The following is a 144,179-nucleotide window of genomic DNA, read 5'->3' on the forward strand; positions in this document are numbered from 1 at the left end:
TGCACAAGCCGATATGAAGAGATTGGGCCATGACAAGAATAAACATTTCTCTAAAAAATCTGTTCTATGAAGAACACCAAGGACACAAGGTAATTATGAGCCCAAGAGACAGAAAGGGCCACATGAACCAGAGACTACATCATCCTGAGACCAGAAGAACTAGATGGTGCTTGGCCACAACCAATGACTGCCCTGACAGGGAACATAACAGAGAACCCCTGAGGGAGCAGGAGAACAGTGGGATGCAGACCCCAAATTCTCATAAAAAGCCCAGACTTAATGGTCTGACTGAGACTGGAAGGACCCCGGTGGTCATGGCCCCCAGACCTTCTGTTGGCCCAGGACAGGAACCATTCCCGAAGCTAACTCTTCAGACACGGATTGGACTGGACAATGGGTTGGAGAGGGATGCTGGTGAGGAGTGAGCTTCTTGGTTCAGATGGACACTTGAGACTATGTTGGCATCTCCTGCCTGGAGGAGAGATGAGAGGGTGGAGGGGGTTACAAGCTGGTGAAATGGACACGAAAAGAGAGAGTGGAGGGAGACAGCAGGCTGTCTCATTAGGGGGAGAGTAGTTGGGAGTATGTAGCAAGGTGTATATGGGTTTTTGTGTGAGAGTCTGACTTGATTTGTAAACTTTCACTTAAAGCACAATAAAAAGTATAAAAAAAAAAAACTAAAAAAATCTGTTCTTCACTCTTTCAAAGATTTTCATTTTTTTTCCCACTGCTGATATATATATATACTTTCAAATTAAATAAATGTAAGTGAGCTGACAACCAACTTTTCTGCATTCTAAAGCAGTAATAGGAAATCCAATATCCATTCAGCTTTCCCTAGCATTCCTCGGAGCCATCACGTTAAGTCATGTTGCACCTCTGCAGAGGAGTGGGAGAACGTGGCCAGAGTGTGGAAATCATCACACTACGAATGCTGCTTTGAGCAATGGGTACAACTGCTGTAAGGAAACGAATTTCATTATTGAAGTATTAATTGAAGATTAATCAATTAAGTGAAGAGAAAAAGCTCTTTCATAAATTATTGCTGACTTCTTATTATTCTTTTTTTTCTTATTATTCTTGTATTTCTTGCCCTTCCTTCCTCCAATGGCTGTATTTCCTCCATATCCACCTTCCCCAAGTCCATTCCTTTACCATCTCTTCCTTCATCCTCTTTCTCTTCAGTACCTTCCCCTTTTCTCACAAAAACAAAGCTGACCAAGGTTTGTCTATCTTGCCTCCTACACTGAGCATAGAGCTTAGGCTATTTCAAGCCAAGGAAAAAACATAATTAACCAAAACCTTTAGCTGTATTTATTTATTTTTTCTTCCGGTGAAAAGAGAGTCTGCTGTGTTTTTAATAGAAGAAATATAGTAGAAGAGTACATGATGATTTCATATCCAAAAGTTTTGGGGATTTAGAAGCATGAACTTGGAATTTTTTGCAGTCTTTAAAAGTGAAAATAAATTCTAATTATATTATTTATGCTTCGCTTCTTGTTGAAAAACACATAGAATGAATATTTTAGAAAGATTTTATAAAGGATCTAAAGCAAAATGTTTTCTACTTAACCCAGCTTCCAAGATATTTTAATTTATTCTAACTCATTTCTAAAGCCTTCCACTGAACATAGTAGTTAATATATAGACCTTCTATGTATTTGATTTATGAATAGAGGAACAATTTTATGTGTAGTATTTCTCCCATATTTTTTCAAACTTGGCTAATTTTGGGGGAAAATTCATCATTATCATCATGACTATCACCATTGTCCAAGCCACAATAACTGTTGCACACATTATTTCATTTTTTAATATATATTAACATATTTATCCTCTCCATTTTACTGGTAGAAACTCAGGCTGAAATATTTAGTGGTTGAATGACTTGCCCAATAAAACACAGCTAGTAAGTACAAGAGCTGAATAGATTTCAAAGGTCATACTCATAAATAAAACACCACTGTTTTATAGAGACTCGAGTCTGAAAAATTTCAAAAACTACACCGGATTGTTAATAGTGTTACATGTAGCGGTATTGTTATGGATATGGATTTACTATAGTTATTTTGTGTGTTTATTATAGTTCCCAGTATTTTATAAGTTCCTAAATTAAGCAGATATTTCCCTTATAATAATAATTTTAAACAAAAATAGGACATGTTGACACCAGAGAAATAATTTCCACCACATCAAATGTAAAAGTAATGCCTTTTAAATTTATTATTGATTAATTATTATTTAGCTTACATATTGTAATACTTTTTTCTTCTTAGTTGTTAAGGGTCTCACAATTGATCATTTACTTTTAGATGCATATTTCATTGTTTCTGTAATATATTAGACACTGATCACAGGCACTGACCTTGCTCGTCTTAGTTTTGGTACTAGTCTAAGGTTACACAGATGTTGGTTTGTTTTCATCCCTCAGTAGAATACTTCACAATAGAAATATGTGAACAAAGGGTTGGGGAGGGGAGCTAACAGACATATGTAAATCAGCTGCTAGAGACTTTGTATTTAGAAAGCATATATTTTTTGAATTTGTTAAAAAAATTATTTTATATTTAACCACAAAGCATCGACCATTCAATGAATTCTTGGTATGGTGCAACATAGGCCTTATTAGAGGCAGTGGGAAAGTATAAGTCTACTAAGTTCTACCTCCTTTGTAGAGCTTGTGGTGGGCAAATCACTGTAATATAGAGGACTGTAGTAGAGTAATTCAGAGCAATCAAGATGTTGTTCTACTTAGAATACTGAATTGATAACTAATTCAAGTAAGACTAGGTCTCTAGTTTTCCTGCATCTCAGCTTAATGAAGGACACATATATTTTCTTAATAATTCTATCAAAAAGCATAATATGAAAATGACATACTAGAGAAAATGTTGTGAAATGCGAGTGGGGAAAGAGTGAGTTTGTTTCTGACCATTAGCCCTGAAAAACCTACGATGGAGAAGGTCAGTTTTTGGGTAGTTCTTAAAAAATAGCTAAAATTCATATGCTTCACTTTTTCTTTAAAATTAGAATAATTAAAAAAAGGTCTTTCATCAGAGAAACTAATGTCTTACACCCCATTTCAATAAAACAAACACAATAGCCAAAAGATTGATATTAGATGATGCATAGAAGAATGAACAATATGAAGAGGTAGATTATAGTAGTTCAATCCAGCGAGAAAAAATTCACATCAACCATTGTGAATGTCATTAGAATCAAATAAATCTCCAAAAAACAAAGAGCCTACAGTAGTCCACACATTATAATGAACAAACCGTTTTCATAGTTTTTGGAGCGTCATTAAATATATAAATTTGAATTTCATTGGCAAACTGATTTAAAAAATGCAGATTTATTAACCCCGGGGGATATTATTAAGACTCACCAAGTTCAGCTGCAGCTATAGAATTCTAAAGCATTAATATGTACGTCTTGCAGGCTGCTGTACAAGTAACAATCAGACACTTTAGTATAGCTAAAGGAACAGTTCCCTTCACTGCTTCATTAATGTCATTGGAACTAGGACTTCTTTAGCTCTAACCAAATGATTTCAAAGGACCTGATTATTTTTTCAGCCCCTTGGAACAGCACTTCAGTGATAAAGAGGGACGTGCATAAAAACACAACCACTGATGCAGTTGAAATTCCTTACAAATGAAAAAATTAAAGTTTTACTGTAACGGTGGTTGCTGAAGTCCCATAACATTTTCTTTAAATTGTGGCCTATTATTATTATTTTCTATTTTGTTTCTTTTACTTCAATGTTGAAAGCTATGGCAGGTGAGGATCTAGTGAATGGGGCATTAACATAATAAGTAAAATGGAAACAGGGTATTTTATTAAAAGTTTGTACTTCAAATTAATATCTGTACTATGAATAATATACATTATAAATACATCAAGCTTGATTTGAGGGTCAGCGGTTGTTCCAAAGGAATGTATATCAGATGGTACTTAACATTCCATAGATTAACAAGAAATTGCTTACAAAAGAGCGTTCCTTTATCCTTTAATCAATTCATTAATTTCTTATATTTTTTTAATACCTACTTTATACCCAAAACTTTTTTTTTTTTATACCAGGTGTTACTGTGTTACAAACTAAGACAGAAACTTCAATCCCTGTTTCTTTCTGTTTTCCGTTTTTTCCTACCATGTGCTGTTCTAATATATATTTTCCAAATAAAATACGTCAAGTAGGCAATGTCTTATTTTGTTTTTGTAAAATACACGCAAAATAGGCTCCAATGTAAAAGGAGCAAAAGAATAGAGAGGAAAAATAAGTTTTCTTCTCCTCCAGGTTCCCAATCCATTCAGCTTCACACATTGGGTGTGATCTCTGTTACCAATTATTATTTTTTGCTATTATTTCAGATATATTCTATGCCAATAAATGTATAAATATAATTATTATTTTTCATATATATAAAATGGAAACCCCGATGGCGTGGTGCTTAAGAGCTACGTCTGCTAACCAAAGGTCAGCAGTTCAAATCTACCAGGTGCTCCTCAGAAACTCAATGGGACAGTTCTACTCTGTCCTGTAGGGCCACAATGAGTCAGAAGAGATTCAATGGCAAACGGGTTTGGTTTTTTGGTTTTATATATAAAATGATCTTGACTTTGACTTTTACAATGTGTGTATCTTGTATACCTCACCTCTATTTATTTAACCAGCCTTTTATTGATAGATATTTCAAACGTTTTCCATCTTTTGCTCTTAATATTGGAATTAATATCCCTATAAATGCATCGTGTCACCCCAGTGTGGTTTCATCTACCACATATTGAAGGGGGCAATTTTATACTTTTCGTCTTGTTAAGACTCCAACATGCTCTTCTGGCTATTTTCTCTCCACTGATTACCTCATTGAAGGGAATTAAGAAGGAAGTTTTTCATTCTCCAACTTAGGCAAAGGAATGCAAATACAAATGGCTTTTAAATATACAGAAAGAAAGATGCTTAACCACATTAATAAGAAAAAAAGTCATTTTACCAACTCTGACAACCTAAGGATATCTGTCGCCAAACAATCTACCTTCCTTCTATAAAAGTGAATGAGCTTTCTGCGCTTTTAGTAAGAGACCCTGGGTCGTGTGAATGGTTACAATACTCAACTGCTAACTGAAAGGTTGGAGGCTCTTTGGAAGAAAGGCCTGGTGGGATCTACTTCCGAAATATCAGCCTTTGACAACCCTACGGACCACAGTTCTACTCCGACATGCGTGAGGTTCCCATGAGTCAGACGCAACCCTGTGGCAATTGGTTTATAAAACACTGGTGACTCAGTGGTAGAATTCTTGCCTTCCTTGCAGGAGACCCCGTTCAATTCCTGGCCAATGCACCCCATTGCAGCTACAACCTGTGTGTCAGTGGAGGCTTGCATGTTGCTGTGATACCGAATATGCTTCAGTAGATGTGCTAGCTATCTACTGCTGCTATAACAAAATACCACAAGTGGATGGCTTTAACAACAAGAATTTTATGTCCTCACAGTAAAGTAGGCTAAAAGTCCAAATCTAGGGTGTCAGCTCCAGGGGAAGGTTTTCTCTCTCTTTTGGGTCTGGAGGAAAGTTCTTCTCATCAGTCTTCCCCTGGACTAGGAGGCTCTTCGTGTAGGAACCCTGGGTCCAAAGGACAGGCTCTGCTCCCAGAACTGCTTTCTTGGTGGTATAAGGTTTCTCTACTCACTTCTGTCTTTTATATCACAAGAGAAACCAGCTCAAGACACAGTCCAGTCTTGTAGATTGAGTCCTGCCTAATCAACACAGCTGCCACTCATCCCCCCTCATTAACATCATAGAGGCAGGATTTGCAACACATAGGAAAATCACATCAGATGACAAAACGGTGGACAATCACACAATACCAGGAAATCACGGCCCAGCCAGATTGCTACTCATATTTTTGGGGGGACACAATTCAACACATCACAGTGGAGTTTCCAAAATAAGATGGACTAGGAAGAAATGCCAGATCATCTACTTCTGAAAAATCAGCCAATGAAAATCGATGATTAAACAGCTGAGAGTTTCAAAGGACAAGTGAATTTTATATTTCAATAAGTATTGCCAAATTTCCTTGTTTAGAGGTTGTAACAATTTTATTTGCATTATAAACGTAAAATTGGGGCTCATACTGCAACCGAACGAGGGTTCTTGTCCTGTCTTATTATCGGATTGAAATAAGACAGACACCATACTGCCAGTTGCAAGGGAAACAGAAAGTGGAAATTTATTGTCAGCGCAGACAAGGAGCAGTGCAGGGTCCAGTAACCACAAAGCCACATGCTTGTTGTCTGAGGGGGCGGGGGAGCTTATTTCCAGTGGTGTCTAGGGGTCGGGTTTGGTGCCCAGAACTCTCTGCCCTTAGCTCTCCCATGTCCACATTTGGAGGTCCGGATGTTGAATCAGGTCGGTGATGTTCAGGTCCAAGGACAGATTGAGGACACAGCTCTTAGGTCCTGTGCGTGCTCCAAAATCTTGGGCTGGATTCTGGCACCAAATTCAAACGGTGGTTAGGGCCGCAGTGTGGCCGGCCGAACCTCAGTTAGAAGCTGTGGCTTGGCAGGCTGGGCGAGGGGAGGGGAACCACAGTGGAGTGGGGGGAAGTCTCCGTGGAGGCTTCAATACTTTCCCCTAGATGATACTTTGAAACTATTGTTCTTTGATAAACTTAAGAATAAAAAATGTTTCTCATGTCAGTGAGGTTAAGTATATTTCATATCTTTAACCATTTTTCTATTCCCTTTGTTTTGTCCAATTTTCTATTTAATTATTGGTCTATTTCTTATTAATTTGAAGAAGGGCTTTAAATTAGCTCTTTGTTATACATTGTAAATATTTTGTCCTTGGCTCTGAACATTTTTGAATAAACTCTTTTGAGATATAATTTAAATAAAATAATATGTTTAAAATATATAGTTTTACTACTTTTGATAAAAGTATACATCTGGGTGACTACCACTGAAATAAATATGTAGGCCATTTTAATGCCCTCAGAAAGTCCCCTCGTGCAACTATCCCAGAGTTCATATGTTCACAGATGCTTTTTTCATAATATATAAAAACTAGGAAAATATAAGTTTTAGTAGTTTATCAACTAAAATGTCTATGAATATATTGATTGGTTTGTCTTAAATATGTATCTCATTTTCCTGCTTATTTTAAAGTTTCTTAATTTTTTTAATTTTATGAATTTTAATGATGGACATTGTGCCTAAAAATAAACAGTAGCGGTTGAAGTATAAATTTATAGAGATACATAAAAGATATATTTATGAATATGTTATGCCTATTTTTAAAGCACCAAATATGTGTGTTTATGAAATATGATTACTTAGAAAAACTTGCGTGCCCTCTTGGCACGATGTTGGGTAATCTAGACTACAGAAACAAAAGGATGTGCAAGAATGTTGTTTACAGTATTGCTTGCTTAAACAAATCATAGTTTAAAGTTCCAAGAATTAGAATTGATGTATGATGTATATACTATGATTAAATTTCAAGATACATCTATATCTATTGATCTGGGGGTGTGTCTAAGTCAGAGTAAATTGCCTTTTCTGTGTGGGTGCGAAAAATATTAGCAGTTAGGGTTGTGTATACCTGAACGTGCAGAGAAAATTACTGGGGTGGATAAACAGAAGGTTTTTAATCTTTTTTACCTCAGGGAAATGAAAAGGAGTTGGTAGCTGTGGGAAATGTTTATTTTTCTTAAATGCATTGTTTGAGTTTTAAAGCTGTTAGCTTTTAAATGAGTTACATGTTTAATGGATTAGCTATTAAATGTTAAAGGTTGAAAATGTAATCCATGAAACCTGCCGAAAGAACTGCATATGATATATAAATTATCTGGTGGACTTGACACAGTGAAAACCTGTTGTGTAAGAGTAGTCATCACTGGAGATGAGAACAAAACTTTACCAACAGCCCTGAAAGAAGATATCATATCAAGGGATGAGGTAAACAGAAATCCCAGATTTCAGAATGAGAAACACCAAGTAGTGAGGGTAGAAAACATTACAGGCAGAATTGTGAAAGAGATCTATATTTGTAAATCCACAAAAGTGTGTAGCAATTTACAATGGCTTACAACTCTGTAATAAAATGATGATTTCACACGGTAATGGCAGTGGAAAGATTCTTGTTAATATGGATTTGCAGTTGTAAAGAGCTTAGGCTGCTAATGAAAAGGTTGGCAGTTCCAACCCATCAGCTGCTCCTTGGAAATCCTATGGGGCAGCTCTACTCTATCGTATAGGGTTGCTGTGAGTCAGAAGCAACTCAGTGGCAATGGGTTTGGTTTTGGTTTTCTAAATGATTGAAATCATGTCTTCTAAACTGTATTGCTGTCCATCTTAATTAGAGGCTCTCTGGAAACCCTGGTGGCTAATGGTTAAGAGCTATGGCGGCTAACCAAATGTTGGCAGATCAAATCCACCAGGTGCTCCTTGGGAACTTTATGGGGCAGTTGTACTCTGTCCTATAGGGTCACTATGAGTCGGAATCTACTCAAAAGCAATGGTTTTTTTTTTTTTTTTTCCTTCAGCATTTGGAGCCCTGGTGCCATAATGGTTAAGAGTTTGGCTGCTATCCAAAAAGTCAGCAGTTTGAATCCACCAGCAGTTCCCTGGAAACCCTATGGAGGCAGTTTTACTTTATAGGGTTGCTATGAGTTGGAATAGACCAGATGGCAATGGGTTTGGGCTGGTTTTTATCCAGCATTTAATGTCCTATATAAGAAAAAATTTTATATCTTTTTTTCTAAAAATAATGGCAAAAAACTATATTGACTCAAATAGTTTTATCTTTTTGTTAAAAGTTACGCAAGCTTATTATAAATAGTAATATAGATGACATTGTTTGTTGGCTTGAGATTATCTATTCTTTATCATGTTTATTCCTAATTCAGAGACATGTAAAATAAATAAGAAAGGAGTTTGACTCTGGAAGGCTTATTTAAATTGTGTTAATATTTTTATTTGAACTATTGCTAAGATGCATTAGTCTTCTTGGATTATATTCCACTGGTGTCATTAATTTTTAATGACCTTCTTATTCCTGTTTGCTAATATTTAAATAATAATGATAGTATTTCAGAAATAAGAAAAGTCACCTAATATCTCATTTCTCTAGAAACATACACTATTAAGCTTTTGGAGAACTTTCTGGCAGATATCTTTCAATGCCCATGTGCTTATAGCATCAGTTTTTCATAAACAGCTTTATGCTAAACATATTGCTCTTTAATCTGATTCTTTCAATAAACAATGTTACCAACATATATCATCATTATTCTTCAATAACGCATCGGATTTTTTTGTATATTTTTCAATTATCTATTGCTGTGTGACAAACCATTCCAAAAAATTAGTGGCCGAAATCAAGAACTACGCATTATTTCTCACAAATATATATTATTCCATAGCTGAAGAGTTTTTCTGCTTTGTTTCGCCTTACTGTGGCTACTCATGGCAGCTGCATTCACCTGTTCCTGGAAAATCCACAAAAACGCCCGCGGGGGAATGGCTGGGATGGCCAGATTCAGACCAGAGAAAGTAGTTTCCATCCTTCAATAGGAGGAGTGATGTGTGTGGACTAGGACGGGAGGAGTTTTTCAGGGACACATTAACAGATGATTCACTATAGTATGTATATACCACTATGCAACTTATCTTGATAGATTTACCTGGATGCAATTATTTGTTCTACATAGGATGCATTTCCAGCTGCGAACAGATTGTCCAAAAGAGCTCTAAAAAAATTGTTCTAATTTATGCTGTCATCACCTAAGAGCACCTAATTTTCTAAAAGCTTGCTGTCTCCCAAAATTCATTGTCCTCTTCTAGAATATACAGTTGTAGTTCAGAGATGATTCTCAAGCCAAGGTGATTTTCCCACCCCCTGTTGCAGCTTGTAGTGGGGTGTGTAAAAACCTCTTAATCGAATAGGAATGGAAATGATGTGGGCAATTTATGGGAATTTTAGCAACTGTAATGAGCTATAATCTCTATACCATGCAATTCATCCATTGTAAATATGCAATTTAATGACTTTTAGTAAATGTGTAGAATTGTATAACCGTCACCATAATCCAAGTTTAGAATATTTTCATTATCCAAAGGTATTCCCTCCTACCCCTTTGTGGTCAGTTCCACCAATATACTTAGCCTCTGGCAACCGTGTGTGTATAGACTGGCCTTTTCTGGAGAATTCATATAAATTGAATCATACAGTATATATTCATTTTGTCTGTCTTCTTTCATCAATTAAAATGTTTTTGAGGCTCATCTATGTTGTTTCACGTGTCAGGAGTTCATTTCTTTTACTTCCTGAATACTATTGCATTGTAATGAATATACCATGAACATTTAGAGTTTTTTTTTTCTTTTTTGCTACTATGGTTAGTGATACTATGAACAATCACATGTAAATCTTTGGAGATATGTTTTCATATCTCTTTGGTAGATATGAAGGAGTGATATTGCTGGACTGTATGGTAATTTTATGTTTAACTTTTTAAGATACTGCCAAATTATTTTTCAAAGTGTATGTGCCATATTTTTTCTTACAGCCATTCCGTGTATTTGAAGACTGCATATAGTTGCGTCCTGCTCTTATATCCAATTTGACAACTATGCCTTTTGATTACAATGTATAATCTATAACTCAATGTAATTATTGATACATTTGGATTTACATCTAACATTTCTCTATTTGTTTTCTATGTCTTTTTATTTGTTCATTTTTCTTTTATCTCCTTTCGTATAAAAAATTTGTGTATTATTTTAATTTTTCTGGTGATTTTCTACTAATTTTTCAGTTATTTTCTTATTGCTTATCCAAAGGTGTCAATATTCATCTTAACTTACACCAATCCAATTAATTTAATGCTATTTTAATTCCAGTAAGTTACAGAAACTTTGCTTTATTTTAGCTTTGTTTTTTCTTCCTACATTTTGCTATCATTGCAATGTGTATTGAAACTGTATATAACAAAAGCCCAAAATTATACCTTTAAATAATTTTGTGTGCTTTAAATAAAAGCAGAAATGAGAAAAATATGTTTACAGTCTTTTATATTTGCACACTCAGTTATAAGTTACCATATGGCATCATTTCCTTTCTACTCCAATGACTTTCTTCAATATTTCCTACAAAATGGATCTGTAAATTAAAAATTATCCTAATTTTTGTTTATCTTGAGATGTCTTTATTTTGTCTTCATTTTGGAAGGCATGTAGACCTCTTTAAAGTGTTAAAAAGCAACGATGGCACTTTAAGTACTAAGATGCCCCTGACCCAAGCCATGGTGTTTTCAACTGCCTCATATGCATTCGAAAGCTGGAGAAGGAATAAGGAAGACTGAAGAAAAATTGATGCCTTTGAATTATGGTGTTGGCGAAGAATATTGAGTATACCATGGACTGTCAGAAGAACAAACAAATCTGTCTTGGAAGAAGTACAGCCAGAATGCTCCTTCGAAGCAAGGATAGTGAGACTTTGTCTCACATACTTTGGACATGTTAACAGGAGGGACCAGTCCCTGGAGAAGGACATCATGCTTGGTAAAGTAGAGGGTCAGTGAAAAACAGGAAGACCCTCAATAAGATGGATTGACTCAGTGGCTGCAACAATGGGCTTGAGCATAACAATGATTATGAGGATTGCACAGGACTGGGCAGTGTTGTGTTCTGCTGAACACAGAGTCGCTATGAAGTAGAACCGACTCTAGGGCACCTACCAACAACAACAACATAGATTTTGTTAAATATATAATTCTTGGCTTACATATTTTATTTTAGTTTCACATTTTGTGACCCTAATGCTTCCCAATTTGTTTTTTCCTTTTCAAAATGGGCGATAGATAGCTTGACATAACTAATGTCATAATGATACTGTAAGTAACCTGTAAGTTTTTTTTTTTTTTTTTGGAATGTTGTGCACTCTCACTTTCAATGTCCTTTTGTATTACACCAGCTGCAGTGGTCTCTTTCCAAAGGAGTACGGGGTCTTCTTGGCTCTTGTGACCTTGGTTTCCCTCCTCTTCTTTGTTCTCTTGGGAGATGGCCTTCAGCCTGCAAGGCGGCAGCTAGGAAGGCTGCAGCTAGGAAGGCTGCCTGGCAATTTTGGTCTGTAACTTTCTTCTTGCTGCTTATCTCAGTTAGAGTAAACATGGCAGGCCAGTTCCACTGGCATGCATACTTTTGGTCTGATAAAAGAGTTTCTTGTAGTTGTTTTATGATGTGTACTCATCCAACCATCTGTGGGCCACATGCTTGAAGACTATGTAATCTTCGCAAAAATGATATATAAGCTCTGATGTAGAGATTGCTTTTCGGGACTCCATAAAGACAGCCTGTGTTGCTGCCAGACTTCCTGTTGGTGTCACTTCCTAATAAACTTTCTCTTTCTGACTTGGTATACATTTCACTGCCTCAACAGCTCCGGGACATGGACCCCAATCAGTAACATATTTCAAATATATTATTTCTATTTCTTCTGTCCTCTATTACTTCTGGTGAGAAGTCAGGCATTATGTGTATTGGCATACTCCAGTTATATGACACATCTTTTTTGTTTTGTGTTGTTCTTTGGCTTTCAACAGTTTGCCTATGCTGTGTGTCAAGATACACATAACTTTGAACTATCCTAATTTGGGTTTGATGCGTTTCTTAGCAGATTAATTTTTTTTCCCTCTAATTTGGGAAGTTTGTAGGGTGTATTTCTTTTTTTCCCCCTGAGGTGTTCTTTTCTCCTTCACCTTTTGAGATTCTCATTACACATTTGTTGATACACTTGCTGCCCCACAGGCATAGGGAGTTTCCTTATTTCTCTTTAAACTTGATTATCTCTGTTCTTTAGATTGGAAAATTTCTCTTCATTAATTTGAAAGTTTACTTACTATGTCATTTGTCACATCAAATCTGCTGTTTTGCCTCTTAGCCATATATTTTTGTAAAGTATTATACTTTTCAACTTCAAAATTTTCATTTGGTCCTTTCTTTTTTGCCTTTCTCCACTTTATGAAGATTTTCAGTGGTGATTCATTGTCATCATACTTTCTTTAAACTCTTTAAACTTTATTTTATTCTTAGTCCTAGAATCACGTTAACAGTTGCTACTTTGAATGCTTTATCTCCTAAATAGAACATCTGGACACCTTCATATCCCCTTCAGAAGCAGGATTTTTTGTTGTTGTTGTTGTTTGTTTGTTTGTTTTTTAATTGCTTTTAAATACAGGTCACAAGCTTCTGATTCTTTGCATTTTTCATATATTTAGTTGGAAATTGGATATTTTAGGTAATATATTTAAGCAACTCTGCATTATTATTTCCTCACCTCATGGGTTGGTTCCATTTATGTTTATTCGTTTGTTTAGTACCTTCCCTCGTTTATGTTTGTTTGTTTGTTTAGTGGCTTTCCAGGAGTCTGTCTCCTTTTCGTATGTGACTCAGTTTGTCGATGCTGTTGTGGTGGTGTTAATCTTTTTTCTTTTTTTTCAAACTTGAATTCCTAGGTGTTGCCTCTTTGTCTATATAGCTTAGTGTCCAGCCAACAGTTGATTATACATTGTGGTCAAATATTTCAAGCCAGTAAGGATGGATATATATGTTGGTTGGGGAGTATATCAAATTTAAAGCAGTTTTCATGTCCTCCTTGGCTTTTCCTTTCCACTGGGCACTAGCATGTCTTTCTGCATTTTTCACATCCTTAATATGTACCTAGGGATGTGTGTATAATTTGTGCTCTTTCTGGTCTCTTTTCTGTATGCATGAGTTGGGCAACCAGGGATATTCATTAATCAGGGCCAGGATGTTTAATAAGCAAAGTTTCCTTTCCTAGTCTCTGTTTTTCCTTCATGTTGGCTTGATATAGTGAATGAGTATGAGCTCCTTGTATAAAATAGCCACTAGATGCACATTTCCATGAATCACCACATGGAGAAGAGCCAGCCAGTGACCAGGAAATATTACTTAACTGAGAGAGAATTCCTCATTCCTTGATTCATATATATATATATATATATATATATATATATATTCGTTTCATTTGTACCATGCTCTAGCCATTTATAATACAATTGCAAACACAGAATTTTCTCAATCATTTTAATATTTGTAAATCTGAAAGGCAATGCAGAGAATATTTTTCACTCCTTTAAAATAAAAATGCTATGGTTTAGTATTTATGCATTGATGTTATATTTGGAGAGGTTTTGCTTGTAAAATTTTAATTTTAAGGAAAATTAAATCAAGAAAAATTGAAACTAGTCATATTCTGACATTAGGCTGTTATAATTGTAATTACACACAGTTAATGTTTAGCTTCATATTCTGTATAAGGATATAAAAGTCAGTGACTACAAAAGTATGTTTTGCATTATTCAGACAAATTATCTGTAACCATTTGATTTAATATTATTAACAAGTAATTTATATCTCATAAACAGCCATTTGAAAATATTAGTATTGCATTCAATAAAATATATTAAGAAAAAATATTTGCTGTTGTTGTGGTTAGGTGCCCTCGTGTTGGTTTCACCTCACAGCCAACCTTTTGTACAACACAACAAAACACTACCTGGTCCTGCACCACCCTCACGATCGTTGTTATGCTTGTTGAACTCATTGTTGCAGCCACTGTGTCAAGGTATCTCATTGAGGGTCTTCCTCTTTTTTTGCTGACCCTCTGCTTTACCAAACATGATTTCCTGCTCCAGGGACTGGTCTCTCTTGATAACATGTCCAAGTACATGAGACAAAGCCTGGCCTTCCTTGCTTCTAAGAAGCATTCTGTCTGCATTTCTTCCAAGACAAATTTGTTGATTTTTTTGGGAGTTCATGTTATATTCCATATTCTTTCCACAGATATAATCAATTTGATTTCTATGTATTCCATCTGGCAAGGCAAGGTCCACCAGTAATTATCAATGCATCTTGATTGCACGTTTAATCAATTTCAGATTGCAGAAAGTTTTAAAAAATCTTCAATTTCTTCATCTTTGGCATTAGCAATTGGTGAATAAATTTGAATAATAGTAATATTAACTGGTTTTCCTTGTAGGCTTATAGATATCATCCTATAGTCAACAGCATTGTACTTTAGGATAGATGTTGATAAGTCCTTTTTGATGTTGAATGTGATGCCATTCTTCAATTTTTCATTCCCAGTGTAGTAGACCATATGATCATCTGATTCAAAACAGCCAATGCCAGTCCATTTCAGCTCACTAGTGCCTAGGATATCGATGTTTAGGTGTTCCGTTTCATTTTTTTTTCCTTTTACTCATCATATTTTTTTTTTAATAATTTTTATTGAGCTTTAAGTGAACGTTTACAAATCAAGTGGGTCTGTCACATATAAGCTTATATACACCTTACTCCATACTCCCTAATGAGTCAGCCCTTCCAGTCTCTCCTTTCGTGACGATTTTGCCAGTTTCTAACCCTCTCTACCCTCCCATCTCCCCGCCATACAGGAGATGCCAACACAGTCTCAAGTGGCCACCTGATGATACAAGTAGCTCACTCTTCATCAGCATCTCTCTCCAACCCATTGTCCAGTCCCTTCCATATCTGATGAGTTGTCTTCGAGAATGGTTCCTGTCCTGGGCCAACAGAAGGTTTGGGGACCATGACCGCCGGGATTCCTCTAGTCTCAGTCAGACCATTAAGTCTGGTCTTTTTATGAGAATTTGGGGTCTGCATCCCACTGATCTCCTGCTCCCTCAGGGGTTCTCTGTTGTGCTCCCTGTCAGGGCAGTCATCGGTTGTGACCGGGCACCATCCAGTTCTTCTGGTCTCAGGAAGATGTAAGTCTCTGGTTCATGTGGCCCTTTCAGTCTCTTGGGCTCATAGTTATTGTGTGACCTTGGTGTTCTTCATTCTCCTTTGATCCAGGTGGGTTGAGACCAAATGATGCATCTTAGATAGCCGCTTGTTAGCATTTCAGACCCCAGACGCCACATTTCAAAGTGGGATGCAGAATGTTTTCATAATAGAATTATTTTGCCAATTGACTTAGAAGTCCTCTTAAGCCATAGTCCCCAAACCCCCGCCTTTGCTCCGCTGACCTTTGAAGCATTCAGTTTATCCCAGAAACTTCTTTGCTTTTGGTCCAGTCCATTTGAGGTGACCTTCCATGTATTGAGTATTGTCCTTCCCTTAGCCTAAAGTAGATCTTATCTACTAACTAATCAGTAAATAACTCTCTCCCACCCTCCCTCCCTACCCCCCTCGTAACCACAAAAGTATATGTTCTTCTCAGTTTATACTATTTCTCAAGATCTTATAATAGTGGTCTTATACAATACAATATTTGTCCTTTTGCCTCTGAATAATTTCACTCAGCATAATGCCTTCCAGATTCCTCCATGTTATGAAATGTTTCACAGATTCGTCACTGTTCTTTATTGATGCGTAGTATTCCATTGTGTGAATATACCACAATTTATTTACCCATTCATCCGTTGATGGACACCTTGGTTGCTTCCACCTTTTTGCTATTGTAAACAGAGCTGCAATAAACATGGGTGTGCATATATCTGTTTGTGTGAAGGCTCTTATTTCTCTAGGGTATATTCCGAGGAGTGGGATTTCTGGGTTGTATGGTAGTTCTATTTCTAACTTTTTAAGATAACGCCAGATAGATTTCCAAAGTGGTTGTACCATTTTACATTCCCACCAGCAGTGTATAAGAGTTCCAATCTCTCCGCAGCCTCTCCAACATTTATTATTTTGTGTTTTTTGGATTAATGCCAGCCTTGTTGGAGTGAGATGGAATCTCATCGTAGTTTAATTTGCATTTCTCTAATGGCTAATGATCGAGAGCATTTTCTCATGTATCTGTTAGCTGCCTGAATATCTTCTTTAGTGAAGTGCGTGTTCATATCCTTTGCCCATTTCTTGATTGTGTTGTCTTTTTGTGGTTGAGTTTTAACAGAATCATATAGATTTTAGAGATCAGGCACTGGTCGGAGATGTAATAGCTGAAAATTCTTTCCCAACCTGTAAGTGGTATTTTTACTCTTTTGGTGAAGTCTTTAGATGAGCATAGGTGTTTGATTTTTAGGAGCTCCCAGTTATCTGGTTTCTCTTCGTCATTTTTGGTAATATTTGGTATTCTGTTTATGCCTTGTATTAGGGCTCCTAACATTGTCCCTATTTTTTCTTCCATGATCTTTATCATTTTAGTCTTTGTGTTTAGGTCTTTGATCCACTTGGAGTTAATTTTTGTGAGTGGTGTGAGGTATGAGTCCTGTTTCATTTTTTTGCAAATGGATATCCAGTTATGGCAGCACCATTTATTAAAAAGACTATCTTTTCCCCAATTAACTGACACTGGGCCTTTGTCAAATATCAGCTGCTCATATGTGGATGGATTTATATCTGGGTTCTCAGTTCTGCTCCACTGGTCTATGCATCTCCTGTTGTACCAGTACCAGGCTGTTTTGACTACTGTGGCCGTATAATAGGTTCTGAAATCAGGTAGAGTGAGGCCTCCCACTTTCTTCTTCTTTTTCAGTAATGCTTTACTTATCCGAGGCTTCTTTCCCTTCCATATGAAGTTGGTGATTTGTTTCTCCATCACATTAAAAAGTGTCATTGGAATTTGGATCAGAATTGAATTGTATGTATAAGTGGCTTTTGGTAGAATAGACATTTTCACTATGTTAAGTCTTCCTATCCATGAGCAAGGTATGTTTTTCCACTTAAGTAGGTCCTTTTTAGTTTCTTGCAGTAGTACTTTGTAGTTTTCTTTGTATAGGTCTTTTACATCTTTGGTAAGATTTATTCCTAAGTATTTTATCTTCTTGGGGGCTACTGTGAATGGTATTGATTTGGTGATTTCCTCTTCGATATTCTTTTTGTTGATGTAGAGGAATCCAAGTGATTTTTGTATGTTTATCTTATAACCTGAGACTCTGCCAAATGCTTCTATTAGTTTCAGTAGTTTTCTGGAGGATTCCTTAGGGTTCTCTGTGTATAAGATCAAGTCATCTGCAAATAGAGATAGTTTTACTTCCTCCTTGCCAATCCAGATGCCCTTTATTTCTTTGTCTAGCCTAATTGCTCTGGCTAGGACCTCTAGCACAATGTTGAATACGAGCCGTGATAAAGGGCACCCCTGCCTGGTTCCCGTTCTCAAGGGAAGTGCTTTCAGGCTCTCTCCATTTGGAGAGATGTTGGCTGTTGGCTTTGTATAGATGCCCTTTATTATGTTGAGGAATGTTCCTTCAATTCCTGTTTTGCTGAGAGTTTTTATCATGAATCGGTGTTGGACTTTGTCAAATGCCTTTTCTGCATCAATTGATAAGATCGTGTGGTTTTTGTCTTTTGTTTTATTTGTATGGTGGATTACATTAATGGTTTTTCTAACATTAAACCAGCCTTGCATAAAATTTTTTTTTTTTTTTTTATGTACCTGGTATAAATCCCACTTGGTCGTGGTGGATTATTTTTTTGATATGTTCTTGAATTCTATTGGCTAGAATTTTGTTGAGGATTTTTGCCTCTATGTTCATTAGGGATATAGGTCTGTAATTTTCTTTTTTTGTGATGTCTTTCCCTGGTTTTGGTATCAGGGATATGGTGGCTTCATACAAGAAGTTAGGTAGTATTCCCTCATTTTCTATGCTTTGAAATACCTTCAATAGAAGTGGTGTTACCTCTTCTCTGAAAGTTTGGTAGAAGTCTGCAGTAAAGCCGTCCGGGCCAGGGTTTTTTTTGTTGGGAGTTTTTTGATTACCTTTTCAATCTCTTTTTTTGTTATGGGTCTATTTAGTTGTTCTACTTCTGATTGTGTTAGTTTAGGTAGGTAGTGTTTTTCTAGGAATTCATCCATTTCTTCAAGGTTTGCAAATTTGTTAGAATACAATTTTCGTAATAATCTGATATGATTCTTTCAATTTCAGTTGGGTCTGTTGTGATGTGGCCCATCTCCTTTCTTATTTGGGTTATTTGTTTCCTTTCCTATATTTCTTTAGTCAGTCTGGCCAATGGTTTATCAATTTTGTTAATTTTTTCAAAGAACCAGCTTTTGGCTTTGTTAATTCTTTCAATGGTTTTTCTGTTCTCTTATTCATTTAGTTCAGCTCTAATTTTTATTATTTGTTTTCTTCTGGTACCTGATGGATTCTTTTGTTGCTCACTTTCTATTTGTTCAAGTTGTAGGGACAGTTCTCTGATTTGGGCTTTTTCTTCTTTTTGTATGTGTGCATTTATCGATATAAATTGACCTCTGAGCACTGCTTTTGCTGTGTACCAGAGGTTTTGTTAGGAAGTGTTTTCATTCTCATTGCATTCTATGAATTTCTTTATTCCCTCCTTAATTTCCTCTATAACCCAGTCGTTTTTCAGCAGGGTATTGTACAGTTTCCAAGTATTTGATGTCTTTTCCCTAATTTTTCTGTTATTGATTTCCACTTTTATAGCCTTATGGTCTGAGAAGATGCTTTGTAATATTTCGATGTTTTGGATTCTTCAAAGGTTTGTTTTATGACCTAATATGTGGTCTATTCTAGAGAATATTCCATGTGCACTAGAAAAAAAAAGTATATTTTGCAGCTGTTGGGTGGAGTGTTCTGTATAAGTCAATGAGGTCAAGTTGGTTGACTGTAGCAATTAGGTCTTCCGTATCTCTGTTGAGCTTCTTACTGGAAGTCCTGTCCTTCTCCGAAAGTGGTGTGTTGAAGTCTGCTACTATAATTGTGGAGGTGTCTATCTCATTTTTAGTTCTGTTAAAATTTGTTTTATGTATCTTGCAGCCCTGTCATTGAGTGCATAAATATTTAGTATGGTTATATCTTCCTGGTCAATTGTCCCTTTAATCATTATGTAGTGTCCTCCTTTATCCTTTGTGGTGGCTTTAACTTTAAAGTCTATTTTGTCAGAAATTCATATTGCTACTCCTCTTCTTTTTTGCTTATTGTTTGCTTGATATATTTTTTTCCATCCTTTGGGTTTTAGTTTGTTTGTGTCTCTAAGTCTAAGGTGTGTCTTGTAGGCAGCATATAGACAGATCGTGTTTCTTTATCCAGTCTCAGACTCTCTGTCTCTTTATTGGTGTGTTTAGTCCATTTACATTCAGTGTAATTATAGATAAGTATGTGTTTATGTGTTTAGTGCTGTCATTTTGATGCCTTTTTATGTGTGTTGTTGACAATTTTGTTTTTCCACTTTTTTGTGCTAAGACGTTTTTCTTTGTAAGTTGTGTGTTCCTCATTTTCATAGTATTTCACTTTATGTTTGCTGAGTCTTTATGTTTTTCTTGGTTTTTGAGTTATGGAGTTGTTATACCTCTTTGTGGTTACCTTAATATTTACCCCTATTTTTCTAAGTAAAAACCTAACTTGTATTGTCCTATATCGCCTTGTATCCCTCTCCATATGGCAGTTCTATGCCACCTGTATTTAGTCCCTCTTTTTGATTATTGTCATCTTTTACATATTGACTTCAATGATTCCCTGTTTTGAGTGTGTTTTTCTTTTTAAAATTAATCTTAATTTGCTTTTGTGATTTCCCTGTTTGAGTTGATATCAGGATGTTCTGTTCTGTGACCTTGTGTTGTGCTGGTACCTGATATTATTGGTTTTCTGACCAAACAATTTCCTTTAGTATTTCTTGTAGCTTTGGTTTGGTTTTTGCAAATTCTCTAAGCTTGTGTTTATCTGTAAATGTTTTAATTTTGCCTTCATATTTCAGAGAGAGTTTTGCTGGATATATGATCCTTGGCTGGCAGTTTTTCTCCTTCAGTGCTCTAAATATGTCATCCCATTGCCTTCTTGACTGCATGGTTTCTGCTGAGTAGTCTGAACTTATTCTTATTGATTCTCCTTTGTAGGAGACCTTTCTTTTATCCCTGGCTGCTTTTAAAATTTTCTGTTTATCTTTGGTTTTGGCAAGTTTGATGATAATATGTCTTGGTGATTTTCTTTTTGGATCAATCTTAAATGGGGTTCGATGAGCATCTTGGATAGATATCCTTTCGTCTTTCATGATGTCAGGGAAGTTGTTTGCCAGCAGATCTTCAACTATTCTCTCTGTGTTTTCTGTCCTCCCTCCCTGTTCTGGGACTCCAATCACACTCAAGTTATCCTTCTTGATAGAGTCCCACATGATTCTTAGGGTTTCTTCATTTTTTTAAATTCTTTTATCTGATTTTTTTTCAGCTATATTGGTGTCAATTCCCTCGTCCTCCAGATCTCCCACTCTGCATTCCAATTGCTCAAGTCTGCTCCTCTGACTTCCCATTGCATTGTCTAATTCTGTAATTTTATTGTTAATCTTTTGGATTTCTGAATGCTGTCTTTCTATGGATTCTTGCAACTTATTAATTTTTCCACTATGTTCTTGAATAATCTTTTTGAGTTCTTCAACTTCTTTATCAGTGTGTTCCTTGGCTTTTTCTGTAGATTGCCTTATTTCATTTCTGAGGTCATCCCTGAGTCTTGAAGCATTCTGTAAATTAGTTTTTATATTCTGCATCTGGCAATTCCAGGATTGTATCTTCATTTGGGAAAGATTTTGATTCCTTAGTTTGGGGAGTTGTAGAAGCAATCATGTTCTGCTTCTTTATGTGGTTTGATATTGACTGCTGTCTCTAAGCCATCACTAAGATATTGCAGTGATTTATTCTATATTTGCTCACTGAGTCTTATCTTGTTTTGTTTTCTTTCAGTATAGTAGATGGGCTACTAGATTGCGCTGTCTTGATTGTTGTAGCCCTTGACTCACTTATGTCCTATTACCAGCTGGTTTGGGCTGTTACCAGGTATATAAGCCTAAGAGTCCATTCACTATTCTTGAGTAGATTCTAATTTTGGGTCAAGTGTGTGGTGTGGACTGTCACCTATCCACCTAGAGAAGTAGTGGTGATAGTTGTGTTCACCATATTCTAGTAGCAGCAGGGGTTCACACTCTAGGGGGGACAGGATGCTGACAGGCTTCCCTCAAGTGCCAGTGAGGTAGGTGTGTCTCTATTCCTAAAGCACTTTGGTGGGTGGGCTCTGCCGCTGTACCTTAGGACCCCAATGCAAGTACCTCTACAGATTGGTAGGTGTCAACCTCCTTAGACCCCTGAGGCAGGAGGCTAGGTGGTCTGGGGGGAGCTTCGGCCCTCAGTTCCCTGTTGTGGGTCAGTGAGGGCTCTGTTGAATATGCAGAGATATCAGACCTGGTAAACTTGTCTTTCCAGTAATCTGCTAAAGCAATTACAGTCAGATCCCTATCAGAAAGGCCTTTGCATTATAATAGCCACCTTGTTCCCTGTATGGATGAAAGCCCAAGACTGTGGATCACATATGCTTGGCTGGAGGTGGTTCTGTGTTTTTAGTCCAATTAGGGAAGGATTTTTGGTCCCTGGGTTTATTGTAGCTGCTTCTCTCAGGCCAGGAGAATGGGTTAGGAAAAGACAAAAAAAAAAAAAAGAAAGAAAGAAAGAAAAACCACACTGCAGTTCACTCTCTGGCTCAGGAAATTCCAATGTTAATGAAGCCGCCTGGGAATGGGAGGGGAGGGTTCAGATAAATAGGAGAGAGTAGCACCCCAGTATGTAGACAAAGTTACTTATCTTGCTTGGGATGATTGTTTTATCTGAGATTCCGGAGCAGCGCGTAGACTGTGTGCGCTGGCTGGGTAGAGATTGCCTCCGAGGGTCAGGCCTGTGTCCTGTGCTTGCGCTGTCTCAGAAGCTGCAGTTAGTTCCTCCGGTCCCAGTCCAAAGCCCAGCGCCAAAGTTCCCCGGCAGGGACGCTGCACTCCTGGCTCCAAAACCAGTCGCTGCCTCCCAGTGACTTCTCCTCCTGTCGCCTGCGTGCACTGTCTGGGCTTCCCCTGAGGTCAGTTCAGGGGGCTAGGGCTGTGCCCCATGTTTGCGCGGTCTCAGGATGCCGTGCTCAGCTCCCCTGCGCCCAGTCCAAAGCCCTGCGCCCAGTCCAAAGCCCGGCGCCAAGGTTTCCTGACTGGGATGCTGGCTCCAGGCTCTGAAAACAATTGCTGCTTCCCCGTGGTTGTTCGTTCTCAGTCTCTGTCACTCAGGTCAATTCTCTAGATTTGTGTTTGATGGTCAGGGTTCGTAGATTGTCATGTATGTGATTGATTCACTTGTTTTTCTGAGTCTTTGTAGCAAGAGGGATCCGAGGTAGCATCTACCTAGTCAGCCATCTTGGCCCCGCCTCCTTCCATTTCATTTTTGATGACTTCCAGTTTTCCTAGATTCATTTTTTGTACATTCCATATTCCTATTACTAATGGAAATTTGCAGCTGTTTCTTCTCATTTTGAGTCATGCTGCATCAACAAATGAAGGTCCCAAAAGCTTTACCTCATGTCATTAAAGGTCCACTCTACTTTCAGGAAGCAACTATTCCCCAGTCATATTTTGAGTGCCTTCCAACCTGAAAGAAACCCTTGTAGTGTAGTGGTTAAGTGCTACAGCTGCTAACCAAAGGGTCAGCAGTTTAAATCCAACAGGCGCTCCTTGAAAACTCTATGAGGCATTCTACTCTGTCCTATAGGGTTGCTATGAGTTGGAATCGACTCGACAGCACTGGGTTTCGTTTTGGTTTGGGTCCACCCTGAGAGACTTATCTTCAGGCACTACATCAGATAATATTCCACTACTATTCATAAGATTTTCACTGGCTAGTTTTTTTTTTTTTTTTAAGAAGTAGACTGCTAGGTTCTTCATCCTAGTCTGTCTTAGTCTGGAAGCTCTACTGACACTTGTCCTCCATGGGTTGACCCTGCTGGTATTTGAAATACTGGTGGCATAACTTCCAGCATCACAGCAACATGAAAGCCACCAATTCTAAATCAATACCCCTTTTTATTTCTTCATTAAAATCTTAAACACTTTACAGTTCGCTGTATGATTTATTTTCAATATTTATGTAATTATTAGTGGGAAATGTTTTGAAGGTATTTACAGTTGATGTAATGAACCTAAATCTAAAAAAAAAAAAATCTAAACACATAAAATATTCTAAATGCATTGCTCATAACTCTTTAAACTTATTCTGAATACTGTAGTATATAATCTTGTAACAAAAAAATTTTACTTATTAGCCTTTTTTAAAATTAATGTCATCGTTCATTTTCCATTTGTGAAGAAAAAACATATTAAGAAATATAGTTATTTAGCTTTTCATAAATAATATCCATTAAAAATATATCCAATGGTAAGGAAAAAAAAGTCACGTTGAGACATTTCAGCTTTTTCTTTGTGGCATTCAGTTTCAATAGAAAGAAACTTGTCCAGGATTTATTTAAATAGAACATAAATCTTATTACTCATATCGGATCAATCAAACACCAGGCTTATTTCTGTGGATTTTGTATTCATAACTTGTGCCTGTATATTTCCTAAACTGTAAACTAGACATGGAGCACTACATTTTCGCTTGATTTTACAATTTCTTTAAAACTGGAAGTTTTCTGACAGTGAGTCTATAGCTGTATTAAGATCAAAGGTAACATTGCCTAAGTTATGCATCCTATGCCCAGTTAAATTAAGTAAAAGGCAGTTTTAGAAAGTATATATTAAAGACTTGCTTTTTAATTGTTTACTTACATTTTCTCTCTTAATCTCAAAGCATTAATTGGGAATAGGAACCTTTTAAGTTTTTTGTGTAAGGCACCCTGGAAGTGTCTCCCCTGAGTAGTTATATATGCTCCTTATCTCTCAGGGTTCTCTCCTTTTTTTTTTTTTTTTCTTTTTCTCAATTGGTTGCCACTGACGCTGTAGTAAAAACAGAGATCAACCTTTGTTAATTCAAAATTGACACTGCTATCCAGGCATTCTGAATATGGAAGGTCCCTTTCTTTTCAGGGCGGTGATAGGTGCCCCGGACTTTAGCTTTTTACCTTCATAGCCTTTGAATGTCTCTGTGAGACAAGGAGATTTCTGTCAAACTCAAATATAGGGAAATGGACAGGCTCAACTGCCTTTTTTTTCATGGAATGGCCACTTAGTTTCTCGATATTTATAAAGAAAAAAAGATAAGAAACTATAAACGCTTTCACCATTTCCTAGGACTCTGATACTCATATCCTCTCCATCTTTCAGCCAACAATCAAAACTGTATCTCAATGGAGAGTTTTATTTCAAGAAAGAGTTTTCTTGGCAAAATTTTGACAACACATTATTCCAGTAGGAAAAAAAAATGTAAATTTTTGGCTTCTGAAAAAGATTGCATCCTTGACAGTGAAGACCTTTGCAATGGAGTGTTCCTTGAGGGTCTTTAAATTTTTGCATGGGAGTATCCCAATATCTCCTGTGATGATATATTTTCACGCACACACAAACACAAATAAAAATAAAATCAGGTGAAGTAGATGATAGCTCTCCATGAGATATTCATGGTCTTTAAAGGTGAATTCCATCTTGACACAGGCCTTGACCATAATTCTTCTTTAAGTGATATAATTTGCTATCTCACAAATCCCTGCCATTTTTTTCATTTCTGATTTGAAACCATCTAATTTTTTTTAATTAATTATTCCTTGATTTTAAAATTTTCCATAAATATATCTTTTAATATGTTATTGAAACCTGAATGGCTGCACCATGGTAACATACATAAATCATTATTAGGTGAGCACCCTCAGTGAATACAGTTCAGTTTGGAATTACTTCAGTCTCAGAGATTTAGTATACGGAAGAAACAAATATAAATCAATAACAGAAAGATACTTGAAAATTTCCCAACATTTGGAAATGTAAAACGCATTTATAGATAGGCCATGGATTAAGTAAATAAATCACAAATACAAGGAAGTCAGAAAATGTTTGGATTTGAGTAAATATGAGAATACCACATTAAAAAAAAAATGTGAGGGGTGCAGTTAAATTAATGCCTTGAGAGAAAATTATGATTTTAAATACATATGTAAAAGAAAACACATCTATTTTAACTTCCATCTTAGAAGGGAGAATAATAACACAAATTAAAACCAAAGTGAAAGGAAACAAGCAAAAATATGTAAGATCAGAAATCAAATAGAAAAAAAATAAAATAGAGAAAATCAGCAGTCATCAATTGTTTTTGAAAAGAGTAATGAAATTCATAAATCTTCAGCAAAATTGATTTTTAAAATGTGAAAATATAGACCTCCACTACCAAGAATGAAAAGGGGGACAAAATCTCAAATTTTTTTCTACATTAAAGAAGTAATAGGATATGATGAACAATTCATGTAAATTAATTTGAAAATGCAGATAAAATAGAAAACTAGAGGATAATATCTTAAGTCTAACAAATAGTTTTAAGAAAAAGATGGAATCAAACATTTTTTAATGGCAAGTGAAGTAATGCATATGCATTGGCTATAATAATATAGGAAACATAGTCAAATTTAAACAGACCTATTTTAGTGGAAGGAAATCCACTTCCACTTCAATGTAAGGATCTATTTCCATCCTATTGGGGTGCATTGGTAAGTGAGTGGAGGAGAAGTAATAGAGACAGCAAGTGATATACATATAGTTATATATTTCTGGGCCAGAAGTTGAGAGAGTTTTGATATGACAACTTCTGATATCTATGTAAAATAAAAGGTTTTGTCATCTAATTTAAGTAAGAGAGAGAGAGACTATGGGGTGGCAGCGGGGATGAAAAATGGAGGTTCCAAGAGTTTGGAGAAGAGTGAAAGAGCCATTGCAGAGTAGGTAATTAGGGGAACAGAATAACAGTAGGATTTGCAGGCAGAGTTGAGAACTCAACTTGGGTAATTACTGTAAATATTTAGTTCACGATTATTTATCCTGTGATGGGATTTTCCCCATCAGTACAAAACCGCCCCAGTAGAGCACAAAACAAGAAGAAATTTAGGTTTTTCTGAGATTGTTTTGTTGTTGTTGTTATAGAAGATGAGATGAAAGAAGTGCTAAAGTATTCTTATTACAAAACTAGAGCTCAAGGATGTTGATAAACTTGTGGAAGGACAAAGAGCTACTAAGTGATAGAGCTGATATATGAATTTTGAGACTGACTGCAAAAAGCAAAAACACACAAGAACTGTGCCACTATTTCTCCCACAGGGAAGCTGATGTGGATTAACACGGCTGCTACTACTCATATTTCATCATCATGTTTCTGACTCTATTTCAAAACACGTGTAGGTAATTGTTTTCATAGGATCCCCCACCCTGAGTGTAGAAAACACTTGTCTTTCTGATAGTATCAATACAGTGATTCATACATGCTTGTCCAAGGCCAATTGCGAGACATGATGCAGAATTGCAAAACACAAAAGTAATTTTTTGAGCAACAAAGCAAAAGCATATGAATAAAGACACTACATAGAATGCCAAAGATCAGGGACAGCAGATGTTCATGATAGACTATTAAAACTTTCTTTGCAGTTCTAAAGCGTAATGTAGGAGATACAGTGCATGTGATTATTGAATAACAGTGAAGGAGTATAAACACTCCACCAAAAAATGTCTATCTTCCAGTATAAAAACTATGAATTTGCATTTTCATTTTACATTATTTTATGTAATAACATTGCAACAATAAAATAGTGAGCAAGATTTAAGATTTCAGGTTGCCAAGTAAATAAGTCCTTGAATAAGCATTGTTCATTATGAACACATGAAATCCATTTCTCAGCCTATTCAGTTTTGCATTAAAATAATCAGTTAATAACAAAATTTTCCCACTAAACTGTCTCGACATAGTAATAGGTATAATGTACACATAAATCAATTCTGCAAAGCCCTGCCAAGAAAGACTGAAGAGTAAAGGTTTACAGCTTGCCTGTTCAGTTATTTATGGATGGATTGTTTATGTTTCAGGAGAAGAAAATAATAAATCTTTCAGCAGGCAGCTGGACCTATTTCTGTTTTTATCCCCCTGCTTGAACCAGAGCCTAGAACATCTTGCGATTTTGACATTTTAATACTTTTTTTTCCCTAAAATTTGACATAAATATGCATTTGAGGAATTAATTAAATATATACATGGTCAGTTTTGGAGCAAAATACTCTGAGCTTTCATATATGTGCTCTTTCAGCCCGTTCAGATTTCTGCATTATATTTCGTTCTTCCTAGGATTAGAAGTGAATATCGGACAGTGGCACAATGGAATGGAAGAATAAGATCAAGACACACTCAGAGTGAAGGCAAGAAAGCATTGGGTAGAGATGTGCACACCAAGTACTCGGGTGCCCTAAGTATGCTAATGTGTAAAGATTATATTTTAAATGCCAGAGGATTTTAATGTACTTGGAGAGATGATACTGTAATGAAATTGTCTGTAGTCATCAGCTCATCAGCTGTTATTTCTCTCATTAATACATCAATTTACCATGACATTTTCTGGAATAATACTTGTTCCTGTAAATAAACTCTGAAGTATAGCATTAGTCCTCTCTTGTAAGTTATTTGGAATGAAGATGATCTAGTTGCTTTTTTTTTTTTTTTCCCGAGAATGTAAAACTTCCCTTGAGTGCTGATTGTAGCTAATGCCTTGGACATTTTGGCAATGGATCACGTGATATGTAGGGTTCAGAATTTTATATGGGTAGAGCTTACCAACGTTTTTCAGCATCAGATACCTATGATCATATTCCCTGAGGAGGGAAAAAGAAGTTCTCTCATATAACAGATGAGATATATGAGATTCATAAAGCTTAAGTAAGGTGCCCAAGTTCATAAAGCTCTCATATAGTGCTAGCAGATCTAAGGCAAGTCTGTGTGGCGCCCAGGTGACACACTTGGTATTTCATTGCCCAATTTTTAGTGTGAAAGAAAAAGTGCGGCTAACTTGGCCTGAGAACTGCATGATGGCCAGGGCCACAAACTCCTCAGGAAAGGTGGAGGGTCTAAATCATGCCGCCAGGTAAGCTGCCAATACCTGTAGAATCGATACCTGAGGGTGAGAGGAATCTAGAATGGACAGTAGAATATGAAAATGATTGCTCTAAGTTGATGCCTCAAGGCTAGTTTCAGCAGTGGGGGCTGTCGCTTATCTAACTTCCCTCTTCCATGTTTCCCCCAGGATGTAAGGCCTATTAGAATAATCATAATCATTATTCTGTATTAGTTTTTTGAGGGGTAAAATGACTAAAAGGATACCATAACTGAGAGTATAACCAAAGGGAAAAATAGATATTTTTTTTCTTTCTATGCTTTACCATTATCTTTGAAAATATATACAAGGACACAGTTCATTTCAATTGTGAAAGGTGACATTTGAGAAAGTCTTCAAAGAATGCTTTTAATTTCCATAGGAAAAAAAAACTTCCATAGAGAACATGAATATACGTGATACTTTTGGGAAAAAAAAAGGAAAACATCAACAAAAATAATGATATACGAAAGAGAAGTGTGAGAAAGGAACACAAGTGGTAAAGATATAAAAAATAAGAAAACACTATATGCCCATCACTGTGGGAAATGCTTTATTTAGTTTGAAACACTACTGTGATTTTAGTATTTTATTTCCGTTTTAGAGATGGTGAACTGTCACACAGAAAATGGTGGAGCTACAACTCTTTAACTCCAAAGCCATTGATTGTGCAACTGTGTTATTTGTAGTTTGTGTTAAGGAACAAAATCTTTAGGTATATGTTGGGTTACATACCAGTTTAATAAGCTTTGTAGATCACTTGTTTTCTCCTTTTGAAACATAACTTAGTAGGGCAATGATGATCGTTATACTAAGAACTTAATAAAATTACAGTTGTGGCTATGTGGTGATTACAAGGGAATCATAATCTCTGTGAGGAATAAACTCTTACCTTTAAGATAGAAATAAATCTTTGTAATGGAGCATGCTGAAAGTTTAAGTATATGAATGCCAATGCTATTTAAAAATGACTTGTATTGATTTAACCTCTCAGATATAAAAATAATCCCCTCCTAACAGAGCTTTAACATTAATATACCTAACTCCCACCAAGAATTACAAGGTCTTAAAAATTTAAAACCAGTTTAAATACAATTGATTCTATTTCATTCTGAAAGTGAATAGCCCAGTAGTTACAAGGGATTCAAGGTTTGCATGTTCAACTCTTATCAGAAGCATACATAGTGCAGAGATTACCTGTGAATGGAGGAGGAAGGAAAGGAAAAATGCAATTGCTGTTCTCTGGTATTCGAACAGACAGTTGCAATTACATTCCTAATGAGTTTGGACAGAGCCTGAGAAGAGACAGAAGAGCTGTGTAGTATATATGTGGGAACAAGATTCTCACAGACAGTCATTCTTAGCTCAGGTTCATTGCTTCTTTCATTATTACAGGAAGTCTTTCTCTTTCCATTTGCATCAAAACGCTCACTCCACTCCAGTGACCTGTCCTTGTTCAGTTTGGATCTTATTTTAACGCTTATTTTCCATGACGTTAAGGAGCTGTACAAGTGGACCTATATCATTTGCATGCTTCCCAATAATTTAACATCAGAAGTAATTTTAAATCTGAAGAAAAATGCATTTTTAGTGTAATTACATTTTCATTCAATGTACTTAGTTACTCAGTGTTCTATTATTCACATTTTCTGTATGTGTAAAGAATAGATGTACTGAACTTGTGGTATAGAAAGACATGCCTTTGAGACAAATTTTGTTTAATGATCTGCTATGAAGAATACTTGTTCAGACAGTAATAGGTGATCTAAGTTAAGAGATCTTTTTGTATTGATATAGATATAAACAAATAAAGTAACTATTAATTTGTTTATTTATTCAGGCAGTCTAAGTCACCAACAGGAGTGACTCAAAAATATTTTGCTCACTGATTTTATCGTCTGCCAGGTTTGGGTTTGGGAAAATTCAATTGAAACTTAATCTCTCTAACAAGAAATTACTAAACGAGGGTACTTTTCTCGTTATTATAAGCTACAAAGATTTCAACTAAAGATTGTATTACAATTGCCTGCTACTGCAAATAATTTCTAAAACCTAAGAGGTACTAAAGATGAAATAGAAGAAAATCAAATGGAAACAAGCTAAAGAAGAAAGCAATTTGTATCATGCAATGATATAATATGACCTATTTCCATATATTTAATGTGGTTCTTTGTTATTATCAAACCTTTGCTGTTAGAGTGATTCATACTATTTACATTAATCTTTTAATAAATAAAAAATGAAGAGAATTTCTTATCCTGAATTAGGCATACATGAGTGATAAACATACTGATTTCCACACTCACTACTTCTAATGAATATCAAAACGTGATGACAAAATGTGTAACATATATTTCACTATTCTTGAAATAACATTATAGGGACTATCAATGTTGTTGTTGTCAGGTGCCATCTAATTGGCCCTGACTCATAGTGACCCCATATACAACAGAACAAGGCACTGCGTGATCCTGGGCTGGCTTCACAATCATTGTTATGCTTGAGCCCACTGGTGCAGCCACTGTGTCAATCCATCTCATTGAAGGTCTTCCTCTTTTTTCAGAACAATCTACTTACCAAGCATGTTGTCCTTCTCTAGGGACTGATCCCTCCTGACAAGATGTCCAAAGTACGTCAGAGGTAGTCTCGCCATTCTTGTTTTAAGGAGCATTCTGGTTGTACTTCTTCCAAGACAGATTTGTCTGTTCTTTTGGCAGTCCATGTATATTCAATATTCTTCACCAACACCACAATTCAAAGGCATCAATTGTTCTTTGGTCTTCCTTATTCATTGTCCAGCTTTCACCTGTATATGAGGCAACTGAAAACACCATGGCCTGAGTCAGGCACACCTTAGTCTTCAAGGTGATGTCTTTGTTTTTCAACATTTTAAAGAGGTCTTCTGTAGCAGATTTTCCCAATGCAACGTGTCATTTGATTTCTTGACTGCTGTTTCCATGGGTGTTGATTGTGGATCCAAGTAAAATGAAATCCTTGGCAACTTCATTTTTGTCTCCATTTACCATTATGTTGTTTACTGGTTTAGTCGTGAAGATCTTTTTTTTTTCTTTATGTTGAGGTGTAATCCATACTGAAGGCTGTAGCCTTTGATTATCATCAGTAAGTGCTTCAAGTCCTCTTCACTTTCAGCAAGCAAGGTTGTGTCATCTGCATATTGCAGATTGTTAATGAGTCTTCCTCCATCCTGATGACCCATTCTTCTTCATAGAGTTCCACTTGTTGAATTATTTTCTCAGCATACAGATTGAATCAGTATGGTGAAAGGATATAATGCTGACGCACAAGTTTCTTGACTTTAAACCATACAATACCCCCTTGTTCTGTTCCCACGGCTGCCTCTTCATCTATGCACAGGTTCCTCATGAGAACAATTAAGTAAGTGTTCTGGAATTCCCATTCTCCACAATGTTACCCATAATTTGTTATGATCCACCCAGTCAAATGCCTTTACATAGACAATAAAACACAGGTGAACATCTTTCTGGTGTTCTCTGCTTTTAGCCAGGATCCATCTGACATCAGCAATGATATCCGTTGTTTCACATCCTCTTTTGAATCTGGCTTGGTTTTCTGGCAGTTTCCTGTGGATGTACTGCTGAAACCACTTTCGAATGATCTTCAGCAAAATTTTACTTGCATGTGATATTGATGACACTGTTTAATAATTTCCACATTCGGTTGGATCACCTTTCTTTGGAATAGGCATGAATATGGATCTCTTCCAGTCGGTTGGCCGGGTAGCTGTCTTCCAAACTTCTTAGCACAGAAAAGTGAGCACTTCTAGTGCTGCATTTGTTTGTTGAAACACCTCAACTGGTATTCCATCAATTCCTAGAACTTTGTTTTTTGCCAGTGTTGTCAGTGCAGCTTAAAGATCTCTTCCTTCAGTACCATCGGTTTCTGATCATATGCTACCTCCAGAAATGGTTGAATGTAGACCAGTTCTTTTTGGTATAGTGACTCTGTGTATTCCTTCTATCTTCTTTTGATGATTCCTTCATCGTTTAATATTTTCCCTATAGAATTCTTCAATACTGCAACTAAGAGCTTGAATTTTTTCTTCATTTCTTTCAGCTTGAGGAAGGCCGACCATGTTCTTCTCTTTTGGTTTTCTAACTCCAGGTCTATGTACATGTCATTATATACTTCACTTTGTCTTCTTGAGCCTCCCTTGGAAATCTTCAGTTCTTTTACTTCTTCATTTCTTCCATTTGTTTAGCTATTTAATGTTCAGGAGCAAGTTTCAGAGTCCCTTCTGATACCCATTTTGGTCTATTCTTTCTTTCCTGTCTTTTTAATGACCTCTTGCTTTCTCTATGTATGATGTCCTTGATATCATTCCAGAATTCATCTGGTCTTCAGTCATTTTTTTTTTTTTTTAGTGTTCAACACTTCAAATTTAGTCTTGAGATGGTCTCTAAATTCAGGTGGGATATACTCAAGGTCATTCTTTGGCTCTCGTGGACTTGTTTTAATTTTCTCCAGCTTTGACATGAAATTGTGTATGAGCAATTGATGGTCTGTTCTGTAGTTGGCCCCTGTCCTTGTTCTGACTGATGATATTGAGCTTTTTAGCATCTCTTTCCACAGAAACCCTATGTGGCAGTTCTACTCTGTCCTATAGGTTGCTATGAGCCAGAATTGACTCAACAGCAGTGGGTTTTTTGGTTTTTTTCCACAGATGTAGTCGATTTGATTCCTGTGTATTCCATCTGGTGAGGTCCAGGTGTATAAAGTTACTGTTTATGTTGTTGAAAAAAGGTATTTACAGTGAAGAAGTCGTTGTTCTTGCAAAAGTCTATCATGAGATCTGTGGCATGGTTTCTATCACCAGGGCCATATTTTCCAACTACCTATCCTTCTTGTTTCCAACTTTTGCATTCCAATTGCTAGTAATTATCAATGCATCCTGATTGCATGTTCAATCTATTTCAGACTGCAGAAGCTGGTAAAAATCTTCAATTTCTTCATCTTCGGCCTTAGTGGTTGGTGCATGAATTGGAATAATAGTTATATTAACTGATCTTCCTTGTAGGCTTATGGATACTATCCTATCATTGACAGCACAGCACTGTAGTTCAGGAAAAATCTCGAAATGTTTTTCTTGACAATGAAGACAATCCCCTTAATCTTCAAGTTGTCATTCCTGGTGTAGTAGAAAGATAGGATTGTCTGATTCAAAATGGCCAGTATCAGTCCAATTCAGCTCACCAGTGCCTTGGATATGGATGTTTATGCATTCCATTTCATTTTTAATGATTTTCCAAGTTTCCTAGATTCATACTTCATACATTCCAAGTCCGATTATTAATGGATGTTTGCAGCTGTTTCTTCTCATTTTTTGTCATGCCACATCAGCGAATGAAGGTCCTGAAAGATTTACTCCATCCATGTCATTAAGGTCTACTCTACCTTGAGGAAGCACCTGTTCCTCAGTCATACCTTGACTGCCTTCCAACCTGAGGGGCTCATCTTCCAGCACTATGTCAGACAATGCTCTGCTGCTATTCAAAAGGTTTTCACTGGCTAATTCTTTTCAGAAGTAGACTGCCAGGTCCTTCTTCCTAGTCTGCCTTAGTGTGGAAGCTCAGCTGAAACCTGTCTGCCATGGGTGACCCTGCTGGTTTTTGAATACTGAGGCAATAGCTTCCAGCATCACACCAACACACGAACCACCACAGTACAACAAACTAACAGGTGTGTGTGGGATGGAGTATGAATAGAGCATTTAAATTAATATATGGGTTCAGATTTTATTATACTAGTTTTGATGCAGTATAACAATATAGGCTTGCCACGTAAATTACCTAATCTGTACAACGAAAGGAAACCCTGGTGGCATAGTGGTTAAGTGCTACGACTGCTAACCAAAGGGTCGGCAGTTCGTAACCACCAGGTGCTCCTTGGAAACTCTATGGGGCAGTGCTACTCTGTCCTATAGGGTTGCTATGAGACAGAATTGACTCGACGGCACTGGGTTTGGTTTGGTTTTTTTGGTTTATACAATGAAAACCTTGAATCTGATCATCTCTAAGGCATAATTCAGCCTTCAATCTGTTAGCCATGTAAAGGATTATCTCAGAAATGTTTGCGTTGATCATTGTACAGAATATTGATAAGAATATAAATTATAAACACAAAAAATTTTTTAAAAGGCCTGTGACTGATTAAATGTAACAATTTACTTATGCTACATGTATATATTAGAATATAATGCAGAGATTAATGAAACAAAAATGTTGTTATGACATAATTTTTGATTACATAGGCACTTAATCATGAGAAGTAATGTTGAGCAGCCTATAAAACCCTTATATTTCATACTATTCATATTATATCAACAATTTGCTATGAATGTACACATATACATATATGCATACATATGCATAAAGAAAGGGGGCAGTGGTAGAATTCTCATCTTTCACACTGGAGACCTGGGTTTGATTCTGGGCCAATGCAACCCATTTTCATTTCTGATTTTAGATATTTGCAACTTCTCTCTTTTTTCTTTATCAATCTAGAGGTTTGTCTAGCTAGAAGTTTCTCAATCTTATTGATCTTTTCAAAAAATCAGCTTCCAGTTTCATTGAGTCTCTCTATTGTTTTTCTATGCTCTATTTCACTTTGCTCTGCTCTGCTCTGATCTTTGTTTCCCTCCTTCTGGTAGCTTTGGGCTTGGTTTGCTCTTCTTTTTCCAGTTCCTCAACTTGTAGAATTAGGTTGTTGGTATTACATCTTTGTTTTTAATGGACGCATTTACCATTATGGTTTACTCCCTGAGCACTTTATTTGCTGTGCCCCACAAGTTTTGATATGCTGTGCTTTCATTTTTATTTGACTCTAAATATTTTCTGATTTCGCTCTTGATTTCTTCCATGACCCATTGGTTGTTTAGATGTGCCTTGTTTAATTTCCACATATTTTATTTTTTTCTTCCAGCTTTCCTTCTGTTATTGAATCATAATTTCAGTTCCTGGTGGTTGATAAACTCAAAATGGATCAAAGCACTAAATGTAAAACTGAAACTATAAAAACATAGGAGTGATGCTTCAGGATGTGTATTTAACCATTAATTCTTAAATATGGTACCAAACGCATGAGCAACAAAAAGTGAAACAGATAAGTGGGACTTCATCAAAATTAAAAAAAAAAAAATCGTTCATCAAAGTACTTTATAAACAAAATAAAGAGACAATCTATAGATTGGGAAAACATTTTTGAGAACTACATATTTAATAAGCATTTAACATCTAGAATGCACAAAACTTCCTACACTTTAACAACAAAAATACAAATAAATTAAAAAAGTGTGCTCTTTTAAGAAGCATTTATATGAGACCAAATTGACAGCAGTAATTCGAAAGATCAGGTAGGAAAATTAGGTGGCAGTGAGTTTATGTTAATGGGGAAGGAATGATTCAAAAAAGGAGGGTGAGAATGTTTGTACAACTTGAAGAATGTCATCAGAGTCACTTAACTGTACATGTAGAAATTGTTTAATTGGTGTATGTTCTGTTGTGTATATTCGCAGCAACAACAAGGAAACGTAAAATAAATTATTTAAAAAATGAGCAAAGATGACATTTCACCAAAGAAGAAACACAAATGGCCAGCAATCACATGTAAAGATGCTCAACATCATTTGTTATAAGAGAAATGCAAATTAAAACCATAATGAGATATCATTTCATCCACACTAAGAATGAGCCCTGGTGGCAAAGTTGTTAAAGTACTTGGCTGCTAATCAAAAAGTCAAATTGACGTGTCATTACTGTATTTACTGTATTTATGCACACTTAAATATGCAGTCACTAAGCAGAAAAGCAGGTGACTAATTCTGAGCAAGTGAGAGGTAGGAGTTGAGCCTATAAGGAAAGTTAGTAGTTGGTCACCAAAGGTCTTTTAGTCATTTAGGGAAAATCAACATACAGAGCAATGATTTATTTAAAAGAAATGTGAACCAATAAATGTAAATTATTGATATATTCTCTATCCGTGAGTAATTTACTCTATGCCTATGTGTATTTGTATGTGTGTGCATACACATGAGTGTACATGTATGTCTAAAATTGTGTTTGTGAATAATTTTTGAGCTCAGAATAGGAAAAAGAAATATTTTATTCACATCTAACAGAATGTTTCATGTGGAATTTTATCCACAAAATTTTGACTAAATTGATATAAGTAGGTACAACATTAACTTCCAAAGTGAACTCATTTCTACATTTTTATAGTTTCCTTTTCATTTAAAAGAAATGATGTAATTATCCTGTAGATGTGTAGGACTATGACAAGTTGTAGAAGGCAATTTACATAGGTAAAATTATACTCTCAATTATATGTTAGTGGTTATGCAAAGAATCCATTGTTAATAGCATTCATTTTACAAGTGAGAGTTCTTCGGTTTGCATGATTAGCCTTGCTTAGTGCTGCAGTGAACATGTTAAAATTAGTAATACTGATGCATTTATCACTGAAATGACATGAGCGTTGGACTGGAACTAGGAATTTGTTTATCTATTTTTTTTAATGATAACATGATGAAACAAACTATGAAAACTGATATTAGGTTGTTTCTAAAATCACATTAAGTAAGTGAAAATTGATTTATTCTAGTCCTATCGACACATGGAATAAAAACAATAAAATATATTTAGATTTTAAAAAAAAGCTTTGTGGTTTAAAAGAACAAGAATCATCTGAAAATATTCATTGCAAGTTGAAAAGCAAGGAGGATAAATCATATTCATATGCAAAATGAAACTACATTATCTTTGAAAAGCTATCAGTCATAAACTCAGTAGCCATCAGTTTAAAGAAACAAATTATTGTGGTAGACAACAGAATTGTAATAATCACCCTTAATAAGTTAATTTAATAGTAGCCATTCTCTGTTTAAGAGCATTACTCCAAGTTCTGTATCTAAGCAATTAGTTAATTTAGCAATAGTTGTTCCCTGCCTAAGAGCATTCGTTCAAGTACTGTAACTAAGCAGCCTTATAAGTACAATTATAAAAGAAAAAAAGATCAACACCTAATATTTTGTTTTTTTTTAAGGACTTAAAGGGAATCTTTCTTGTTTTATGTTTTACCAAAATGTATTTACAGAAAATTCCATAAATCATAAATGTATCCAGCACAGTGAATTTTTACCAGTGACCATTTCTATATAACCAAGAAGACCCAGCATCCCCAAATATTAGCAGCATCCCATAATATGCCCTTATGGCCCATCCCATCACTGCTACCTTTCCCTTCCTCCCCCACACAACCTGCATCTTGACTGCTAGCATCCTGGATTAGTTTTGTCTATTTAAAAAAGAAATAGAATATTAAAAATAAAAGACTATGAGTAAGAATACTCTTGATAGAATTAAAAAGCAGTTGCCTTTGAGTTGATTCGGACTCACGGCAGCCCTATGTGCCTGAGAGTAGGACTCTGATCCATAAGGTTTTCCATGACTGATTTTTTGGGGAGTAGGTCACCACGATTTTCTTCCTCGGCATCTCAGAGTGAGTTTGAACGTCCATCATTCCAGTTAGCAGCCGAGTGTTTTAACTGTTTGTACTACCCTGGGACTCCCTCGGTAGAATTAGAGGATATAAAATCAACTTAACATTCCAGGAATACTGTATATTTAATAAATATGAAATGACATCTAGTACACTTTCTTGTAGACTCTACTTCAAAAAGATAATTCATTAATCCCCCTATCAAACTTTTAGTTCAATTAGAAATGCATAAAAAAATGTTAAACAAACCCTGTAGGTAAAGAACAGAAATATATTCCCATTCATTCACTCATCTAAACTTAGCAGAAGACCTGTATGTTATGAAAACATGACTAAAATTCATTTTTCACTACTAACAGACTTAGAGCAGAGAGGTCCAAAATGACAGGTAAATATTATAATTTAAAGAATTGAATCCCATAATAGTCTAGGGATATATAGTAGATACCAGATTGAAAGTGAGAGGGTAGGAGCATAAAGAAACCATGTAAACTTTAATTCTTTTTAAGGATATAATCACTAGACTAACTTTTTAGATTAAGTGAAAGTATGGAGAATAAGAAACATTAAAGTATATAGTAGATATTTAAGATATCTGATTTTAAGCCTTATATTTATGCAATGCCAGATTCATATATGACTTGTTAAGATAATGTCTTGTAGATGAATATACATAATGAAATACAAAATTAGATTTTAATTGTTTTTGCAATTTAAGAGGACATTTTTTAATCCCCTTAGTTCCCCCTTCCTCCCTCCATGTATACTTTATATTTTAAGGAGCCCTAGTGGCACTTGGCTGCTAAATGAAAGGCTGGTGATTCAAACTGACCAATTGCCTCTGTGGGAGAAAGACGTGGTGATCTATCCCCGTAAAGACCAGAGCTAAGAAAACCCTATGGGGCAATTCTACCATATCACATGGGGTTGCTATGAGTCGGAATCAATTCAATGACACCTAACAACAACTCCATATTTTACCCTGCCAAATCTCTCGGAAGTAAAGAAGGGATAATAAATTTTAGAACAGAATTGTAAAGGCTAAAAAAATTAGAAAGGTTAATTGGACCATACATATTGCATTGGGAATGCAATGTTAAACATAGGATCACAATGAGTCAAAGCTGACCAGGCACCAACTAACTACAACAACAATTGGGTCAAAGAGGGAGAGGAAATTAAAGAAATACTTTCCATAGACATTATTTTGTAATTAACTGTTAAGGATAAATGAAAAACATTTTGTGGCTTGTGGTTTTCCACTTGAATAACTGTACTAAATTAGTAAGTTAAGTATAGCATGTAAGACGTTTTTTAACAACCTTAAAACGTATCATACTTTTTATCCATTACTTTTAAAACTTTAATTATTAGTTATTGTTCTGTAAATGTAAAATCCTCTGAAAAGAAAACAGAATTAAAGGATGTTGTTGTGTGCTCTGAGTCAACATCAACTCCTAGCAATCCTATAGGACAGAGTAGGAATTACCTCATAGGGTTTGCTGGGCTGTAATCTTTCAGGGAGCAGATCACCAGATCCTCTCTCCCTTGGAGCCACTGGGTGGGTTCAAACACCTGACCTTTTGGCTGTCAGCCAAGCACTTAACCATTGTGTCACCAGGACTAATTGATTGTAGGTATAGCTAAAGCCAAACTCTAAGAATATGTTCTATATGTTAACCTGCTGCTTATGTATATTAAAAAACAAACAAACAAACAAACTTCATTTTGAGATAGAGATTTACATGCAGTGGTAAGAAATAATATAGAGACCTCCTGTGTACACTTTATCCAGTTTCCCTCAACTGTAGCATCTTACAAAATTACAGCACAATATCACAATCAGAATATTGGCATTTGTGTTTCCTTGTATTTGTGTTTTTGTTTGGTTTGGTTTTCAAAACTTTCAGAGTGTACCAAATCGAGAAAAAAATTTAGTCATTATTTCTTTAAATATTTTTTATTCTTTGTTCTCCTTCCCTTTTCTATGGGGACTCTGTTTATATTCATAGTTGACCTTTTGATAATGTTTTATAGTTTTCTGAGGTTCTATTAATATTTGTTTTTCATTTTTGTTTTTCTCCCCAGTCTTCTAATTGGATAATCTCTACTTTTTTTTTCTACTAAGCTATATTCAAGATAGATTCCTTCTTTGTGATTTTCATTCCGATATTGTTATCTGGTTCCTCAGCCTAAACTATCTATGAGTTTTCCTTCAGAGTTTTAACTACTCTGTGTAGCTCTGCAACTCTGGCCTTCTCAAAGGCTAAAAGACCAAAAAAAAAAAAAAAAAAAAAAAAAACAACTATGTCAAATCCTTGTTCCAAGTTCATTCCCCTCTTCAGAAACTGCCTGCTTTTTTTCCCTCCCTAGTACTTTTAAGTAGCTATTTTGTTGTTGTTTTTTGTTTGTTGGCTTCTTTTGTATTTTTCCACAGGTTAGATTTTTTTTTTCTGTGATAGTTGAACTCTTAGGAACTGTCTTGGCATACCAGCAACAGAAGAGATTCAAATGCCTCAAAAAATTTAAGCAAGATATAGATACAGAATGCATGCTTAAGCTAATAATAGAAAATGGTAGAAAACCAATGGAGCAGACAAAATTTTAAAAGCAGCCATTTTTCTTAAAGGCAGAGAAATCTAGAACTACTTACAAGGGAACACTGGAAGCCAGGATATGGCAGACTAAATTCTTCCAAATGATGAGAAAAAAAATAAAATAAACCTGTCACTCCAGAATTCTATATCCAGTGGACATATGCTTCAAGAATGAAGGACAAGTAAAGACATATTGAGATTAAAATAATAATAGCAGAATATAGTCAGCAGAACTATACAAGAAATGTTAAAGAAATTTCTTCACATTGAAGGGAAACAATACCAGTGGGAAAATCCTATCTTCATAAAAGAATAGAATACTGGAAATAATAAATATATGGGGAGCCCTGGTGGCACGGTGGTTAAGAGCTCGATTGTTCACCAAAAGGTCAGCAGTTGGACTCTACCAGCTGCTCCTTGGATACCCTATGGAGCAGTTCTACTTCGTTCTATGAGTAACTATGGGTCAGAATCAACTTGACAGCAATGGTGGGTGGGCTAAATATAAAATAATATTTCTTTTATAATTTATTTAAAATTAATTTGTTTAAAGCAAAACAATTTTAATATTGTAGACTTTAACAATGTACGTATACATAATATGACAAGTATAATATAAATAATGGCAGATTGTAGCGGGTAAATGAACCTATACCTTCGTAAGTTTCTGCATTCATAGACCACTTAAAAAAAATATTGTACTATTTCATTTATATATTAATTTTTAGTAGCCTATGACAACATAAGAACATATATGGTAATCCCTAGAACAAATAAATAATGTTAATCTAAAAAGGTACTGCTAAAAAAATCAATAAATAAATTAGAAAGAAATTCTAAAGATCTGCATTTAATCCGAAAGGAGGAAGGTAAAGAAGGCAGAGAAACTAAAAATAACAGGAATAAAGAATAAAATAGTAATCAAATGATAAATCTGAATCCAGCAATATAAACAACTACATTAAATGTTAATGGGCTAGGAGGCAGAGCCAAGATTGCAGAGTAGTCAGACGCTTCTGGTGGTCTCTCTTACAGCGAAGACCAAAAAAATCAAGTGAATTGATTATATAAGACAATCTAGTAGCCCTGAACATCAAAGGCAAAGTCGAGGAATTGGACTGAGCAGCAGGGAGAGGGAGAGACAGTTCAGAAGCAGCGAGGAGTTGTCAGACCTGACTCTGAAGGAACTGGCACCAGGCTGGAGCCACTGGCAAAAGTGCAGTGAAGTAAGCAGTGGTGTTTAAGGTGCATTTTCCACATCAGGAGAGACTGAGTAGCAGAGAATTCACCCATGCCTCCAGAATCAGCAAAAAGCAGTACTCTCATCATAAGATAATTACTTGCATCTAATTACTGCACAGACCAAAAAACTCCCCTTTGGAAAAAACTCTTTCCCATTTAACTGACCCCTCCCCACTCTGCACTGGGTCCTGAGCCAGCTTCAGTGATAGCCCCTTTCCCTGTTTTGGAAGTAGGACTCGTCGTGCAACCTGAACCATCCTCCCAGCCTTGGAGAAGGAACAAATTAACAAATGGGGGAAAAATAATCTGCCAGCTCCCCTAAGCTGTGAATTCAGGGCAGAAACACCTCCCTTGCCTAGGCACGGGCATAAGTGGTCCAAGGACTATGAATGCCTTTTACCCCTGCATAGACATGTGTGGGCTCATTTCAACAGCATGTGCCCTCATTAGCACAGTACAACAAGGTATATGCCCAAAGTCTAACTTCAATTGTTTCAGCTATATGGTCGGGAGGCAAGTTGGTGACATTTGACACTGCTTTGCCTGTTAAGCAGGGTTCTCACCTACTCACATCAGGGGCCTGAGGAATGGTGGCTTCACTCGCACCACCTAGCCACCCTCAACAGGGACCCAAGGATAAGTGGTGCCTCCCAGTCCTTATAGCCAACAGCATTGGGTGCCCATAGTTCAGGGGCAGTACTCACCCACCTAGGAAACCCTGGTGGCATAGTGGTTAAGAGCTACAGCTGCTAACCAAAACGTCTGCAGTTTGAATCCACCAGGTGCTCCTTGGAAACCCTATGAGGCAGTTCTACTCTGTCCTATAGGGTTGCTATGAGTCGGAATCAACTCAACAGCAACAAATTTGGGTTTTTGCTTTTTGTTTTTAGATGCTCTAGGGAACAAGGAAACCCTGGTGGTGTAGTGGTTAAGTGCTACGGTTGCTAACCAAAAGGTTGGCAGTTTGAATCCGCCAGGTGCTCCTTGGAAACTCTATGGGGTAGTTCTACTCCATCCTATAGGGTCACTAGGGAACAGGGACATGCTCTCCTCACAGACACTCAAGGGCAGTTGTCAGTCCCTTGCCTTGCTCAGCGTATGACCCCCTATGGCAGCCAGATACCTGTGCCTACACCAATCACCTCTACTCTTCTAAGACTGTAGGTGAGAGCCTGTAACACACACTTGGGGACCTACTACCTGATCACCTAAGCTGAATCAGTACGAGAGAAGTAAAAGGACTCCTGTGCTCATAACATCTAGTAACAGCTCTAACCACCTGGTGACAGGATGTTAGAGCTTCAAAGGCAGCAATAATCAAACTAGTTACCTCAAGCAGCCTATTTGGGCATATCAAAACAAAACAAAACAAGCTAGGAGACAGTAATCAAACATAAAATAAATAAATACAATAACCTATTGATGGCTGGAAGAAAACAGTATCAAATCACATAAAGAGGCAGACCATGATGGCTTCAGCAAGCTCCCAAAACAAAGAATCAAGAAATCTTCCCAGATGAAAACAATTTCCTGGAACTACCAGAGGTAGAATACAAAAGATTAATACACAGAACTCTTCAAGAGATCAGGAAACGGATCAGGCAAAACACAGAACAAGCCAAGGAACCCACAGATGAGCATTAGAGGACCTTAAGAAGATTAGAAGAGAGCATAATGACAATTTAATAGGCTGTAAGGATCCGCAGAGAGACAGCAAACAGAAAAACAGAACATTAACAATAAATTTTTAGAATTAGACAACTCAATAGAAAGTCATAGGAACAGAATTGAAGAAGCAGAAGTCAGAATTAGTGAGACTGAAGATAAAGCACTTGGGACCAACACATTTGAGGAAAAATCAGATAAAAGAATTCTAAAGAAAATGAAGAAACCCTAAGAATTATGTGTGACTCTATCAAGAAGAATAACCTACAAGTGACTGGAGTACCAGAACAGAGGGGGATAACAGAAAATACAGAGAGAATTGTTGAAGATTTGTTGGCAGAAAGCTTCCCTGATATGGTGGAAGATGAGAAGATATCTATCCAAGATGATCATTGAACCCCACACAGGTAGATCCCAAAAGACAGTCAGCAAGATATATTATAATCAAACTTCCCAAAACCAAAGATAAAGAGACAACAAAACTGTCTCTCAAATATGAAGGTGAAATTAGAACATTTGCAGATAAACAGAAGTTTAGGAAATTTGCAAAAACCAAACCAAAATTGCAAGAAATACTAAAGAGAGTCCTCTGGTTAGAAAATCCATATCATCAGATGATAACCAAAGACTAGAACACAGGACAGAGCAACCAGATATCAACCCACATGGGGAAATTTCAAAAATAACTCAAAGCTAAAACACTCAAAACAGGAAACATCATTATATAAAAGATGGCAACATTAAAACAAAAAAGAGGGACCAAAAAAATGTAGTCACGGATCTTTCATAAGGAGAGGAAGTCAAGGCAATATAAAGAAATAAAAGATTAGATTAAGCTTAGAAAAACAGGGGTAAATATTAAGGTAACCACAAAGGAAACTAACAACCCTACACAACAAAGTAAAAAATAAGCAATACATGAAGACTCAGCAATTACAAAACAACAACAATGAAAAAGAGGAAAAGACAATATATAAAGAAAAACAACTCAGCACAGAAAATTAAGGATAAAAAAGAAACTGTCAACAACGCACAGAAAAAAAGACACCAAAATAAGAGCATTGAACTCATACCTATCAATAATTTCACTGAATGTAAATTAATTAAATGCACCAATAAAGAGACAGAGAGTGGCAGAATGAATTTAAAAAAGCACGATCCGTCTATGTGATGCCTACAAGAGACACACCTTAGACTTAAAGACAGAAACTAAAACTCAAAGGATGGAAAAAATATATCGAGCAAACAACAATCAAAAAAGAGCAGGAGTGGCAATATTAATTTCTGACAAAATAGACTTTAAAGTAAAATCTCCCACAAAGGATAAGGAAGGACACTAAATAATGATTAAAGGGACAATATGCTGGGAGGATATAACCATAATAGTTACGCACCCAATGACAGGGTACCAAAATACATAAAACAAAGTGTAACAGCATTGAAAAGAGAGAGAGAGAACTCCACAATAATAGTAGGAGACTTCAACACACCACTTTCAGTGAAGGACAGAACAGCCAGAAAGAAGCTCAATAAAGACACAAGAGATCTAAATGCCATGATCAGCCAACTTGACCTCATAGACATATACAGAATACTGCACCCAACAGCAGCCAAGTATACATTCTTTTCCAATGCGCATGGAACATTCTCCAGAATAGACCACATATTAGGTCACAAAGAAGCCTTAACAGAATCCAAAACATTGAAATATTACAAAGCAACTTTTCTGAACATAAAGCCATAAAAGTAGAAATCAAGAGCAGAAAAAGCAAGGAAAAAAAAAATCAAGTATGTGGAAACTGAACAACACCTTGCTTAAAAAACTACTGGTTTATAGAAGAAATTAAGTATGGAATAAAGAAATTCATAGAATCAAATGAGAATAGAAACATTTCCTAGCAGAACCTTTGGAACACAGCAAAAGCAATGCTCAAGGTTAATTTACAGCAATAAATGCACATATCCAAGAAAAAAAAAAAGGGCCAAACTGAAAGAATTATCCCTGCAACTCAAACAAAAAGAAAGCAGCAGAAGAATCCTTGGTCACCAGAAGAAAACAAATAATAAAAATTAGGGCAGAATTATATGAAATAGAAAACAGAAAAACTATTGAAAGAGTTAACAAGACCAATAGTTAGTCCTTTGAATAGATAAACAAAATTAATAAACCAGTGGACAAACTCACAAAGAAAAACAGGAGAGGAAGCAAATAACCCAAATAATAAATGAAATGGGCAATATCACAACAGACAACTGAAATTAAAAGAATTAACAGAATACTATGGAAAATTGTACTGTAGCAAATTTGAAAACCTAGAGGAAATGGACAAATTTCTAAAACACAATACCTACCTAAACTAACACAAACAGAGGTAGAACAACTACATAGACCCATAACAAAGGAAGAGATTGAAAAGGTAATTAAAAAACTCCCCCCACCACCTCCCTCCCCCCAAAAAAGCACTGGCCCTGATGGTTTCACTGGAGAATTCTACCAAACTTTCAGAGAAGAGTTAACGCCACTACTACTAAAGGTATTTCAGAGCATAGAAAAGGACAGAACAGTCCCAAACTCATTCTATGAAGCCAGCGTAACTCTGATCCCAAAACCAAGTGAAGACACCACAAAAAAAAGAAAATTACAGACCAATATCCCTCATGAACTTAGACACAAAAATCTCCAAAAAAATTCTAGCCAAAAGAATTCAACAACATGTCAAAAAAATAATTCACCATGAGCAAATGGGATTAATACCAGGTATGCAAGGATGGCTTAACATTAGAAAACAATCAATGTAATCTATCACATAAATAAAACAAAAGACAAGAACCACACGATCTTATCAATCGATGCAGAAAAGGGATTTGACAAAGTCCATTGCCCATTCCTATAAAAACTCTCAGCCAAATAGGAATAGAAGGGAAATTCCTCAGCATAATGAAGGGCATTTATACAAAGCCAATAACCAACATCATTGTAAACCGAGAGAGGCTGAAGGCTTTCCCGTTGAGAATGGGATCCAGACAAGGATGCCCTTTATTACCCCTCTTATTCAACATTATGCTGGAGGTCCTAGCCAGAGCAATAAGGCAAGAAAAAGAAATAAAGGGCATCCAGATTGGAGAGGAAGAAGTAAGAGTATCCCTATTCACAGATGATCTTATACACAGAAAAGCCTGAAGAATTCACAAGAAAACTACTGGAACTAGTAGAAGATTTCAGCAGAGCATCAGGATACAACATAAACATACAAAAATCAGTTGGGTTCCTCTACACCAACAAAGAGAACATCAAAGAAGAAATCACCAAATCAATACCATTTATAGTAGCCCCAAAGGAGATGAAATACTTAGGAATAAATCTTACTCAAAAAAATCTTACTAGAGACGTCAAACACCTATACAAAGAAAACTACAAGACACTACTGCAAGAAACCAAAAGAGACCTACATACGTGGGAAAACATACCTTACTCATGGATAAAAAGAATCAAAATTGTGAAAATGTCTGTTCTACCCAAAGTGATCTACAGATACAATGCAATCCCAATCCAAATTCCAATGGCACTTTTTAACAAGATGGAGAAACAAATCGCCAACTTCATATGGAAAGGGAAGAGGCCCCAGATAAGTAAAGCATTACTGAAAAAGAAAAACAAAGTGGGAGGCTTCACTCTACCTGATTTTAGAACCTATTATACCACCACAGTAGCCCAAACAACCTGGTACTGGTACAACAACAGATATATGGACCAATGGAACAGAATTGAGAATCCAGACATTAATTCATCCACCTATGAGCAGCTGATATTCTACAAAGCCCCAAAGTCCATTAATTGGGAAAAAGAATTTATCCTTAACAAATCATGCTGACATAATAGGATATCCACCTGCAAAAAAATGAAACAAGACCCATACCTCACACCGTGTGTAATGACGAGCTCAAAATGGATCAAAGACCTAAATATAAAATCTAAAATGATAAAGATCATGGAAGAAAAAATAGGGACATCTCTAGGAGCCCTAATACATGGCATAAACAGTATTCAAAACATTACTACAATGCACAAACACCAGAAGAGAAACCAGATAACTGGGAGCTTCTAAAAATCAAGCACTTATGTTCTCCGAAAGACTACCAAAGAGTAAAAAGGCAGCCTACAGATTAGGAAAAAATTCTGCCTACAACAGATCCGACCAGTGTCTAATCTCTGAAATCCACAAGGTATGGCAAAACTTCAACAACAAAAAGACAATGAATTAAAAAATGGGCCAAAGATATCAACAGGCACTTCACCAAAGAAGACATTCAGGCTGCTAACAGATATATGAGGAAATGCTCAGGATCATTAGCCATTACAGAAATGCAAATCAAAACTACAATGAGATTCCATTTCACCCCAACAAGGCTGGCATTAATCCAAAAAACACGAAATAATAAGTGTTAGAGAGTATGTGGAGAGACTGGAACACTTATACACTGCAGGTAGGAATGTAAAATGGTGCAAACACTTTGGAAATTGATTTGGTGCTTCCTTAAAAAGCTAGGAATAGAACTGTCATACAATCCAGCAATCCCACTCCTTGGAATATATTCTAGAGAAATAAGAGCCATCACATGAGTAGATATATCTACACCCATGTTCACTGCAGCACTGCTTACAATAGCAAAAAGATGGAAACAACCAAGGCGCCCATCAACGGATGAATGGGTAAATAAATTTTGGTATATTCACCTGATGGAATACTATGTAATGATGAAGAACAAGGATGAATCCTTGAAACATCTCCTAACATATGCTGAGTGAAATTCGTCAGTCGAAAAAGTACAAATGTTGTATGAGACCACTATTATAAGAACTCAAGAAAAGGTTTAAACACAGAAGAAAACATTCATTGATGGTTATGAGGGTGGGGAGAGAGGGAGAGGGGTATTCGCTAATTAGATAGTAGACAACAATTGTCTCAGATGAAGGTAAGGAAGGACAACACACAATACAGGGAAAGTCAGCAAAATTGGACTAAACCAAAAACTAAGAAGTTTCCAGAGTACAACCAAACACTTTGAGGGACAGAGTAACAGGGGCGGGGATCTGGGGACCATGGTTTCAGGGGACATCTATTGTCCCCTGTTATGTCAATTGACATAACAAAGTGCATTAAGAAAATGTTCTGCATCCCATTTTGGTGAGTGGCATCTGGCATCTTAAAAGCTAGCAAACAGCCCTCTAAGATGCATCAATTGGTCCCAACCCACCTGGAGCAAAGGAGAATGAAGAACACCAAAGACGCATGGAAAATTTGAGCCCAAGAGAAATAAAGGGACACATAAACCAGAGACTCCATTAGCCTGAGACAGGAAGAACTAGATGGTGGCCAGTTATCACCAATGACCGCTCTGACAGGGAACACAACAGAGAATCCCTGATGGAGTAGGAGAAAAGTGGGATGCAGACCTCAAATTCTCATAAAAAGACCAGACTTAATGGTCTGACTGAGACTGGAGGGGCCCCGGAGGTCATGGCCACCGGACTCTCTGTTAGCCAAAAGCTAAAACCATTCCTGAAGCCAAGTCTTCAGACAAAGATTAGACTGAACTATAAGACTTAAAATTATGCTGGTGAGGATTGTGCTCCTTAGCTCAAGTAGACACATAAGACTACATGGACAACTCCTGTTTGGAGGTGAGATGAGAAGCCAGAGAGGGACAGGAGCTTCTTCAACGGACATGGGAAATACAGGGTGGAGAAAAGGAGTGTGCTGTCACATTGTAGGGAGAGGCACTAAGGTCACATAACAATGTGTGTATAAGCTTTTGCTTAAGAAAATGACTTGAATTGTAAACTTTCACCTAAAACACAATAAAAAAAATGTTAATGGACTAAACACTGTTATTGCAAAGCAAAGATTTTTCAAAATGGATAAAACAAAAGAAGCAATTATTACTTTTTTGAAAGAAAATAATAAATATTTATGAAAGAGATATACCTTAAATATAAACAGATGAATAATTTTAAAATAAAGTGAGATATTTCATAATAATTAGTCTTAATAAGGAAACCCTCATGGAGTAGTGGTTAAGAGTTATGGCTGCTAACAAAAAGGTCAGCAGTTTGAAGCCACCAGGTGCTCCTTGGACATACTATGGGGCAGTTCTACTCTTTCCTAGAGGGTCACTATGAATCAGAATCGACTCGACAGCATTGTGTTTGGTTTTCTTATTTTTTCAGTTCTAACAAATTAAGTATTTCTATTCTTCAAAAAGCATTATTAAGGATTTAAATAGCAAGCAACAAAATATGAAAAAAAATTGCAAACATATATACAACAGAGGATTGTTTCCCAGTGACAATGGGCTAAAAGAGAGGAGAACTTCTACAACTCAACAGTAAAAAAGACAAAAAATAAAAAAGGGGAAAAATTTTTAATACGCACTTTTAAAAAGTAGATATGTGATGATCATTAAACACAAGAAAAAGTCCTCGCCCAGGAAGTACAGATTAAAACAACAATGAAGTAGCATCACATATTCACTAAATGGCTAAAAATAAAAATAGAGGCAACAAATGTTGGTGAGAATGTAGAGCAACTTCGACTCTCATTCATTGTTGATGAGACTGTAAAATAATGCAGTCACTGAAAAAAATTCTGCCAGGTTCTTATAGAGCTAAGCATACACCGATTTAATAACAACTTCAATCCTAGGTATTTATCCAAGAGAAACAAAAGTGTATGCTGGCAGAAAGACTTGTATGGCAACAATCATAGCGGGTTTATCCATTAAAGTCCCAAAAGGGAAATAATCCAGGTGTCCATCAGTAGGAAAATAGATTAACAAACTGTGGTGTATTCATACAATGGAATACTACTCATCAATATTTAGAATGAATTATTGATCCATGCAATGACATGGATGAATCTCAGAAAAAAAGCTGAATGAAAGAATTTGTATACAAAAGAGAATTTTTTTTCAATGAAGATCTAGAAAGGTGAAAACTATTCCATGAGAGAAAAACAGAAAAATGGTTGCATCTTAAGAAGTAGGGGCAGGGATCCAATGGGAAGAGACATGAGCAAATGTTTTTGAATAATAATAATATTTTAGGTCCCAGGGTGGTACAAATGGTTTGCACTCAACTACTCCCTAAAGGTTGGTGGTTCTGGTGCTTTGAACCTTCCCCCAGCAGCACCACAGATAAAAGATCTGGTGATCTGCTTCTGTAAAGATTATAGCCAAGATAACCCTGTGGAACAGTTCTATTCTGTAACAAATTGGGTAGCCATGAGTCAGAATTGACTTGATGGCAACAGGTTTTCTTTGGTTTGGTGTTTGTTTAAAAATATTTTACATCTTGTTTGAGGTGTGGGTTATATAAGTATATGCATTTGTCAGAACTCAACATACACATGCTTACGATTTATACGGTATTGGATATAAATTTTACATAAAAAAGTAAATGAATATTGAACTGTTTATGATTCAGAGCCCTGGTGGCATAGTAGTTAAGTGCAAAGGCTGCTAACCAAGAGGTTGGCAGTTTGAATTCACCAGCTGCTCCTTAGAAACCCTATGGGGCATTTCTGCTCTGTCCTCTAAGGTCAATATGAGTCAGAATCAACTGGACAGCAATGGGTTTTGTTTTATGTATTTATTTTTGGTTTTTATGATATGCATAGTTAATATTTAGGAATGTCATATAGATACCTGTAATGTACTTTGAAATACATTCCAATATGAAATGGATTAATATATAGACTTGGAAATGGATACACATATAAAAATAAAAAATATTAACGGTAGAACTAAATGGTAGGTATGCACTTGTTCACTGCAAAATTCTGTTAACTTTGGTGTATGTTCGAAAATGTTTAAAATTAAAACAACAACAAATCATATAGGATTGAAAATCTTCCTCTAAATCTTTTGTTCCCATATGTTGGGTAAAGTGCATCTTCACTTTAAAAATGTTGCCCCTGAAAGGATATGAACAGGCTCTTTACCAAAGAAGACATTCAGGCTGCTAACAGATACATGAGGAAATGCTCATGATCATTAGCCATCAGAGAAATGCAAATCAGAACTACAATGAGATACCATCTCATCTCAACAAGGCTAGAACTAATTAAAAAGTAAACAAACAAAAAAACGAAATAATGTTGGAGAGGTTGTAGACGGACTGGAACACTTATATGCTGCTCGTGGGAATGTAAAATGGTACAACCACTTTGGAAATCAATTTGGCGATTCCTTAAAAAGCTGGAAATAGAACTACCATATGATCTATCAATCCCACTCCTTGGAATATATCCTAGAGAAGTAAGAGCTGTCACGCGAATAGATATATGCACACCCATGTTCATTGCAGCACTGTTCACAATAGCAAAAAGATGGACACAACCAAAGTGGCCATCAACAGATGAATGGATAAACAGATTATGGTATATTCACACAGTGGAATACTATGCAATGATAAAGAACAAGGATGAACCTGTGAAACATCTCATAATATGGAGGAATCTGGAAGGCATTATGCTGAGTGAAATTAGTTGCAAAAGGACAAATATTGTATGAGACCATTATTATAAGAGCTCAAGAAAAGGTTTAAACACAGAAGAAAACATTCTTCGATAGTTATAAGGGTGGGGAGAGAGGGAGAAGGGTATTCATTAACCAGATAGTAGGCAAGAATTATCTTAGGTGAAAAGAAGGACAATATACAATATAGGGGAAGTCAGCACAACTGGACTAAACCAAAAGCTAAGAAGTTTCTTGAATACAAACACTTTGAGGGACAGAGTATCAGGGGCAGGGATCTGGAGAACATGGTTTCAGGGGACATCTAGGTCAATTGGCATAACAAAGTTTATTAAGAAATGTTCAGCATCCCACCTTGGTGTGTGGTGTCTTAAAAGCTAGTGAGTGGCCATCTAAAATGCATCAATTGGTCCCAACCCACCTGGAGCAAAGGAGAATGAAGAACACCAAAGACACAAGGACGATATTAACCCAGAGAAAGAAAGAGCCACATAAACCAGAGACTCCATCAGCCTGAGACCAGAAGAACTAGATGGTGCCCAGCTACCACCAATGACGGCCCTGATAGGGAACACATGGAAAAGCAGGGTGCAGAACTCAAATCCCAGTAAAAAACACCAGACTTAATGGTCTGACCGAGACTGGAGGAACCTGGGAAGACATGGCCTCTGGACTCCCTGTTAATCCAGAACCTAAAACCATTCCCAAAGCCAACTCTTCAGACAAAGATAAAGGAACTCTGGTGGTGTAGTGGTTAAGTGCTGCGGATGTTAACCAAAATTTGAATCCACCAAGTGCTCCTTGGAAGCTCTATGGGGCAGTTCTCCCCTGTCCTATAGAGTCACTATAAGTTGGAATCGACTCGACGGCAATGGGCTTTTATTTTTTGGTTAAAATAAAATGATGCTAGTGAGGAGTGTGCTTCTTAGTTTAAGCAGATTCATGAGGCTAAATGGACAGCTCCTGTCCAGAGTTGAGATGAGAAGGTAGAAAGGGAAAGAAGTTGGTTGAATGAACATGGGAAATCTGGGGTGGAAAGAAGTGTGCTGTCACATTGTAGAGAGAGCAACTAGGGTCACACAACAATGTGTGTATAAATTTTTGTATAAGAAACTAATTTGAGCTGTAAGCTTTCACTTACACACAATTAAAAAAAAAAATCTTGCCCCAAATGTTTTCTGAATATATCATTCATTGTGCTTCACCTAATGGACTTCCCTTTGGGTTTCCAGTACAGTCTTCTTTTACTTGGCACTTCTTCCCTCTAGATTCATCTACTGTGTTGCACAGAAGTTACAATATAATGATCTCAACTGGTATTAATTTAAAAAGTTTAAATGTTTTCCTTTCACTGCAATTATGCTAAAGTACACAATTAACTCACCCGACATCTGTAATTTCTACATTGGGACATCTGCTTGTACTCTCCTCCAAATTTCTAGCTTCGAGTTACAATAACCAACTATTCATTGCTCAAGCTACATTAGGATAACATTGGACCCTCAATGCATATTTTAATTCTATGGATGTATTACTGTCATAATTTAAAAAACATGTGGACGATCATGTGTACAGTGGCCATCTAAAATGCATCAATTGGTCCCAACCCACCTGGAGCAAAGAAGAATGAAGAACACCAAAGACACAAAAACAATATTAACCCAGAGAAAGAAAGAGCCATATAAACCAGAGACTCCATCAGCCTGAGACCAGAAGAACTAGATGGTGCCTGGCTACCACCAATGATGGCCCTGATAGGGAACACAACGGAAAAGCAGGGTGCAGAACTGAAATCCCAGTGAAAAAGACCAGGCTTAATGGTCTGACTGAGACTGGAGGAACCTGGGAAGAGTACAGCTGTAGCTCTTTGTAGTAAGATGGACCTGGGTTTAAATCACAGGTCACATTACTAGTAGTGTGAGCTAGGGAAATTACTTCATTTGTTGAATTCTCATTTTCCATGAGTCAATGATATGAGCATTAATTTAAATATTTATTTAAATGTCTAGTACAGTTATTTGCATATTACATGCATTCATGTCATGGAAATTATTTTCATATTTATAAAACTGAATACCACAAAGTGGTTATCTAAAATAAAGTCACACATATCACATGCCAGTGACCAAAATGAATATAGTTTATTCAATGACCTTTTAACAGCATCATTTCATATTTTTTATTACTTTAACAAATTGTGTCCCACAGAACTTTCAAAAAGTAAGTGAAAAGAAAAGATAAATAATTTTCACTGAATATAAAGTCTCATGTCTGTAGCTGAAAACAGACAAGAAAGTACATTTTCACAAATTTAAATTTGGAAAAATGTTAAGGTATTCTTCCCTGAAATAAGAAAAGCAAATACAGAATTTAAAATGGATGAAACCTGTGACTTCAGCGGAAAAAGTTCTTGTTAACATTAAATAGAAATTAATTGATGAGATGTACTTTGTATTATTTGTGAGCAACGTGGATCACCTTCTAAATTAGTTTCAGTTAAATGTGGTGCAGTTTTCTAAACACACAACAGTGGTTCCTAAATAAACATGGTTGCTTGAGGGACCTTGGAATGATATGAAAGCAATAAATTTTAGGAGCATAAGAAAAAAACAAAAGTAAGACTTTCAGTTGCTGGTTGTTTGGGTTGGCACCAAAGATAATTACCAATGGGTTAGGATAGAAAGAATCAAATTAGGCAAAGACTAAAGAAGCAGAAAATAAGAAATGTGGGTAAATAGTACCAGGAATGTATACAGATATAGAATCTCATGTAATATTTAATCCCTTTCATCCATTGGAAGAATTTTCTCATTAGAAGTTTTGTATGTTTCAATAAACATGGGAAGCACTGGATATAATATTTCAAAGCAGTTCATATATTGACAGTTTTTCAGTAAGTTAAGGAAAAGAAGTCATGCGCACATGTATATACTGGTAATGTTTAGTATTCTGAGCCACCCTGGTGACACAGTGGTTAAGCACTCGGCTGCCACCTGAAAGGCTGGCAATTGGAGCCCATCAGGCGCTCCACAGGAAAAGGATGATGCAGTCTGCTCCCGTAAAGATTACAGCCTTGGAAACCCTGTGTGCTCCCGTAAAGATTACAGCCTTGGAAACCCTGTGAGGCAGTTCTACTCTGTCCTATAGGGTCATTACGAGTGTTGGAATGATTCAACGGCAATGGGTTTGGTTTAATATTCTATAGTCAAAAATCAAGTACCACTAATTTGACAACAAATGGCTTGTGTAACAGAAACCAGATTCAAACTCTTCCATTTTTTAAAAAAACCACTGCCTTTGAGTCGACGCTGACTCATAGCAACTCTGTAGGACAGGATTTCCAAGGCTGTAAATCTTTAGAGAGGAAGACTGCCACATCTTTCTCCTGTGGAGTAGCTATTGGTTCGAGTATATATATTTTGAGTATATATATTTTAATGCATGTGAAAAATAATATAGGAATAAGGAATGAGTCTTTAAATTTATCTATAAATGATGTTATCCTTCTACCTTTCTATGTGTTTACCTATCTACTGATTTCTGCTGCTTAATATTTATTTTCATTGACCACCTTGTCAGTTCTCCTTTTTAGATGGGATCACCTTAACTCCACTTCTAGTCAAAGGGAGGTAGCTCCAAGGAAAACAGCCAGCATGCAGTAAAAAACCAAAACCAAACCTGTTGCCGTCGAGTCGATTCCAACTCATAGCGACCCTATAGGTCAGAGTAGAACTGCCCCATAGAATTTCCAAGGAGCACCTGGTGGATTTAAACTGCCAACCTTTTGGTTAGCAGCTGTAGCACTTAACCACTAAGCCACCAGGGTTTCCACGCATTAAAGAGAAACAAATTCTCTATTTCTCTGTAATAGTTGTTTATATTTCAGTATAGGAGTCCTCTGCTAGATATTTTATTGCAACTGTATTTATCACTTTGAGGCTGTTTTTACTTTCAGTATTGATGAACAGAAATTCTTAATTTCATTGTAGTCCAATTTAGCATTTTTAACTTTATGGTTAGTGCTTTTTCCCCCGTATAAGAAAAGTTTGCCCAACTATGGTCATGAATATAGTTTCCTGATGTTTTCTTTTGGAAACTTTACTCATTATCTTTTCATTTAGATCTACCATCTATCTGGAATTGTGGTGCTGGGGGCAAAATAGAGGTCAAGATTCACCATAGTGTCATTGTCATTTTTTGTCTTAAATGAAATGATTAATTTGATAAATGTAAACAAACTAATTAAATGTATTTATTTAAATAAATTTTTAAAGTCTGTTTTCTTCATTTAGCCCGTTTTGTTTATCCTTACAAAATACCACATTGTCTTAGTGAAGGCTGGTCTATGATGAATCTTGATATGTGGTAACCTTTTTTTTTTTAAGTGGATTTAGTCTTAATTTTTAACATTGCCTTAGCTATTTTTGTACCATTTTGTTTTCATAGGAATTTTAGTATCACATTGAGAGTGCCCATAAAACACTCACTACTATTTTGACTAGGATTGCATTGAATCTATTGATCAGTTAGAGGAAGAGTATTTAATTAAAATTTTAATATTCTGTTATCTGTGGCACTAGGCACTTGCATTTTTTACATAAGATAAAGGAATAGATAGGAAAGTCATAGTGATGACAATGATTAAGAAAGAGTAAAGTGTAGATCAAAAGCATCTGAGTGTTGAATAAGGAGATCAAGTTTGAAAAGAAAGGAGAAAAATTGCAGAAAATAAAAATAGATGTCTGGATTGCTTCTTTATGTACCACACTCAAGGAAGCTGGCAACGTGTCTGTGTGTAAACATGTCATAAGATCTGAAATAGGAACACACACACACAAACAAATGTCTTTGCTTTTCGTGTCTAATTCTTTTCCGTCTGGCATATTAATCCAATTTAATGCCTACTGAGGATTATTAGAATATAAATAAAAGAATAAGCAATTTAGATAATTAAAAATTACGGCATTAATTCAAATATGTATATTTGAATTTCACATACAGAAATTTTAAAAATATATATTTATACATATATTTATAGCTTTGTTTTTTGAAGAGATGCAAACCTGAATGGCCTAGGAAGCTCATTTTCTTCTTTATGATAGCTTAGCGAAAAGCTAGTTGGACTGAGTTAAACCACTCTGCTGAGAGATGGCAAGGTCTTGGACGGATGTCAGCCCTCGTGGCTTGCAAATCTTGCAAACCTTGGCTCTCAGTGTGCACACTCTCTGTTTAGTTCCTGGTATTGGAGGCCCTTGATAGTTTCTTCTTTCTTATAGAAAATTGCCATTGCTTAACTCTCTTAGGCTAACCTATAAAATGTCACGGTGTTTGAATGGTCCTTGTTTCCTCTTAGTGTTCTTCTAGTCTTCTGACAATCAAGCAAGCCACCCAGGTAGGCTCCCCCTCCTGAAAACTTGGACATACCTACGGAACATCTATGCCCCTACTATGCTACATAGTAATAAGAGATTGGGGGGTGCATGAGCTCTACTACTTCTCTGCTTCCGTTTTCCCTAGTAAACTCTATGTTACGTCTGTACTCTGTGACAATAAAGGTCTATAACGACTCTTTTGCAAGATATTTAGTCATTAATATATTTATATTGGGAATACATACATATTTATGTTTTTCTGTTGAGGATGATTTTCACACTCTAAAACTATATTGCAAAATTTTCATAAAAATGAGTTATAAGTTAAGGCATTAATGACAGATTGAGGACCCAGTTACCCTTCTCCTTATTATATCAAGCAAGTCCAACTAAAATAATCAATCTAGGTAACAAGTCAACATGCTAAAAGACAAGTATGATTATAATGGCCTGCTTTTCAGGTACAGAAATATTTAAATAACAGCAGATTCTCTAGAAAGAATTGAAACCCACAAAGTATTCCTTTCTGGAGGTGCCAAATCTGGCAGATGCAGTTTTCTAACTGCCCCTTTATCCTGGGCTGAGTCTCTTTTGGTTTAGGCATAACTGGGGGAAGTGTAACAATGTTTATGTAACATTTTATCAAAGCAAGTTTTTATTTTTATTAATCTTTTTTAAGATTTGAGGTTTCTTAGTTATACACTGTTTGTCACATAGATAGGAAAGTTATTCGTGAATAATTTCCCTTCTCCCATCAGCCATGCCACATAAATTCAGAAATTCCAAGTTTACTGCTAAAATGTACTTAAGATAGACTTGGTATTTTTTCTCCCAAAACACTCCTGATATCTTTCAGCTAGTAAATAAAATCAGCATATTCATAAGAAGAAAATTGCCAAGGAGGCCTGGTGGAGCTCAATTATTCCCTCAAGAAATTCCAAGAGGAAGGAGGGAGCCATAGGCCTGCTGTCAACTTGCTCCTTCCCACTGTGGTACAGAGAGGTTAAGTGATTAATTCACAGTCTTAAAAGTAATAAGTGCAAGATAATCTGGGTAACTTTAATGCAGAGCCTATTCTCTTAACTGCTGTTCTATGTGGCCTTTCCTGGTATTACGTAGGCAATTTCTTGAAAGAAAATCAAGAATGCCAGGGTACTAAAAAAAAAAAAAAATTACTAAAAGCAGAGAAAAAATCATATATGAAGCAGGGAGGCATAAAAAACCATAGCTAATTTGGCTTGCTATTGCTGGAACCCAGACAACATCAGTTCGTTATTGCTAGAACTCAGAAAATTTTAGGAAAGAGACAAACTACTAAATGAGTCTAAACAAAATATGGAAGGTCAAGATAATGAGAAGCCATGTGTGATGTGCTAATAAATTTGTACTTCATTCTGCAGGCAAATTAGAACCATTGGCACCAGGGAGTTAAATATTTGAATTTGCATTTTAGAACAATAACACTGATGGCATTGAGGAATATTAATGAATTAAAAAAAAAAATAGAGGCAGGGAAATAAAGTGGGAGGGAATTAAAATAAATACAAGAAAAAAGAATGTAGGCCATCAACAAATACTGGCAATTTTGTCTTGTTATTAGGAAATAACTGATTCAATAGACCCAAGTGTAAGAAAGTATAATGTTATGTAAACACATATTGAGCTTGAAGGGATTGTGAAACATACAAATAAACATGCCCAATAATTATTATGTTGCATAAATATGAAACTCAAAGGATAGATTTGAACTGTGGAATATATTTAGGAGACATCATGGTATAAGTGATAGTTGAGGCCATGAAATGGAGAGTAAGTTTGTCAGGATACTTAGAAAATAATAGAAAATCCCAAAACAGAATGATGAAAGAAATACGCATTTAAGTGTCAAGCAGTAGAACAGAGACCAAGAGAAAAAGTCAGAAAAGAAGTAGAATGAAAATAGAAGTAGAAAAGTCAATAAAGACTTGAACTTTCCTTGAAGACACACCAGCATTAGGATGGAAACAGTGGAAGAATGGTGGCACGTTCTACCTTGGAAATTCAATGAGTAAATAAAGGGAGGTGGGTTTACAAATCATAAAATAAATCAGAAATAAGGCTCAGAGCTGTCTAAACAGTTGCAGGTACAGGTAAAAAAAAAACGTAGGGACTCTTGTTCAAAAAGAAGGGAAAAAATATCATGAAAGACAGTAAAATATAAAGGTTTTCCTTTCTTCCACGGTCTCTTGCTTGCACTGCCACCGTGTTTCTTACCTGCTGTTTAGGGCCATTCTAAGTAAAGAAAAATTAAAGTTATGAATTGTTAGCCTAACTTTTACTGCTCTTCTTTATAGTGTGCAATGTCAGCTTTAAATTAAAATATAAGAGCATTTAACTTGTATGTGGAATAACTGAAATGACACAATTCATTTTTTGTAGTTCATACATGCATATGCATTTTGTATGTTTTGGAATGGTGGAAATGCTGCATAAAACTAACTCGGGTCTTTTTATTTCACTTCTTGATTAATGTACATTCTGCCAACAGTCTACCTTCAGTTTACTGCTGAGGAGGGAGGTACTGAAAGGAAAAGGAACTATGGGTTACATTATACATGGCTGACATACACAGTGCATGTATCACCTCTGTTCACACTTGTGCCTCATCCTCACCACAGATTTCACTTACAAAACACAGTTCAAAGGTTAAATTATTAAGAATTTCTAGATAGTAAAAGTAGAGCCTTAAACCAACCGTGGGGTCCCTCTGAATGCGGGGCCCTTCTTTATGTGGGGCCTTGTGTAACTTCACAGGTGGATGCTCGTGAAGCTGGTGGATGGTTCAGATAAAGTTGGATCAGCCATGTGTATCTTGATGGTATGACGTTCTGAAAGTCAGCTGAGTGATTTACTTCCCGTTTATTCACAGTTGGTTACAGTGACCATAGTAGATTCTGTGCCTGTAATTCATTTCTTTGAATATTCCCAAACTATTTCTTCTGCTTCCTCAAGGCTCCTAAAGGAAACTTTAATTTACATTTTTTTTTTCAATTTGGGCTACAGATTAGAGACAGTATTTATATATGAGTGATACCTTCCTGTTTTCAGATCATTTTGCACTTCCAAATGCTTTCAACTTCTTTCAAGCAAAAACAGCGAATGTTGATTTGAAACTGAGTATGCAATCTAGGATACTTAAGAATAATCCAGTTCTACTAGTAAAATAGTTATATAATTATTATCTTCTGTTGTCTTCTGAGCAAATGTAGGGATGAAGATTCTGAGAGATAGGTTTTACAATCAATTTCTTGATTGTAACAGCACTTTAAAAGTTAGGTGTTTATTTTACTAAGTAGGGAGAGACAGCATCTTGAAAGCTATGCACTAATTTAAGATACATGAACTTATGCTGCCCTTTGCAATTATATGCTTGCCTATTTTTTATACTTATAGTAAAACTTTACTTGTACTGAGTATAGAAAATAGGTGAAAAATGAGACTGTCCATTTAAAGTTTATGCATTTTGCTTATTTCCCCTTGCAGTTAGACTAAATTGTGATCTAGACACTTTGGTTAAGTTGACTCATGTATTTGCAACACAAAGTAACTTCAGTGGAAATTCTTCATAGTGATGTACAATAAGAAAAGTATTTTTTTTTAATTCTTTTCTTTTCCCCTTTTCTTTTCTTGAAATGTTGGTGGGAACTTGGATGTGAATGTTAAAGTGATGAATTTAATTTTCTCAAGCTATTCTGGGTATTAAAACTGGGTCCCCTTGGAACTCAAATAAGAATCATGAGAAAGAAGACACGAGGCTTTGGAGGCTAGAAGTTTCTCTCAATTCTGAGTCATTGAAAATCATGGATCTTTTTAAGCAGAAAACACTTCCACAGGCATCTGTCCTTCCTCTTTATATGTTACGTTCAATATATTAACTGATAGTGCTACAGATGCATTTGAACTATGATGTTGGTGAAGAATATTGAATACATCATGGACTACCAGAAGAACAAACAAATCTGTCTTGGCAGAAGTACAGCCAGAAAGCAATGTAGAAGCAAGGATGGCAAGACTTTGTCTCACTTACTTTTGACATGTTAATAGGAGGGACCAGTCCCTGGAGAAGGACATCATGCTTGGTAAAGTAGAGGATCAGAGAAAAAGAGGAAGACCCTCAATGAGATGGATTGACACAGTGGCTGCAACAATGAGCTCAAACATAGCAATAATTATGAGGATGGCATAGAGCAAGGCAGCATTTCATCCTGTTATACATGGGGTAACTATGAGCCTGAACCAACTCTATGACATCTAACAACAACAAAGAATGGTGTTATTCTTTAATTCACATACCTTCTACAAACAAAATAATAGAGTTAAAATTATTTTTTTTAAGTGAAACTATCTCCCAGTTTTGGTCTTCATTTACTCATTCATTAGCATTTTATTTTTTATGTATTGCATGCCTACTTTCAAAATTTCCTTGTAGACTGGTTGGAAAGTGACAACATACTATATAGTCTAAATAAACAGTAATTTGGTTATTTGGTGACAAGAAAGTATAATCACAGTTTCTTTTTTATTTACTATTGATTTTTTTGAGTATAGAAATGAAAATATTTTTAAATCTTCTGTGAATTTTGAAAACATTTACTTTTATAAAGAATCCATGACCTTACCTCTTTATTTTACATTTTAATTATTATCAGACAAATTCATGAAAAATGAGAAACAGCTGAAATGTTCCTTAACAAAAGATTAGTAGGGTACATCTTTACATTAATATAATGATAAAGTATATACAGCAAATTTTAAATACTGTGAAGCAGTGCTTTAAAAAAACTGCTCATATATCAAATTTTAAAAGTTTTTAAACAAAAAATAAGACAGCAACAATTAGAAATAAGAAATAGTCTAAACATTCCTGGAAATGGATATGAATATTTAAAGAAACATATACAATTGGAAAAATTCTTGCCACATTACCCTGAAGCTGTTGATAGTAGAAAAAAATACTGGAATATTTTCTACTATTATTTCAAATTGTTTTTTAAAACTTTTTATTTTCCTCCAGTTTCTTTCCTCCATTTTTTTTCTTTTATAATCCAAAAGCCTGAGAGCAAAAAAATAATATGGCAGTAGCTACTACAATTAAAGTCTGTTAATAGTCAAATGTGTTTAGTCAAAATGTAAGCATTAAGGATAAATCAAATTCTATTTTAGATGTTCTTGGAGATGGGATTTAACAATGCCACAACTATGCCACCTCTCTATTCTGAGGTATTCAATGGGCTGAAAAATAGGTTTCTTTAGTGTTACCCTTGAATTCCATATTGGTATTATATCTATGACTTTGAAGGAAATAGAATTTATACTTCAGCTAAAATGAGTTTCTACTATTTAAGTAAAAAAAAAAAAAATGCAGATTCCATTTGCTGTCCAATTCAATTTATCCCCAAGACAAAGAATAATACTCACTTCCAGGTCAAGATTATTGTTATGATTTGCCATTAGAATCAGTGCACTCTGTTTTAGAATATATGTCCAAATTTCTCCCCTGTCCAGGGCTTGTTGTTGTTGCTGCCTCACAGCTTTGTCGAAAAACAAAACCAAACAAAACAAACCTGTTTAAAAATTCTACACTAACAGTGAAGTGTATGTTCAGCATCCTTGGGAGCCAGTAACATCTAGTTGTGAGCTCTTGGATGCTTTAAATACATGATGAAGATAACACAAGTTATTTTTTGTTTTGTAGACAATCCCTAGGTTGGAAGGCACTCAAGAGTTGACTGGGGAAGAGCTACCTCCTCAAAGTAGAGTTGACCTTGATGATGTGGATGGAGTAAAGCTTTTGGGACCTTCATCTGCTGATGTGGCACAACTCAAAATGAGAAGAAACACCTGCAAGCATCCATCAATAATCGGAACCTGGAATGTACAAAGTATGAATCTAGGAAATAGCCAAAAATGAAATGGAACACATAAACATTGATATCCTAGGCATTAGTGAGCTGGAATGGACTGGTATTAGCCGTTTTGATTTAGACAATCATATAGTCTAATATGCTGGGAATGACAACTTGAAGAGGAATGGCATTGCATTAATCAAAAAGGACATTTCGAAATCTGTCCTGAAGTACAATACTGTCAGTGATAGGATAATATCCATACACCTACAAGGAAGACAAGTTAATATGACTATTATTCAAATTTATGCACCAACTACTAAGGACAAAGATGAAGAAATTGAAGATTTTTATCAGCTTCTGCAGTCTGAAATTGACTGAACATGCAATGAGGATGCATTGATAATTATTAGTAACTGGAATGTGAAAGTTGGAAACAGAAGAATCGATAGCTGGAAAATATGGCCTCAGTGATAGAAACAATGCTGGAGATTGAATGATAGAATTTTGCAAGACCAATGACTTCTTCACTGCAAATACGTTTTTTCACCAATATAAATGACAGGTATACAAAAAAAAAAAATTTTTTTTTTTTTTTAATACACATAGACCTCGCCAGATGGAACACACAGGAATCAAATAGACAACATCTGTGGAAAAAGATGATGGAGAAGCTCAATACCATCAGTCAGAACAAGGCCAGGGGCAGACTGTGGAACAGACCATCAATTGCTCATATGCAAGTTCAAGCTGGAACTAAAGAAAATCAGAGCAAGTCCATGAGAGCCAAAATATGACCTTGAGTATACCCCACCCAAATTTATAGACCATTTCAAGAATAGATTTGACACGTTGAACACAAATGACCAAAGACCAGACAAGTTGGTGAATGACATCAAGAACATCATATATGAAGATAGCAAGTGGTCATCGAAAAGATAGGAAAGAAAGAAAAGGCCAAGATGGATGCCAGAGGAAACTCTGAAACTTGCTCTCAAATGTCTAGCACTTAAAGCAACAGGAAGACATGATGAAGTAAAAAAACTAAACAGAGGATTTCAAAGGGCGGCTTAAGAAGTCAAAGTAAAGTATTACAATGACATGTGCAAACAGCTGGAGATAGAAAACCAAAAGGGAAGAACATGCTCGGTGTTTCTCAAGCTGAAAGAGCTGAAGAAAAAGTTCAAGCCTCGAGTTGCAATAGTGAAGGATTGTACAGGGAAAATACTAAACAATGCAGGAAGCATCAAAAGAAGGTTGAAGGAATACACAGAGTCATTATACCAAAAAGAATTAGTCGATGTCCAACCATTTCAAGAGGTAGAATCTGATCAGGAACCAAGCTTCACTGAAGGCAATGGTGAAAAACAAGCCTCCAAGAATTGACGGAATATCAATTGAGATGTTTAAACAAACGGATGCAGTGCTGGAAGGGCTCACTCATCTATGCCAAGAAATATGGAAGACAGCTTCCTGGCCAACCGACTTGAAGAGATCCGCATTTATCCCTGTTCCCAAGAAAGGTGATCCAACCGAGTGTGGAAATTATAGAACAATATTATTAATATCACACGTAGGCAAAATTTTGCTGAGGATTATTCAAAAGCAGCTGCAGCAATATATCAACAGGGAACTGCCAGAAATTCAGGCCGGTTTCAGAAGAGGATGTGGAATCACGGATATCATTGCTGATGTAAAATGGATCCTGGCTGAAGGCAGAGAATACCGGAAGGATGTTTACCTGTGTTTTATTGACTATGCAAAGGCATTCAACTGTGTGGTTCATAACAAACTATGGATAACATTGTGAAGAACAGGGATTCCAGAACACTAAATTGTGCTCATGAGGAACCTGTACATAGGTCAAGAGGCAGTTGTTTGGACAGAACAAGGAGATACTAAATGGTTTAAAGTCAGGAAACGTGTGCGTCAGGGTGGTATCCTTTCACCATTCCTATTCAATCTGTATGCTGAGCAAATACTCTGAGAAGCTGGACTATATGAAGAAGAATAGGGCATCAGGATTGGAGGAAGACTCATTAACAACCCACGTTATGCAAATGCCACAACCTTGCTTGATGAAAGTGACAAGGATTTGAAGCACTTACTAAAGAAGAGCAAAGACCACAGCCTTCAGTATGGATTTTACCTCAACATAGAGAAAACAAAAATCTCCACAACGGAACCAGTAAGCAGCATAATTATTAATGGAAAAAGATTGAAGGTGGCCCTGACCAGGAGCAATTTAGTGGCTTCTAATAGATGGGAACAAGGAAACAGGTAAATGTGTTCTGAGGTGAAAAAGCTCAAATAAGACTAGATAATAAAGAGAACTCCCCTATGATCCAAAAATCTGGCAGATGTGCTGAAAAGCAAAAATGAGGTTTCCAGAGTCAGGTTGTTACCAGATCCCAAGCACTGCTGAAGGAATACTGTTGTTAGATGCCATTGAGTCAGTTTTGACTAATAAAGACACCATGTGACAGTGTAGAACTGTCTCTTGGGATTTTAAAGGCTGTAATCTTTTAATCCTTATGGGAGCAGATCACCAGGTCTTTCTCCCACAGAGCCGCTGGGTAGGTTAGAACTGCTAAGTTTCAATTAGTAGCCCAGTGCTTAATGCTTGTGTCATCAGGCTCCTTGCTGAGGTCATGCACATTGTCTCAAAATATCTGAATCCATGCCAAATAAATCTATCTAAAGCTGAAAAAAGCCCAGATTTGGCCAAATATGAATTAGATTTATTCTTTCTCTCAGATAGGCACCCTGCCAGAGGAAAGCACATACAATTTTCTGGGGGAAAAAAATCACTTATTTCAATATTCACATCTTCTTACACACAGTGTTCAATGTAAGTAAAAAATAATGAGACATACAAAGAAGCCAGAAAATCTGACACATGGTCAGAAGAGGAAACAATAAGAGCAGACATAAAAATAGCTCAGCTGTTGAAATTACCAGATAGGAACTTTAAAATAATTATTATAAATAAATCTAAGGATTAATTAGGAAAGGTGGATACCACGCATGAATATATGGGGATAAAAATTGGCACAGATAGAAAAGATAAAAACAGAAATGGAAGTAAATGAAAACCATGATACTAGGATGAAGAGCTCACTTGACTGGATTAAGACCACACCCTATGACAAGGAATTCAATAGGAAAAGAATAGCCTTTCCAACAAACGGTGTTGAAACAACTGGATAGCCACATGTGTAAAATTTGATCCCTTTTTTATACTATATGTAAAAAATAACTCGAAGAGGGTTATGGATAGAAATGTTGGAGCTAAACATATAAATCCCTTAGAAGAAAACGTAGGAGTAAACTTTTATGATCTTGGGTTAGGCAAAGCCTTTTTAGATATAATATGAAAAGTAGAAGAAAAAAGACAAGGAGCACCTGTTGAATTCATACTGCCAACATTTTAGTTTGCAGCCGAGCTCTTAACCACTGCACCAATAGGGATTCACAGATAGAAGTGTTGGAGTTAAACCTCTAAATCTCTTAGATGAAAAAATAGGAGTAAATTTTTATCATCTTGGGTCAGGCAAAGCCTTTTTAGATATACTGTGAAAGTACAAGAAAAACAGATACATTGTATTTCATCAAAATTAAAAACTTTTGTGTGGCAAATAATACCATCAAGAAAGGAAAAAGACAACCCAGATAATGGAAAAAATATTTGAAAATTATGTATCTTATAAAAGCTTATATCCGGAATAAATAATGGATTCTTATAACTCAGTACTAAACAGACAGATAATTTTTAAAAAGGCTCTCCTTTACATTTTAGCTTCCTGTATTTTGAAGTTTTGTTATTAAGTACATAAATAATTATAATTGTGTCGTCTTTCTGATAAATCGTCCCTTTTTCTTTATGATATGGCCCATTTTATTTATCCCTATTAATACTTGTTTTCTGGATTCAGTTTAGGTTGTTATTAATACAGCCAAAACTAACTTTCAACCTATTCATATCTTTATAAATGAAGTGTATATGTTTTAAATGGAAACAATGGTGGCATAGTGACTAAGTGCTACAACTGCTAACCAAAGGGTCAGCAGTTCAAATCCACCAGGTGCTCCTTGGGGCAGATCTACTGTGTCCTATAGGGTCACTATGAGTTGGAATTGACTCGATGGCAATGGGTTTGGTTTTGGTTTATACGTTTTAGAGAACATGGAGTTGAGTGTTACTTTTATACTCAGTCTGATGATCTCTGCCATTTAATCAGAATGTTTTGTACATATATATTTAATGTAATTATAAATGAGGTTACATTTAGTCTATAATTTTGCTGGCATTTTTTTTCTATTTTCTTTATTTTTTTCTCCATTTCTCCTTTACTGTATTCCTTTTATTAAACTTTTTTTTTCCCTTCAGAATTCTACTTTAATGCTTCTTGCTAGTTTGTGTTTCATTTGTGTATTTTATACTTCTTTACTTATAAGTAGATTGTGATCACGATCTTCCAAATGGAGCCCTGGTGGCATAGTAGTTAAGAGCTCAGCTGTTAACCAAAAGGTCGGCAGTTCAAATTCACCAGCCGCTCCTTGGAAATCCTATTGGGCAGTTCTACTCTGTCTTATAGGGTAACTATGAGTCAGAACCAACTAGAAGGCACCTAACAACATCTTCCAAATACATGTACTGCAATGGTATCTTCTAAGTCTACACTATGTGGAACGAACTGAAAGTAACTCCCACAAACATATCACTTACCATTTTTTATTAATTTTGAAGTAATTGGAAATGTCCAACCTCAAAAATGCTTCAGCTGGTATTATTAAAAGGACAATTTAAGGACTATATTGGTATAGCATTTCTAAAACTTAAAGAGGATCACAGCATGATTCTGCATCAAGACAACGAAGCACACAGATAGTTAATACTATACATGTGCGTGTTTTTTGTTTTTTTTTTAGATCAGCCGTTTCCAAGAGAGGGGTTGGTGTGAGAGAAATAGACTGAGAAAAAAGAGAGTTAGAGATTCCAACTTGACTGTAACTGAATAAATATGTATGTGTATGGACCTCCAATTTTGGAATATGCTTCTGAACCTGCAGATGCCCATCAAGAAATTCATACTTTGAGTTTGCTTCTGAGAACAGCCAAATTGCTTTTCCCTCTGCATAAAAGAAGGTAGACAATCATTGAATCGTAAAACCAAAAAATTCACTGTGGAGTCAATTTCGACTCATACCCACACTATAGGACAGAGTAGAACTGCCCCATAGGGTTTCCAAAGAGCAGCTGATGGATTAGAACTGCTGTCCTTTTGGTTAACAGCCAAACACTTAACCACCGCTCCAACAGGGCTCCACTTGAATCCTAAAGAACTTTAAAAATGAGTTTAGTCACCTAATTTTACATGTCGGGAGATCAAGGTAAATGAATAGAATTTTTAAAAGTAAAGTTGATAAGTATAGGTACATACACAAAGCAAGATACCTATAAACATGACTCTATAAAACTCATCTCTTTAGTCACACCGATATTTTATCTATTGAGATCTGAATTAAAAAAAAAAAAAAGAACTGTTTTCAGTAGTAGAGGAAGAAATTACTTTGACACAATTCTAGACGATTCTGTTTATAATCTGATGGAATCATGAACTTGTGTATACGGAGACAGCATCAATGCGTAAGATAATCCATGGGGCTGAGAACTCTTTACAGTCATTAAGAAAGTACATCACCACAAAAACCTAGTATTTCAACTTACAAAACTTTATAAAAAGTCATCTAGGTATAGTTCTTGCCAAACAGTACACAGTGCGGTTTTAAGGTTAATTGGCACCGCTTTTTTTACTAACAATTTTACTTCATTTTTCATTTTGAACAGATCATAGCATTGCCAGATTCTAATAAAAAAAATAGCAGCCACTATAACTATGAAATGCTCATTAATTTTGCATGAAAATAAAAACGGTTCAGAACTTTAATGCTATCTTTGTTCAAAGCAATTTTTTTAATGTTCTAATCAAACCCATAAAAAAGGATGAGCTTGGAAAATGGTGAGCTAAAAGGAATGTCCACCGTTTTTAGTAGTGCATTTATGAAATATGCTATATGAACCTGTTATGTGTCTGTTTATTATGCATCATATAAATCAAAACGAGCAAAAATGTATTACCTAATTATTTTTAGGCATAAGAGAAAATAGCAACCATTCTACATTATAGAGTGGCATTTATATAAACGAAAGTATATGTTGGAAAGGCTTAACTAAAATTGATATATAACATACAGAATAAACAGTAAAACCTATGAAAGCTGGAACCTGTGTAAGGCAAAAACCAGTCAGAGAAGGAAAACTCAAATGTTTTCCACTAAATAGAGCAATAGAAAAGTGCTAAGACTGCGCTCTGTCAAAGGCAAAAACCTTGTGAGACCCGGAAAGTCAAGGCAGTCCCGCCGAGTTCCGGCTCTCACAGGTTTCACTGTATTATAAATCTGGTGCTTAAAGATTTTTAAATGACCAACGATTAAACTATTATTTCACTGAATTTGAAAAACCACATATACTAGTACTGATAAAAAAAAAAGCCCCTTAAAATAAACTAAAATGTATAAAAATTAATGTAATTGTTGCTTTGAGATAATCTAGGATTCAGTAAAGCACTTCACATCTGAGAAGAATGGTTAAGTATTTTGTACTGTGTATTAGCAAACTATCAAATTTGAAGAAACAAAATAGGTTTATTGTTTTCAAATTTTCTTTTCTTATATGTATGTAATGTAATGTGACTTGGGTTTCTGATTTAGAAAGAAAATGAAATCTGCATTTCCCATCTATTTGCTTCTACTTGATAAAAGAAGTAAACTAGAAGAATTCCTGTGAAATATATTCTGTATTCTGTCATGTCCAGAGCTAAAGATTTTTAATATAAACATCCAGCTTTCAACTAAGATATATATTTCACTTGGAAAATTAAGATAGAACAAATGGGTACACACATATTTTTGAGCCAATGGAATCATTTACCAGGATATAGAAATATAATTTATACTTGTGAGATAAACCATTTGCCAAGTCTTTATTAATGTGCTTTACTAGCCAGCAAAACAGAAAGAAGCACATGCTAGTTGAAAGCAGAGAGATCTGAGATCGAGCATCACGTCAGCTGTTACCTGGCTGGGTACACTTTGGTGAACCATTTTGCTTTATAATGCCTATGTGGACAGCCTTCTGCCACTGGGTGGAGGAAAAGAAATTGTGGGGCCTGGGTGGCTCTCTGTTAATGGGTGGAGATTCAGGAACTGCTGAAATGCTTTGCCATCTGTAATTGAGTAGAGATTTGAAGTTGCCTGGCCTAAATCATCTTTTGCCACTGGGTGGAGGGGCAGGCGGTATCAGGTCTGGGTGGTCTCTGTTGGGCGGAGGATTGAGAGATGCTGCCCTGTGTTTGACTTTTGCACTAGGAGGCACTGAGAGACGCTCGGACTGTTGTCACCTTCAGTGTAGTGGAGGAGCTTGCCTGTATATGTGGAGCGTGGGTTAGGTCAGCCTATCAGGTTCAACTGTTGACATTGCTGCAGTCAATTCGTGAGAAATTGGCCCCTGTACTTCAGGAACGTCTGTCGTCACTAGGTATAGGTCTTCCCACAAGGTCCTTCCTAGATTCCTGGTATTTTGTCCTGAGAAAGTAGGTCTTTCTCTCTGTCTCTCTCTCTCACCCTTCCTTTCCCTCTCCCTTCCTTCCTCCCTATCTTCCTCCCTCCCCTCCTTCCTTCCTTTTCCTTTATTCTTTTTTTGTTTTTAATATATCTATAATATATCACTATTCTTTGTTTTTCCTGTATTAATTTTTGTATATGCCTCTTGGCCATTCAGGATGCAGGTGTCTCTGACACTCAGTTGGAAGTGAGAGGTAAAAAAGAAAACCAGGGAACTCACTGCAACGTTGTTCTTCATGTTCTGATGTCCCTAGACAGTATACCTTCTTCTTTCCACCTTTCAGATTTATTTTATAATTGTTGAATTACTCCCAGGGTATTTAGTTGTATTTAGAGGGGAGGAACAGGGAAATATGAGTCTATGCCATCTTGTCCTTGAACTGAAAGTATGTGTATGTTATCTTTCTTATATTTAAAAAAAAAAAAAAATCAAGAAAAAAATCAAACACCCATTTTGCAACCACCCAAAATAAATTTTATCATTTTATTACAATTTATTCACATGTTCAACATAAAAAAAATAAAGATAAACTTTAAGTCTTCTGTTACCTTTCCATTTACAGTCTCCTCTTTTCCTCCCTATCTCTGTGTACCAAGCTGATGACTTCACACTTCTATTATAAAAATATGCATTTACATACATTATTATTATTATTTAAAGTTTTCAATATATATAAACGGTATCTTACTATGTGCAATACCCTTCCCTTTTGCTCAGCAGCCAGCTGATCAGCCCTCCATAGATTTCCCCAGCCTAACTTCTAAAATACCTCACATGCAATCGCAAGCACTATTGATGAAATCTAACATTTTCTCAAATAACAGCAGAGCCCAAGGATGGGGTGGATTGTTACAGCTTTGGCCACGGGCTGTCTACGCCATGCTTGATGTCCACCTTACTGTTATGTGCTATTCTTGCTGGCTTGCAATTTCATACATCTTCAGACAAAAGAGCAGGCATCAGTCTCCATGTTCATGTGTTTTCTAATCTCCAAAAGATACATGCCACACTATCTCAAGAACTGTCTCATCCTACCTGATCTCTCTTGGCAGCCAATGTTAGGCCTGCAGTTTCCACTAAAACACTAGTCAAAATGAAGCCCCCCAAGCTAATTCTCTTTGACTTTCTCATCCTTCCCAATTCTTTTATAGGTTGGAATTGATTAGTGGGCTAATGGCTGGTTATAACATAGCTAGTTCTACTATAGTAAAAAATGGAGTGCAATATCCTGTCTTAAATTTTTGGAGTTTATCTACAGAATGTTAAATAATTAATGAGCTAAGAACAGAATTCAACTCAATATCCAAATATACATAGTAATTTGTCTTGGGGTTCCCAGCCCCTCCTATTGAACTTTTTTTTTCCCCCTTCCATGGTATGATGCTCAGCATTGATTGAAATAGTAAATTAAAAAAAAAAATAGAAGATTTGAAGGAAACGTAAGTTACGACCTAGCAATTTTACATTTTATTGTGTTTTTAATGAATATACACACATTTAGGGGTAACTTTTAGGCTATTCAGTTTATAGCTTTAAAGATTTAATTAAAAAAAAACTCTCTGCAGTCACTTTTTGTCTAGCACGATGGTAAGAGGCGTAAAATTCAAATTTTGAAACTCCAGCTTCTAATGAAGACTTTAAATGCCTTGCTTTAAAATTAGAGTTATCACATCCCAGAATTCCACTGAGAGGTCTTGTCTCATTTTGAATGTCATAATGACTAAAAGTTTCCCACCCACTTCACCATCCCCATCTTCCACAAAGGCCTTGAAATGAAAGTCTTCAGCTATTCTGACTTGTAATGGGGATGATATATTTAGTCATCACCTTACAATGAGAATAAAATAGCAAACTCATTCCAACTGAAGAATACATCTTTTGTTCTTTCAGCAAAATGTCCCATGGCAGCTGTCTGTTGGCACTAAAAATGACACCATGTTTAGAGCCATGATTGCCAAGAAAGGCAAGTTCCCAGCAAGCAACAGTCTCTGTCTCTGCACAGAAAGGAATGTCTTTTTCTTAAGGTTACTTCTTTTATTAAATTCCACATATTTAGGAGTTTACAATTTGCTTAGTTATAGTGACCTATAGCTTAATGCTGTTTCTGGTATAAACTCAGAAAACCTGCTATTTTGGAAGGGGAGATCTTTTTAAATATATTGTAATTTCCCTTCAGGAGGCTTTGTCTTAAATTTTCAACATTTGTGTTAGTGTTTCTAATAGTTAATTTTATAAAAGTATCAGAAAATTGTCCCCACTACACAGCTGGAAGGAAACCCTTGTGGCGTACTGGTTAAGAGCTACGGCTGCTAACCAAAAGGTGGGCAGTTCAAATCCACTAGGCACTCCTTGGAAACCCCAAGGGGCAGTTCTACTCTGTTGAATAGGGTTGCTATGAGCCGGAATCAACTCCACAGCTAAGGGTTTTTTTTTTTTTTTTAATACCGCTGGAAAGGAGTGTGTATGTAGTACATTTATTAACGGTTTAGAGCATTTTGCATTTTTAAGCCTGGCAAACACGTCAAAAGGAAATACGAGTGCTAATGTGACATTTTCACTTTGTGAGTAAGAAGGTCACTTGAGTAATTAATGCTAGATAAACCCAGAGGACTTGCTGTGCTAGTGTGATCATTCTAGCTATACCCACTGTGGCTAACAAGCACCAAGGGGAAGAAACATATTTATGAATCATGAAAATAAGTTTCTTCACTCTTTGTGAAATACTTTTGACTTCCTCAATCTTCAACACTCTTTCAGAGAAGGGGCTTTGCCTAGTTTTATGAATAACAGAAAAACATTACAAAAGAAGTTTACACGAATCAAGATGTAATTTGAAGAGTACTAACAAATATTATTAAAAGTGTGGTTGTGCCTTGTGCCCTCTATAACAGAGTTTCCATAATGATTTTCAATTTAAAAACACTTTTCTCTGAAATTCTATTTTTCTTTTTTAACTTATTTTGGATTTATGAAAGTCTGAGTAGATTTTAGGGGCTGTATTACTCAAAGTCATCAGCAAACATTTCCCACTTTTTAAAACTAATGTCACTGAATTACATAAGTATTCTTTTGTATTAGGTTATGCCCTAGCTCTATGTATAAGAAATTCTAGGTTACTTTTTAAGGACATGGACAATGTGGTAATTTAAAATAATTATTGTTGTGTTAGGCGTCTTACAGTCAGTTCTGACTCAAGACAATCCTATGTACAACAACGAAACACTGCCTGGTCCTGCCCCATCCTCACAATCGTTCTTATGCTTGAGCCCATTGTTACAGCCACTGTGTCAATTCATCTTGTTGAGGGTCTGCCTCTTTTCACTGACCCTCTACTTTATCAAGCATGGTATCCTTCTTCAGGGCCTGGTGCCACCTGATAGCATGTCCAAAGTATGTGAGATTTAGCTCCGCCATCCTTGCTTCTAAGGAGCATTCTGGCTGTATTTCTTCTGTGACAGATTTGTTCGCTCTTTTGGCAGTCCACAGTATATTAAATACTCTTTGCCAAGACCGTAATTCAAAGGCTTCAATTGTTCTTTGGTCTCCCTTATTCATTGTCCAGCTTTCATATGCATATGAGGCAATTGAAAACACCATAGTTTGGGTCAGGTGCACCTTAGACTTCGAGGTGACATCTTGGCTTTTTAACACTTTAAAGAGGTCTTTTGCAGCAGATTTGCTCAATGCAATGCCATTGTTTAATTTCTTGGTTGCTGCTTCCATGAGTGTTGATTGTGGATCCAAGTAAAATGAAATTCTTGACAACTTCAATCTTTTCTCCATTTATCATGACATGGCTTATTGGCCCAGTTGTGAGGATTTTTGTTTTCTGTATGTTGAGGTGCAATCCATACTGAAGGCTGTGGTCTTTGATCTTCATTAATAAGTGCTTCAAGTCCTCTTCACTTTCAGCAAGCAAGGTTGTGTCATCTGCATAATGCAGGTTGTTAATGAGTCTTCCTTCAATCCTGATGCCCCGTTCTTCTTCATATAGTCCAGCTTCTCAGATTATTTGCTTAGCATACAGACTGAATAATTATGATGAAAGGGTACACTTTTCCTAACTTTAAATCATGCAGTATCCCCTTGTTCTGTTTGGACAACTGCTTTTTGATTTATGCAGAGGTTCCTCAGGAGCACAATTAAGTGTTCTGAGATTTCCATTCTTCCCAATGTTATCCATAATTTGTTATGATCCATGCAGTTGAATGCCTTTGCATAGTCCATAAAACACAGGTAAACATCTTTCTGGTATTCTCTGCTTTCAGCCAGGATTCATCTGACATCAGCAATGATATCCCTCATTCTACGTCCTTTTCTGAATCTGGCTTGAACTTCTTGGCAGTTTCCTGTCGATGTACTACTGCAGCCATTTTTAATGAACTTCAGCAAAATTTTACTTGCATGTGATACTAATGATATTGTTCGATAATTTGCACATTCTGTTGGATCACCTTTCTTTGGAATAGGTATAAATATGGATCTCTTGCAGTCAAAGGGCCAGATAGCTGTCTTTCAGATTTCTTGGCATAGACGAGTTAACACTTCCTGCACCGGGTCTATTTGTAAAATAATTAGAAATAGAAAGCTACGGATAGTAAAAAGAAAAACAAGCATAATCTGACAATAGGATGTTTTCTGTGGGGAGATTCACAGTTAGCTCTGAGATTCCTGAGTTAAATAAATGTACATATGATTATTGATGATAGTCTACCAAACACAGGGGCACATATACAGCATACTGTTTTAAAGAACATGATATAACCAATAATATATTCTTGAACAACATCAGCAAATAGAATGGATGGAAACTCTTAGATCAAAAAAATAAGCTGGCAGAAGTCTGTCAGAATCAAGTTCTTCAGAATTCTGGAATCTAATAAAAAGCTTAAAACAAGGGGGAAATATTTAATGAAAGAAGTAAGCGCTGAATTTTGGTAACAGAGCTAAGTGGCATTTTAACTTATCCTGTCATCATTCCCTACTGACAAATAGGCAGTGGCTTTGGAGATAGTAACCTGCTCTACTGGTACAAGTTGCTGGTACCAGAGGAAGAAATATGGACCTTGAACATACAAAAAAACTACACATGGTGCAGAAAAAAACATTTGGCAAAACCCAATACCTACAAACACTCTACAACTTAGTTGTAGAAGAGACTTTCACAGCACAATAAAGGGCATTTATGAAGAACCACAGCTAACGTCATACTTAATGGTGAAATCCCTCTAAGATCAGGAACAAAACCACGATGCCCACTTTTGTCACTTCTATTCAACATTGTATGGGAAGCCTAAGTCAGGACAATTAAAAAATAAAAAAGAAATAAAAATTTTCCAAATTATCATCTATTCACAAGTGAAATGGATTTATATGTAAAAAATCTTATGGAATCTATATAAAAAAAACTATTAAGCTATTGAGCAAGTTCAACAATGTTGCATGGTATAAAATCAACATACTCTGGAGACAAATTAATGGACACCTAAATTAATGGGAAGATATCCCATGTTCATGGATTGAAAGACAATATTGTTAAGATGGCAATCCTCCCCCAAAGTGATCTACTAATTCTATTCAATTCCTATCACATTTGCAGCTGCCCTTTGGCCAAAATAGAAAAGCTCATCTTAAAATTTATGTGGAATTGCAAGAGGCCCTAAATAGGAAAAATATTAGTGAAAAAGAACAAAGTTGGAGGATTCAAATTAACTGATTTCAAAACTTAATCAAAGCTACAATAATTATTATGATAGACATTTAGATGAATGGAGTAGAATTGAGAGCCTAGAGATAAACCTATGGGTCTGTAATCAATGGATTTTCAAAGGGTGCAAAATTTATTCAATGGAGAAATGACAGTCAGTTTGATAAATGGTGCTGGGATAACTGGATTTCCCCATGCAGAAAATGAAGGTCTACTGCATCCTCACCCCACACACAACAAATATCTCAAAATTAATCATTGACTTATATGTAAGAACTAAAACTATAAAACTCTTAGAGAAAACATAGGATTAATCTTGGTGACCTTTAGTTATGCAGTGGATTCTTAGATGCGACACCAAAGCACAAGTGACAAAAGAAAAGAAAGAATTAATTGGAATTCATTAAAATAAAAAAAAAATAACAGAGAATTTGATTTCTTTTTGAGAGACCACAGATTCCTTACCAATGAAATAATCAAAATGATATACTAGACTTGTCATCAATAATATTTCTTTTATTAAGAAAGTGCTAGATGATTGACTAAGTATTTTTATACTGTATGTACTTTATTACATAGCACAATGTAGGGCGTCTGAAAATATTCCCACAGTACTCTGAATGAATTCTGACAAGTAGGGAATCTTATTCCTCACACTGTGAAACAGAAAAGAAACTGAACCCTCATTTTGTGGTAAAATTTGTTTCTTTATTTTCTCTCTGTATATTTTCATTTGTCTAATTTTATGAAATATATTTTAATTAGACAAAATAAAAACTTGTTTCATATATACAAATATGTTTGTTTTATGCATGTATATACATGCAAACATATATATGTATCATATTTTTGCACAAATAATACATTCTACATTTGTTCACCAACTACTTCTCCCCTCCTCCCACGTGAGGTATTTTCAGAGGCACCACTATGCCAATTTTTCCATGTTTCTGTGTAATGGATTTAATTGTATCCCCCAAAAATATATGTCAACTGGGATAGGCCATGTGTGGTTGTCCTCCATTTTGTGGTTTTCCTATGTGTTATAAATCATAATCTCTGGCTTTGGTTAAAAGGATTAGGGTGGGATTTAACACTCTTGCTTAGATCACTTCCCTGATCCAATGTAACAGGAGTTTTCCTGGAGTGTGGCCTGCACCACCTTTTATCTCTCAAGAGATAAAAAGGAAGGGGAAGCGAGCAGAGAGGGATACCTCATACCACCAAGAAAGCAGCACTGGGAAAAGAGTGCATCCTTTGGATCTGAGGCTCCTGCTCTGGGATGCTCCCAGACCTAGGGAAGATGGATGACAAGGGCCTTCCTCCAGAGCCTACAGAGAGAGAAAGCCTTCGCCTGGAGCTGTCGCCCTGAATTTGGACTTCTAGCCTACTAGACCCTAAGAAAATTAACTTCTTTTTGTTAAAGCCATCCACTTGTGGTATTTCTGTTATAGCAGCACTAGATGACTGAGACACGCTGTAAAAAAAAAAAATTAGCATAGTGCACTTGTAAAAATACCTTACACAGGGAGGGAGAAGGAAGGGATGTGTTATTTGTGTAAAAATATGGTGTGTGTATGTATGTATGTGTGCATGTGTGTATGTGTACACATTATTGTCAAACCAAAAGTCTTCCTTCACACTATGGTTTATCCATGGCATAGAACATTATAAAAAGTAGTTTGTTCTTTTAAAACACAGTTGCCACAGCAAGGATCACGGTAATAATAAATAAGAAAATACCTGGGGAAAAGAATGTGTAGAGTTATCATTTATAGATCAATTTCAATTGCACATTTATTTTTGAAAAGTTGTTTTTACAGATGATGAAATGGATTTCCAGGTGCTATCACATGAATTCGTTTCTGTCGAAAATAAATCAATAATGCCTTCTGACGTGACTCTTGAATAGTAATAATCTTTGTGGTAATCCACTTCCTAGTGGCAGACAGGTAGATATTCCTTGGATTCTTTGAAAGTGATCATGATTTCCATGGACCAAGAGTTTACGGCCACTTAAAAAAAAGCAAACCAAACTCATTGCCATGGAGTTAAGTTCAATTAATCGTGACCCTGGACAGAGTAGAATTGCCCCATAGGATTTCTAAGGCTGTAATTTTTACTAAAGCAGACTGCCACATCTTTCTCCTTTGAAGTGGTTTGTGGGTTCAAAATGCTGACATTTGGTTAGCAGTCTGCTGCACCACCAGATCTCCTCGTATGACCACTGATGTGATAAGAAAGCAGATGTTATTTTGGAAGGAAAAAAGAGGAGCAAGGACAATAGACATGAACACCAAGGTGGGGCAGGAAGAGAAACTGATGGATTTAATTTTGTGAGTGACAAAACTTCAAATGGGAGCTTGGAACCTGAATAATTTTGTTAGCAGATCTGAGTTAGTCCCTGAGAAAGAACATCCCATACACGGCCTCCATCACTCCCTTAATTCCACTGAATTGTTCTATGTTTTAAATACCTACTTTATGAAGTAGGCATTATTATTCCAGAGTATTGGTGAGGAACCTGAGAGGTGAGAAAAGCTAACATCTCACACCCTGAAAATGACAAAATGATAAATTTAATTTCAGATCTTTCTGACAATAATATGCTTGTCTTTCTAATAGAGCACCAACTTCCTAAATTGAGGTAAATTTTTAATATATCATAATAAGTTAATGATTTATTCCTTCCAATTAATAATTTGGAAAACCTGGTGGTGTAGTGGTTAAGTGCTACAGCTGCTAACCAAAAGGTTGGCAGTTCAAATCCATCAAGTGCTCCTTGGAAACTCTACGGGCAGTTCTACTCTGTCCTATAGGGACACTATGAGTTGGAATCGACTCAATGGCAACAGGTTTTTAATTAATAATTTGCTAATCCACACGAAAACACTGTGTAAGGTATGACACATGCTAAGCAAATGTTTTACAAATTTACAGTTTAAGTTATTAATACCTTAGCATGGAGAATTAGATATTCATTTCTAGTACAGCAGCGGGCTTTCTTTTATACTGTTTTGGACCCTTCAATTTCATACAAAAAGATGGATTCTTGTTAACTTAATTTTGTTTCAGAGTCTTCTCAGTATAGCATGAACATTCTTATTCCTCTTACAAATTTTATTTCCATACCCACGCCCATTCCTTCACCCCCTTACCTTCTGACCTTCTACTCTGCAACATTCAGCTAGAAATTTTGTACAGCTAGAGAACAGAGTGTCTTGTGGAAATACCTTTAGAGGCATAGGGAACTTATCCAGGGACTAGGAGTATTAGAGATGACTTTTGTTTCTTTCTTTCTTTAGGATTTAGTTTCCCAGTACGTATGAATAGGTTTGACTTGTCCTAGCTCATACGTTATAAGAAGAACTCAGTAGTGACAGAGGCCAGACTAATTTGGACAATAAGTTTTATTGGCCTAAACCATACCAATAACATCAGTGTTTATAACAAGTCAAACCAAGGACATCTCATAAGAGTAGTAATAAACTTTAGCAAAATTCCATATAACCCACGTACTCTAAATGTTAAACCCACATATCTTAGCATATTTCATCAACAACCTACACTCTATAATAATTAGCTCTAATAATTAAACTTATTTATTGTATGATTTCATACATGCTCAATCATTTTTTATTATTTTTTAGCTAGAGATGAAATTCCAGGAGCCTGGATAGTCATACTAATTTTATATCTGTGATGTTTATGCTAATTTATTGTTAGATATAATGTTCTAATCTGTTGTTAATGTATGGAGAGTTTCTATAATTATCGTTGTACTGTACAACCCATATATCTTTTGATTTAGAAATAGAGATCTTTCCCACACGCCAAACATAAATAGGCTTGATCCTACACAAAACCATTCTGCCTCTGATTCTCTGGCCTCAGGCAATATCTGGAATTCCCTGTGTATGGGAAGGAACCATGGACTATGCTTACTGTGTAGCTCCAGAAATCTATTAGTGGCAGGAAATGAACACAAAAGAGAGTTTTAACAGGCAATATGATGGAGGCGGGAGTGAAGAAAACAGTAAATATTCAGGTTATATGACCCTATGGCACCGCTTCTCAAACTTTAGTGTGCATACAAATTACCCAGGTATCTTGTTAAAATTCAAGTTCTGAGTCAATAGGTCTACGGTAGGGCTTCACCACTCCACTATCAGTTTGTCATACTGTGGTGGCTTGCATGTTGCCCTGATGCTGGAAGTTATGCCACCTATGATGGACAGGTCACAGTGCTGCTTCCAGACTAAGACAGACTAGGAGGAAAGACCTGGCAATGTACATCTAAAAAAAAAAATGGCTAGGGAAAACCTTATGAATAGCAGCAGAACACTGTCTGATATAGTGCCAGATGATGAGTGTCTCAGGTTGGAAGGCACTCAAATACGACTGGTGAAGAGCTGCCTTCTCAAAGTAGAAAATAACAAAAAACAAACTTGTTGCCATTGAGTTGATTCCTATTCATTGACCATAATGACATGGATGGTGTCAAGCTTTTGGGATCTTCATTTGCTGATGTGGCATAACTCAAAATAAGAACAGCTGCAGATATCATTAATAATCAGAACGTGGAATGTACAATGTATGAATATAAGAATTGAAATTTGTCAAAATGAAATGAAACAAAATGATGGATATCCTAGACATTAATGAGCTGAAATAGATTAGTATTGGCCATTTTGAAAATCATATGGTTTACTATGCCAGAAATGAAAAATTGAAGAGGAAGGCATCAATATTTATTATCAAAAAGAACATTTCAAGATATTTCTCAAAGTACAGTGCTGTCAATGATAAGATAGTAACTATATGCCTACAAGGAAGACCAGTTAATATGAATATTGTTGAAATTTATCCACCAAACATTAAGACGAAAGATGAAGAAACTGAAGATTTTTACCAACTTCTGCAATCTAATATTATTCAAACATGCAATCAAGATGCATTGATAAAATACTGGCGATTGATTGGAATGGGAATGCTGGATACAAAAAAGAACGATACGTAGTTGGGTATTATGGCCTTGGTGATAGAAAAGATGCAAGACCAATGACTTTTCATTGCAAATATCTTTTTTCAGCAACACAAATGGAGACTATACACGTGGACCTCACCAGATGGAATACACAGGAATCAAATTGAGTACATCTGTGGAAATAGCCAATATCATCCGTCAGAACAAGGCCAGAGGCAGACTGCAGAACAGACTGTCAATTGCTCCTATGCAAGTTCGAGTTGAAGCTGAAGAAAATTAAAACAATTGCACGAGAGCCAAAGTACGACCTTGATTATATCTCACCTAAATTTAGAGACCATCTCAAGAACAGATTTGGCACACTGAATGCTAATGATGGAATACCAGATGACTTGTGGGATGACATCAAGGACATCACATATGAAGAAAGCTGAAGGTCATCAAGAAGACAGGAAAGAAAGAAAAGACCAAAATATATGTCAGAAGAGACTCTGAAAATCGTTCTTGAATGTAGGGTAGCTAAAGCGAAAGGGAGAAATGTTGAAGTAAATGAGCTGAAAAGAAGATTTCAAAGTGTGACTCAAGAAGAAAAAGTAAAACACTGTAATGAAATGAGCAAAGACCTGGAGTTAGAAAACCAAAAGGGAAAAACATGTTTGGCATTTATTAAGCTGAAAGAACTGAAGAAAAAATTCAAGTCTCGACTTGCAATATTGAAGGATTCTATGGGAAAAATATTGAATGACATAAGAAACATCAAAAGAAGATGGAAGAAATACAGAGTCATTGTACCAAAAAGAATCGATCAACGTTCAACCATTTCAGGAAGTAGCATGTGATCAACAACTGATGGTATTGAGGTTAGATGTCCAAGCTGCACTGAAGACATAGGTGAAAAACAAGGCTCTAGGAACTGATGGATTACCAATTGAGATGTTTCCATAAATGAATACAATGCTGGGACTGTTTACTCATCTATGCCTGGAAATTTGGAAGACAGCTACCTGGCCAACTGACTGGAAGAGATCCATATCTGAGCCCTGATATGGATTGAATTGCTTCCCCCAAGAAAGTGTGTGAACTGGCTAGGCCATGATTCCCAGTATTGTGTGGTTGTCCTCCGTTTTGTCATCAGATGTGATTTTCCAATGTGTTGTAAACCCTACCTCTATGATGTTAATGAGGTGGGATTAGTGGCTTTTATATTAAAGAGGAGGAAGGGCTCAATCTATAAGATTAGGTTGTGTTTTAAATCAATCTCTTTATATAAAAGTGAGAAACAACCAGAGAGATGGGGGACCCACCAAGGAAAAAGAGATAGAAGAATAGCATGTCCTTTGGACCAGGGGTCCCTGTACTGAGAAGCTTCTTGACCAGGGAGAGTTGATGACAAGGACCTTCCTCCAAGCTGACACAGACAGAAAGCCTTCCTCTGGAGCTGGCACCCTGAATTCAGACTTCTGGCCTCCTAGACTGTGAGAGAATAAATTTCTTTTTGTTAAAGCCATCCACTTGTGGTATTTCTGTTATAGCAGCACTAGATAACTAAGACGTGTCCATTCCAAGAAAATGTGGAAATTATCGAACAATATCAGTAATATCACACACAAGTAATTTTGGTGAAGATAATTCAAAAATAGTTATGGCAGTATATCAACAGAGAACTATATGAAATTCAAATTGGATTGAGAAGAGAACATGGAAGGAAGGACATCATAGCTGATGTCATATGGATCTTGACTGAAAGCAGAGAATACCAGAAGGGTATTTATCTGTGTTTTATTGTCTATGCAAGGGCATTCAACTGTGTGGATCATGATAAATTATGGATAATATTCCAAAGAATGAGAATTCCAGAACACTTAATTGTGTTCATGAGGAACCTGTACATAGACCAAGAGGCAGCTGTTTGAGTAGAACAAGGGGATACTGCATGGTTTAAAATCAGTAAAGGTGTGTGTCAGGGTTGTATCCTTTCACCACGGTTATTCAATCTGTATGCTGAGCAAATAATCTGAGAAACTGGACTATATGAAGAAGAACATGGCATCAGGATTGGAGGAAGACTCATTAGGAATCTGCAATATGCAGATGATGCAACCTTGTTTGTTGAAAACAAAGATGGTTTGAAGTACTTACTGATGCAGATGAAACACTAAAGCCTTCAGTGTGGATTACACCTCAACAAAAAGTAAACAAAAATCTTCACAACTGGACCAATAAGCAACATCATGATAAAAGGAGAACATATTGACCTTGTCAAGGATTTCATTTTTCTTGGATCTACAATCATTGCCAACGGAAGCAGCAGTCAAGAAATAAAACAACATATTGCATTGGGCAAATATGCTGCAAAAGACCTCTTTAACGTATTAAAAAGCAAAGATGTTACTTTGAGGACTAAGGTGTGTCTGACCCAAGCAATGGTGTTTACAATTGCCTCATATATGTGTGAAAGATGGACAATGAATAAGGAACACTGAACAAGAATTTATGCATTTGAAGTATGGTGTCATCAAAGAATATTGAATATACCATGGACTGCCAGAAGAACGAACCAATCTGTCTTGGAAGTATAGCTGGAATGCTCCTTAGAAGCGAGGAGGGTGAGACTTCGTCTCATGTACTGGTGCAGTGGATGCAACAATGGGCTGCAATTTAACATTTTTAGGATGGTATAGGATTGGCAGTGTTTTTTTTTTTTTAATTGTACATGGGGTCACTATAAGTCAGAACCAACTCAATGGCACCTACTAACAACCACAGCGTAGGGCCCAGGTTATGCACTTCTAACAAGCCTCCAGGTGAAATTTATGCTTCTGGTTCAAGATCTACACTAAAATCACAACATAATTTCCTTACTGATCCTTCAGTTATATCGGGAGTGAAATTTACTTTTTACTATATATTTTATGTTGTCTGCCCATAAAATTTTTCTGTATCCTTGATAAACTTTATAACATGTGAACCAAAAAAAACCTTTGCCATTGAGTCAATTCTGACTCATAGAGACCCTATAGGACAAAGTAGAACAGCCCCATAAAGTTTCTAAGGAGCGCCTGGTGGATTTGAACTGCTGACCTGTTGGTTAGCAGACATAGAGTTTAACCACTACACCACCAGGGTTTCCATAACATGCAAAGTTTATATAAATTTATATAGGCTTCTTGTGGACTTTAATTTACTTGAGGACAGTGATTTTGTCTTTAACCTCAACTCTGTCATATCCCACCGTGATTCCTGTGAGCTGCTGAAGAAATTTTGGTTAAATAATATATAGATGAAGAAACAATTCAGTCTTAAGTGAAAATGTACCCTCTTTATTCCGATCTTAATTGCGATAATTGTACCTAAAATGAATACCTTTTCATTTCCTGTGTGAACAATAATACAGTGAAGTAGGGACAGCCCGCATAGAGAGCAGTACGATGTAACAGGAATGTAGTATAGCAAGTGATTTGGAAGAGAGTTCTTGGAGTCAGATTATGTTGGTTTCAATCTTGGCTCTAATAATTAGTGGCTTTGTCACCTTAAGAAACTAATGCAAACTGCTGATATCCCAAATTCTTCATTTATAAAATGAACATAATAAAAATATCCCATTCATAGGTTAGGCATAATTTATGTAAAATCCTTGAGAATACCAGGCCAACTATACTCAATAAGTAGCAACTATTTTTATAACTGAAATGTTAACTTCTACTCTTTTGAAAAGGTTTATTTTCAACATTAACATAACAAGATTCACTGATCATTAGGTAAATTTTATATCAATCAATAGCTCTTAATCAATCCTACAGTATCGCTGCTTATATTTATAAAACTAAAGACTATTTGTAGAGACTTTTTCATTGGTAAAATTAAGCTAACTTGTTATTTAAAACACTAGGAGATGTGGTGGCACGATGGTTAAGAGTTTGGCTGCTAATCAAAAGGTCAGCAGTTCAAATCTACCAGCCACTCTTGGAAACCCTATGGGGCAAGTCTACTCTGACCCGTAGGGTCTTTATTAGTCAGAAGCAACTGGATGGCAATGGGTTCTTGGTATGTAGTACTGAGATCAAAACATAAAATGGACATCAAGAATTAACAATTTAAGGACAGATCCTGTGAAAAAGCATTGCAATTACATAACTTAAAACTTTACTTTTTGCAGGCACATTTAGTTGATTTCATTAAAGCACCTTCGTGCATTTGAATTTACTCTAGATAATGGATATATTCTTTCATTATAAATTCATTGGCTATGTTCAGTATGATCTATTTTAAGACAGTTAACTGGTGCCCTGCTACAGACTTTCTTGCAGAGTCGTTATTACATTGCAACATTAAACGTTTGTGTTGTTGAGCCTTTACCTTATTTTCACTTTAATTTTAGTGAAAATGCTCAGAAGTGTGAATTATAAAAGGATAATCTAAAAAGGAAAAGGTTTTAAAGAAACCAGAGTGTGGCTTGTTTAAAAAAAAGATAGGGAAAGAGAATATCATTTTGAATAAGTTCGAGGTTACTATTGTTGTTGTTAGTTGTCCTCCAGACAGTTCTGACTCGTAGAGACCCTATTTAGAACAGAAGAAAACACTGCCAGGTCCTGCACCATCCTCACAATCTTTGCTATGTTTGAGCCCACTGTTGCAGCCACGGTGTCATTCCATATCATTGAGGGCAACCTAGTTTTTTACTGACCCTCTACTTTACCAAGCATGATGTCTTTCTCCAGGCACTGGTCTCCCCTGATAACATATCCAGAGTAGGTAAGATGAAGTTTTGCAATACCCCCCTCTAAGGAGCATTTTGGGTATACTTCTTCCAAGACAGACCTGTTCATTCTTCTGGCAGTCCATGGTATATTTAATATTTTTTGCCAACACCGTAATTCAAAGGCATCAGTTCTTCTTCAGTCTTCTTTATTCATTGTCCAACTTCCCCATGCGTATGGGGCAATTGGAAATACCATGGATTGAGTCAAGTGCATCTTAGTCCTCAAAGTGACATCTTTGCTTTTTAGCACTTTAAAGAGGTCTTTTGCAAAAGATTTGCCCAATGAAATACGTCGTTTGATTTCTTTTTTAAATTATTTATTTCTTTTCTTAAAATTTAGATGAAAGTTTACAGAGCAAACTAGCTTCTGATTAAGCAAATAATACACATATTGTTTTGTGACACTGGCTGCCAACCCCATGACATGTCAACACTCTCCCCTTTTAGACCTTAGGTTTCCCATCATCAGCTTTCCTGTACCCTCCTGCCTTCTCATCCTTGGCACTGGGCCAGTGTGCCTATTTAATCTCGTTTTGTTTTGTGGGCCTGTCTAATCTTTGGCTGAAGGGTGAATCTCAGGAGGGACTTTACTATTGAGCTAAAAGGGGGCCATATTCTCAGGGTTTCTCCAGTCTCTGTCAGACCAGTAAGTCTGGTCTTTTTTTTCTTTGAGTTAGAATTTTGTTCTACATTTTTCTCTAGCTCTGTTGTGATCCCTGTCAGAGTAGTCGGTGGTGGTACCTGGACACCATCTAGTTTCGCTGAACTCACTCTGGTGGAGGCTGTAGTAGTTGTGGCCTATTAGTCATTGTTGATTTCTTGATTCTGCCTCCACGGATGTTGATTGTGGATCCAGGTAAAATGAAATCTTTGACACCATCAATCTTTCCTCTGTTTATCATGACGTTGCTTATTGGTCCAGTTGTGAGTATTTTTGTTTTCTTTATGTTGAGATGTAATCCATACTGAAGGTTGTAGTCTGTGATCTTCATCAGTAAGTTTGAGGTAGTACCATATTATTTTTATACATGAATAAAAATGCTCACAAAGAAGAAAGTGAAGCACATTGTTAGGATGATTAATGGGCTTAAGACTTAGAGGAATATCTTCTGATTATGAGCAGTGACCATGATAGCTTTGTAATTTGGGGCAATTTTTATATCTGACTGTACATTCTTTGTTTTATTAATGTAGGAATGAATTAATTAATCTGGGTGCCTTCTAAGGTCTTTTCCTATAATTCTGCTCACAAGTTAGCTTCCCCCCTCTACCTACTATTCCCAAGATTACATCAATAAGTCATTCAGGTTCTACCTCTAAAAGTCCTAGTACATCTCCTTTCCTTCTTCACTGTTACTAGTGTGTCTCAAGCTCTCAGCTTTTGATTAGGTTATTTCAATAGACTCCCAGTTAGTCTTGCTTAGCTACTCTTACCACAATACAGTCCTTATCATACAAAATAACCCAGAGCCATTTTTTAAAAGGTGAATCAGACTATGTCATTCTGCATAAAACCTCCAGTAACTTCTGAATGGAGACCCTGGGTGGTACAGAGGGTTAATACACTCAGCTACTAATTGAAAGGTTGGAGGTTCAAGTTTACCCAGAGGCACCTCTGAAACAAGGCCTCGTGATCTACTTCCAAAAAATCAGTCACCGAAAGCTCAATGGAGCATAGCTCTACTCTGACACATATGGAGTTACCATGAGCTGGAATAGACTTGGCAGAAACTACTTTTTTGGTTTAACTTTTGCATACATTTAAAAGAGGATCCTATTTCTTACCATGGCCTAGAGTAACTTAGCTATTCTACCCCAATATCATTTAATCTTAGCCACTCTCCTGCTCAGGTACAGTAGATTTGAACTGGAAAAGCCCTTTCTTCTCAGAGGCCTTGACTATGTTGGGTACTTTGCATGGAATACTCTTCCCCTGTGTTTTGATACAACACTGATGCTATCTTGTCATACAGGTCACCTGCTTACTAAAGTCTTTCTTGATCATCAAAAATAAATTCGGACAAGGCCATGATAGAGGGATCTTGATAGAATGGGAGAAAAATGTGGAACAGAACCTCAAATTCTTAAAAATTCTTGACTTATTCGACCTGTTTAGACTGGAGGACTTCCCAAGTCTATTGCCTAGAGATACTTCCTAATCCTTGAACCAAACCTAGCCCCTGAAGTCACCTTTTAACTAAGTAACAAATTGGCTCACAAAATAAAGAATATCCTCCTTGAGTCCTGTACTCTTTTAAAAGATCAACCATATGAAACCAAACAGTCAACAATTACTTTAAAACAAAGATGAGAAGGTAAGGTGGCATGGAAACTAGATTAATGGAAATGGAACAACCGGAACATAAATAATGAGAATGTTCATGCATTGTGAAGGATGTAACCAATGTGACTGAACAATTTGTATAGAAATTGTTGAATGGGAACCTAAACTGCTGTATAAACTTTCACTGAAAAAACAGTACTACATATGTATATATGTATTTTTGTTTGTTTTTAAAGTAAGTAGGAGACTTTTAGGTTTCAGCTTCAAAGTGTAAAGAGTTTAGAAGATGACACTCCCATCCTTACAACAAGGAAAATGTAGGCAACCTGAAAATTAAGAACTTGTCTTGGACTCATCAGTGGACTAGCCTTTGCAGGGCAAACCACCATCCCCAAACCTGAAGACACAGGTGAATCCTGTTAGTCACAGTCAAGATCTGCCTATCTGGAGCAGAAGCTGCTGGAGCTGCAAATGGGTAGAAAAAGTTAAAGGGCAGTTTTTGTGAATTGCTGGAGGCTGAGTGTAGATCAGTATGAGCGCAAAAAATTCCTGGGAACTGAAGTCCTAGGGGTCCTCACACCTTCAGGGACTTTGTCTCCAGTATTCCCACTATGATCTCACAGTGAATATCTGAGAAATATCCCATCCTGGTTCTCATAGTGGGAGGGGAAGAGTAATCCTTCTGAAATATACACAGAGCCTTGTCCATTACAAAGGCCTACTCTCCAGGGCCAAAGACTTTACCAGAATTTTGTCCTGGGGTGGTAGGAGCTGAGTATTCATCTCACTCCAGCCCCCTGCTAGCCTTTCTTTCTCAACTACATGGGAGGGAAAAGCTATATAAGAAGAAACACTGGGTGTGGAATATACAGGAAAAGAACTCTTTTCACAGTAACTCTATAAACAGGAAGGAAACCCTGGTGGCATAGTGGTTAAGAGCTATGGCTGCTAAGCAAAGGTCAACAGTTTGAATCCATCAGGTGCTCCTTGGAAACCCTATGGGGCAGTTCTACTGTGTCCTATAGGGTCACTAGGAGTTGGAATCGACTTGGGGGCAATGGGGCTATAAATAGGGGTGGATTAAAGGGTAAATAAGGTATTCATAGGTTTAGAGTAATGAATGTACACATGGGGAATTTCACATGGGTTTCACTACATCTTTGATGTGGTGAAAAACAGGTGAAATTATGCACTGCAGATTAGTAAGTAAACACAAGTAAGCCTGTGAGTGCTTTGCTTATCGGATAATCCATCCGTGTCTGTAAATCTGAAACTGTTCTAAAATAAAAAGTTTATTTTAAAAAAGGAAAGTAGCCCCCCTGCCAGTAACTATCAAGTCCCAGTTTTATCATCACATATTATATAACTCTCAATTCATATTCTTCCGTTGTCTATTTTTGCCACCTATCCTCCTCCTTCTCATTATATAAGCTATAACTAGAGACGGTGCCTTAATTGTTTAATTCGCTCCATATTTTCAGAACACAGAACAGAGTTTAGAATGAAAGCTTGTTCCTGAAATCATCATGTTGGCAGCATGGTATTGATTCAATTACCGTCAACACAGACAGCATTGTCTTGAAGAAGACACATTCCCTGAAAAAGTTTTATTGGTTGTCCCCAAAGCTTAACTGAAAGAAATGAAGAGCAATATACTTACAGGGACTCTTAAGAGTGATGCTATCCACTGATGAACAGAAATTCAAGGGAGCATTTACAGTAACCTCTATTTTAATAATAATTGGTCGATACAGTAAATTACACAATTTAGCCTGTTTAACATTGTTTCAATTATTTGGCTTTTAATTGTAGGCAAATTTCTTCCTTACTTTCACAGGAATTTTATTATTATTTTTTTTTTTCCTGCTTCCCAGAATCAATTTGCATTTAGAATGCTTGTTGCAGAAGTACAGAGACAGATTGAAGTTTAGCAAAAGAAATTAAGTGCTGCAGTTGGCTGAAGAAATGAGGCCTTTAGGGAGCAAGCAGAAGCTCTTCCTCATATAAAGCTCTCATTATGATCCTGTTGTGAAATCCATCTATTATATACAAGGGGTACAGAAAAATATTAACTGCTCAACAAAGCCCTCTTCCATGTTCTCTTTGATTTTTAATTTTGGTCCATGGTTTGGGTGATGTATGAGACTAAGAAAGCTAAAGATACAGGCTCACACTCTTGGTTGACTTGGCATTAATTACAAAGTAACAATGTAAAAAAAAAGGTGTGCACTGCTCTGGGTTTTATTTTTTTATCTGCCATAGGCTGCCTCAAATAAGGTCTATAGATCAAATTAAGGATTGGATCTAATTCCTTGTTTGCTGTCATTAAAAAAAAAAGTTAGTTTTTAAACTGTATGGAGGACCAGGCATTAGGTATAGGTGGCGATGACTTCTTATTCCCAGCATCAGCTTGGAGGAAACTGAGAATGAATTCCTCAATAGCTGCATGTGAAAAGAGTTGACATTATCTATCTCCTTCCAAAAATTTTGTTTTGAATTACAAAGGCTATACGTGTTTATTTCAATGACGTCAGGTGTGTAAATTAAAAAGTTGGAGTTCTCCTCACCCAGCCCTCTGTAATTTTACTTTCCTGCTCTGAAACAATCTAACACTCACCAGTTGGGTTTGTGTAATTGCAGACCTTTTACTATGCCTTATGTATTTTTTTATTTTTGCATATGCATATGTAATATTGTACATATTCCACATTCATGCAATCATTTTTTTTTTAGTTACTTAACACAATAAATACAGCATGTGTTTCACTATTTTTCTAGTAAGCCACTGCGATAAATAAACTGCTTCAGCATACACACACACACACACACACACACACACACACATACACCTCTTTTGCAAAAGAATATCTGTGCTGTAAATTCCTGCAAATGTAATTGCTGGACCAAATTATATATGGGTTTATTTTTATTGATAATGACTGGTATTGCATTAAGGGTATACATTAATTGATGAAAAATAAACATCTTTAAAACTATAGAACTTTTTTTTCTTTCTCTACTCTCCTTTATGTCCTTCAAAAATTTTTATTAGTTTTCTTCTAAATACCTGCCTCATTTTTAAATACAAAATACTTTAAAACTATGTTACTATGAGATTTCTTTAAATTACATGCTAAAATTTGCTATGGATATTTTTATTTGTATCAAAAGTATAGTTAATAACTGGTATGCTTTAAATATTGTTGTTCATATTATTTTTAAGATAGTTTTATTTTCTTGTTTTTTATTTATTTTTGGTGCTGTAAAAATTGCTGAATATGTAACTTAGGGGTGTTTTGGGGGGTGAGGGAATATAAAGTTGCTCAAAGCCTCAATTCCTTTTAAAAAGCAGTTTTGTAAAAATGCCTCAAATATTATTTATTCAAATAATACAATCTGTGGGGTACTTGGCACATAGGGGATGGAAGCTGATGTTTGGTGGTATAATTGAGTGAATGAGTAATTTAATGATGATTAAATTAATGGCTGAATAAGTGAATATTTCTACCAACCAATACTAATGGTTCCTGTGGCTGAAATTGTCTTTTATCCACAAAAATCTGTTCTCCTTTACTTCTAGGCGACATGGCTAGACTGTTTTCAATTCTCTCTTGCAGTTATATGTGGGCATGTGACTAATTTAGCACCAGTGAAAGCCGAACCTGGTCCTCAAGGCTGTTGTTGTGCCCTCTTCTTTCTCTTCCCCATTTCCACCGACTACAACTTAAAGTAGAAAACTTGCATTGTCCACACAGTGTCTTCGGTGATGATAGAGCTACACAAAATAAAGAATCTAGGACCCGGAACGGAGCAGGGCTGCTTGCCAACTTAGAGCACACACACAAATCAAAAAGGCAGAGGAAACAAACTTCATACGAACAAACAAAAATACGAACAAAACCATCTCCTTTAAGCCGTTAAATTACCGTTAGATCTGTTTGTATATTAGCCAACCTCACTATAACTCATACTGGCTCCACTGACTTTAGCCTTTCAGCATTATTACCCAACTGACTGTCCTCTAATTAAAACAGAACTTGAAGTACTTACTGATGAAGATCAAAGACCACAGCCTTCAGTATGGATTACACCTCAACATAAAATAAAAATCCTCACAACTGGACCAGTAAGCGACATCATGATAAACAGAGAAAATGTTGAAGTTGTAAAGGATTTTCATTTTACTTGGATCCACATTCAGCATCCATGGAACCAGCAGTCAAGAAATCAAAAGATGCATTGCATTGGGTAAATCTGCTGCAAAAGACCCCTTTAAAGTGTTAAAAAGCAAAGTTGTCACTTTGAGGACTAAGGTGCACCTGACCCAAGCCATGGTATTTTCAGTCACCTCACATGCAGGTGAAAGATGGACAACAAATAAGGAAGACTGAAGAATTGATGCCTTTGAATTGTGATGTTGGCAAAGAATATTGAATATACCATGGCCTGCCAAAAGGCCAAAAGGAGGGACAAATCTGTCTTGGAAAATGTACAGCTGGAATACTCCTTGGAAGCAAGGCTAGCAAGACTTCGTCTCCAGTTTTTTGGACATGTTATCGAGAGGGGCCAGTCCCTGGAGAAGGACATAATGTTTGGTGAAGTAGAAGGTCAGCGAAAAAGAATAATATACTCAATGAGATGGATTGACACAGTGGCTGCAACAATGGGCTCAAACATAACAACAGTTGTGAGGATGGTACAGAACCAGTGTTTAGTTCTGTTGTATATAGGATCACTGTGAGTCGAAACAGACTTGACAGCACCTAACAACAACAACAACTACTACTACTTAAAACACTATTCTAGCTTAACTGACTTCCATGAAATTAAACACTCCATTATACCCCTTTCCTTAGTAGCCAGTGCTTCTCAGCTTTCCTTGCTAGCAACTCCTTCAACCTAAATTTTAAGCCTAGAGATTAGACTTAGACTTCCTTATCTTTTCTGCATAAACGTTGAACTAAAACTATGTCATTCATACTTAAGGGTCAAAATATCACAAATTATAGAGTTTGTTCAAGTTATATTTCCAGTCTTATCTTCTGAGCTCAAGAGTCATATACCCAACTCTTTACTCACAAGAGTCAGTATATAAGAGTATGGAGTATGCAATCAACTTCATTCCATCGTTCCAGCTGCGTAACTACAACCAGCACCTTATTCAAGCTCATTTCTCCTAGATTGTTGTTGGGTGCTGTTGTGTTGATTTAGACTAAAAGTGACCCTATGTGACAGTAGAATTGCCCCATAGAATTTTCTTGGTCACAATCTTTATGGAAGCATATCACCAGGTCTTTCTCCCACGGAGCCAATGGACAGAGTCGAACTGCCAAACTTTTGGTTAGAAGCTCATGGCTTAATTGTCGTGTCACAAGGACTCCAATTTCTCTGGGTTACTGTTTCTACATTGATGTTTGTGTGCCAATTTATATCCTGTGCAATACCATTCACAAAATAATAGCTAGAACAATATTTATTTTTGCATCCTGGTTTTGTTTTAGTTGGGTTTATTGAGGTATAACTTCCATAGACTAAACTTCACCCATTTGTGTTTAAATTTGTAGGGGTTTTGATGTATGTAGGCAGTTATGTAGACAACATCACAATCAAGATAGAGAATATTTCTAACATCTGAAAATGTTCCCTCTTGCTCTTTGTAATCAGTCTCCACAGCTTCCACCTCCCAGTGCCAGACAACCATTGGTCTATTTCGTGTCCTCGTAGTTTTGGCTTTTCCAAACTATTACATAAGAGGAGCAATGTAATTTGTATCTTTTTGAGTCTACATCTTTCACTTAGTATAATGCTTTTCAAATTTATTCATGATAGCTCATCTCATTTTGTAACTCAATACTGTTATATTTTATGAACATATCACAGCTTATTTTCTTATGTACATACGCATTTAGTACTAGTATATCTTTTTGTTGAATTGGTCTCTTTATCATTACATGATACTCCTCTTTTTTAACTGGCATATTTGTTATCTATTATTGCACACCAAATTACCCAAAATCCTAGAGGACTTGAACAACAAACATTTGTTTTCTCAAAGTTTTTTTTTGTGTTTTTGTTTGTTTTGTTTTTAAGTTAGAGATCTAGGTGTGGCTTAGGTCAGTGACTCTGTTTCAAGGTATCTCATGAGGTTGCCAGGTCTGTGTTCTCTGAAAGCTTGACTTTTGGAAGCTCTACTTGCAAAGTAACTCATGTGGTTGTTGGCATGATTCAGTTCCTTATGAGTTTATGGACTGAGGTATTCAGCTTCTCACTGGTTGTTGCCTTGAAATCCCAGATTTATTTTTTAGAAACATATATGGTATCTTGACATGCCGTGCTCAAATTATCCAGTGAATTTCAGTCTTGCTTTAAGAAAATTCAAATTATTTGCCATGGCCCTGAATAAGTTTGCTCCTGACGTTATCGCTGAGCTGATTTTTTTTAAACAATATTTTTTCTTTTCACTATCGCTTCTAATGCATTGACCTACTTGTAGCATAGCATCAGTTCTTCATACATGCAAATGTGTATCACCTCAAGGCCTTTGTACATGCTGTTCTTTCTTAAATATTTCCTCTCATATTTTAAATTGGCTTATTTATTCTCATCTGTTAGCTTAGTTTTCAGTTTAAGTATTATCCTAAAGATGTGAGAATCTTTATGTCCATGCCATTTTGTTTCCATTACAATTTCTAATAATTTTATTTTATCTGTGTGGTTTCTTAATTTTTTTTTCAAAACCAAGCATCTTTAGGGTTGATATCAAATCCATTTTGCTGAAAATTAAAAACCTCAGTGTCCTGAATAGTTTTCCACTTATATAGTCCACTTATAAATATTTTTTGGCTGCTCAGGTAAGCATGATCAATGCCATTTTTGTAATTTTTAATTTATATTTTCAAGTTGCATTGTAGCCAAGATGGATTTTGAAGAAATAATCTTCCTACAGAATGATTCAGCACAAAAGATTAACTTAAAACACCAAACATGTGGCATTGCTTTTGTTTTCTTTTACCCTTGCTATAGCTTTTTACAATCCCATATGCTTATCCCAGTCTCACTTTATTGCATGCATTGTGACTGTTTATAACGTATGGATTCTCAGAGGAAAACATGCATGCTTCAGGTGTGATGATAACAATATATACACCAATATGAAAAATTATTACATATTTTGCAGTACAGACTGCACTGAATGTTACTTCTATGCCAATATCAAGCCCATTACATTTTTTTACATTTATTTAAACCATCATCTCCAGTTATGCATTATTGTTTTAGAATATTTGAACTAGGCAGACTTTCTTAATGGTGATATTTGTTGTATGTTAGATGATGCTAAGTTTGCACTGAGTGAATGAAGATGTCACCAGAAAAACTCAGTTAACACGAGAAAGACTTAGAACATGAAGAAAGATGAATAGAAACTACGCCGTTTGAATAACAAAGAGAAAACAGTTGGGGGTGGTGTGGCGAAATGAGTTCCTTTATGTGGCCTTTTGCTTTGGTTCTTTGGAAAAAACATCTTGAGAGATTTTCCTCCTGGGTCATGAGTAGTTACCCTTACCATAGTTCTTTGGAGAACCAACTTGGAGGGGAAGGCTCTCAGTTTGTTTTCTACCCCAGAGGGTTTGTTACTTTTGTCCAGGTTGATTGACAGTTCCTGGATAAGATGTAAACAACTTGATGGTTTGATACTTTTTGTCTAGCCCTGCGCTGCAGTCTGCCCTGTGATTGGTCTATTTTGTGCACCTTGGGGTTGTTCGGATTATTACAGAAATTGAATGACTTGTGGTCCACAGAGGGGATGGGCCAGTTCGTGGTCCTGCTTGGAGGGCCATGCCTTGAAATTATGTAAGGAGTTTGAAAAACCACGCAGAGGTTTTTCAGAGGCAATAAAAGGGAAGAGACAAGAAGCAGAGAGAAAGGAGGCAAAAACCTACTAAAAAACCTAGTGCCATTGAGGGACACCTAAAAGGACCTGTAACACAGATCAAAGGCTGTAATACTGAATACAGTGCCAAGCCTAGCAGGAGTCCTGTGGCAGAGCCAGTGGCAACATACCCAGAAGAGGCCCTGTAGCAGAGTTGATGGTGACAGGCCAGAAGGGGCCCTGTGTCAGTGTCGGTGGTGATTGGAGAAAACTGCTGTTAGGAAAGCAGCTAAGAAAGATAATGAAGTTGCTGTACTGGCTATGAGCTTGGCCAGTTAGCAGTGGAGCGACTAAGGGCAGGGAGGCCAAAGGCAGAGAGGCCTGCATGGCTGAGAGGGCACGTGCAGGGCTGAGAGGAGGCACATGGCCCAGAGGTGCTCAGAGAGCTGTCCTGCACTGAAGAAGGGAGAGATGTACTCTGCTTCAGGTGACCCTTCCAGATCTTGCTTGGGTGCTTCCTAATCCTCCTAATCCTGATTCTGAGCTGTTCCTACTACTTCAAAATTAATCCTGATCGCAAGTTGTAGCCTGTTACTTCCCTAGTAAATAAATGTGTGGTTGGCTTCTTGAATTCTTTTTTCAGTTCTCTCAGCTTGAGAAACGTTGAAGTAGGCTGATACCCCATAAAAAGTGGTCCTATCCAAGTCTATTACTTCCAAAGAAATCTGGCCAGATACAAAAGAACAATTTCTATGTGGGAAGCAGTGCATTGTGACTTCCCAAGAGCCCAGCCATGTGAACAGGTCATTCCTATACTCAACTATTTTTAAAAATCTGCCAGCTTTTTGGTAATTTTATGCAAAAAAAAATTGAACCCGCAGATTAGGGTAACTGTTCATATGAGTATACCCATATCTGAGTAAGTCCTGTGGAAGAATATTAACCAGATCACCATTAAGAATAAGCTGTCACTCAGAAAGCTACAGCTTGAGAATTTTTCCAAATGGGGTTATTTTTACCCAAGTTTACCAAGAGGCAAGTATGAGGATTTTTTGGCCACTTTTTCCTTATATTTTAAGTTTTCTTTTTTTTTTTGGTTGGTTTGTCTGTTTTATCCATTCTTCTTTCCTCTGGAACTTCAATTACCTAAATGTATGACCATCTGAGATTGTTCCACAGCTTACTAAAGCTCTCTTCACTTCAACCCCCTGTGCTTCAGCATAGGGAATCATCTAAATTCTCAAAGGACAAAAATGAGGATAAAAACAAAGCTGGTTCCTATGACGTAGAGGTCAGACATACCTCCACTCTCCAACTTCATCTTCACCTTTCTGACATAAGCCATTCCCCCCATGGCATTCTCTGTTGAGTTCAATAATTCATTGCATAAAAATCCAAACAATCCCAAGGTGCACAAAATAGACCAATCACAGGGCAGACTTCAGCCCAGGGTGAGACAAAAAGTATCAAACAATCAAGTTGTTTACATCTTACCTAGGAAATGTCAATCAACCTGGACAAAAGTAGCAAAAAATGGCAGATTTTTTAAAAATAGTTTGGTATAGGAATGACCTGTTCACATGGCTGACCTTTTAGGAAGTCACAGTGCACTGCTTCCCATATAGAAAATGCTCTTTGGTATCCAGCTGGATTTCTTTGGAAGTCATAGACTTGGATGGGACCCCTTTTTATGGAGATGTAGGCCTACTTTGGCATTTCTCAAGCTGAAAGAACTGAAGAAAAAAGTTAACCCTCAAATTGCAACATTGAAGGATTCTATGGGCAAAATTTTAAATGATGCAAGGAGCCTCAAAAGAAGATGGAAGGAATACACAGAGTCACTGTACAAAAAAGAATTGGTTGATGTTCAACCATTCCAGAAGGTAGCATATGATCAAGAACCTGACAAGAAATCAAACAACTCATTACCTTGGGCAAATCTGCTGCAAAAGACCTCTTTAAAGTGTTAAAAAAGCAAAGATAGTACGGAGGGGAAGAAGTCCAAACTGCACTGAAGGGAATGGCGAAAAATAAGAGTCCAGGAATTGACAGAATACCCCTTGAGATTTTGCAACAAATGAATTCAGTGCTGGAGGTGCTCACTCATCTATGTCAAGAAATTTGGAAGGCAGCTACCTGGCCAACTTACTGGAAGAGATCCATGTTTGTGCCCATTCCAAAGAAAGGTGATTCAACAGAATACAGAAATTATTGAGTGGTATCATTAATATCACACACAAGTAAAATTTTGCTGAAGATCATTCAAAGGCATTGCAGCAGTACATTGATAGGGAACTGCCAGAAGTTCAAGCCAAATTCAGAAGAGGACTTTGAAAGAGGGGTATCATTGCTGATGTCAGATGGATCTTGGCTGAAAGCAGAAAATACCAGAAAGATGATTACTGACTATACAAAGGCATTCGACTGTATGGATCATAACAAATTATGGATAACATTGTGAAGAATGGGAATTCCGTAACACTTAATTTTGCTCATGAGGAACCTGTACACAGAACAAGAGACAGTCATCAAACAGAACAAGGGGATACTGAGTCATTTAAAATCATACTTATTCAATCTTTATGCTGAGCAAATAATCTGAGAAGCTGCACTAAATGAAGAAGAAAGTGGCATCAGGATTGGTTGCTGAAATCCAAGAGGAATTGAAGCACTTGCTGATGAAGATCACAGACTACAGCCTTCAGCATGGATTACACCTCAACATAAAGAAAACAAAAATTCTCAAAGCTGGACCAGTAAGCGACATCATGATAAGTGGAGAAAATCTTAAAGTTGTCCAGGATTCCATTTTACTTGGATCTACAATCAACACCCATGGAAGTAGCAGTAAAGAAATAAAAAAAAAAAAAAAAAAACATTGCATTGGGCAAATCTGCTGCAAAAAACCTCTTTAAAGTGTTGAAAAGCAAAGTTATCACCCTGGGGACTAAGGTATGCCTGACCAAGCCGTTGCGTTTTCATTCGCCTCATGTGCATGAAAAAGCTAGACAATGAATGAAGAAGACAGAAGAAGAATTGATGAATTTGAATTATGTTGTTGGTATAGAATACTGAATATGCAATAGACTGCCAGAAGAATGAACAAACCTGTCTTGGAAGAAGTACAGCCAGAATGCTCTTTGGAAGTAAGGATGACAAGACTTCATCTAACATACTTCGGACATGTTATCAGGAGAGACCAGTCCTTGGAGAAGGACATCATGCTTAGTAAAGCAGAGGGTCATCAAAAAAGAGGAAGACCGTCAAGGAGATGGATTGACACAGTGGCTGCAACAATGAGCTCAATCATAGCAATGATTGTGAGGATGGCACAGGACCAGGTAGTATTTTGTTCTGTTGCCCATAGGGTCATTTTGAGTAGGAATTGACTAGACAGCACCTAACAACAAGAGGAAGCTGTGTTGCATTGATAATTGTAGAGATAAATCTGTTTTATGCAAAAAGAGATAACATAAACGATGTTTTCCCTACCGCTGCCTACCAACTCTGATGCCAGAAAAGCAACTCCTAGACACCTGAAGAATTATTCCTAATAATCTCAGAGCAAACCTTCCCATAGAAATGAGGCTATAAGAGGTTATTTGTTTAGTAAGAGCTTTAATATGACACTACTTCACCTACTTTGTAGGGTATACTGGATATTTAATAAATATTTAACACTTTCTATGAAAATATGTTCTGAGTGTCAAAAATTGATTTAGTAATTGGTAATTCAGGCTATTCGAATGATAGAGCTTATTTTTTTTTTATTCAGCTTACAAATGGTGGGATTCAGCTTTTATGATATAAATTTCTGAATAACTATTTTTAAGTATTTCATATGTCCAGTCCACGTGTTCATGTAAAATTTAGTTTTTTTTAAATCATGATTTGGTCATAGCTGTAGAGTCTGATCGATCTAAATTGCCCTATGTATGTTTATATAGCTATTTCTATTGTTTAACTTACAGATTTAAGAGGTCTTCTATTAACTAATCCTGTAATAATGGGCAAATATTTAACATTGGTAGGCCTTGATTTCCTCTTGTATAAAACAAATGATGTAGAAAAGAGGTTCAAAGATACCTTTCTACCATATGTATAAGATTTTACCTTACCAATGGAATGATGCTCTTTCACTTATAAAAGAGTAATAGCTCAAAACAGAATGTGTCAATAAAGTCTAAAATAAGAACAAATAAAACTATGATTCTTAGGGTCATTCCAAACGAATCTTTAATTACTGCCTAGAATGTTACAAATGAATGCCATTATGGGCAGCATATTTAAAACATGGAATGGTGTTTGACATTTCAATATTCTTTTGAACATCTAACTAAAATGCTCTTCTTGTCATATCTTAACCTAAGCATTGCTCCTTGATTAAATCTAACAAATAATTGCTATGAATTTTCTTTATAGATTAGTCCCAGTGGTATATCCTAGGCTGCTTCTCTTAAAAACCCTTGCTATAACGCAACCATCTTGATGTCAAAGAGGTGATTACAATTCAGAAAGGTAGTCAAGTCTTAATGAATTGAGTTTTTTTTTTTTTTTTTTAAATACCCAGTTGGAATACGGTATTTCTACTCAATTTTTCTTATAAAAACAATAGCTGGACTCTCTGATATTTTTCACATTATAATGAGGGGTAAGGTTATTATAACAGCTAACATTTATTTAGACCATAGAGTCCATACCCAAATCCAGGATAGCACCCAATCCTCATAGGAAATTTGTAGTGTCAGGAACTATTACTATTTCTGTTTTACATATGACACCATGGTTTACTGAGTTTATTTAAGCTCTCATTTAACTAATAAGTGACAGAGTGAGAACTTAAACTCGGGTATTAGTGACCCAAAGCAAATAAACTTTAACAAACACATACTCTGCTTAGAGAACTTGTTAAACATGTTTTACAATGTCATATTTTCTAATCTCAACAGTAAGATGACCAGTTTTGCTTCAGAGAGGTTAAAGATTTGCCGAAATATATACATGAATTAAGTGTCGGAGATGAGACTCAAGCACTGGCCTTCTGAGTCCAAATATCATGTGCTATGCCCACTACTCAACACTGTAGTTATGGTCCAGGCTCTGGGTGTAACTGCTTTATTTCCCAAGCTCAGAAGAAATCCATGAGTGTACAACTTCTTTAGCTACTTAACTAAATAAATTTGGCTCAGAAAGCTCTACAGATTAAAGTCTGGGAAAACATTATATGGGAGGAAAATGTTGGTTTCTTTTAGCCCTAATTATTATCTCTGATGTTTAGATTCTAAACCATTTCCTGAAATTCAAAATTTTATTTTCTATTATAATTCACTTGAAATATTTGCAGGCTCCCCTAGAGATATTTACACTTTCATAAGCAAGTGGCAATCCCACATCAGGAATAGATTAAAGAGCATTTAAGGAGTAGAATGCTCGCCTTTCAGGATTTTGAGGGGGAATGGTACTTTTACAAGGGTTGTTATATCAAATCTCTTAAGTTGAATAAGAATGGATTTCAGTCGTATGTTCACCCATTTACTCAAGCTTTCAGTTATTCAACAGACACATATTGATTATGTGGCATTCCATAAGCACCTTAAAGGGGGTTATAGAGTTGAGTAAAATACTTTTGAGAAAAAATCCTAACTTAAGAATATAGAAGAATAAGGTTAAATGGTTACTGCTCAGATAAAATAGCTTATTTTAAAATATAAATGTAGAATATGGGATGGCATACATAGATGAGAGAGGAGACTGAATAAGAAAAGAGAAATTAGCAGATAATGGAAAAAATATAAATGGTTTTATTGAAAAACACTGATGTGACATTTTGAAACGACTGGCCCATTGCCATTGAGTTGATTCCGAATCATAGCAACCCTATAGGACAGAGAAGAACTGCCCCATAGGGTTTCCAAGGAGCAGCTGTTAGATTCAAACTACTGACCTTTTGGGTAACAGCTGAGATCTGAACTACTAAGCTACCAGGGCTCCTTGAAATGACTAGAAGAGAAAAAAAGTTTAAGAGGTCCATAAAGAGGATCATATTAATGCTATGTATGTTTTATATCCCTAATACATAGGTATTTTAAAGACAAATATTTAGTCTGATAAATATCAAAACCGAGCCAATGTGATCCAAGTCTTGAGTTTATGGAATTTACAAGAAGTACTATCCATTTGGAAACGCTGGTGGCGTAATGGTTAAGTGCTATGGCTGCTAACCAAAGGGTCAGCAGTTCAAATCCACCAGGCGCTCCTTGGAAACTCGATGGGGCAGTTCTACTCTGTCCTATAGGGTCACTATGAGTCAGAATCGACTGGACGGCACTGGGTTTGCTATCCGTTTATGAATACGGCAATAGTCAGAAATAATTTTGAATTGAGAGCATGAGCTAAATAAGCCAAGTAATCCATCACTAGTCAAAAAATAACCCATCCTACATGGATTACCATTTCAATGATATCCATTTCATTTTAAGAGTAACACAGCCATTATGGTAGGTTGATTTTGTGACTTGTGGAACACACAATATCCCACCCACTTTTTATGCCTCTGTAGTTCTTTGGGGGAAACCCTGGTGGCGTAGTGGTTAAGAGCTACATCTGCTAACCAAAAGGTCGGCAGTTCCAATCCACCAGGCGCTCCTTGGAAACTCTGTGAGGCAGTTCTATTCTGTCCTACAGGGTCTCTATGAGTCGGAATCAACTCAACGCCAGTGGGTTTAGTTTTTGGTTTTTAGTTCTTTGGGAGTATACTTTTCCCATTGGAAGTATTTACTTCCCTCCAGTGGGGACTTGTATAACGGTGAAAAGCAAAAGGAACATTCATTGAAGCAAAATAGCCAAGGTATTAGGCAAAACCAAAGGTGCCTCATGCACTAAAATGAAAGGTGACCCACAGTAAAGCCTGCTACCCAAGACCAGTGGGCCAGACAGGCTCCCACAAATCATGTATTTTCACATAATATTTCTCAAAATCTGTATTAGCAACCAACAATTTAAACACACTCCACGACTCAGCATGTGTTCCACTACTGAAAACACATGGTATCAACAAAAAATTCAAGGCAAAAAATAAAGAAGTCTTGAGAGGGTTAACCTCTATTTTATTGCAGCTTGTGTATTTTAAGAGCTCATACAAACCATATGTGGGAAATAATCAATATAATTAGTAAACAAGAACATTAAAAATATAAAAATAAGATGATGAGTTAGTACTGCTAGTTATGAGAAAATTAACATATTCATCTGTGTATAGCTTGCCTATCAAGAACCATTAAACTTAATCCTTGACATCCTCTCCGCTTATAAATTTATCTTAAAAAAGTAATTGCAATGAGTGAAACTGCACATGCATAAATTATTGCAATATTGTTTCTAACTGATAACACATAGTTTCTGGCACTGGGTACTATATAACCAGTTAAACACCAATTGCTATCAAGTCGATTTGGACTCATGACCACCCCATGCGTGTCAGAGTAGATCTGTGATCCATGTGGTTTTCAACAGCTGATATTTCGGAGTTAGCTTGCCAGGTCTTTCTTTTGAAGCTCCTCTGGATGGACTCAGACCTCCAGACTTTTGACTAGTGGCTGAGGGCATTAGCTGTTTGCAACACCTTAAAAAAAAAAAAAACTAGGGACTACTATATTGTTATATGTGATAGAGTTATAAGATACTATGTAAGGTAGAGTTATTTTAAAACTGAACTGGAATATTTCTGTTCTTATCTCCTGGGATGTCTACATGCCTCACATTGACTCTTGGCCAAGATGAGAGCAATTAACTATGATTTCTAACAACTTTCTAAAGAGCTGAAAGTGAAATTGTTTATTGATGACTTTCACCTGTCACAGCCGTATGACAGCTTGGCTTCACTATTTGGCCAGAGCAGCATAAATGACCCTACTACAAACTTTGGCCAAGGTCTTGAAGTGGAGAAAATACATTTTCTCTAGTGTTTTAATATTAAAGTAGAGAGAGTATATTTTCTCATTTGTTTTAGTATAGCTTTATAAATGATGATTAATCTCTAGTCTTTGGAAAATGGCACAGGTTCTGTTCAAGATATGGCTGAGTAGCCTGTTCCACTCTTAACAAACACCCTAATACCTTACAACATGTTTTCTCCTATTCACAATGGGTGATTGAGAGCTTGACATAACTAACGCCATAATGATGCTTTAAGTAATCTCTAAAAACATTTTTTTATGGCACTAGCTGCAGCGGACTCTTCCAAAGGGGTGCGGAGCTCCCTCAGCTCCTGTGGACTTGGCCTCTCTTTGTTCTCTTGAGAAATGGCCTTCAGCCTACGAGACAGCAGCTAGAAAAGCTGCCTGACACTTTTAATCTGCAACTTTCTTTTTTGCTCCCTATCTCAGCCAGAGTGGACTTGGCAGAACAGTTCCGCTAGCTAAGAGATTCTTAAATGAGTTTTCTTCAGCCTGTTAGGAACGTACTGATTAGAGTCCAGATGTCTGACATACATATCTCTAGTTTAATAAAGAGTTTCTTGCAGTTGTTTTGTGATGTGTAAGACCATCTGTGAGCTACGTGCTTAAAAACATTAGGTAACCCTGACCTTTCCTCTTTAAAACCCTCCCGCTAGCTCTTTAGAATTAGAATTTGGGAGAAATTTAACCCCCTCTGTCTCTTGAATACTGGTGTTTAATAAAGCCCTCTTGCTGCTCACCTCCTCCTGTCTCAGTATTGGCTTTGCGGCAGGTGGCTTGAATCCGCGATGTGTGCTAACAGTCTCTTGAAATCAAGGTTTACGACACAAATCTTGGCAGTTCAGTTTGGAGAGGAAACTGGTACTTGTTTGAATAAGAAGTAATCTCAGGAACTTGCCCTTGAATGGGGACGTAAGAGGCGTTCGTGCCACCCAGTAAGCCTATTACATCTATTCCTACACATAGTTTACATGCATTTAAAATTAGAATTTTGTCACAATTCAATATTTTTCTCAACATTTTATCAAAAATACTTATGTTTCAAAATAAAATTTATAATTATGTTTAATTTCTACATAGTAGTCTATGAAATATTTATCACTGCTTATTAAAGCATTTACTTCAATTTTGAACTTTAATGTAATTTCTCTCTATATAATTGCAAAGGTTTCACAAGTTTAAATAACTAAAAGGACTCACAGGATTCCATGGAGCATACTCATACAAGGCTCTTAAAACAGGCTTACTGGGTGGCCCAAATGGTTTGTGCTGGGCTATTAACCATTAACTCTTGATGCTTTCTGCGTCTAATATGAAACGATGCAGGAAGCATCAAAAGAGGATGGCACAGGCCTGGACACTGTTTCGTTCTGTGGTACATAGGGTCGCTATGAGTCGGGACCAACTTGACGGTGTCTGACAACAACAACACTAACAATCGTCAGCTCCACCAGAGAAAGACCTGGTGATTTGCTCCTGTGAAGATTACAGTCTATGGGTCGGGATTGATTCCATTGCACCTAACAATTATCCTAAAGGTTGGCAGTTCAAACCTAACCACTGGCACCCCGGAAGAAAGCCCCGGTATCTTCTCCTATAAAGATTACAGCCAAGAATATTCCCTGGACAGTTCTACTCTGTAGCACACGGGATCTCTATGAGTTGGAATCAACTCGACAGCATAGATTTCTTTTTTTCTTTCTTTTTTTTTTTTGGTATAGATTTAACACATCAAATTCTGTGGTTGGTAATGTTTGCCAATGTTCTCAAATTATTGTTAATTTTTGTTTTTAATTTCTATTTTGGGTCCCTGATCTTTACATTGCATTAAGAAAACCTTTTAATTAAATACTTTATTAATGTATCATAATTTTTTTATCTACTTTCAAAGGATTAAATACAATTTATTGACAATATAGGAATAACTTGAAGAAATCCATTTGTTAACTAACAAACTCTTATGGATTAAATTGTGTACCCCAGAAATATGTCTTGTAAATTCTAACCCTTATACCTGTGGTTATAATCCCATTTGGGATTGGACTTTCTTTGCTATGTTAATGAGGTTTACTATAGGGTGTGTCTTAAATCAATTTCTATTGAGCTATAAAAAAGCAGATTGAGAAAGCAAGGGAGTAAGTAAGCAGAAATAGGGAAAGATAGATGCCAAGCCACATGAAGATCTCCAAGGAACAGAAGCTGAAAAGCGATAAGAGCCTCACTTCAGAGCCAACGGAGAGAAAAAGCCTTCCCCTAGAGCAGGCACCCTGAATTTGAATTTCTAGCCACCTAAAGGGTGAAAAAATAAATCCGTGTTCTTTAAGCCACCCATTTGCATTATTTCTGTTACAGTCCAGCCCAGCGTAGCACTGGATAACTAAGACACAAACATACAGCGGTAGATATTGTGAGTATACTGATTCCGCTCAGATTTTTTTTTAATTGCGCCTTTCTAAATGATCGATTTCTAATCAGGACTGCATTTTAATAATATCTCCAGATGATTTTTATGTACATTAAATATATAGTATATATCTGTACTAAAAGATATCTACCAGAATAGAATTAAAATTATTACTACTAATAAAAATTATTTATAGCTAAATATGCAATAATAATGGAAAGGCTAACATAGAAAATGCTTTAAGGTGCAAGACCATATAAATCATTTAAAAATACCTGAACTGTTGAATCTTAACAATTACACCTTAGGTATTCTTTTTAAAGATCAAAACTCTTAATATATATTGTTATTTTCACCATCATTTTTATTTTAAAATTTTGGAGTTATAGCCATTTGCCATCAAGTTGATTCCAACATATGGTGATCCCATGTTTGTCAGAGTAGAAGTGTGCCTCATAGCGTTTTCAATGATTGGTTTTCTGGAAGGAGATTTCCAGACGTTTTTCTGAGGTGCCTCTTCTTCTTTCTTTTTTGGCTTTTTAATTTCTATTATATTTGCACAGTTATATTACCTCTGAAGAGTTTAGAAAGGTGTTTTAATTATACTTACATGGGTTTGTGAAAATGAGATTGTTTTTAAAGAAGTGGAAATAGCTTTGTCATCATTTGTCAGAGATTAATAAGACTTTCTTAGAAAGACTAATAAATTAAAAACATTTTTAAATGTGAAAAATGTCTTCTAATACTAAAAAGAAAAAGACATCTCTAAGATGATTGGTACCCTGTGGAGTATCTTAATTGACTCTGAACTCTTGGAAAGGAATCTTTTAAAAAGGGTAATCATAGATGATTCAGTCAAATGATCTTTGTGGATGGGTCCACTCACTTTTAGCAATAAAAAGTGAGTCTAGTCACTCTTCTCTTCATTATTCTTGTTATCAAAACTTAACATTCCAAGTCCAACCTGTTCGAATTGGTCTTTTATTTTCATTCTTATCTGTATCACTCTTATTTCTTCCACCTGCCTACTCCTTAGCTAACTTCACCTACTTGCTCCCAGGGAACTACATTTCTCATGTAACAAAAATTTTTGAGGTCACTTATATTTTCTTGAATGTTTCTTTTACCTCTCCAAACACCACTTAAATATATCTCTCCACAATGAAGCTAATTCCTTTTCTCATTCTATTGACTCACGGTGTGAGAAGGAAAAGGAGACACGCATCTTGCTCTCCACTTTTCCTGAACCACATTTTCTTTTTGAAAATCTGTTCAGTTTCCATTAAAATTCTGGCTCAGAGTTTATCTTCCTTATCCATGAATTCATCTGGCAATTTCAATACTCACGTTTGGCAACCCATTAAACATACTGTTATTCAGAATTCCCAAGTCTCTTTAATGAACTAATGTGCACACTGTAAATCAGTCATTGATTAGTAAAGACATACCTTAGACTTTGTTACAGTCATCATTTCTTTCCTTTAAGTCCATTGTGCTTACTTAGTCATCGTTCAGCTTGAAAAATTCCACAAAGAGATTTTTTCATTATTTGTTTAATAGGCTTTGCTGGAGAAGGCCCTACACTCTACTGAGTAGTTCAACATTTTTACATGGTGCCTGTCTTAGTCATCTAGTGCTGCAATAACAGAAATACCCCAAGTGGATGGCTTTAACAAAGAGAAGTTTATTGTCTCACTGTCTCGTAAGTTACAAGTCCAAATTCAGGGAGTCAGCTCCAGTGGAAAGCTTTCTGTCTCTGTCGGCTCTGGAGGAAGGTCCTTGCCATCAGTCTTCCCTTGGTCTGGGAGCATCTCAGCACAGGAACTTCAGGTCCAAGGGATGCACTCTGCTCCTGGCAATGCTTTCTTGGTGGTATGAGGTCCCCAACTCTCTGCTTGCTTCCCTTTCCTTCGATCTCTTGTAAGATAAAAGGCGATTCAGACCACACCCCAGGGAAACTCCCTTTACATTGGATCAGGGAGGTGACCTGAGCAAGAGTGTTACACCCCACCCTACTCCCTTTTAACCACAGGCAGAGATTATGATTTATAACACATAGGAAAATCACAAAATAGAGGACAACCACACATGGCCTAATCAAGTTGACACATATTTTTGGGGGACACAATTCAATCCGTTACAGTGCCTTTAGAATTAGAACTTTGAAGACCATCTATAGAATGCTAATATAAATAAGACTTATTTTAAGTCCCGTCTCTGAACCTGGGTGAGTTACTTAAAAACTTAAGTTTGTGTTCCCTTATGCTTCAAATAACAGTAATAATTACATCTCAGAAATTGTTTAAGGATTGAATAAGTTAATGTTTGTAAAGCAGTTCACATAGTGTTTTTGAACAGATAGGTATTCAATAAGTGTTAGTTGTTAATATCAGTTATAAGAAGAAATACTTGCTACGATGATTGTTACTAAACTATAGGACAACAAGGGATATACCAATAGGGTTAAATATTTTCTTTTCAAATGGAATAATGCTATAGTTCAAAGCACAGCAGAATCAGCAGAGAAAACTATTAGGATTACAAGCATAATATAAAGAGTCCTGGTGGTGCAGCATGTAAGCACTTGGCTGCTAACCAAAAAGTCAGCAGTTGGAACCCACCAGCCACTCAGCAGGAGAAAGATGTAGCAGTCTGCTTTCATAAAGATTACAGCCTTGGAAACCCTATGGGGCAGTTCTGTTCTGTCCCATAGTGTCACGAAGAATAGGAATCCACTCGATGGCAATGGGCAATGGGTCCAAAAAACCAAAAACATGTTGCCATCAGGTTGATTCTGATCCATAGCAACCCTATAGGATAGAATAGAGCTGCGCCATAAGGTTTTCCAAGGAGCGGCTGGTGGATTCAAACTGCTGACCTTTTGGTTAGCAGCCCAGTGCTCAAACACTGTACAATCAGGACTCCAGGCAATAGGCAGTATAATGTAATACATTATTTTATGTATTAAAGTAAGCTTTATTTTAATACATAAAATAATCAATAGATCCCCTAGAGTTAACCAATAACCATTTAGAAAAAAAAAAATGAGCCAATGACATCTCTCATTCTAAAATTAAACAAATGTCCTTTTCAGAGTTGAAAGGGGTTCAGAATTTATTCATGTGCTTCTGAACTGTATAGACGGTAGGCAAAAGGTTAAGAGATAGCTTAGTCTGAATTTACACATTTTCATACCCCAAATTAGATGGTTATTATAGATTGACTCTGAAGGGTGATAATAGATGGGCAAATGCACGGGAGTCATAAAGAGGTGGGGAAAACTGGAGTCCTGGTTCCAGTATTTGCATTTACAGCCTATGTGAACGGGGGAGGTCCTTCAGCATCAGCAATAACTGTCTTGCCTGATGCCCTGGTTGTTGTGAAAATAGACGAAGGGTATGAAGGCAATTTGTAAGCATAATGCTATGAAAATATATGGAATTACATTCATTTAGGAATCTGAATTTTCCAGACTCATGTTTCATTTAAATGCAGTCTTTTTTTTTTCTTTTCTCTCTGCCACCCCATAGCCCTTGCCCTGCAAAGCCTCTCAAATATCCATTTGGCTTACTTGTGTGGTACAACAATTTGTACAAAATGCATCCAAGACAGAAGAATGAAATGTCATCTGTGGCTCATGACTAGTGCATTACCTGAATGAGGGAGGCGACTTACAGGTTCTCTGCTCAATACTGCCTCAGTATTGACACCCCGTAGTCCACCACCTTGAAAAGAAAAGGGTGCAAGCCAAAGAGAAATTGATCAAAATTGAGAAATCAAATGGAAGAAGGAATCCAAGGAGAGGATGAGGTCTGAGCCAAGTTTTCGAACAATACTTCCTGAAAATTAAAAATGGGACTGAGTGCTGGAAAAGGGACCTGAAGTCCAAAGCTCAATGACCCACAGAGCATGCTGTCCCATAAAAGTTCATTCTAGTCTGGTTCAGTTCCTGGTGCGAGGCTGGCATTTATGGTGGGGGAAAAAAATTGTACTCCAGGGAGAAACCCGTTTTTAGTGTTTTAGCAGAATCTGCTTATCCTTTGAACTGCTTTACAGTTCAAAAGGAGACTGGAGGTGGGTTATGGTTTTTGTTTAAATTAAATTAACATTTGCACACAGCAAAATACACAGATCTTTAAATCTTACAGTTGAATGAATTTTGATAAATATTTGTACCTGTGTGACTATCTTCCCAAACAAAATATAGAATGTTCCTATCATTCCAGAAAGTTCCCTTGTACCCTCTCCTTCCAGTCAATCGGTACTCTTATGGGCAAACATTGTTCTAACTTTTAGCACCTTAGGGTAGTTTATCCTGTTCTTAAATGTCATATAAATTAAATCACATAAAAACTACATATTGTTTTGTATCTGGCTTCTTCTGCTTACTATAGTGCTTTTGAGATCCATTTTAAAGTTGCTTGTATTAGTATTTCATTTTTTTTTTTTTTTTTGCTGAGTAGTATTCTCAATATGATATGTAATAATTAAAAAAAAAATCCTTTCTCCTGATAATGGGCATTTGGGTTGTTTCCAGATTGGGGCTTTTATTGATAAATCTAAGTGCAGTCCTTTTTAAGTTTTCATTAAGACAAGAGTATTAAGAATAGTATGTCCTATTGTTTAATATCATGGATGGGGTAGGGGCTAATAGAAAACTCATAAGTGGCTTTCCAGACTAAGTGATTTAGGAAAATTAATATCTATATTAATACATAAAAATTAGAATGCGATATTCTTTGCTTAGTTAAACTATCCAGTAAATGAATGCTATAGTTCTTAAAAGTATACCATGTTGCCAATTTGGCTTTAGAGCCATTCTGAGCCAGAGATTGGCTGTAAGGAAAACCTGGACACACATCAGTATCTTGAGTAAGCATCAGGATTGAAAAATATATATTGGTACTTTTCTCTAAAGTGAAAGGTTTCAGTCTGATAATAATGGATAGGAAAAATATATATCAAAACTTTGCTTTCTTAGTTTGTTTTGGGTTTGCACAGTCTATAGCCAAAAGATCTTGCTATAGAATGAAAGTACTTGCTGGATACTATGACTTGAATCTCATAAGGTAGACATAACAATGGGACATGCTTCCCAATACCTTTGATCCTATTTGATAAAAGACAAATCTTCAAATTCCCATGTTTCTGCCAAGGAGCTGAGGCGAGCTGAGCTGAGAAAGCTGAGCTCAGCTACCAGGTGTCTGAGCCAAAATGAAAGTAACAGTTAAGCCTTACTGTGATGGTACAAGCAAGAGAAACCTGCAAAAGAAGGCACCAGCTCCCCCTAACCCATATTTTCCCAGGAATGACACCAGCATGATGGTCAGGTGGATCAATGTAGACACAGATGTGATGACTCATCTCACTGCCAAAGGTGCTCTGAACAAAAGGCTTCCGAAGCCTTACACACCCAAGGGCCAGGGACAAGGGCAAGGGGAGAGGCTAGTTGTGGAAATGTACTGTGTCAGAATGGGGAAAAACATCCTCAAGTTTCCCTCCTTTTCACCTGATAAGGTTTTGGCAGAGGAAAATGAGAAAGGCCTCTGCCAGTGGTCCCTGATAAAGAGGCACCTGAACTAGGTATGAAAATATGCAAAAAAGCATGGCTGTTCGGGGAAGTGGGGGGCCTGAGTCCTTGACTACAACTCCTTCCAAAGACTGTAATGCATTGGCTGTGCACCAAGACTGCTTGGAGGGGGCAGCTCCCGCCATACCTCCCCAAACCTACCAGAACACATAGGTTTTTACCCAAGAGCCAGACTCCTTAATTCTGTGGGGGGGGGGGGGGAAACACAGGTGACTCTGTACCCAAGATTCAGAAATCCCGAAGATCAGACAACTAGGGAGAAGCTCTCTGCTGTACTCACTGGTATCAGTGGTCTGAGGAATGCAATGTGTGGAAACAGCAGAGCTTACTTCAGTGGAATAACTCAAAAATAAATTACAAAATGAGCAATAACTAAGACCTTGGTTGAGACTACAACTTAAAAGGTATGGTTTTTCTTCTGTGAAATCTTCTTGTATCTACTCTTTCTACCCTCACTGCCATCTAACTATATTTATTAATAGTATACACAACTGGTTGAGAGTTCAGGTTCTGGTGTCAACAAACATAGGTGCTTGATACCACTCTGCCACTTACTAGATTAGAACTTTAGACAAAGACTCAGTCTCTGTATGTACAAAATGGTGGAAGATAATAGTGGATACCTTGTAGAGTCATTAATAAAATTGAGAACATGTTTGTAAAGTGTTTAACATTTAATGTGTGACATGGCAGGTAGCATATAAATGGTAAATGTTATTGATAATAATTACACACATACTATATAACTGATAATATTAGCTGTGAAAAAGACTCATAAAATGTGCCCAAAGCCCATTTTTGAGCAGCCCTGACAAAGAGTTATTTCACTTAGTGTCTGGTTGTTGAAGGATTATAATGAATCTTTCTGGTGGTACTAATAGCCTAAGATGTATAACACAAAGGATTTTTGCCATTACGAGCCTCATTGGAGAGACTCGGGATGTTGCATTATTAAAAATTAAGTTCTGTTGGCCAAACATTCTTCCAAGTTGTCATAGTGATCCACATATTTTCCAAATGTCAAGAAAATTAACCGGTAATCAAAGCATTTAAAAAGCTAAAGTACTAACTCTGATAAGATTCTAATTTAAAACGCTGTAGGTGGACAATGCTTTTATTGTTTAAATCAATCTTGCCTTTGACCTCTCTGTTAAATATTTTTATATGACACTTTATGATTTTCACAGAAACTAAATGGACCTCTCTGTGGTTGAACCCTATATCTAGATTAAACTCTAGGGAAAAAAGAAAAGAAAAAGGGTAGCTCTAATATATAGAGAGGAAACCCTGGTGGCATAGTGGTTAAGTGCTACGGCTGCTTACCAAAGGGTCGACAGATAGAATCCTCCAGGCGCTCCTTGGAAACTCTATGGAGCAGTTCTACTCTGTTCTATAGGGTTGCTATGAGTCAAAATCAACTCGATGGCACTGGGTTTTTGGTTTAATATGTAGAGTACTAATTTTTTATTCCCTGCCTCTTGGATGAAGCATGCAAGAAAAAAAAAATATGACAGAGACTAAGAAAGTTATATGAAGTCCACCTTATACGAACATAAAATGGACCTTGGTTAAACCTATTCTTACTCTGGGAATGATATCAACGGATATGTTGTCAATGGTCAAGGATACATATAACGAAAAAATGCAGATTCTATATTTAGGCTGAAGAGTTTGATTGTAACTTTTAAATGCTACCTAGATGATCATGGAGTTAAATAATTTTATTTAAACACACTTGCGCTCAATTTACTCATCTTTAAAATATGCGAATGCATATTGAATGGAGTAACTCAAATAGCATTAATAATAATTAAAATGCAAATTTGAAAAAAAGGCTTTCATAGAATGTTGTCTCTGGCACTGAGTTTATTGATTACATGTATTATCTTATTTATCTATAAATTACTTGTACCTTGCCTGGAAATAAGGACTCATTAATACATTTAATATATATATAAAGTCATTGATTACCCAATATGTGCATGGCTCTATAATAAAGAAAAATAATACACACAATTATCTGTGATTTTGCATATCTTCCCTATTTTTTTTCCCTATAAGACTGTGATCTCCCAGAGAATAGGAAAGGGGTTGTTTTTATCTTTAATTTTTCAAGGGATTTTTTGGCAAATATTTGAGAATATATCATGTCCTTAATTCTATTTGGAAACCCTGGTGGCGTAGTGGTTAAGAGCTATGGCTGCTAACCAAAAGGTCAGTAGTTCAAATCCGCCAGGTGCTCCTTGGAAACTCTATGGGGCAGTAGTTTTACTCTGTCCTATAGGGCCCACTATAAGTCAGAATTGACTCGAAGGCAATGTTTTGTTTTGTTTTTTAATATTGTTTAATTAATGAACACAAAAAATAAAATCCGGATTGTTAAAATCCAGGAAATGGATTTAGAAAACAACATAAATACTTTAAAATTTAAGTAACACTATAAGAAAGCAATTCCACATCACAGACAAGGAACAGCCTATTGAAATGCCACAAAAATTGGCATAGAAAAAAGTGTATCAGTTTAGAGAAGAAAGGCCATGTTGTGCATCAGTGGTAGATATGAAAAGATCTCAACATGCTGGGTGACTAGAGTACAGAGATGTGAAGTCTTCCAAGCAAAAATTTTCTGTAGTAAATGCACTTATAAAACAATTCAGCGATATGTAAGGTTGATGGAGGGGGAAAGAATTTGGTGCAAACACTTTGGAAAACAGTTTTACTGTTTCTTACGAAGCTAAAGACATGGAGAAACCTAAAATGCATATTGCTAACTGAATGAAGCCAGTCTGAAAATGCTACATACTGTATGATTCCAACTATATGACATTCTGGAAAAGGCAAAACTATAGGGACAGTAACAAGATGAATGGTTCCCAGAGGCTGGTTAGGGTGGGAGGGGGGAGGGAAAGAAGGGTGAATAGGTGAAGTCCAGGGGATTTTTAGGGTGGTGAAACTTCTATATGATACTGCAGTGGTGGACAGAGGATCATTTAAGGACTTAAAATCACATGTGGATATAAGGACCTAGGCTTAGAGAGAAATTTAAGAACACAAAGGAAGGTAAATATTTACCAGGTAATGAAATGAAGACTTTGAAAGAGTTCATAAAACAACCTCAAAAAGCTGGAAATATACTTTTATCTCAGTGGAATTCATTAGAAAATCTCATCATACATTCTATGAGTTTTGACTTTGGTGGCTGGATATTTCCCAAATTTTTCTAGCAAATATTATTTTAGAGTGTTAACAGTAATTGCTACACGAACAAAAGAAAGATCTTTGATCAAGTAAGATAAGAAATTGCCAGTTTAGAAATTATTAAAACTGATTTCTTAAATCAGTGTTCATTGCACTCATCTAAGAAATTAATTTCTAAGTATTATTTTCCAAACCTATTGTCTACATGGGTATAATGAAATATACAAAGACCTGGAGTTAGAAAACCAAAAGGGAAGAACATACTTGGTATTTCTCAAGTGAAAGAAATGAAGGAAAAATACAAGCCTTGAGTTGTAATATCGAAGGATTCTTTGGGCGAAATATTGAATGACACAGGAAACATCCAAAAATGGAAGGTATAGTCATTGTACCAAAAAGAATTGGTCAATCATCAACAAATTCAGCAGGTAGTACATGATCAAGAACCAATGGTATTAAAGGAAAAAGCCCAAGCTGCACTGAAGGCATTGGCAAAAAACAAGGCTCCCAGGAATTGACAGAATACCAACTGAGATGTTTCAAAAAATAGATGCAGCCCTGGAGGTGCTTACTAGTCTGTGTCAAGAAATTTGAAAGACAGCTACCTGGCCAACCTATTGGAAGAGATCCATATCTGTGCCCATTCCAAAGAAAGACGATCCAACAGAATGAGGAAACTATCAAACAATACCATTAATATCACATGTAAGTAAAATTTTGCTGAAGATCATTTAAAAACGGTTGCAGCCTTACATCAACAGGGAACTGCCAGAAATTCAAGCTGGATCCAGAAGAGGATGTGGAAGAGGATTATCATTGCTGTTGCCGAATGGATCTTGGCTGAAAGCAGGGAATACCAGAGAGATGTTTACCTGTGTTTATTGACTAGCGCAAAGCATTCGACTGTGTGGATCATAACAAATTATGGATAACATTGCAAAGAATGGGAATCCAGAACAGTTAATTGTGCTCATGAGTAACCTATGCATAGACCAAGACACCGTTGTTTGAATAAAACAAGGGTATACTGTGTGGTTTAAAGTCACAAAAAGTGTGCATCAGGGTCATATCCTTTCACCATACTTATTCAGTCTGAATGCTGAGCAAAGAATCTGAGAATCTGAACTATATGAAGAAAAACACCTCCTCAGGATTGGAGGAAGGCTCATTAACATCCTTTGATATGTAGATGACACAACCTTGCTTCCTGAAAGTAAATAGGACTTGAAACACTTACTGATGAAGATCAAAGACTACAGCCTTCAGTCTGGATTACACCTCAAAATAAAAAACAAAACCTTCAACAACTGGACCACTAAGCAACATCTTGACACATGAGAAAAATATTGACGCTGTCAACGATTTCATTTTACTTGAATCCACAATCACTGCCCATGGAAGTAGCAGTTGTGAAATTAAATGATGTATTGCATTGAAAAAATCTGCTGCAAAAGACCTCTTTTAAATTGTTCAAAAGCAAAGAAGTCACTTTGAAGACTAAGGTGCATCTGACCCAAGCCATGGTGTTTTTGGTCACCTCATGTGCATGTGAAAGCTGGACAATCAATAAGGAAGTTCAAAAAAGAATTGGTGTCTTTGAATTATGGTGTTGGCAAAGAATATTGAGTACACTATGGACTGGAACGCATAAACATTGATATCCTAGGCATTAGTGAGCTGAAATGGACTGGTATTGGCCATTTTGAATCAAACAATCATATAGTCTACTATGCTGGAAATGACAACTTGAAGAGGAATGGTGTTGCATTCATCGTCAAAAAGAATGTTTCAAGATCTATCCTGAAGTAAAATGCTGTCAGTGATAGGATAATATCCATATGCCTACAAGGAAGACCAGTTAATACAACTATTATTCAAATTTACACACCAACCACTAGGGCCAAAGATGAAGAAATAGAAGATTTTTATCAGCTGCTGCAGTCTGAAATTGATCGAACATGCAATCAAGATGCATTGATAATTACTGGTGATTGGAATACAAAAGTTGGAAACAAAGTAGAAGGATCGGTAGTTGGAAAATATGGCCTTGGTGATAGAAACAATGCCAGAGATCAAATGATAGAATTTTGCAAGACAAGCGACTTCTTCATTGCAAATACCTTCTTTCACCAACAGAAACAGCGACTATACACATGGACCTCGCCAGATGGAACACACAGAAATCAAACTGACTACATCTGTGGAAAGAGACGGTGGGAAAGCTCAATATCATCAGTCAGAACAAGGCCAGGGGCCGACTGTGGAACAGACCATCAATTGCTCATATGCAAGTTCAAGCTGAAACTGAAGGAAATCAGAGGAAGTCCATGAGAGCCAAAATATGATCTTGAGTATATCCCACCTGAATTTAGAGACCATCTCAAGAGTAGATTTGACAGATTGAACACTAGCGACCGAAGACCAGACGAGTTGTGGAATGACATCAAGGACATCATCCATGGAGAAAGCAAAAGGTTACTGAAAAGACAGGCAAGAAAAAAAAGACCAAGATGGATGCCATAGGACACTCTGAAACTTGCTCTTGAACGTTGAGCAGCTAAAACAAAAGGAAGAATTGATGAAGTAAAAGAACTGAACAGAAGATTTCAAAGGGCCTCTCAAGAAGACAAAGTAAAGTACTATAATGACATGTGCAAATAGCTGGAGATGGAAAACCAAAAGGGAAGAACACATTTGGCATTTCTCAAGCTGAAAGAACTGAAGAAAAAATTCAAGCCTCATGTTGCAAAAGTGAAGGATTCCATGGAGAAAATATTAAACGACGCAGGAAGCATCAATAGAAGATGGAAGGAACACACAGAGTTATTATGCCTAAAGAATTTGTCGATACTCAACCATTTCAAGAGGTGGTATATGATCAGGAACCGACAGTACTGAAGGAAGAAGTCCAAGCTGCTGATGGCATTGGCGAAAAACAAGGCTCCAGGAATTGATGGAATATCAATTGAGATGTTTCAAAAAATGGATACAGCACTGGATGTGCTCGCTCTTCTATGCCAAGAAATCTGGAAGACAGCTACCTGGCCAATCAACTGGAAGAGATCCATATTTATGCCCATTTCAAAGACTGGTGATCCAGCAGAATGCAGAAATGGTCAAATAATATCATTAATATTGCACACAAGTAAGATTTTGCTGAAGATCATTCAAAAGTGATTGCATAAGTACTTCATCAGGGAACTTCCAGAAATTGAAGCTGGATTCAGAAGAGAATGTGGAACCAGGGATATGAGTGCTAATGTTAGATAGAACTTGGCCGAAAGCATAGAATACCAGAAAGATGTTTACCTGTGTTTATTGACTATGCAAAGGCATCCAAGTGTGTGAATTATAACAAGTTACAGGTAACATTGCAAAGAATGGCAATTCCAGAACACATATTTGTGCCACGAATAACCTGTACAAACACCAAGAGGCAGTTGTTTGAACAGAACAATGGGATGCTGTGTGGTTTAAAATCAGGAAAGGAGTGCGTTAGGGTTGCATGCTTTCACCATCTTTATCCAATCTGTATGCTGAGCAAATAATCCGGAAGTTGGACTGTATGAAGAATACAGGGTTAAAGCAGACTCATTAGCAACCTGCAATATGCAGATGACACAACCTTGGTTGCTCACATTCAAGACGACTTGAAACACTTACTGATGAAGATCAAAGACCAAAACCTTCTATACGGATTATGCCTCAACATAAAGAAAACAAAAAATCCTCACCACTGGACCAATAAGCAACATCATGATAAATGGAGAAAATATTGAAGTTGTCAAGGGTTTAATTTTACTTGCATCCACAATCAACAACATGGAAGCAGCAGTCAAGAAATCAAACGACATATTGCATTAGACAAATCTGCTGCAAAAGATCTCTTTAAAGTGCTGAAAAGTAAAGATGTCACTTTAAGGACTTAGGTGAGCCTGACCCAGCCTATGATATTTTCAATCACCTCGTATGCATGTGAAAGCTGGACAATGACTAAGGAAGACTGAAGAAGAATTGATGCCTTTGAATTATGGTGTTGGGGAAAAATATTGAATATACCACGGACTGCCAGAGCAATGAACAAGTCTGTCTAGGAAGAAATACAGCCACAGTGCTCCTTGGAAGCAAGGATGGCGAGACTTCATCTCATGCACTTGGGATACGTATCAGGAGGGACCAGTCTCTGAAGAAAGACATCACGCTCGGTACGGTAGATGGTTGGTAAAAAAGAGGAAGACCCTCGAGACGATAGATTGACACAGTGGCTGGAAAAATGGTCTCAAACATAACAATTGTGAGGATGGCACAGGACTGGGCAGTGTTTCGTTCTTCTGTACACAGGGTCACTATGAATCACCAGTGACTCTGTGCCACCTAACAACATAACAACAATAAAACGATAGTTCCATTTTTCATTATGAGGAATGGTCACACTGTTTTCCACAACAGATATACCATTTTGTATTTCCACTAGCAATGGATAAGGGTTGCAATTTCCCCATATCCTTAACAACATTTGGATTTTTTTGTTTGTTTGTTTAATTTCTTGAACTTAGCCATCCTAGTGGGAGGAAATGGTATCTCATTGTGGATTTGATTTTCATCTCTCTGATGGCTAGCGATGCTGAGCATCTTTTCATGTGCTTGGTGCCCATTTGAATGCCCTCTTTGGTAAAACATCTATTCAAGTCCATTGTCCATTTTATTATTGCTTGTTTTTCTTTTGTTGTTAAATTCTCAAAGTTTTGTACATATTTTGTTTATTAGATTCTTGTTAGATACATGATTTCCAAAGATATTCTTCCAGCCGGCAGCTTGTCTTTTCAACTTTTTTAGTAAATTTTTTTGATGAACGAAATTTTTAATTTTTATGAGGTCTCATTTATTTGTTTTGTCTTTTGCTGTTTGTGCTTTTGTTATTATATTAGTTAATACATTGTTGAAAGCTAGGTCTGACAGCATTGCTCCTGCTTTTTCTAAGAATTTTATGGTTTTAGTCTGCACGTTTAGATCCTTAATCCATTTTGAACTTGTTTTTGTGCATGGTGTGGTCCATGAATCCTTTTCATTTTTCTGCACGTGTGAATCCAATTTTCCCAGCCATATGACAGCTTCTTTACATATATGTAGCCAATTCTCATAATGATCTTTTCTAAGCATTCTTATTATCATATTTAAATTAAGTCATGAGGCTCAATGTGGCTTATAAATGGACATGGGTAAAGTAAAAGGACTGGAGTGTGAGTCAAGGTTTGCCGTTTTTCAGAGCCCATTAAATTTCCACTGATTGTTGATTTCTCCTAATTTGGAGCTAATAGAACTAGTAAATTGAAATATGTTTAATTGCATTAGGAGGTATATCAGGAAGGGATACATTTTCACAAGAAGTAAGATAGGCTATATTTTGGACAAGTTCAGTTTGCGATGTTAATGGGACATGAAATTGAAGAAATAGAGTAATTTGCAGAAGTACAAATAGATCATATTATCTCCATTATATGTATGAGGTTACTTAAATTCCAAGAGGTTAAGTAATGGATCAAAAGGCACTCAGAAAATATAAGAACAAGGATTTACTTTTTATTTGACTCCTGTCCCATATCCATTGCCTTGTTCCTCTCCCCACCCATGAACCTGGCCACTTATCTCCTCAGAAGAAATGTTTTCTTTACCCCTTGACCCAGCCAGATAATTACTTTTTCTATTCTCCCTTAGTAATTTGTATAAACTGCTACTAAAATTTTAATCTTATTATGTTTCAATTAATTGTGCAGAGGCTTTTTTTTTTTCCTCTAAGCAGTTTAGAAATATCTAGAATTTTGGAGCAATAATATTTATTTTAATATATAAGCATGGGTACCAAGTATCTCTTTATAGAATAAATGGATTGGTAAAGAAGTTAAAAATATACTGGCAAGTAACCAGGGAAGTAGGCTGTTTTATAGAATCTTTTTTAGAAAGACATCATTATGTCCTACTGTTCAAAGTACAGGTTGAACCGTTTGAATTCACAGCTCTGCCCTCATGTATGTAAGTTTTGCCCTGTAGAGAGAAAATGTGTCTTTAGAAGGCTGTGCTGAAGTTCATCCTATGCCATTTAGTATCACAGCAGGAATATCACAGCCCATCACTTCTACAAGTTAATGTACCATCCTTCATCAGATCCTCTCTAGACTAATATTGCCAAAGGTTAAATGACATTAATATAGAAGTTCATGACTGCATAATGCAGTTTATAATCCTGAGGACATACTTTAACAGCAACAACCACTCTTCTCATATTCCCCTTGTCTTCCAGATATAAAAATTGCTCTTGTGGAAAATTGTAGTTTCCCAGAGGTACAATTCTTGGTGATGGGGCTGCATGGGGAACAAAAGAGCTAAAAACTGAGAAAGAAACAAAACAGTAGATAAAGAAAACAACTACAATCTAAGGGTAGTTCCATTCTAACAATTGCTTTCTCATGTCTCATCTTCTCTACAAACAAAGAATACGGAGTGATATGTGTTATTTATTCTGTGTTTGTCAGAGTGCGTCCTGTGTTTGTGCATGCTTATGTTTGTATAACATGTCTCTTGCTGATTTTCCAGGAGCCGGCTTCTAATTTACTGATGATGGGTCTGGGTTATCAGATATTAAGGATCTCCTCAATGGCCCTGGGCCTCAATGACTCTGTGACTTTGTTGGTATTTACATTTTAGAGAGAGAGATGTGAGATACTCAAGCTTTCTGAAACTCTTATTCGTGACTAGGGTGTTTGCTTAAGTTCCTATGTGCTTGCCTATAGTAAGGGAGTAGGTTATGCCTGCAGAGTTTTCAAGAAAATTCTATTGCACTGCTTTTAAAATCCTAGACAACAATCAGGAGTAAGGAGCTGTTCGGGACTCCATTCCTCTGAGCATTCCTTGCCCTTGAAGTGTGGAGGGTATTTTATTAATGAATGCTCCATTTTATCCATCTGACAGCTGATGAAGAAACAGAACCCTTCTGCTATGAGAAACTATAATTATTTCTCATTATTCCATTCTACTTCACAATGGCTTCATATTCCAGAATAGTGGCCATGGCGTTTTTCCTTAAAAGTACCATTCAGAACTTTAAAATAAAACCATTTATGTCAAGTTGCAATTAGAAAATGTTTCCCCAGAGTTTATCTATTTATTTTCATTTGTATAGTTCAAAAATTATGATTTCCTATTCAAATCATGATCAATTATTATAAAATTATTAGAAGCAAGTAAATAGTGAATATGATTAAAAATAAGAAAACAACAACAACAAAAACAAACCCATTGCTGTTGATTCTGACTCAGAATAACCGTGTAGGACAGAGTAGAACTTCCCCATGGGGTACCTAAAGAGAATTCTTGAAACCATGTTACTTTAAAATAGAGCTTGATGGTCAAATGACTTGAGGAGAAACTGAATTAAATAAAGTCACATATTCACAAATCTTTGGGTATTCCTCCCTCTGAGAGATGGAGCTTCATCCACTTTGTTGTGAATATGGACTAGACATGCTTCTAACAAATAGCATTTGGTAGAAATGACAGTGTGCAACTTTCCAGACTAGGTTATAAAAGGCATTGAGTTTTCCTCCATTCTTCAGGCTCTTAGATGAATTGCTTTTGGTGAAGCCACCTGCAATGTTGTGAGAATACTTAGGCAGCTTTGTGGAGAGGTCCACATGGCAAGTAACTGAGGCCTCTGGCCAGTGGTCCACACTAATTTGCCAGGCATGTGAGTGAACCATCTTGCATACTATAGCGACTCCAGCCCCAGTTAAGCCTTCAGATTACAGAAAGCCTCAGCCAACATTCTGGCTGCAATCTCATGAGAGACTCTGAGCCAGAACCATTCAGTTGAACTGCTTGCAGATTTCTCACTCTTAGAAACTGTGTCCTGAATTATGTCCCCCCAAAAATGTGTGTATCAGTTTGGCTGGGCCATGATTCCCCATATTGTGTGGTTGTCCTCGATTTTGTGATTGTAATTTTATGTTAAAGAGGATTAGGGTGGGATTGTAAAACCCTTACTAAGGTCACATCACTGATCCAATGTAAAGGGAGTTTCCCTGGGGTGTGGTCTGCATTACCTTTTATCTTACAAGGGCTAAAAGGGAAAGGAAGCTAGCAGAGAGGGTGACTCATACCACCAAGAAAGAAACACTGGGAGCAGAGCACATCCTTTGGACTTGGGGTCCCTGCATGGAGAAGCTCCTAGTCCAGGGGAAGATTGATGAGAAGTCAACAAAGAGACAGAATTTGGTACCAAGAGTGGGGTGCTGCTCTAACAGGTACCTAAAATGTGGAAATGATTTTGAAACTAAAAGGATAGAGGTCTAGCAGTAGCAAAGGACCAGGAACAGCAGACAACTGGCAGCAGCAGACAAGTGGCAGTGGCAGCAGCAGAGAAACAGCAGCAGCAGAACCAGGAGACCAGCACCAGATAGTACTGGAGCAGACCCACGGAAAAAGAGAGCTGAGTGCCTGTGTGCACGAGGCTTCCTGGCCAAGTAGAGTGCCTCCAGGTACATACTGGTGGAGCTACAGAGCTTTGGAACACTTGCCCCAGCAGGGTAGATGCGAGTGTGAACCCTGAAGAGCCGAGAGGCCAAGAAACCAGGAAGCAGGAGCTGAAAAGACAAGGAACAAAAGAAGCCAAGCTGCCTCAGTCTCAAAAGGCATGGCTAGGACCTCTGGGGTTTCAAAGGGTGGAACCATGGCCTCTGGTGTTTCTAAGGGTAGAGTAATCACTCAGATAGACTAAGAGAATATTGCGCCTAAAGCCAAGGGAGCAGAGTTGCTGTCCCTGTGGGCCTGGAAGGTGGAGCTGAAGCCCAGAGCTGAGAGGCCTCCACTCAGAATCTGGAGAGTGTAGCCAATACCTAGTGTCTGGAGGGCAGGACCATTGTGTAAATTGTCTTGGAGAACAGAAGATTATTTGCAAAGCCTTGAGGGCTAATATAATCTGCTCTGCTGACTTGCTTGGTGCCTGTTATCCCTTCTTTTCCTCCAGTTTTTCCCATTTGTAATGGAAATGTCTAACTTGTGGCTGTTCTGCCATTGTACCTTTGGAAGCAGATAACTTGTATTCTAGATTTCACAGATGAAAAGGCATTTTTGGATTTGGGACTTGGAGTTAAAACTTTTGTTAAGATATGATGGAATGAATATGTTTTGCATGTCGCAAGGATGTAATTTTTGGGAGGCCAAAGGTAGAATATCATGGACTGAATTATGTCCTCCCAAAAAATGTGTGTATTGATTTGGTCTGGCCATGATTCCCTGGATTGTGTGGTTGTCCTGTATTTTGTAATTGTAATTTTATGTTAAAGAAGATTAGGGTGGGTTTGTAACACCCTTACTAATGTTACATCACTGATCCAATGTAAAGGGAGCTTCCCTGGGGTATGGTCTGCACCATCTTTTATTTCTCAAGAGATAAAAGGAAAGGGAAGCTAGCAAGGGGAGGGAGGGGACCTCATACCACCAAGAAAACAGTTCCAGGAGAAGAGCACATCCTTTGGATCTGAGGTTCCTGCCCTGAGATGCTCCAGAGCAAGGGAAGACTGATGTATCACAAGGACCGTCCTCCAGAGCCAACAGAGAAAGAAGGCCTTCCCCTGGAGCTGGCACCCTAAATTCAAACTTCTAGCCTACTGGACTGTGAGAGAATATAATTTCTCTTTGTTAAAGACATCCACTTGTGGTATTTCTGTTATAGCAGCAGTAGATTGTATAAAAGTGCCTTGCAATTTTAACACTTTTCAATGATTTGATTTAGAGACTGCTTTTTTTTACAATGTACACAATTTATACTAAATGATGCAGGGAAAAGTTGAGTATAAGAGTGGACTGCTTCACTCCAGGAATCTCCAACTTTTCCAAGAAGAGTACAAGATTTAAAAGTAGGGAATATTTATATTTTCAATGAAGGGTGCAGAAGAGAAGAGGCCATCATTCATTGCCTGAAACAAAAGCTACATTTCTTGCTTTTAGTGACCACTCTTTTCTAGCAAGACAGCAAGAGAGGAAAAGCAGAGAAGCTAATCATATAAAGAATTTAAGAAAGTGGGGCTCTCAGAGACTGGCAAACTTTCAAATACGGGAGAGTTTAGGAATTGGTTGAACTTTAGTCTGAAAGGAAGTTAACAAGTGGAAATTGTTGCTGATTGGCTGTCTTTCAGAAGCCTGGGCAGTGGAAAGAGGCTGTTGAAGCCTGAGTGATTTTAAGAAGTATGTTACTGCAGGAAGTTGTCATTGATCAAATATGATGGGTTTGGAACTGACTCAAGTAGTTACTTATTGTGATGGCCAAAAACAATCTGTCTTTTCCTAGGAAGACAGGAACTTATTCTCAACAGAAATAGAAAACATCCACCTGTGGTAGTGCCCCAAACTAATGTTTCCTCATACTTTCTCTTCTTATTACAAAACCAAAAATTTGGCAAAATTCTTATCAAAAGTTGAAATGCATGTAATGCGTGAATTGAGAAGAGGTGCTGATATACTGCAAGTTATTTTGTTTCTTCACATATTGGAAATATGAATAAAGCTGTCTAAGGAAAAAGCGTAGGGCATGTCAACAAGAATGCTCATAGTCTCAAAAGAAGCCATAGTGTAAACATTACATACATTTCTTGGAACTTGTAAAGGTTTATATGTGATGGCTAGAAATGATGCCAGAGGAAGGGAGAGCAATGTGGAGAGCATTTGAAGAATGAGATCTTTTTCTTATATTGTATTCAGAATTTAACAATGTACAAACTTTAGATAGGAGAAATATACCGAAATTATATTGTCATCAATATAGCCTCGGAATGGATTTAGGACCCAGGTAAAAATATAAACTTGTGTGGCGTCTATGTACAATTCATTAGGAAGTGGAATTCATTTAATTTCTTCATGAAGTGCCAATTAATCAAATAATCATAGTATCATTTCTGATTTCTGCATGGGAATTGTATAGTCCTGATTTAGGTATCAATAAATTCTCATGACTATATCTGTATTTCTATTTCTATAAGTGTTTTTGACTGGGTTATAAGACTTTCTAACTATATATTTAGTTCCAAAGGTCTAATGGACTACAACTACCACAACCTCTGCCAGAATGAGTCCAGAACAACTAGATGGTGTCTGGCCACCACCACCAACTATGCTGACAGGAATCACGAAAGAGGGTCCAGGAAAGAGTGGGAGAAAAATGTAGAACAAAATTCAAATTCAAAAAAAAATAAAAAGGCCAGACTTGCTGGTCTGACAGAGACTGGAGAAACCTCAAGAGTACAGCCCCTGGACACCCTTTTAACTCAGACTAAAGTCACTCCCAAGGTTCACACTTCAGCCAAAGATTAGACAGGTCTTTAGGGCAAACAATAACACATCTGAGGAACATGCTTTGTAATTCAATCATGTATGCAAGTATAAACGGGCACACCAACCCAAAATGAAAGACAAGAAGGGAAGAAGGGACAGGAAAACTGGAAGAATGGACAGGAAACCTGGGATGTTGAAGGGGAGAGAACTGACATATTGTGGGGTTGGCAACCAATGTCACAAAACAATTTGTGTATTAGTTGTTCAATGAGAAACTAATTTGCTCTGTAAAGTTTTACAGAAATCACTATATACATATAAATATATATACATACACATATATATACACATATACACACGTATATACATATATACACATATATAGAAAATGTTATAGAAATGGAAATATATTTATAAAATTTTGCCTGAAAAACACAGATTTTCAGCAATTATGTATTTGTTTTATATATTGACTAGTTTGAGACACCTAATTTATTATCTTTTCTTTTACTAGTTTAATTAATTTGAACTTCTTTGTTATAGAAGTGTTATGTTCTGATCATACATTTGCATTTACATAATTCAATATTCTATTGTCTTCATGATAATTTTAAAAACAAAAACAGATTTATGATGTTTTCTTACTGTAAAATAGAGTTATAAGTCAATGAAATGAACAAATAAAGATGTTTTAAGCTAAAAGGAATACTAAGGCGTAGTATTTAAGAGCATGGGCTCTGCAGTCAGGCTAATTAGGTTAAAACTCCAGCTTCACAGTTGTTTGCTTTATTATATTTGGGAAGTCACTTTACGTTTTTTAAACATTTGTTTCTTCAGTTATACAATAGGGATGGTGTTAGCCCATATATTAAAAGATTTTGTGAGATTTAAATCAGATGATTTAATTACTTGCACATAGTAATTAATCGATAAATGGCCAGTTTAAAAAACACAATAATGAAGATGATTTTACTCATATTTAAAAATTCAATTAAATAACAATTAAAGCAATAATAAAGTGCAGTTTTACACCTATCCAATGGCCAATAATCTAAAAGTTTGATAATACTCAAGGTGTTGGGAAAGAAGCACTCATATGCTGTTGGTGAGAGCGTAAGTTGGTGCCTTAGACTAGGTTCTCTAGAGAAGTAAAACCAGTGAAGCGTATATAGATAGATAGATAGATGATAGATAGGTAGATAGATTTAGATATATAAATATAGATATATATATATTTAGAGAGATTTATCTCAAGGAAGTGGCTCACGAGGTTGTAGAGGCTGGCAAGTCCTATGTCCACAGATCAGGCATCAGGCTGGAGGCTTCTCCTGACTAATGTATCTACAGGAATTGATGAATCCATGATCAGCAGGTAAGACAGCATTCTGCTGGCTCACAGGTTGTAGAGGCTGATGAATTCTAAGATCAGCAGGCAATATGGCAAGGCACTGGCTCAAATTCCAAGACAAGAGGTTGGAGGATCATGAATTGGATGTAGGATCCAGAGTGAGCAAAGTTCAGCGAGCTTTGCCAGAACGCCCATGTATATTGGATGCAGGACAAACCTCCAAGGAAACTTCCCTTACAACTAATTGGCTGATCACATCAGGTCACATCATGGAGCTGATTATATCATATCACAAAATGGAGGATAACTACTTCATTACATAACTGCCAACCCACTGATAATCATGGCCCAGCGAAGATGACCCATAACCTTACCATTGCAGTCCTCCTTTTGTCAACTTGGCACCTGTACACATTTCCTTAAACCATACACAATATTTAAATAAAGAAAATTACAAAGTCATAGTTGCCCCTAACATGATAGAACTAACATGTTTACTACTGAAAATGCACTAGTCCTATTTACATCTTATAATTCACATGTGATGAAAACAAAAATATTTGATCCACATATACAAGGAAGAAGAACTCATAAAAATTACATCCCTCATTTCTGCAAGTGGTTGTAACTGGTATTTAAAAAAAAAGAAAAATTCTTTTTCTTTTTGGTATTTAGAACTACCTTATTCCCCCACCTATTCAGATTCCCTTTGCCCTCAGCAGGCACCTCAGCTGGTGATGGTTCTTTGCCTGGTGGCATGACCCAAAACTTCATTCCTGAGAGTTCTGAGCCATTAGTAGTCATGTCAGAATTGAGTTGCTGTAGTTTCCCATTGACTTTAATCTCAAGTCATGGTAATACTAAGAGATGTCCTAAGGGATTTCCTGTATTCCAGACATACTCTTCTTTACCTTCATTATGGCATCAATTCTTCTTCAATCTTCCTTATTCATTGTCCAGCTTTCACATGCATATGATGCGATTGAAAATACCATGGCTTGGGTCAGGCACACCTTAGTCTTCAAGGTGACATCTTTTATTTTCAACACTTTAAAGAGGTCCTTTGCAGGAAATTTACCCAATGCAATGCGTCTTTTGATTTCTTGACTGCTATTTCCATGGCTGTTGATTGTGGATCCAAGTAAAATGAAATCCTTGACAACTTCAATCTTTTCTCCATTTATCATGATGTTGCTCATTGGTCCAGTTGTGAGGATTTTTGTTTTCTTTATGTTGAGGTGCAATCCATACTGAAGGCTGTGGTCTTTGATCTTCATTAATAAGTGCTTCAAGTTCTTTTCACTTTCAGCAAGCACGAACTGATGCCTTTGAATTGTGGTGTTGGCGAAGAATATTGAATATACCATGGACTGCCAGAAGAACGAATAAATCTGTCTTAGAAGAAGTACAACCAGAATGCTCCTTAGAAGCAAGGATGATGAGACTGCGTCTTACATACTTTAGGCATGTTGTCAGGAGGGATCAGTCTCTGGAGAAGGACATCATGCTTGGCAAAGTACAGGGTCAGTGGAAAAGAGGAAGACCTTCAATGAGGTGGATTGACACCATGGCCGCAACAATGAGCTCAAGCATAACAACGATTGTAAGGATGGCTCAGGACCAGACAGTGTTTTGCTCTGTTGTGCATAGGGTGGCTATGAGTCGGAGCCGACTCAACCACACCTAACAACAACAACAACAACAACAACCTTCATCATGTAATATCAGTCTGACTTCCCCTTGATAAGCAGGATCAATCACACTAGGCAATACGGTAACTCCCTTTTTTACCTGTTGATCCAGAGACATGAAGAACCCAATGTCGCCAGGTGGCATTCTTAACTTCTAGTTCAATGGAATCATTGTGTGTCTCCCGGTGGGAACATTCCTGTCTTAGGAACTGAGACCTCTAGACACACAGAGCATAGGGTCACAGGGACAGGAAACAAAAATTTGCAAGTGAGTAACAAAAGGTAAAAGTTAGTGATGCCACTTTCATTTCCACCCTATGATTTCCTGGATCCATGATTCCTGGCTATGGGAAAAGCTACACAATATGTTGGACTCTGGTTTAGAGCATATACAGACTCCTGAAGAATATTGCCCCAATCCTGCAAGGTCTTGCCACCTAGCTGGTGTCATATTTGTGCCTTTAGAAGGTCATTCTATATTTCTATCAAGCCATTTGTCTCAGGATGATGGGGAACATGGTAAGACCAGTGAATCCTGTGAGCATGATCCCAATGCCCTACTTCATTTGTTGTGAAGTGAGTCCTTTGATCTCAGGCAATGCTGTGTGAGATACCATGATGTGGCTAAGGCATTCTGTAATTCCACAGTTGGTGGTTTCGTCAGAAGCATTGCATGCACGAAGGCAACGCCATATCCAGAAAAAGTGTCTATTCCAGTAAGAATAAAAGGCTACCCTTTCCGTGATGAAAGTGGTCCAATGTAATCAAAATTTCACTAGATTGCTGGCTGATCACCTCGAGAAATGGTGCCATATCAGGGACTCAGTGTTGGTCTTCGCTGCTGGCAGATTGGGCGTTCAGCAGTGACTGTAGCCAAATCAGCCTTGGGGAATGGAAGTCCGTTACTGAGCCATGCATAACCTCCATCCCTGCCACCATGGTCACTTTGTTCATGAGCCCATGTGGCAATGTAGGAGTGCCTGGAGAAAGAGGATGACTGATTTCCATAGAATACATAATCCTATCCCCTTGATTCTTAAAATCATCCTCTACCGAGTTCACCTGTTAGTGAGCATTCACATGAGACACAAATATTACTTTGGCCCATTCATTGAGGCCTGTCCACATAACTATTCCCCGTACCTTCTTGTCTCTTATTTCCTGATCATGTTCCTTCCAAGTCCAAACAATCCAGCCAAACCATTGGCCACAGCCTATGTATAAGGACATAATTTCACATCTGGCCCTTTCTCCTTCCAAGAAAAATGAACAACCAGGTGCACTGTTCAAAGTTCTGCCCATTGGGAGGATTTCTTTTCACCACCGTCCTTCATGGAGGTGCGAGAAAGGGTTTGTAGTGCTGCTATTGTACACTTTCGAGTGGTACCTGCATATTTCACAAAACCATCTGTAAACCAGACACAGGTTTTTTCTTCTTCAGTCAACTGATCATAAGGAACTCCCCATGAGGCCATAGGTACAGACTGGGAGAGGGCAGGTAATATGACAGAAATGGAGACTTGGACATTTGGGCTACTTCCTCATGCAACTTACTTGTACCTTCAGATCCTGCTTAGGCCTGATCCAGTATATACCACTTCCCTTTAATGATGGAGTGCTGCTATGCAATTCCAACTTCATGGCTCTGTGAGTCAGATAACACCCAGCTTATGATGGGCATCTCAGGTTGTATGACTTTTTTTCCCATGGTTAAGCATTCAGTCAATACTAATGCCCAGTAATAAGCCAAAAGCTGTCTCTCAAAAGGGGAGTAATTATTTGCAGAGGATGGCAGGGCTTTGTTCCCAAATCCTAAGGGTCTACACTGTTATTCAGCAAGAGGAGCCTGCCAAAGACTCCAAAAAGCATCTCTAGCTGCCACTGCCACTTCAAACACCATTGGGTCAGCTGAATCATATGGCCCAAGTGGCAGAGCAGCACACGTGGCAAACTGAACCTGTTACAGGGCCTTCTCTTATTCTGAGCCCCACTCAAAAGTTGCAGCTTTTGGAGTCACCTAATAAATATAGCAACGTAGTTCACCCAAATGAGGAACATGTTGCTTCCAAAATCCAAGGAAGCCCACCAGGCATTATGCCTTCTTTTTAGTTGTAGTGGTGGCCAGATGTAACAACTTATCCTTCACTTCATAAGGAATATCTCAACATTCCACATACCACTGGACTAGAAATTTCACTGAGGTGGAAGGTGTCTGAATTTTTGTTGGATTAATTTCCCACCCTGTAGCATGCAAGCATTTTACCAATAAGAGCAGAGTCATTGACACTTCTTCCTAACTGGGTCCAATCAACATAATGTTAGCAATGTAATGGGCCAGGGTGACATCTTGTGGAAGGCAAAGGCGATCAAGATTCCTGGGGACTAAATTATGATGTAAGGCTATAGAGTTAGCATAGTTCTGAGGTAAGACAGTGAGGTATATTGATGGCCTTTCCAGCTAAAGGCAAACTGCTTCTGGTGATCCTTTAAAACTGGAATTGAGGAAAAGGCATTGGTCAGATCAATGACTGTATGCAATGTATAAGGAGATGTATTAATTTTCTCAAGCAATGAAGCCACATCTAGAAAAGCAACTGCAATTGGAATAACCACTTAGTTAAGTTTTTGATAATCCAATGCCATTCTCCAAAATCCATCTGATTTTTGCACAGCCCAAATAGGCAAGCTGAATGGGGGCGTGATGGGAATCATCACGCCTGCATCCTTCAAGTCCTTGATGGTGGCATTAATCTCTTCAATCCCTCCAGGAATGTGGTATTGATTTTGATTTACTATTTTCCAGGTAAGGGCAGTTCTAATGGCTTCCACGTGGATTTCTCTACCACAACAGCCATTATTTCACTTGTCAGGGATTCAGTGTGGGGGTACTGCCATTTGCTGAGTATATCTATCCCAATTATGCATTCTGGAACTGGGAGAATCACTACAGGATGGGTTAGGGGACCCAGTGGACCCGTTGTGAGATGAACCTGAGATAAGACCCCATTAATACCCTTCCTCCATATAACCCCACTCTGACTGGTGGGCCACAGTGACGTTTTGACTCTCCTGGAATTAGTATCACTTCAGAGCCAGTATCCAGTAATCTCCCAAAAATCTGATTATTTCCTTTTCTCTACTGAACAGTCATTCTCATAAAAGGCCATAAATCCCTTTGGGGAAGTCTGTAAGAAAGACCAACAGTATAAATTTTTGGCAACATGCTGGGGACCGTTCTCAAGGCAAACCAGCCTCTCCTTCATTCAGGGGGTTTTGGATCTGTAAACTCTCAAGTCTGGGAATTGATTGAGGGGCTATGACTTTATTCTGGCGATTTCAGTAAGGCTACTGTTCACATCCTTTCATTTTAGCTACTCGACATTTAAGAGCAAGTTTCAGAGTCTCTTCTGACATCCACTTTTCTTTCTTTCCTGTCTTTAATAACCTCTTTCTTTATGTATGATGTCCTTGATGTCATTTCACAACTTGTCTGGACTTTAGCGTTCGATGCATCGAATCCATTCTTAAGATGGTCTCTAAATTCAGGTGGGATGTATTCAAGGGCGTACTTTGGTTCTTAGGGACTTGTTCTAGTTTTCTTCAGTTTCAACTTGAACGTGCATATGAGCAATTGATGATCTATTCTGCAGTCGGCCCCTGGCCTTGTTCTGACTGGTGATATTGAGCTTTTCCATCATCACTTCCCACAGATGCAGTCAATTTGATTTCTGTGTATTCCATCTGGCGAGGTCCGTGTGTGTAGACACCTTTTATGTTGGTGAAAAAGGTATTTGCAATGAAGAAATCATTGGCCTTGCAAAATTCTATCATGCGATCTCCTGCATCATTTCTATCACCAAGGCCATACTTTCCAACTACCAATCCTTCTTCTTTCAAACTTTCACATTCCAATCTCCAGTAATTATCAATGCATCCTGACTGCATGTTTGGTCAATTTCAGACTGCAGAAGTTGGTAAAAATCTTCAACTTCTTCATCTTTGGCCTTAGTGGTTGATACGTAAATTTGAATAATAGTCGTACTAACTGGTCTTTCTAATAGGCATATGGCTATTATCCTATCACTAACAGCATTGTACTTCAGGATAGATCTCGAAATGTTCTTTTTGACGATGAACGCAACACTATTCCTCTTCAAGTTGTTGTCCCCATAGTAGACCATATGATTGTCTGATTCAAAATGGCCAATACCAGTCCATTTCAGCTAACTAATGCCTAGGATTAGTGTTTATGCATTCCATTTCATTTTTGATGAATTCCAATTTTCCTAGATTTAAAAGTTTTTTTTTTTTTTTTATACCTCATACATTTCACATTCTGATCATTAATGGAGGTTTGCAGCTGTTTTTTCTCATTTTGAGTCATGCCACATCAGCAAATGAAGGTCCCTGTCATAGACTGAATTGTGTTCCCCAATGATATTTGTCAACTTGGTTAGACTATGATTGCCAATAATGTGTTGTTGTCCTCCATTTTGTGACTGTAATTTTATGTTAGAGAGGATTAGGGTGGGATTGTAACGCCCTTACCCAGGTCATATCCCTGATCCAATGTAAAAGGAGTTTTTCTGGGGTGTGGTCTGCACCACATTTTATCTCTCGAAAGATAAAAAGGAAAGGGAAGTGAGCAGAGAGGGGATACGTCATACCACCAAAAAAGAAGAACTGGGAGCAGAGCTCATCCTTTGGACTTCTAGCCTACTAGACTGCTCGAAGATAAATTTCTCTTTGTTAAAGCTATCCACTTGTAGTATTTCGGTTATAGCAGCACTAGATGACTAAGACAGTCCCCAAAGCTTGACTCCACTCAAATTATTAAGGTCAACTCTACTTTGAGGAAACAGCTCTTCTGCAGTCATATTTTGAGTGCCTTCCAAACTGAGGGGTTTATCTTTGGCACTATATCAAACAAGGTTCCACTGTTATTCATAAGGTTGTCACCAGCTAAATCTTTTCAGAAGTAGACTGCCGGGTCCTTTCCTAGTCTGTCTTAGTCTGCAAGCTCATCTGAAACTTGTCCAACATGGGTGACCCTAATGGTATTTGAATACCGGTGGCATAGCTTCCAGCATCACAGCAACACACAAGCCCCAACAGTATGACAAACTTACAGATACTTATACCAAAAAGAATTGGACAACATTCAACCATTTCAGGAGGTACCATATGAACAGTAACCAGTGGTACCCAAGGAAGAAGTCCAAGCTGCACTGAAGGCATAGGCGAGAAACAAAACTCTAGGAATTGATGGAATGCCAATTGAGATGTTTCAATAAACAAATGCAGCACTGGAAGTACTCACTCATCTATGCCAAGAAATATGGAAGACAGCTACCTGGCCAACTGACTGGGAAAGATCTATATTTATGCCTATTCCCAAGAAAGGTGATCCCACCAAATGCAGAAATTATCAAACAATATGATTAATATCACATGTAAATAAGATTTTCCTGAAGATCATTCAAAAGAGGCTGCACCAGTATATCAACAAGGAACTGCCAGAAATTCAAGCCGGATTTAGAAGAGGGTGTGGAACCAGAGGTATAATTGCTGATGTCAGATGGATCCTGGCTGAAAGCAAAGAATACCAGAAAGATGCTTACCTATGTTTTATTGACTATGCAAAAGCATTCAACTGTGTGGATCATAACAAATTATGAATAACATTGTGAATTTTGGGAATTCTAGAACACTTAATTGTCCTCATGAGGAACCTGTACATAGATCAAGAGGCAGTCTTTCGAACTGAACAACAGGATTCTAAGTGGTTTAAAGTCAGAAAAGTTATGTGTCAGGGTGGTATTCTTCACCATACCTATTCAATTTTTATGCTGAGCAAATAATCTGAGAAATTGGACTGGAAATAATCCTTGAGAAATTGTCAAGGATTTCATTTTACTTAGATCCGCAATCAGCACCCATGGAAGCAGCAGTCAAGAAATCAAAAGATGCATTGCATTGGGTAAATCTGCTGCAAAAGACCTCTTTAAAGTGTTGAAAAGCAAGAAGTCACCTTGAAGACTGAGGTGCATCTGACCCAAGCCACGGTGTTTTCGATCACCTCCTATGCATGTGAAAGCTGGACAGTGAATAAAGAAGATCGAGGAAGAATTAACACCTTTGAATTGTGGTGTTGAAGAGTATTGAATATACCATGAACTGCCACAAGAATGAACAAATCTATCTTGGAAGAAGTACAACCAGAATATTCCTTAAAAGCAAGGTTGGCAAGACTATGTCTCACATACTTTTGACATGTTTTCAGGAGGCATCAGTCCCTTGAGAAGGATGTCATGCTTGGTAAAGTACAGTGTCAGTGGAAAAAAGGAGGGCCTTCAATGTGATGAATTGAAATACTGGCTGTAACAGTTGGCTTAAGCATAACGACGATTTTAAGGATGGTGCAGGACAGGGCAGTGTCTCATTCTGTTGTGCATAGGGTTGCTATGAGTCAGAACTGACTTGATGGCATCTAACAAGAACAATAACTGTTCACTTGACCTAGAATTCTTCCTCTTGTACAAATCAAGTAAATATTTACTAGATTTCTTACCTATTTCACTCTCAGGGACACCGTGACTAAGTAGCCAACACTGTAAGTCCATATGAGTCAGGCTAGTCTGATTACTGCTTTGACTCTGTTGTCCATTATATTAACCACGCCCACCTTGTCTTTGTCAATCAAGTGCCACCGCTTGGCCCCTACCACTACAGGGTCTGATTAGTCCCATTATAGTTAGGTGTTTTAATTCAGTTACGGCTGTTCCCATTGTCATATCTGACTTACATAAAATAGCAATCACAGCAGTCTTCAGGGATGCTGGGGCATCCTTCCCAAATTTGTTCCTCACCTTTGTGGTAAAAGGTGTGTCCTCTAGGCACTCCATGTATGGGTATATAAGTCTAACCTGATAAATTCACTCTAACATGCCAATTTCTTTAATTTTTGGATACCTCCTAGTATAGTATACCCAGGCAGGTCTAGCATTTCAACTTGATTTGGTGTAGGCCACCTTATAAGTCATGCTCAGCAGTCCAATCAAATATACTATTAGATCCTTTCCTAACCTCTCGAGCTGAAACATTGAATGGAGGATCTGTGCTTAGTGGGCTCATATCAATAAATTCAGACTGATCCATTTTTATGTTCTTTGCATCATTATCCCACACTCATAACAGCCATTCCTGCACATATTCTCCCACATATTCCCATACATATTCTCTTTGTAAATTAGTCAAGCAGTTATTTTGGAGTGTAGTGTACCTCCTCCTGGGCCACATTTCGTATTTCACCTTATGGTGCTTGCTTGGACTTAAGTCTTGTATTAATTTTGTTTCACTAGAACTATTCTTAGTACCAAATGTATTAGATTGGGTTCTCTATAGAAGCAAAACCAGTGAAGTGTATGTATGCACCTGGCTCACATGGTTGTAGAGGCTGACAAGTCCCATGCCATGGGTCAGGTGTTGGGCTGGAGCCTTCTCCTGACTAAGGTAGCTGCAGGGGTTGACAAATCCAAGATGAGCAGACAATATGGCAGCTGCTGGCTCAAGTCCCAAAATCCAGAGGTCAGAAGATCATGAGCCTGATCCAGAATCGTGAGTGAGCAAAAACCAGTGAACTTTGCCAGGACATCCATATATATTGGACGCAGGCCACACCCCAGAGAAAACTTCCCTTACAACAGATTGGCTAATCACATCAGATCACATCAAGGAGGTGATTACCTTATAAAACAAAATTGAGGATAACTACATTATTACATAACTGCCAAACTACATAATTACGTAACTGCCAAATCACTGAGTATCTTGGCCCAGTGAAGTTGACACATCACCTTAACTATCACAGTTGGTGTAAGTTTTTAGAGGATAATATGGCAACATGTGTAAAAGCTTTGAATGCACATACGACTTGATCCTGAAATTCCATATATCAGATATGTCACATAGACTTTTATAAAAAATATGCACAGTATTTTAAAAGGGTTTTATTGTGGATTGTAATTAAAAACAAAAACAGAAAAACCTACTCTACAAATTATCTCTCTCATGCTCATGGTTGAAAACAATATAATTCATTCTGTTCTATGTAGGCAGAAAGCAATTTGTTGAGTGTGATGGTTAAGTTTGTGTGTCAGCTTGGCTGGGCCATGATTCTCAGTGTTTATACGTGATCATCCTCATGATGGGATCTGTGGTGAGTAGCCAATTAGCTGAAAGGGAATCTCCTTGGGCATGTAGCCTCCATCTAAATAAAAATGAATGTTCTGGCTTTTGCCCAGTCTGGATCCTGCAGCTACCTCTTGTTCATCTGACTTCCAGTCCTTGGGACTTGAGCTAGCAGCTTACCTGGTAATCTTGGAATTCATCAATGTTCACAGCCTGTGAGCAAGAGTCCTGCTCTCCAATCTGCTGATCTTGGGTTCACCAACCCCTGAAGCTATGTGAATCAGGAGAAGCTTTGCAGTCTTGCCTGCCCATCTTGGGATTCATCAAATTTAATAGCCTGTGAACAAGAACCGTGCTCTCCAACCTGCCAAACTTGGGTTCGCCAGCCCCTGCAGCTTTTTATATCAGGAGAAGCCTCTATCCTGATCCAAGGACTTGAGACGTTCCAGCCTCTACAATCACTTGAGCTCTTTCCTTGATATAAATCTCTCTCTCTATATATACATATATTTATATATTTTATTGGTTTTGTTTCTCTAGAGAACCCAGCCTAAGACATTGAGTTTTCTGAATATCTCCCTAAATTGCTGGAAGGATTGAGAGTAGTTTAGAGGCTGCTTAGGGTAAAAACAGCAGTCATAACACGCCACAGAATCGGTCTAGAAGTACTCCACTGCTCAGGCCTCTGAGTACTCAAACGCAGCTGCCCCCACACTAAGCACACTGGACAGCTAACAGCTTTATTGGCTTCATAACAGTGTTGTCAAACTTCGTGAGTACAGTGTTGGCCAGGTTGTTGCTCTCACTCATATTTACTTCTGTTTTCTGCTTTTTTTTTTTTTTTTTCTTTATCACTTAGACCTTAGTCAAAGCCTTGGCAAAGTATTAAAACCCTTATGCTAGTCTTAGGAAAAGTTCTAAAGTAAATATCTGTTTCCTTTAATGGGAGGTACACTGAGATGCACCACTGATTCACTATCATTTCATCCTTCAGCAAATTTATCTACAAGTAGCAGAAAGCAAACAGACCGAGACAGTAGCAAGCTAATGATTTTAGCATTCTCTTAGAGCTAGGATGCAAACATTGAAGTTCAGGGTTTCAAAGGTAAGCAGAAGCTGAGGGTACAAGATTCTGTATAAAAGTGAACAACAGAGAAATTAGCACAATATTATATGAGACTAATTCTCTCAAAGCATTTTCATATTCTATACCCATGAAATAAGAGGCCAAGAAGGCAAGCTGAGAGCTGAAGCTAAGAGCCCTGAAAACTAAACAGAATCTTGGGCTGTGCAGACTACTTGGATTATAAAAAGTGGAGTTCAAAGCATGCTCAGGATGAATAGCCCTCATAAATATCCCAGGTCTCTAGTTGAGTTCCCTGAAAATCAATGTGCTACTAATAAAGAGAAACTAGAAATAGATGAGTCCCTATGAAGTCTAAAACCCTGGCTCTACTACACCTATTATAAATGTCAAAAGAAAAATTAAGTCCTTTCTGTTGGAAGATAAAATCATGAAGAACCTCTAAATTTTTCATACACAGTGACCACCATTAAATGAACTACAGCTGCTGTGTGTTATCAAGTCTATTCTGACTCATAGTGACCCTACAGGACAGAGTAGAACTGCCCCATAGGGTTTCCTAGGCTGCAAACTTTATGCGAGCAGATCACCAGGACTTTTCTCCTGTGAAGCAGCTGGTGGGTTCAAGCTACCGACCTTTTGGTTAGTAGCCAAATGGTTAACCATTGCCCCACCAGGACTTCGTAATAAATTACTATACACACCTAATACAGAACTAAATGACCTAAAACCAACAAAAAACATTTAAAAAAAAAAAAAAAGACTAACATTTCCACCTACCAACTGTCCGTTTGTCATACTGTGGTGGCTTGCATGTTGCTATGATGCTGCAAGCTAGGCCACTGGTATTTCAAATACCGTTATGATCACCCATGGTGGACAGGTTTCACCAAAGCTTCCAGATTAACACAGACTAAGAATAAAAGTCTGATGATCTACTTCTGAAAATTAGCCAATGAAAACTTTAGGGATAACAACAGAGCATTGTCTGACTCACTTGCTTTAGAGACATAATCAGGAGGGATCAATCACTAGGGAAGGACATCATGTTTGGTGAAGTAGAGGTCTCCTGAGGGTGTGGGAGACCCCCAGTGAGATGATTGGCGCAGTAGCTGCAATGATGGACGCAAACATGTCAACAGTCATGAGGATGATGCAAGATGAGATGTTTTATTCTGTTGAACTCAGGGCTGCTATTAGTCAGAGCTGATTTGACAGTAGCTAAATTTAATATATGATGAAGATTTTGGAGTTGTCAAAAATTTTAAAACAACTGTAACTAAATGTCTGTAACAAGATGGAAATTTCTATGAGATAACCAAATAAGAGGAAATAATAAATTGGAGAATATAGAAATTAAAAATAAAATACAGCAATTAATTATACAATAAACGAGTTTATCAGCAGATTGGACAAAAAACAGGAGAGGCAGTAAACTAGAATATACATGACTATAAAATATTGAGAAAGAAGCACGTGGAGAAAAAAATGATGAAAAATGGAGAAATAAATCAGAAGTAACAGTCGGGAAAAAAAATGAAATGATCAACTGTCCATGTAATCATAGTACCAGAAAGAGAGAGTATAAGATTAATCAGTATATGATTAACCTGGTACAGGTGTATATTATGTGGTAAGGGAGAAAAGGAAATTGACTTCCAAGCATCTGGATGAGAGCTTTAAGGAGGTTTTGACTATCATTAAGGAATTCCTTACTTTACTAATGGTGTTATAGTATTAAGCAGGTTGAGAAACACATAAGATTGTAGAAAAATACATTTACTTTAAGTAGTTGTTTCTCGTGTGTTTTCCTCTTTATTGTTTCGCATTTGAGAAATACAATAATACATATTTTTATTTTTTAATGACATTTGTATTAGTTATTTTTGGTAATCAAATACCTATGTGACACAGGTATACTATAAAGCTATCGATGTTTTTGATAGCAAAAACTTTTTCTCAAGACAAAGAAAAAAAAGAGAGAAGACAAAATAAGATTATAAGGCTGGAAAAAGATTTTGGTTCAAAAATCACTTTACAAATAAATACGAGTTTAATGATTAGAAGATATTCTGCAAAAAATATTAAATATATGTAAATGGGAACAATATTTTCTACTTTTTACTCATTCATTCATTCAAAATATTTTTAGATACTTACTAGATGGAATGAATTTTGATAGTCACTGGCAAAAATATAGGGAGTAAAACTCCAATCCTTGTATGCCTTATTTAAGCCAAGCGAGGTCAGTGATTGTCTTGTTTACTCTTGTATGACAAGAATAGCAAAACACGTTATGGAAATATATAGAAGAAGCACAGACTGATGATTTGAAGCTTTTTGGAAGAATTTGCTTTTAATCTGAAAACTTAAGAATGAATGTAATAGGCAGAAAGTGTCGGTGCTATTGGTAGCTGCCATCTAGTCAGCTCCTGACTCATGGCAACCGCATGCACAACGGAACTAAATTCTGCCCTGGTGACATAGAGGGTGACAATTCTACCACTGAACCACCACTGCCTCCATAGGCAGAAAATACCCCCCTAAATATTTCCATGTCCTAATTCTAGAGCCTTGCACACGTGTTACCTTATATGGTAAAAGAGAATTTGCAGATGTGACTAAATTAAGGATCTTGAGGTGGGGAGGATTTGCTGTTATCTGAGTGGGCACACTCAATCACAAAGTCTTAATAAATCAAAGAGGAAGACAAGAAAGTCAACGTCAGAATAATGCAATGTGAGAAAGACTTGACTGGCCATTTCTGGCAGCGTCTAGAAGCCTTCAAGAAGCAAAAAAATGGATTCTCCCCTGGAGCCTCCAGAAGCAACAGAGTCTTGCTGACACTTTGATTTTAGTATAGTAAGACCCGTTTCAGGCTTCTTACCTCCAGAACTGTATGATAATATCTGTGCGTTGTTTTAAGACACCATGTTTGTGGTACTTTTTCTACAGCAACAATCAGAAACTAATAAAATGATTGAGTTAGACAGGAAGGTCTGGCTCCAGTAGAGGAATTGTCATATGTTAAAGAATGCAGTGGAAAGAGAGCATGCTATATTCTGAGTGCTAAAAATGAGTTTAATACCGTTGGAGCATGGAGTTTAAGCCACAACAAGATGGAAATTGAAAACGGACACCAGAGCACAAAGAATCTTGCAAGCATTGTAAGGAACTGAACTTATACTTTGAAAAATGGGAGCCTTTGGAAAGTTTTAAAGTATGAAATAACTTGATCTGACTTTTGTTTTAGAAAGGTGAGTCTGAATTCTGTGTGGATCCCTGGTGGTCATAGTTGCAGTCAGAAAGAATGGCTGTTATTATTCAAACAACAGTTATTATTGACCTAAACTAGGGTGGTAGCTGTTTTTTTGAAGAGGCTGAGAAAGATTAATAAGATATATAGTAGTTGGAATTAACCAAGCACAGTGAAAATGGTGGACAAAGAGAACTCGTTGTTGACATCAAGAGTCTTTCCTGGCCAACGGGTGAATGGTAGAATTACTGACTAATACCTTGACATAGAATGAGAAGTTTGAGATGCCAGTAGTTAAGTTCAGTGATGGTAATATCAAGTTATAGATGTCTACAAGTTGGGGTATCAGATATAAGAGACCGAGTAACAAAAATGAGGACTCAAGAGTTGAATGTATAAAAGATCATTGCAGGAGTGAAAAATGGCATACTTGGCTAAAAAGAGAGCAAAAAAGAGATATGGGCCTAGGGCATAACCCTGAAAACACTAGACTTTAAGAGAGATTTTAACAATGAACTTTAATCAGATTGTGTTATTAGTTTTGCTCTGTTATATTGCAGACTTTGATTCAGAAAACTGGATATAAGCCATGTCTTTATACCAGTGGGTCAAGTTTTTTTTTTTTTTTTTTAACTATTTTGAAACTATGATTTCCAATTTAATTTGATTTAATTTCCAACTTCCAATTTCAGGTTTGCATAAGGACAAATTAGGGTAAGGTATGTAAAATTCCTGGCAAAATGACTAATTTATAGTAAATGATCACAAAATGATGACCTTTCTTTGGTCATTGATTAACTATAATTATATAATTAACTATAATTTCATGGTCATTCAAGAACATGTTCAGAGTGGCTAAAAATTGAGTCACTGGATTGTACATGTTCCCAGTTGAGGTCAAACAGGGTTATACTGTACCTTCTTTTTCAGCTCTCATAATGTAAACAAGCATCCTTTTTGCGGTCTATTTAGTGTCATGTTTTTGTGTTTTTTCTTGGTAATTTTGCCATTTAAAATGGCCCTCAAGCATAGTGCTGAAGTGCTGTCTAGTGTTTCTAAGCACAAGAAGGCTGTGATGTGACTTATGGAGAAAATATACCTGTTAGAGAAGCTCCTTCAGGCATGAATTGTAGTGCTTCTGTCCATGAGTTAGAGA

This window comes from Loxodonta africana, chromosome 9 (assembly GCF_030014295.1).
Source record: "Loxodonta africana isolate mLoxAfr1 chromosome 9, mLoxAfr1.hap2, whole genome shotgun sequence".
Classification (NCBI taxonomy): domain Eukaryota; kingdom Metazoa; phylum Chordata; class Mammalia; order Proboscidea; family Elephantidae; genus Loxodonta; species Loxodonta africana.